The following is a 136,172-nucleotide window of genomic DNA, read 5'->3' as shown; positions in this document are numbered from 1 at the left end:
GGGTCTTCGCCGCGCCAACTGCCCGCGGCCCAGCGGCCGTGCGCGTGTCGCGAGCAGCGCGTGACGAGGAAGGTGCTGCAACGATTTTGCTTTCGACATATCGTCAAAAATAAAGTGACAAACATCTCCGAGAAGGGTTGATCACGGATTCGTAGGTGGCACAGGGTGGGGGCGGGGGGGGGGACATGTGGTTGTCTGTGTCTGCACGTCATCTCAAGTCTGTTAACGCACAACACCTGGGTCAGGCTGGTGACCTCGTGTTCTGCCAACGCGCCTTCGACACTTCAAAGTGCAGCTATCCTGGACACCCAAGTCTAGCCTTGGCACAAGCGTGGTAGTTGGTGGTGGTGATTGACGATTGGTGTTTGTTGTGTAAATGTTTATGCAACACCTGGGGTCTGTCTTTGTGACCAGCCCAACGCGCGTTCGACACTTCAAAGTACACCTAGCCTGGCACCAAGCCAAGCGTGGCACGAGCGAAGTCGTATAACGTCACCACATTTAGTTGGGGAACGGCTGTTATTGTTGGTGTTCTTGTTTTTGTCGTGTAAATGGACATTCGATCGTATACACCTTTGCGGTGCGAACATTCAAATGTTAGACACTGCAATAGCTGTGGCCCAAACCAGATCTGCTCAATGTAACTGTGGCAGTGTGTCTGTGCGTGTCTGTGCGTGTCTGTGTGGTGTGGTGAGGAAGAGTGTGGGTCTACTCCCTCTTCCTCCGACACATCTGTGGCCAGGCTGAATGAATAGCCCATTACCCCAGCGCGCACTGATGTTATGATGATAATACTCGTTTTAATTACAGAAAATAAAATCGTTACCATCTGTATTATTATTAGCGCTGCTCATACGTAAGAAGTAATACAACTCCATGTTTGCGGTGGCTATAATGGCCCAATTTGTAGCGCTGATTCGATTAGCGCTCCCTTCTCCAGGAAGTCATCTTGTGCGCTAAGCGAGGTCTGCCTGCACCTGAGCAGAGCTCTCTCTAGTGCAGGCTCCGTGCGCAAACAACGTCAGACTTTCATCTTCACTTGTGCCATCGTTAGAATGCGTCAGAATCAGAATGTTTACAAACACTGCATGAATCCGATGAGCTGTACAGCTCTTGCTCACAGATGGATAACACACGTTGTGTTTATACTTTGCAACGCGTGGACACGTTTATTGCATGCGTTACTTCACACGTGTCTGGCATGAAGACTCTGCATGTCATTCATTGCACGCACGTGTGCTCGTGAATGGGGGGGGGGTGTCTGTGTGGGCTTCATAGGTGCTAGTCGCTCACAGCACTTGCCCCAACAGTCTGTGAAGGCGGCACGGGCTAGCGGCAGTGCAGCGGTTTATCGCGCGGCGCCACCATGAACACGGCGACCCGCGTTCGATTCCCGCTCACAAGCAACAGTCGTGAATATCTGAACCACTCAAGATATTCATCTCGACTCAGCCTTGAATTAATCCCCGGTGCGGTGTGCATACATCAGCACTGGGGACACGAAGGTGATCGGGAGTGGTTGTTGGCCACACCCCCCCCCCCAGACAGCCTGTCAATGGCTTTAAGGGGGGATCTTGGTGCTTGTGTGCGAATATGAAATGGCCCCTTGTGGTTCTGACTCTTTGAGTGAAACTGAGGCCGACTGAACAGTGAGGGAGCGCCGTCTGGCGGTCGTATGAGAGCGTGATTGTTAGATCTATCATGGGGAAAACATTGTTGTGCAACTTTGCATGAATTATTGCGTCCAATTTCATGCTTACAATGCGTGGACACTTTGGACTCGGAGACGCACAGAGACCCACGGACACACTAAGATACCCACGGACACGCACAGAGTAAGACTGTAGGGGCAAGTGTTGTTAGCACTTATGAAGGCCGGCACGGCACACGAGGGGGATGGGTGGCCAGCTCCACGCCCGACCGCCTTTGTCTCCTTAGTGGCGATGTTTACGCACCGCACCAGGTACTCGTTTGAGGCTGAGTCGACAAATATTTGCCACGTGAGCGGGAATCGAACTCGCGCGTGACACATACCCAGACACCGCACTGTGTGCCTACTGGGTGTATATTGTGTGCGTACTATGTGTATACTGCGTGTGTGCGGTGTGTGTACTGTGTGTGATGTGTGTGCTGTGTGTGCGTGCTGTTTGTGTGCTGTGTGCTCTGTGTGTGCTGTGTGTGTACTGTGTGTGCTACTCGGCAGGCAGCATTGCGGGTTGGGTTTCTATGCGGTTCATGCTGAGCGGTTTCGATTTGCTACGCCCATTTTTTGAAACGCATCTACTACCCGTGCCTGGCTTTCATCTCGCCCGCGCTGTGTTCAACCACCCACGCTGCAGGGCAGACTGATTCTCTTCCTCTTGAGTTGGAATTCCCTCCCATCGTCTGCTTCCCCAATCCCTTTAGCCTTGCTCGAGTGTAAGAAGTGCTGCGTTCAAATTCTTGGTTATTTCGGTAAAGCCACGTAGAAGGGAAACAATTAAAGAATAAAAATATGAAACAATAAAATTCTCACGAGGTTTCGACTGCAACACAAGCAATCATCATCAGGTGTGTTTTCACAGCTAATGATGATTGCTTGCTGATAATTGTTTTGGTTTATATTTTTCTTATTTTATTGTTTCCCTTCTACGTGACTTTACCAAAAGAACCAAGAATATGAATTCCTGCAGTCACGAAAGCTTTAAATCAAAAGTGCTGCGTTGTTACTGTCCGTTAGACGCTGTTAGCCTGTGGCTCAGCAACTATGTAAGAAAATAAAAACTGGTTGATTGTGCCTCAGAAAAAAAACGTATTCTTGGACTTACTCCGATGTGCACCATGGATGAAGGTTTTTGGTCGTGGAGGTTGGCTCTTGCGAATGCCAGATGTTAAATGTTTCGAAGTGAAATTTGCCAGATGACATTACAGCAAGGAACGCCTGCATCTCTCAGTGCTGAGGTTGTGAATCCCCTTGTATGCGTGGATTATTTGTTTGCCAGCTCCTCCAGGTCACTTGCCGACATTCCAAACAGTCGTTTATAGACTTGGCCAAGCATCGTAGATGCTGCAGCACCGTCTAGCAAAAAAACAATCTCATTTCTGTATTGTGCAATGAATGCAAAAGTTGTGTTCTTTGGCACAATCCAACCGAGGAAATTAAACTAAGCACCAATTACACTAATGTATCGTGGCAGCTGCACACTTTTCAATTGTAACTCCTGCAGGTGGGGCACAATGCCCTAATTATCCGCGGCCAGGCTAACAAATGAAATGAATGTAACTTAGATTGGAAGAGTTGCCTGGCACGATCTCCGCTGACCATCACTGACCTGTGCCCCCCGGGGAACTTCAACATTCCTTACGCGTGTACTCGTTAATTAGGCAACTCAACACATCTGAACAATTGAATTCCCACGGTGTTATACACAGCAAGTGTGGAACTACATCATTGACAAACGCCCCTTTTTGTTTTCATGCTGCCCACGGCTGTACAATCAGCAGCGCATGCTCGACTTGCAATCCAGAGGTCATCGGCTCGATTTGATCTCCCGGTGCGGCAGTTTAAACGACGCGAGTTTCTTAACACAGCCCCTCCCCCTCCCCACACCGCGCCTGTCCACCCAGCAGAATAATTGGGGGCACCCCAGTCGAGTTGATCGGCAGGTGACGTGTGGTGGGTGGTGGTGGGGGAAGGCGTGGGTGATCACACTTCTTACAAGATATCTGTCCAGCGCAGAGGAGTGGTGCGGACGGTGAAATTGCAGGGCCGCGACTTTACCTTTAACCGAAGTTAATTTTAAGTAGCGAGCCACCGATTGAAGGAATTCAACTCAACCTCGTTAGACAATTATAATCCGCGGGTGTTTTCACAGCACCACCAAATCCCAGCCTCTAACAGAGACGGCTTGCTCCGCATCAGCTTAGACATCTCCAGCAAAGGACGTGAAGTCTTTTGTGGCCGTATAGCTCAGTGGGCCTTACCTGGTAAAGTAACACGTTTAGTTTAAAGGCCGTGATAATACCTTCTTCGTATTTCGTACGGCTGACGTAGATGCAGAGCAACCACTACAATTTGACATTCGGGTGGTCAGGCCCCAGATAACCACAGCGTCAGGAGCAGTAGCGGAGTGCATCATCATCGCTGTGATAAATTTTGATTTAAAGCTTTCGTGACTGCAGGGATTCATCTTCTTGGTTCTTTCGGTAAAGTCACGTAGAAGGGAAGTAATAGAATAATAAAAATAAAATATATCATATTATTATATTATTTTATTATGTTTTATTTTTATTAGTTTTATTACTTCCCTTCTACGTGACTTTACTGAAAGAACCAAGAAGACATCGCTGTGATGTTTCCTTCGTCTGTTGATCGGGGCATTGCGTCATTATAAGGTGCACGGTCTCGTCTGGATGATTACAGTCGCACACTGCTGCTGGAGAGTTTTTAATTTTACATTGGCGCATCTGTCACGGTTTGTGCAGTGGATGCGGTTCAGGGTGGACCATGAGCTTCGTGGAAGATCAAACCCAGAGGGATCTTCTGCGGTTGAATCTTTCACAAGGTGTTCTCTTGAACTCCATTCAGCTTTGCAAACTGCATGGGGGTCAACTCGCAATAGCTGGCTGATAACAGCAGAGGGCAGCCTCCCCTTGCAAGCTCCAGCCAGCAGCCTCTTCTGATTCATATTCTTAGGTTTTTTCGGTAAAGTCACGTAGGTAAAAACATTAAAAAGTAAAATAAAAATAAAAATCACGACGTTTCGGAGGCAACACAAGCTTCCGTCTTCAGGTGGTACCGTCACAGCCACGACAGCTGTATCAAGTAAATGAGAGATTGCAGGAGTTACCACTGCGTTTATATAATGGTTGGAGAAGGTGGTGGGGCAAGGGCCGCATACTTATTATTAATATGGTAAGGTGAGGTTTGAGACTAAGAATAGACTGCGTTGCCTCCGAAACGTCGTGATTTTTATTTTTATTTTATTTTACTTTTTAATGTTTTTACCTACGTGACTTTACCGAAAAAACCTAAGAATATGAATCAGTGCAGTCACGAAAGCTTCAAATCTAGAATTAATAGCCTCTTCTGAGCCTAGAGTCTCAGAGTGGAATGTTCAATGCGAGACCACCAGTCCAGAGTGGGCCCTCTGTACGCGTGTAACGTATGTTGAACTTTTTTCGCACCGTACGTAGCCAATCGTGCTAATCGGAGGTGCGGCCACGAGCAGCAGTGATGTGTGGATGCGTCGCGTGATTTCAAACATTATAATGTACAAGCTACTTAAGTATATTACAGTTGTGTGAGATAATTCAGTTCATAGACTAACAGTCGTTACAAATATGTTGTTACAATGCTCGTTAGGCAGGAGTCATTGTGTACCGTATATAATCCCTCTTGAATATTGAACACCAGCTTTTTTGCCCGTCCAAGGATGGGTGGAGATTGCAGTAAATCTGAAATATTCAACAGAAAAATTGTTCAGCTCATGATTATTAATGAGGGGGGGGGGGGGGGTTACCCCATGTGGAGTGACGTCACCCGCTAATGGTTATTGGGGAGGGGTGCGGCATGTGGAGTGACGTCACCCGCTCATGATTATTAATGAGCGGAGGGGTGCGGCATGTGGAGTGCGCGACCCTCTTGTGTGTTAGTGTAAATTTCCACGCGAACATGAATATTAATGAAGGGGGGGGGGGGGCTCTTTTGCAGTGACATCACGCACTAATGTAGCACTGTTGCGTAGATTTATTTTTTACCGTCACTTTCTGTAAAGAAACGTCACATTTGAAGCGACTTTGCTTATTAAATTATTCACTTCAGCTCGACAATACGTTCGTGTAAAAATCCACCCACTCATGAATATTAATTAGGGGGGTGGGCCTCACGTGGAGTGACGTCACGCGCGGGACGGACAGACATTTCTTGATGATTATAGTTAATAATGTGGAAGAATGACGCCGGCACACCATGGTGGCCAACTCTTGTGAGTGACGCCACTGGGCATAGAAGGTCGGCTGTGAAGCATACGGCACACTGTATATTGACGGATTTTTATGTTATTAGAATTACGAACTTTTTTTTTCATTTTCATACGGTTCTGACTTCGATTTTGTGTTCCCTTTATCCCTAGATCCATGAACCCAGAGTCCCTTGAATTGATTGGGGCCCCGCGGGCTTTGCTTGGCTTCCTGTAATACCGAGCGCCACCCTCTGAAAATCACCCTCGATGCCATCACGATTCACCTCCCTCCCCTCGCCTCTCGTCAGGATGCAGGACGAGGGAAGCAGACTGACATCACATCCATCGCTCTGGGCCTTCTGGCCATGCGTGTCAGCTTCAACGCGTGCTGCTACAACACCCAGCTGCGCACGCTGGCTCCGGTGCCATGAATAAATGATGGCAAATAAGACAAAGGAGAGAAACAAAGACGAAGTAGCGAAACAGACACGCAGATAAGGGCATTTATACAAGTACATTCCACTTAAAGTCGACTACAGCGCGCGCATTCAGATGGCCTTCTGCGGCCGTCTGGAACGCTCTTCCGATATTAGGAAGCCACTGGAGATATGCACTTTTAAATTCTCTAGATTGAAAACTCATTGTTAGAACTGCTTTTTTTGTCCTTCCCTCGCACCTTCGATTATCACGGTTGGCTACGTGCGGTGCGAAAGAAGTTGACATGACTTGAGCAGCCATATCGATATGTGAAGCAGTCCTGCCCACCTCCTTTGTTAATCCTCACTGACCATCGTGGTGAAGTACGGTCGAAATAACTAACGCAAACTGACGTTCAGGCCGCTATGAATTTGACAGCGGGCTGCAACTGACTTCTGTTCTATGTTAGCCTTAAGGATTGTGTGGGTGCCAACAGATAATGCAAGAACACATGATACCCTTTGGCAAAGTTACTCATAACCTCATTTTCTTTACTTCATCCTGAAGGAAATCCAAGAGGGAACACTCAAATCGTGATTCATTTACAGCTCGTGCCCTCAATCATCTGCTGGAGAAGGCTTCACAGTGTTACGTTGCTCACGGGGTGGGGGGTGGGAGGTTGTTTGACCATACTTCACCACGCTGGTCCGTGCAGATGGGTGAAGAGGGCTTCTCAGGATTCCACTATGAATGTTAGCCTGTGGTTGGGGGTACTCTAAGGTCCAAGGCTCAATTCCTGAGGTGGTCGCGCTTCTGCCAGTGCAGCTCTCGGACTATGGAGCAACGCTTTGTGCCTTTGCTAACAACACAATCGGGGTCGTGAGAGCCGTTTCAATCTGTCTTGTACGCTCGTTGTGACCGTTTACCCTGCAGGTTCTATTTAATGCCTGGCTTTCCTTACAAGGCGCATTTGTATCTGCGGATGAAATGCGCCTTACAAATGTGAATACATTTTATTGTTGCACTTCAAATTAAACCTTTGAAACTCGAACGCAGGCCGCTCTGTTGATTGTGTGGCGCGCAGACCACTGCGACAGCTCCCACCCGAGGTGCTCCAGTCGTCCCGCGTAAATTAAAATTACTCATTCCAGGAGGACACTAATTAAAATGTTTGGAGGTTTTGTCTTTTTTTAGAGGACGTCTTACCAAAGGCGAATTCTGCACCCTAATTGAAATACTCCACGACACTCCAGCAATGAATAATGAAACAGGAGCGTTCACATAATCGCAGTCACAGCCAGGGCGAATGAATGACACACACGGAGATAAATGGCCGCGATAATTAATAGCAGCGTAATTGATGGTCCTCTGCAGGACAAAGATCAATTGTCCAAAACATCGCCTCACCATTTGTCTTCCATCATCACCGTAACGCACACCCAGCTGAGTGCAGGACCTGCAATCACTGAAAGTGTCGAGGATGCATTTCTAAAAGATAATCAAGGCAACGTGCAGGCACCCACAATGGAAGTTTAACGATGATTTTTTTTATGTTAGCGGCCAATCTACATACATTGGCTACTTAGCACAAAATAAATGAATAATTTCCTAAAGCCTGTGATCCCTCGGCTCAGAGGCCAATACACTCAACCCGAGACACACATCCCAGGGGAACCTCCGTTGCCACGATCCAATTATAAGCTGTCAGGCCCCCAATCCTCAACCCTTGATAACGCAATCAATATCTTGATCAATATTGTAAAGTAACAAAAAAGGTTGCTTAAAATAGCAATTTTTTTTCTCTCCCGCCCCTGACTTGATTAAAGAGATTTATTATGGATTTGGGAATTGGTGGTTATGTGTGGAAATACTGGAGATGCGAGGTGCGGAGAAAATTGCTTAAGGAACGTTAAAATGGTTCTGGCCAGAGCCGCTTGCCTCTGCCAATATCATTCTCGTCATCGTCGTCACCGCCTTGACTATTATATTAATCATCACCATCATTACCACCGTCATTGCCCCCATCAGTCATGTGCACGCTCTAAAACTAAAGGTCAGCAAATTGACTCTCCTCCTTTTGCATTCTCTACATTAGCCTCGCGTACGGTAACGTGATACCCGTGTGAGTGTACGCTTGGCGTGACGCTCATACAGAACCGAAGCTCTCAAGCCATGCGTGTTGCCTCTTGGTCGCGGGCTTGCCCTCAATGGAAGCTGTCGATAATTCAGGACAATGGGGAGGAGGAGTGGTCAAGAGAAGCAACGCCACATGAGGGCCATATGGAGCTCGCGAACCTCTGCTGTTAAAAAATGTCACATCATCATAATCAGCCATGGTCAATCGACTGCTGGATGAAGGCTACCCTAATCTTCTGCAATCTGTCATCGTCCTGTGATTAGTGAACGTGCCCATAACCATATATTTTATTTGGGCGGCGTAACTTTAGCGGTTCCAATTTCTTCATGTGGTCAACAACAGTGATGTATGTGATACGAGTTTGAAATGAGTAGGGATTATCAAATAGCCATAGGAACGCATCGGTACTATGACAGATTTGCTCCAGTTGAACACGTGGGCTTTCGCGACCAATATTATTCATAATAGGTTTTTGGGTTAGATCGCGTAAACATAAATCTGTCGTTAAACCCGCCCGCCATCCGACACAGCCAATTAGTAAACTCTCCAACACACAAGCGGTGTGCTGGACTAGTAACGAGTTGGCACGTTGTGTGTGCGTGACAAACCTTACAATGTGGCTGTAGAGTGGTGGTGGCGGGTCGAACGACACATGCACGCGATCTCACCCACAAACACCTCGATTGTGGAGATGTTCTCCATTCGGCGGTGCCAATCTCTCATAGGCCCACGGGGCTGTATGTCGTGAATCCACGTGGCACCTGCACACAGATGAATTCATTTCATCGCTCCATCTCGTCGGCGAGATGTCTCTGGTGACGCGCGCTGCTGGCATTTTAATGCGTCAACAAAGGACACGAACGTGAAATGCGACTTGCCCAAACCCTTCACGTTGCCCAAGAAGAGAGTCATCAACGCACAAGACAATAATCATAGCGGCAGCAGCAAGCCGCAGCTGGCGAATTGAACTAAAGAGTTCATTCCACCTCCCCAACCAGTACAACTATTATTTGCGAACCTAATTAGAACGCGATTGTTTCAGTCGTTAAAACAACACGGCACACTGGTGCTGCGTCAATCATCGCGGCCCTCGGCTCAACAAATTCGAAGTTCTTTTAATTGGTGCTAAATTAATATGATTACATGCAGCGGAATACATTTTGCCACGGTTATTAATGGTTACATTTGTTGTTCCTATACAAGCATCTCTAGGTTTACAACGCCCTAGTTAAGGGTAAACATGCTCAATTAATGAGTGGTGCTGCTCCAATGAGCCGCTGTTACCACCCCGTCGCAATTGGAACTCTGCCGACCCGTGCGAAATGAATTGCCCCGTAATCATCGAGTCCGCGCGTCTGTCGAGAGCCACGGCAATCTTGAAGAGGGCGGCTATTATTGTTATTATTTATCGACTTCATTACCTGCGTGTGGGATACGTTCTGCGGTGCAGTAACAGCAGCAGAGCAAGGCGAATGTCAAGAGTGGAGCTTTTTAAAGGATCCTGTGGATTATTGTTTTTTTACCCCGGGCCAATTTTGCTAATGTCTAACGCTGCGCCAAAATAATTACTTCATTTGGCATTAGCACCATTCATTCGCACCTTTGTGATAGCCAGAATGGGGGGGGAGGAGCGATGTTGCTAAGGTGCTGACCAATTACTGCACGCAACTTAAATGTATACTAATTTGCGGTTAAATTTCGATTTAAAGCTTTCGTGACTGCCGGGATTCATGTTCTTGGTTCATTCGGTAAAGTCACGTAGAAGGGAAATAATAAAATAATAAAAATAAAACATAATAAAATAAAATTCTCACGACATTTCGGCCACAAGAGGACGGCTGCTTGCGTTGTGGCCGAAACGTCGTGAGAATTGTATTTTATGTAAAATTTTTATTATTTTATTATTTCCCTTCTACGTGACTTTACCGAAAGAACCAAGAAGAGTTTACGGTTACTATTTCAAAAATTGTATCGTGATGCCTGTCGCCCCACGAGGCTCAGCATTTTCGAGAATAACGTCGCATCTTTAATATCCGCTACGAAGCGGCGGTAGGCACGGATGTACGGCGAAGACGCCTGCCAGTCTTCACCCAGGGCCAAGCTAGAAACCGTTTGGTTCTCGAATCCCCGCGAACCTCAGCAAGCAAAGGGGGCGAACGCGGAGACCGCACGGACACCTCGACCCAAGGCCGTAATCATAATATATATTTGGGGGTGGGGGGGGGGACACACCCCCCCCCCATATTCAAATATGCTAAAAATGCCCCCCCCCCCCCAATATCGCTATAAAATAGATTTCTGTTGATATCATTGTGGTTATGGTTGTACTTTATTAATCCCTAATCTCTGCCATTACATACAACGAAACAAGAAAAGGTAAAAAAGAAAAAGAAAAAAACAGAGCAATGTAATACACTATTAGACATTATTGTAAAAATAAATAAAAAGTCCATCCCATGTGTTCGTGACATTTTAAATATTTGAGGCAGGAAATGAGTTTTCAAATTTAGATTTTTTTTTCTGGGGGGGGGGGGACCCCAGACCCCCTGGAACATTTGGTCCCCCCCAATGTTGACTCCATGGCTCCGGCCTTGCCTCAACCCAACAACAACCTCTGCTGCGACCTCAACCCGCGGCCTCACCGCAGCGAACCGGTGGGCGCGGTGGGAGCGCGTGGAAATCGGACGGCGAAGTTGTTGATGCTCAAAGGACGCAAAGAAGGTCCCCGCAGCCAATGAGCTGCCACGAAGGGCAGAGCAACCGGAGGTAGACGAGAGAAGTCCATCAATACTGCCGTGGGAGGCAGTCGCTGCCAATTGCAAAAAAAAACAATCCGTTTAACCCGGAGAAACCTCGCGGAGCCTTTAAGACCCCGTTTGGGAGAGTACGTCTCGTCGAAATTCTCTCACTGAATATGTTGAAAGGAAAATGTGTGGACAGACATCTCTGCAGATCCTTGAGGTCGAGGACTGACTTCGTGTACTGCGTCCGACAGACACCGCTCTCTCTCTCTCTCTCCGTCCTGTATATTGGCGTCTCTCATGCACACGATGGCTCCATCCGTGTGTGATCCACCAGCTCCACTGTGGACTGACGTATGCCGGATGCAAATTCACCCACACATCAGCAGCAGGGTGAGTGGCTAACCATATCCTAAAATGCCTCGTGTCACCCTAAATATCACAAGTGTAACGAAGCAACGTTTCCTCTACTAATATCGATGTCACGATACGCGCACTGAATCATGTAAGGATCGATGTTTTTTAGTAATTCATCAACACTGCAATGTGTTTATGTAAACCCTGCATCCACTAGAGGCGCAATCATCTATGCTTGAATCGCATATACATTTCATTGAATCGTGAAGGCAAATTGTTGCACCAATAATACGCCGAAATTTCATATACTCAGCATGACAATTCCCCAATATTAAAGTCCACAGTTATAAAAAAAATGGGTTCGAGTAGAGTGCTTACGAATCCAGAGACCCGAGTTCGATTCCTAGCCATGGTTAACATCAGTGGCGAGCGATCTCAGCCGGCTCTTTACCAACCCGCACGGTTCGGTGAAGTATGGTCAAACACCACCCATCACGGACGCAAGCGTGGGGGAGGTCTTCATCCAGCAGTGGGATTGACAATGGCTGTATATCCTGGGAAGTTTATTCAAGCAAAATAGAAAAAAGACAATAACACATTGGTATATTTCATTAATTCTTATCGTCATTTTTTTTTTATTATAATTCAACTCAAGCAACACTTCCAGAGCATTACAGGGTTCCAGAGGACAGACGCGAAGGATGATTGGGCCGATTCTACGCGTGCCCAGTCTATGACGTGACGACTACGATTGCACTGTCTGGAGCCAAAATGGTATAAGCGCAACCTGTCTACCCCGGGAGATATAGAATCAATAACCAACCCACAAGCCTGTGCAACATATACCCATCCCATGAACTGATCGCACAGCAAACACACACATATTGCCCCGAATCAACATACAACATACACAGTGCTGTCATTGATCAAGCTACACAGTGCATGTCAACACGACCCAATATGGTCGCTCGACTGTTATTATACCCCCCAACTGCAATCGATAAAGCTTAGAACGAATCTATGTACAGACGCCGGGCAATGACACAACTTTTTACCAAAGCAAAGCAGAGATCCACAACTCGCCAATGTTCACGAGAAATGGTGCAGGCAGCTGCTATGTGCTGCAGGGTTACGTAATTTACAAGGGCTACGTTGTTACGATAAGGCATCTGTGAAATTCCCCCTTGAGAGACCTACTCACAACCTGCACTGAACACAGTAGACCACGCAGCAACTTTGATACAATCTCTTTTCTGCTCTCCTTAGTTTTAATTCAAAATTCCCAGTCTTGCAAACTTTCCATAAAAAGATATATCTTAAACAGATTTGGCAATAATCCCATCTTGCGCAACACAGCTCTATATACACGGCCTTAAGCACACTACCCTATATATTATACGTTTATGCAAAACTGCAAGTATTTCCTTTTAATCCATACACAGTATAACTTAGCACTTGACTGGTGGCAACAATTGTACAATGCATGTCACGAGCACACTATACATAGGTTTGCACACAATGCAGTCTGGTACGTAAATATATTAGAGCCACGCCGACACTTTGCATGTCAATTATTGGTGGATGTTAAAAATAGACACTTCTACCATTATAACTTTGCCTTTGAGCCATGACATAAGCTCTCTTTCGGTTTTTTTTTTTAACCAGTGTTTCCAAAAGTCTAGAAATAAACGACAAAACAGATCGTGTGCAACAAACGCCGCATGGAAATGTGGCCACGGCACAATCCGAGCATGAACGATGCGGGCATCCCCCCCAAGCCCTGAACTTTTCAGCTGTAGGTTTAAGTAACGGGGTTAAACAGAAGGCACCCACTGCCAGCTCCTCGCGACCACCTTATTAAGAGCCACACACTCCTGTCGACAAGCCCGGAGCTCTCCAGGGGGAGCGGGTGAATAATGCAGTCTCGGATGTGACTGAAAGGCAAAGTTAAGAGTCTGATGTGCGCACATCTGCCAGCAAGATCCCAAGCCTTCACGAGCTTTGAAAACTCATGTTGAGACGTGGCTCTCCATGTGTGTCCACACGCGGTTGTTTCACCGCCACCTGCAAGCATGTTACAAGTGGAAATCCTCCACCACGATACAACGAATTTAACGTACATGTGCCGTTGTAACTGGATGGAGACAAAATGCCGCTTTGAGATTCTCTGCCCAACATTTGATTTGCGCGATGGGTGAATTTTACTGTTGGCAATATCACTGTTGGTAAAAACGTCCCAACTGCGAAATGCGCGTACTTCTTCGCACTTAATATACATTTGGTGGCAACTCACGGTTGCAACCAAGGATCCTGACGATGCCTCGTTTATAGTATCAGCAGCGAATGGGGCAGGGACAAGTAACCATCTTGGTATCTATATCGCAGAAGCCACATTGGCACCGCATCATGCACCATTACGATATGACCTCGAAACCATCCGCGGAAGAGTAACGGTCATCACGGTGGCCGATCTGCCCATCGCACTGCCGCATCGTCTCGTCTTATCCGGCTCCCGTTTCAAACGTCCTCATTAAGCATTCGCAAAAAAAACACGCAGGCATCCGTCGTCTGTAAATAAACGATGTTAGGACATGCAGAAATGCTGCGTCGCAAAGATGAGCGCGATGCAACTCTCTTCGCGTCAATCTCTCGGACACGTCGCGTTTTGTACAACCCGCCACTTATTTCTGAAGATCATTTTGGCAAATAAAAATTGAAGAGAGCGTCAGCAAAAGGCCAACGAAAATAAGAAACCGAAATAAAAATGGCACTGGCACTTTTTAGCAGCGTTCAGAGAATCTTTTTTTTTACGGCAAACCATGCAAGGGAGGTCCTCCCCCACCCCCGTCCTCGCACGAGAGCGGATTTGACGATCGTTCGTTTTCCTCCTGCGGAAGTCTTGTCGAACGCAGAAGACACGGCTTTGTACTTGCATCCCGCGAAGCTTTAAATGTACACCTATCCTTCGTCGAGCTTCCCGGGTCCTGTGATGTTTGTTACATGAGTTCTCACGAAAGAATGCGTTCCGTTTCTAGTTTTTCTTTTGCTCATCACCATTTCGGAGTGCACGCTTGTTCTTATTTTCAGACGAGGGAGGAGGAGGAAAAAGAGACTAAATTGATGGAGGGGTTGTGGGGAAGGGGGACGCTCTCATCCATGCCGCCCACAGTGTCTGACCTTCAAGTAAACCGCGAGGCGTTTAAAAATAACGCCCCGTGCTTTCGTACTTCACGCTGCCGTGCGCACACGCGGGTTTATCGCTTGGGGAAGGGGGAACGCAAAATCCACGATTCCCCTCCATCCGGCGGCAGTGAGCGCTTTAAAAAAAAAAACTAAGAATAAAGAGTTCTTGTGAAAGTCAAAGCAGTCCTTCAAACTCCGTACAGCTGCGGTCCTTTTTTTTTGCGGTGCCATGTGAACGCGCGTTCAAGTTAAACTACCGTATAGGGTTTTTGTTGTTGTACTATTATTAATTGTTTAGAAACTTTCAATAAATTGTTTCCACCTGCTCTTGTAACCGGTAAACGAATAACTTTTTTTTTTTCATATAAAAACATTTTTCCGGGCAAAAGCGGTTAAACTCTGCCAAGCGCAAAACAACAGCAGCAAAATAAAGCGATAACGTAGAAAGAAGGCATGTAAGGTCAAAGGAGAGTCACTTCTCTTTTTGCGTAACAATTACAGCATCTCTTTTACGACAAGGGGAACGGAATTGTACCGGGGTCTTTGTTCTCATCGCAGGCTAACATTGATTCTCCTTGAAAAATGCCAAAGTAAAGTTTACACCAACAAAGCGTGGACATCCCATTACACACACGCAGCCTGTACACTCTTCAAAGGGGACGTGGTAAAATAAGACATTACGAAACCATGAGGGACAACACTTAAAAATAAAAACGCGCGCTATTTTTAACACGTGACCACCGCCTTCAAACGTGTCAATGCTCTATTCCGAGACAAGTCCTTTTTAAGGGCCTGCGGTAAAGAAAGCAGAAAATTGAAATAACAAAAATGGGCATCCGCACACAAGTTGAGTTTGTGCACAATGTGGAACGAGGACAACTACCGACGTTGACGAGATAACACAAATACGCGCCCCGTCACAACAGAAAACCACGGCACCAATTCGTTACACACACGGTGCAGCACTGGAACAGTGTTGGGCTCTGCAGGCATCTTGGAGCATTTAGTTACGTACTTCAAACTTTGAAACAAATTAAATACGTGACAAAAGTTCAGCCACTGGGCACTTCTCACGTAAAAGGCGCAGCCATTTAATTTCTTGCTCCCACCACTGCAGGCAGAAGGGCCTCCAACAGAGGGGTGGCTCTGGAGGGCACTTGGGCCGGCCGACTCTTTGGCACTCACTCACCAGACATCCTGGGAGAGGTGCGAGTAGCCACGCTTGATCCCACCGCACTCGAGTTGCTCAGTGGGTGGTGGCCAAGGCCGTGTCCAAGGTTCCCCCTCGCGTAGCTTTATTTAACTCAATCACGCACTCTTGTTCGGCCAATCCTTTAATTAACACACCGAAGCAACCAAAAAGGAATATGCCTCAAGAGATAATGTTCTGTCTTTAAAATATGTTACATTTCCAATGGTTGCAGCCTGTCAATTGGCCAAAGAGCAATGCAGTGAGAAGTATGAATTGTATTTATCGTGATTACGTTATCAGAGAGTCTATTGAGATAATTTTTATCGCAAGGTAGACCAGGATAACAGCGACTATCATCATCATCACCAGCCACGATGGATGCCTGCCCAAGATGTTCCAATCTCTCTGCCCTGCGTCTGCCTGTCACAGTCCATCTATTACCTGCAAGGGAGCTGATATCAATTGGCTCCATCCTGTCCATGGAGGCCCTCTCGTGCACGTTCACCCCATTGGTCGCCATTCCACCATTGGTCTCAACCACCGGGACGTGGTCCCCTCCAGCGATCGCGTAAACCTGTTATGATTGTGACATTTCAGACGCAATCGACTCTCGCGTCCGCGCCTCGCTGCTGTAATAGACTCCTGAGAGGGCTGCCTCTATGGCAAGCGGTGTGGTAATCACGAAGCTAACCAATTCCATCTCGCCCGAGCGATGGACAATAGATGGACCACAACAACACTCCAACCGGCAAACAACCATCCCAGGGAAGAGGTGACACCTCTTGGCCCTGGGCTCCTCACACACGGAACAGGTGATAACAACATCGGCAAGATAACAACATTGAATTGCAACTCACATACTGTCCCCGCTGCTTTACGTGAAACGTGTACGTTGCTTTTAGACACCGTGAACAGAAACAATAGCCACGCGCTGCAACTCGGATGACTGTCTTTCACGCTTTTTGTGGCGGTAAGGGCTCGGAACTTGATGCATCGAGATTTCCTGGCGAATGGATGAGCCCAAGCACTTCTGCGATGATTTTACCCCCCAAATTGTGATTACCGTATTTTAAGAGTGGCCAGGAATTTAACTGCAATGCAACGGTCAGTGCAGCCTCGAGCACTCAATGCACACCACCCCCCCCACCCTCCTCCACCGTGCCCCCATACAATTATTTTGGAAATGCAGAATTTATCAGTCACTGGTAGTTGAACGCAAAGTTTTCTGCAGTGCAGCTGTTGGTGAAGGTCACCAATTCTACGAGCACCATGCGACTGCTGCAAATTAGCAGCTCATATCAAAATGAGCTGAAAAATATGAAGAAAAAAATTGTAAAAAAAAATACCAACAGCAAATCTGTACGTGAAAATCTTTAAGTCACATGGCTTTGACAGAGCTTTAAACATGAACCGAGATTTAAGTATTATTTTATTATCGATTTGTCCAAGTAAACCATCTTATGTACTAACCATCATAGCATTTTTAACATTGCAATTTGCTAACAATGAACCGATGAAGGCAGTGGTCTAGCAAAATTAAACTTTTCCAAAAGGGATAATAAAGGGTCCCCCCAACCCTAAGTGGAGAGTTGGATTTAGTTTTGCAATGAATTGTCGCATTCATTCTCGAAAGGCCAAAAGGCATTCCATGCGTGCACAGCTTCACTCGGGCTTCAGCCGTAGCAGTGACCCTACATGTCCAGCAGTGCTCACAAGGTGGAAGCCAACTGCTTCCTCAGAGACCACCACACTCATCTGGCGGCTTTCCATGTCCCTCCAGCAATGCGCCGAGGTATGCGTCTTGCACATGCAGGGGGACACTGATATTATGAATGAATGAAAGATAGGTGCCAGCATGGAAAGCTGAAATGTTAATGGTGGTGTCGCCCCCGCGGGATGGAAATCGAGAACAACCAAAGCATTTTACATGACCATTGGTTGGGGCTAAAATTGGACATTTTATTTTTATAGGGCACCAGCGCAGAACCAATTCCTCTCCGTAAGTGCGCGACGACCAAGTGCATCACACGCTCGGTGAAGCGTTCACGGGGCCATGGGATCAATTTCTCTTTGTCCTGCATTTGAAAAAAAAAAAATAACCTGGAATCTGAAATGCATTGGGGCGACCCACCCCATTGTCAGGTAATATAAAAGTAAGTGCAGTTTCACGCCGACAGCGAGAGGTGTGGTGTGAGAAGAGACGGGGGGAGGGGGGTGGGGGACGGCACCGCTTGCCAGTGTCCGCAAATTCAATCAGGACACTCGTCGCGCGAGACGGCGAGCACAGCGGGGGGGTTGGGGGGAGGCGTTTGCGTGACCCCCACGCGATTCAGCGCGCGCTAAAAGGGCGGCCGGCTTCCTCCGTAGCGTCGACGGCCGCTCGAGAGACGGGGTGTGGTCACTAAGGATGCTGCTTTGACTCGGGCGCAGTCATCGGACAGGGGGGGGGGGGGGCGGGAGGAGGGGGACACCCTCGCGGAGATGGCAGCGCAACGCCTCGGATGCCCAAAACCTCTCGGGGGAAGAGGCCCTGCCGGTGCCGAGCCGGCGCCGCGCTCAGCTTGCCGCATCGTCCCGTCGATGAGCGGGCGCCCCCCGCGTTAGGGCGTGTTGAGCGGGTCTCCCATCCCGGCGCCCGTTCCCCCAGCTCCCGCGCTGCCGTTACCGCCGCTGATGCTACCGCCGCCGATGCTACCGCCGCTGCCGCCACTGCCGCTGCCGCCACCACCACCGCCGCCACCGGCACCGCCACCACCGCCTCCGCCGCCACCGCCACCACCGCCTCCGCGGTCGTCGTCGTCCGGGTGCTGGGCGTCGTCGTCCGGAGGGGGGTGCACGGTGAGGGTGCACGCGCGGATGCCGCCCAGAGACTCGGGGAGGTCGAACACCTTCTGCCACTCGTCGCGCTCGGGGTCGTAGCGCTGCACCATCTCCACCATGCAGCGGCTGTTCCAAGAGTAGCCGCCCACCACGTAGATGCGGCCCTGGCGATGGCATCGGAGTAAACGAAACACCAAGATGTTACAAAAACGGCTCTCAAATAACACCAAACAGAAGGTGCTTTTACACGACTCGTTTTGTTTTTTTACAAGAACGTTTAAAATAAATTTACTGACCTCCTTGCAACGTTTGGCTAAATAATTTTTCCATATTCATTACCTATTCATGAATTTAATAGGTTCTTTCTCTCACGATACATACATCAAATTAACTGGCAATATTGCTTTAAAACATATGCTGGTCATATTACATTTGAATGTTACCTTCAGGGTAACAGGAATAATTTTTACGTCAAAAACAATTATAAACGAAACGGTACAAACGAAACCAATACGAATATATTCTTGGAATAAATCCTTTTTTGCCGAATCGTGACAATTTATCGAATCACGCGGTTAGGCAAATAATCATTATCGGCCTCATATTTACTTTGTCATTGCCGACTTCCGTGACACCTCTCGCTTCTTAGGGTGCAAAAATCAGGAAAACGGACGCGGTGCGGAGGGGGTCGCTCAACGTCCGTGCTGCCGCCAAGCACTGACGGCTCTGAGAAGAGCGGTGGCGGCTTGGGCCTCAGACCTGGCAGGTGGCCCCCTCAGACCTGGCAGGTGACCCCCTCAGACCTGGCAGGTGGCCCCCTCAAACCTGCCAGGTGACCCCCTCAGACCTGCCAGGTGGCCTCCTCAGGACCTGGCAGGTGGCCCCCTCAAGACCTGGCAGGTGACCCCCTCAGACCTGGCAGGTGACCCCCTCAGACCTGGCAGGTGACCCCCTCAGGCCTGCCAGGTGACCCCCTCAGACCTGCCAGGTGGCCCCCTCAGACCTGGCAGGTGACCCCCTCAGACCTGGCAGGTGACCCCCTCAGACCTGCCAGGTGGCCCCCTCAGACCTGGCAGGTGACCCCTTAGACCTGGCAGGTGGCCCCCTCAGACCTGGCAGGTGACCCCCTCAGGCCTGCCAGGTGGCCCCCTCAGGCCTGGCAGGTGACCCCCTCAGACCTGCCAGGTGGCCCCTCAAACCTGGCAGGTGGCCCCCCTCAAACCTGCCAGGTGACCCCCTCAAACCTGCCAGGTGGCCCCCTCAGACCTGGCAGGTGGCCCCCTCAAGACCTGGCAGGTGACCCCCTCAGACCTGGCAGGTGACCCCCTCAGACCTGGCAGGTGACCCCCCTCAGGCCTGCCAGGTGGCCCCCTCAGACCTACCAGGTGACCCCCTCAGACCTGGCAGGTGGCCCCCTCAAACCTGCCAGGTGGCCCCCTCAGACCTGCCAGGTGACCCCCTCAGGCCTGCCAGGTGGCCCCCTCAGGCCTGGAAGGTGACCCCCTCAGACCTGCCAGGTGGCCTCCTCAGGCCTGCCAGGTGGCCCCCTCAGGCCTGGAAGGTGACCCCCTCAGACCTGCCAGGTGGCCCCCTCAGGCCTGGCAGGTGACCCCCTCAGGACCTGCCAGGTGGCCCCCTCAGGCCTGGCAGGAGGCCCCTCAGACCTGGCAGGTAACCCCCTCAGGGCATCCATTTCTCTGGTTCCACTTTTGGCATGCGGGCCACGGAGTCAACTTTATGACTACGCAAGCATTGCCGACGGCCGCCAAAGGGTAAATCGCCTCGTGGCCCAGTATTTATAACCGACTCGGCTGCAACCGGCATTGAGGGTGCACAAATGTGAAAGTGGTTATTTGCGCCCAAGGTTATATAATATTATAATAGGGTTTTCACCCTTTTTTCTGCCAACAGAACAGGTGTTAAGATGTTAAAACACCAAACTGACACCTTTTACAAGGAATCATGTCTGCATTAACCACAATGCTTGTGGTCAGAATGCAAACAAAAAACACTCTGATAATTATATACTCTGTTACTGGAGCATAATTTGGCAACTGATGAACAGAAATCTGTAAATCAGGAGTAGAATTTACGACACGAACTTGTAAACAGACAGCAATGATATATGATCGGGCTGTTAAGTCAGCATAGCCTACAGCAAGCCTGATAGAAGATATAATGTATTGTCTTTTTTGTAAACAGAAACCCAGCAAAATATGCAGAAGATTAACTTCCTATTTATAGATGCGAAACCCTACACTTCAACTTGTTTTTGACAATTTTATTTAACAATTACTTGGCTTCCAGGCACCAATGGTGAAATTATTATCGCAAGAAATGTCTCCCCGGTCCCACGAAAGACAATTTCGTATTATTATTCATAATATTTCACCTTCTCAGCTTTAAAAAGCAAGTGATACTTAAATTTGATGGACGAAAATAAGCTGAATGCAAATGTAACTAATTAGAATGAAAATAAAATTCACCTCCTAGATCAAAATTATAACTTTTTATCTTGCACCACAAATATGCATAATTCATCACTTTATTTCAAGTGTGTGTTGTTCTCTGCGGCAACACATCATCCAATGTTTCTGGAGTCGCGATGTCAGCTAATTCAGTGCGACGAACGACGATTTTTAATGTTCAAATAAAAAAAATAATCTTCGTTGGGTGGGGAAAGCGGGATTTGAAAAACACACCGATGCAGTTAGAAGTCAACATTAAACCTCGGTGGTCGGACGGCCATCGCGAATGAGAGCCCCGCCAGAGCGCTGAACCAGCTCCGTTGAGTGTGTGGTCTCAAGGACAAGTGCGGGCTTTAATCTGTCCCCTCCGTGTGATTGTACTCGGCTCAGAAGGGGGCGGGTGGGCCGGCCGGCGGGAGGGGAGGGGGGAGATCAACAGACAGGACCAAATTGTGCACTGGAAATGGACGCAGTAGAGCAGGGAAGGGGGCAATCTCCCGACTGAGCAAATAGAGGTGCACTGGCAGGGCAATGGTGTTAGAAGTCAAGGTGCTGACGATGCTGTGGGCTGGACAAGCCTCGCCTGACGCGAAGATAATTGTCCTATCCAGAAAGATTGTATTACAAGGCAGCTGCCGGGGGAGTTTGGGATGTTGCTCCCGCTACTCTCGTAGGACCGTCGATAAGTCGCTATAAAGTTTCTTGCACGTGACATTCTTTTCAGGGAGCCAAATGGCAACGTCGAGGTTTGCTCGCAACGAGAGGATTTCTGTCGGGAGTTCGTGTAGCTTTGCTACTCCCTTGTTGAAGGAGCGCAGACTACAGTGGTTTACTTCCTATACGTTCCATAGTTTGGGTTGCATGGCCAAAGACGCACTGCGGCTTGCCTTTAATTTTCCATGAATCAATGACGGAGAGGTCCGCATCAGTCCGTTGATGTTCTTGTGCGGTTAATGGTCACACCTATAGTGTCTTCGAGGAATTTCAATGTTCGAGTCTTGTGCTACCTTAAACACAAGTAATATCGCCATCGAGGCTAAATCGACGTCGTTAATTCAAATCCCATACATGGTCAGTTTTATGAACCGAGCAAGTAAAACATGAAAGTTTTACGAACTGTGTAAGTAAAACATGGAAGTCATAACTTTAGATACAAGCACATTTTCACGTGCTAAAATGACTCCATGGCTAAGAGCGCTGGCTTGTAATTAACGTGACATGCATTTTAACAGAAAGATAAATTGTAATTTAAATGCAGGTAAAACGTAGCGTTCGTGACCTTGCGGGGCGATGCTAACGTAACAATAAGAGAGCTCCGTGGACGCTTGCAACGACAACCCAAAAAAAACCACGAAAGTTTTAGTCCACACGCGTGTGTGCGTATCAAGCGCGGACCATAATTCGAATGAGCTCACCGCTTTCACGTATTTACGCGAAATATACACAAAGTGCAAACAACAAACAAATAAGACCAATGCTATTCTCAGACTTGCATCTTTACAAACACTCCAAGTCACAGCTTGTCCCACAGCTCAAGCAAGCAATGGGGCTCACATTTGTCTGTTGTCGGTCCAGAGTGTTTGCAAGCATCCCCCCTTAACCAGAAATATTTTATTTAAGAGAAAAAACGCAAGTAGGGGAAGATAGAGCGTACGGGGGGACGCCATGTGGGGGAACGGTTGCACTTTTGATGAAAATAAAAAAGAACAGGCTTTAGCCTTTCTGGCAATATAACAGGAGTTGTGTTAAAGACGTTTAAACACCAAAGACTGAGCGCTATTGCAACGCGTCAAGTCTGCATTAAGCACACATACTTGTGGCAAAAACATACAAACATGCTCTGATGATATATGCATTGTCTTTTAAACCGATTGACCTACACCAGAGTCAAGAGCATGAAAAAGGCTGTCTCTGGTGTAAGCCAATCAGTTTTAAAGGTTGCGCGTTATTTTGCGCACGGTTGCAATTTGCTCTGCTCAGTTGGCGTTAGCCGCCGAGGTCGTGACGGGTTTTATTTTTCGTTCCCGTTGCTCCATGCTCCCTGTAACCGTTCCCGTTCCACTGTAATGTGCACTGATGCCTACTTTACTGAGGGCGATATTGGCATGTAAAGTAAAGATTGACTGATTGATTGAGTTCACGACAGGGTGAACCGATGAAAAAGCTAGCAACGGGTCAGCAATAGCAGAGCACACCCTTCCTAGACAGACCGTCAGCGAGCCGTGACAGAGACACACACACAATATGTCGGGGGCACGGACGACTCGTGCATCCGGTATTGGCACGTAAAAATAAACGATTGGTTCATCAAGCGCGAAGGATGTGCGTAAACGCGCACATGCGTTCGACTCGTTCTTCCGCACACCGTACGTAGCAAAACCGCGCCAATCGGGAGGCGCGAACGTCGCACCCCCACTACGGGTTTCCCCGCCCCCCGCCGAGTCACCTGGAAGACGGCCACTCCCACGTCGCTCTGTCCGCGCAGCATGGGGGCGGCCGACGTCCAGTTGTCGGCCGCCGGCGAGTAGAACTCGCAGGAGAGCACGTCGGCGTAGTCGCTGGCGCCGCGGAAGTGGTTGCCCCCGATGACGTAGAGGCGGTCGCGCACGGTGCACATGCAGTGCAGGCCACGCACCGTCGACATGGGAGCGCGCTGCGTCCAGCGGTCCGACTCCGGGTCGTAGCACAGCAGCTCCTTCTGGAAGGTGTCGTGCGTGATGCCGCCTGCGGGACACGGGGCGGCGCGTGCGGATGCGGGGGGGGGGGGAAGTTGAGTACGCGGGTGGTGGGCGCGTGAACAAAGGGAGGACGCAAACACACGGACGTCCGGTCCAGCCACACGGGACCCTATGGGCAACATAGCTATCCCCCCCCCATTGTTCCAATTTTATTTTAGGAATTTTTTTTTTTTTACACAACGATACAGCAAAACAAGGAACCGAGGTACACATCTTCCAAGTGACCAACGCAAATGCGCATAGTCGTAGAAATCCCCGGCTATGATCTCAGGAGTAGGCAAGAGTGAGAGCAAGAGGGAAAGAAATAGGACAAAAGCAGAAATAGGGGAAACTAAATAAATAAACAGAAACGGATGGAAGAGATTGCATTAGTGGGGGAGGGTCACATCAGGAACGAATCAAACGAAGGGTCCCACTGATGACCCTCTCATTTCCTTTTGCCTGGTGGGGATTTGACCGGCAGCATTTCTACACGTTCACGTCGAGGCTGGCGAGTGAGCCGGTGGGACGGCTGCAGACGTAGCCTCGTGAATGTCCCAAACACAGCTGCTGGCAAATGATCAAAGGGGGGCAGAGTGCGTACTCCATGGGCTACAGTTTAGTGATTGGTAACTGCACCTCGGCTAAGGCGTCATTAAATGTAGTGAGGATATCACAACGGCTCTGTTGGGCAAAGCACATCAGGAGAGTCTTAAAGTATTGAATGAGTTGCATTGATATTGGCGGGAGAGGTTTTAGGGAGCGCTATTCATTCTGGCGCGCGGAGAGATAGTGCAGTGTTCAAGGAGCTGCGTTACGAGCCCGGAGACCCCAGTTTGGGTCCCGGTCACGGCTAACATCGGTGGGGCGAGTGATGTCTCAACCAGTCCCTGGTCCCCCGCCGCTTTCAGAAACCCGCACCGACCAGAGTGGTGAAGCATGGTCAAGTAACTCCCACAACTCACAACGCACTGGCGCTCCTTCACCCACAGGTTATATTTATTGAGGCTAGTGTGGCATGCAAGGTGGAGGTGTGGCCAGTACCACACCAGGTCCACCTTCAATTGCCAGATTTAAGCCCCAAAAACCAAGTCCCCTTCCAAGGAGACCCCTCCCAGCCGCAAGTCCCCAAGTGAGCCCCCTTCCTAGGGGTCCCTTCTGCCCCTAAGCCCCCACAAGCGATTTCCCATTCTCGGGGTCCCCACCTGGTAAAGCCCCCAAAGTGAACTCCCTTCATAGGGATCTCTCCCTTGTGGCTGGTCCCTCGGCTTCCTCCACCCACAAGGTACTCCCCCCCCCCCCCCCCGAGCGTTGCCGGGGACGGTGCTGAGGATCCGCTCACTCGACAGGCCTGTGGTGTGTTCACGCTCTGGCTTTGGGCGATCGGCAGTGGGCAGCAGGAAATATCCTCTCTCTCCGTCTCCCATCTCTCCCAGTGCGAGCAGCGGTGGCTGGCCCCCGCACGCGTGGCGTCGCTTACCAGAGATGTACATGAGGTTGCCGTAGACGGTGCCGGCGTGGCCGTAGTGGGGCTCGGCCATGCGTGCCACGTACGTCCACTCGTTACTGCTCGGGTCGTAGCACTCCACCGTCGCTGCATGCCAAAACGCGCACGCGGACGAGCGTGATGTGCGTGCACACGGAAGGGGGGGGGGGGAAGCCGCAAACTCGGCGGCAGGTGCGTGCTCGGGATGCGCGTTGCAACGAGACGCTGCGCGAGTCTACGCTGCGTTCCATTGCAACGACGCGAGACGCGGTCGCAGTTAGGCGTCCCGTAAATGTATACTGCAATTTAAGACCGGGAGCAAGAGCAGAGCCTCACCATTCTGGCGAATTGCCCGATGATGCTGGATGCAATTACCAGTGAAACGTCGTACTCAAAAATTGTAAATGTTGTGGTTTCACGCTTCAACACACCAGTGGGCTAAAGTAGTGAACTATTTGTCTTTTGTCAACGTGACACTTTTTTGCTGATTATGTAAATTGTATGTTGCTGCTAAACAAACATTTCTGAACTCTCGCAAGTTCCTGACCATGTTTTGGAGCTCCACATTCATAAAGATCCTTTATGTAGTTGGGCTCTGTGCACCGTCGAGGTCAGTGCTGTTAGCGAGCACCGATGAAGGCCGGCACACGAGTGGTGGTGTGCTCAGAATCATGCGTGACCATGTTTGTTTCCCGAGTGCGGACGTTTGCATTCCGCACCAGAAACTCAAAATCAGATTATTCATTCATACTCGAGGAATCCGATGAGCTATAAAGCTCTTTTTCATCCAAGACAACACCACGGCCTCGTATGCAGTGTCGCCCTTTAAAGTACTCGCCTAGACCCCTTGCCCCAACAGTCTATCCAAGGGCTATACGGGTGAATCACTGTCTTTGTGTGCCAGCACGCGGCTCCGTACCCAGTTCACCGGCGGCGTTGCGGCCGCCCACGGCGTACAGGCGCCCGTTGAGCGCGCTCAGGTGGAAGAAGGTGCGCTTCTCGTTGAGCGGTGCCACCTGCGCCCAGCGGTTGTAGCGTGGGTCGTACCGGAAGACCGTGTCCACCGCCGTCTTGCCCTGGCCACCCAAGCGCGCAGCGGGCGAAACGTAAAGACATTCACGACAGCTGCTACCAATGACTGCAACCAGCAAAATATAATCACGGTGCATTATTGCTAGGTATGCGCAAGATTAATTACGGCTCCAATGAAGGCATCTAAAAACTGTGTTATCCACGGTGCTTTTGTCGATTGTTGCTAACAATCCCGACGTCCCATTCCGTAACAACGAAGCCATCAAGGTAAACTCGGAATATTTTGATGGCGTTACAGGCTCAAGAGCAGACCAACTCAACCGCTGTACAGATATTGGCACTGCTGATCAGCTTGAGTCAATGCCGTGGAAGAAAACAATTATCTTGGCATTCAGAGGAATCGCCAAAGGCTCGGAGATAATCAGAAGCCAAAACAAATCACTGTAATGAGACGCTAATGGACATGTTACACTGAACAAGATGCACGACACAACTTTGTAAGCACAAGCTGTTATTTTTTTTGCAACTGGGCAGACACCCGCATTGTAGGGGACAGCGCGAGTGAGCCTTCTCTTTGCCCACGGGGGAGGAGAGAACAACAAAAAGGTTAAAAAGTAGAAAATCAAAGACAAAATAGATTAAGGGAAAAGAGTAGAAAGTAGACGCGCAACAGCAAAGGAGCTTGTTGATAAAAGGCCCCCTTTGTCCTTTGCAGCCGTCACACTGCTAGCAGGCAGGCAAGGCACTCACCTTCGTGTCGTAGTTGCTCTGCCCACCGACGACAAAGAGGAAGTTGCCGACCACGGCGATGCCGTGCTGGTACCGCGGCGCCTCCATGGGCGCCAGGCAGCGCCAGAGCCGCGTGCGCTCGTCGTACAAGCGCAGCTCCTTGGACACGAGCAGCTGCTGGCGCAGCACGCCGCCCAACGCCAGCAGGTGCGTCGCGTCCGAGCGGATGCGCGTTCGCTCCGACTGCAGCACCGGCTGCATGGGCGGCAGCATCTGGTAGTTGCTGGCCTCCAGGAGCAAGTTGACGCAGGCGGCGTCTGAGCGCATGAACTCCACCTGCGCGTGGAGCAGTTGGGTTCGGGAAGGGGGGGGGGAGGTCGAAAGGTCAGCACGGCCAAAAATGTATTCCCGCCATGGCCACACCGTCGACTGTTGAAGAGTTGACACCCGTCCTCCCAAAGTCTGATCTTACAGAATCACATCATCTGGCTTCAGGGCTTCCCTTTGGCTGCAACTCCCAAGCCTGTCTTGGAAAGCTGCCCTCCTCCACCCTGCGCATGTAATCCACCATGGCAACAACCTCCTCTCTCAGGTTACACTGACAATATTTCCATTGCTTGTTTCTTACCCTACCCTGCAATAAAATCCCTACCATTCTCGGCGTGTACCAATATTGAAGACTCTGGTTCAGTGTCAAGATGTCCGAGCTGTCCACGAACAAAGACGACCGCGGCCGAGAATGTGTTAATGATGAGGATGAATGGGATTAGCCAAAGTTGTCAGTGTAAATTCACCAGTTGTCATCGGTGTGCTTTGTAATAGCTTTTACAGAAGCAGGTGCCTCAAGAGAGCTTTGCACAACGATCAAGCATACCCCCCCACAGGCTGTATAGCCACATTTTTGGTGATATGGAATAAAAATTAATGAAACACGTTCCACTTTCCAGTATAATTAAGCTTGGTGTATACATGTATTACAATATTCCAAGTTAGTTAATTACTCTCAACAGACATTGACACCCGGGGGAGAAACATGGAAGGTTTTCTCTTAAAAAAACCATCGCGGCCACTTTAGCAAAGACTGATCCGTCAAAACTTCAGTGCTGACTCTGCAACAAGAAAAATGCTGTGTGGCAAAAGAATAAAAAAATGACATTTCCTCAGCTCAGCATGTACTTTTTTAATCATTTCAAGGTGGCTTTTTTATTTTAATCTCTGCAATTTCACTGCAATAACCAGCACACGGGCACCGAGAAATGCATTAATTAACGAGGACGTGCCACTGATCGGGTGGCTCAGAGCCCCGCGCGTCAGCATCACTTACATCTGGCGGTTGCATCCGAGCCAGGCACCGCTGATCAAACCAAGTTGCCAAGTGGAGTGGGAGCCGATGGTCTCAGTTAAGTCAAAAATCACTTTACAAAAGCCATTCAATTACATTTTTTTCCTCTTCATCTTCACGGAATTAAGCTTATTCCAGTTCCAAGAAGGAAAAGTGTAGCGCCGATTGCTAGGCGGCACGTGCTCTTTGCAGGGCCTACGTAAAAGATGTCCCCTCGTGGGGAGTGAAGAAGCCGGTGTGTCTAGGGGCAAACTACGAAGTCACAATTCTGCGGCGTCTTCCAGGGACGGCCGCTTTCTGCTCAAACGTCGTGGCGATGGGCGTCGCGAGATTTTACCAAAAATTAACGTGTTCGTCTCGGCCACGACTTGGGACAGCGCGAGTGAGCATTTAAATACTGTACATCTGTGAAAAAGAGCTTCACAGCGTATCGGATTCCTCCAGTCTAAATAATACAGATTCTGATAAAAGATTATAAAAGGGATATGAAAAGAGGCAATAAAAGCAGACGGATACATAAACAGACAGGATATAGCGCGTACGTTACGCCTGACATTGCAAATGTGGTCAAGAGTCGGCTCTCCCCGCCAACAGATCTGTGACGGTAATAGGGGCACGGCAGGGGAGCGACGCGGCGTGGCACTGACCGTTTGGACTTCGTGCAGCAGCTCCTGCGGGGACATGAGCGGAAAGCGGATGCGGGACATGAGACGGGAGGCTTGTCGCATGCGGCTTCCGTGCGGCTCCCCGTCCCCCTTGCAGCGCGACATCGTCTGCACGAAACCAAACCAGACGAGCAGGGGCACGCGGATAGCCGCACGCGGACATACACACACAGACGCACGAACGGATTAGCGGCCTGCAAGGGGACGAACGAACAAAAGGGGAACACACGCCCATGGGGGGGTGGGGGGGGGCAAATGCACTCGTATGTATCAAGAATAATATATGTTGAACGTCAACCGTATTAAGCAGAGGTGCCGGGTGAAGGACAACAAATAAAACACAAAAAGCAGTTCTAAAGAAATTCGTTTTCAATCTAGATGATTGAAAAATGCGTAACTCCAGTGGCTTCCTGACATCGGAAGGAAGATCGCTCCAGACGGCCGCAGAAGCGCACCTGAAAGCGCGCGATAATTTTGCGGCATTACAAAATTGGCCCACTGTCATGTGCCTCCACTATCAGCATTCCGACAATTACAGGGAACATTGACCCACAAAGCTAACGAACCAAGTGTGACCGGTTTGGTGACACTATTGCACTCACTTCCGCTGATGGACAGTCAGCCGAGTGAGCTCTCAAGTTTATATGATTTATATGGCAATGTGTGGATATGTACACGCTCAAATGGTGCGTCATTCCTCACGTGCAAACGTGAGAAATTGAAAGTACCAACTTTATGCACTTCAAGAGTTAAAAAAAAAAATTACCAGCAAGCTCATATAAACTTGAATTGTGTTCATCCCCATTGCTGGGGATCAACACACATGAGTCTCTCTATAGGATGACAATTGATTTCCTACAAAGGTCCTGCAATGAATTCCTCATTTTATTGATCACAGATTTTACCGACCAATTTCTGTGCATGCAATACCCATAATAGGTGCCGTCCTGTTTTACAGTGGATATTAAAGATCCCCAGATGTCACTCGGAAAGAGCAGTTCAACTGTGTGCCGGTGCCAGGATGCAAATTCACCAAATTTGGAAATGACACCGCGAATAACTCTATTGGGATTAAGCACAGCAGCAATCATCTATCTATCTACCCCTAACTAGCGGACTAAATTCCCCGGGTAATTCCTGCAAATGAGACTCATCGTGGTCTCTTAAATTCTCACCCGGAGGAATGAAGAATTGAGCCCACCCCCCAACCAAGATTTGATTGAGTCAAGTGCTCTCACACAGGGGATGTGTGAGAGTCAAACAAAACCAACATTAGGCACGCGAGTAAATTTACACAGCGTTAACAAGAGCAACAAATTACCAATTCAAAACATAAATCAACGAAAAAGTAATACAAATAACCCACGGATGATGAGTCTACATCAGTCTTCTGCCTGGGTAGGGTGTCGCTGCTCGATGCCCTGTGCCGGGCCAGGCTGCCCGTGCCACTGCCCACCCCGAACGCGCCGCTGCCGCTGCTGCTGCCGCTGCTGCTGCTGCCGCCACTGCTACCGCCACTGCCACCTGCGCCACCTCCGGCACCGCCCGCAGCGCCGGCGCCGCTGCTTCCCGCTGGCACCACCGTCGCGTCGCCAGTGTCGGCCGCTTCGCTGTGCCGCAGCCAGCGGCAGGTGGCGCGGAAGAGCTGCAGCTCGGTGCAGCGCTTGAGCGAGTCGCTGGCGAGGGCGCGCTCCAGCCGCTCGGCCGGCAGCCGCAGGAAGCCGGCGGTCTGCGACAGCGCGCCGAAGTTGCGCAGGATGAAGCCGTCGACGAAGCGGTCGACGGCCGCCAGGTGGTACGTGTTGGCGATGCGGCCCACCTCCACGCAGTTCTCCAGCGTCGTCTGGGCGAGCGCCGCGTGGAACGTGGATAAAGGGGAAAAGGGTGGAACGTGGATAAAGGGGAAAAGGGGGGTGCGGGTAAAGGTGTGGGCCCTGCAATCGCTTGCGTTCATCTCTTGTTTTCCTACCGAGTCTTCATTGTTTTGATTATTTTGCTGCTATGTATTTCCAGGTGATAAGCCACTTCGTTGAGCTATCATTTGCGGCCAGGTTACTTAAATAAAAACCTAATAGCTCATTGGGCTTTACCTGGTAAGATAAACATAATTTAGTTTTATTTGTATCTTATTTTTTTACTTTCCTATAATTTGCACTCCTATTGTGCTTTTTGTATTGTTTGTTGTTGTAACGTTAGGACCCGTCCCTACTGGACATCTGTGAAGAAGAGCTTTATAGCTCATCAGATTCCTCCAGGGTAAATACATATTCTGATTCTGATTCATTACGGGACACTTTGACCACAACTCTTGCGCACTGGCTAGATGTCTAGGAAGAGGTGCAAGTATTCACCAAGCCACATGAACGGTCGTGTATCCTTAACCCACTGACCCCAGATAACAGAGGGTTGGTAACATGCAATATCTGGCTGCCGGTCAGCTAGCGTGCAATTGCATGTGTGTCCCCAAGGGGAGCTGTACTGTAGTAGTTAGTGCCCTGCACCACATTGCCGGCGATCCGAGTTCAATTCCAGCTCTCGAGCAATAACAGTGGCGAAAATATGAACCGGTCCTGGGCCTCCCCTAGATTGACTAAGCCTTAAATCAGTGCCTGGTACGGTGTGGTTCTACATCTACACCACCCTCTCATGAGAAGTGCCGGCCTTTCTAGGATTCTTTGTATTTGTGTCCGCTAGACAACTCGGTCAGTTAACCCATACCACCTGGGCCTGTTCCATGACCTCCTGGAAGCAAGCCATCTACACTTCACGCGGCCTCAAGGCACACTTTGCCCAGCACAAGCACCGTGGTGACGTCACCGCCACTTAGTAGCAAATGACCGGGTTCCCGTGATGGTGGTTCATGCCCCTTTGACGAGATCGGCGAGGTATTGAGAAGGTTGTTGTTGTTGTTGCTGTTGTCGTCGTGTGCGGCTTTGCTCACCTCCGAGATGAGGAACTCCGTGCAGAAGTCGAGCACGGGCAGCACCTGCAGGAAACTTGCTGCCTCGAGCGTCTCGTGCAGGCTTTCCATGCTCAGCGACAGCTTGGCCGTGTACACAAAGTCGATGATCTGACGAAGCCCCATGCCGCTCACCCCGTGCAGCTTAATCTGAGTCAGGTCCTGCTCTTTCATGCCGCCTGCGTGGGGGGGGGGGCGACGCGATGGCCGACGGAGGTTGTGTCAGAGGGGGGCGAAGGAACGTGACACGGTGGTGGTGGAGGGCAAAAGGGTGGGCAAGGCAATACGGTTTTACAGAGGTCAAAGATGAATGTGGGTAATTAAACAAGAAACGATGGCAAGGCGAGAGGTGTCACCATAGGGGTGACAGTTTTGACGGTGGTTCAAAGGCAGAGGAGAGGGGAAGTGCTTAATTAATGATTCGGGATGCATTGGGACAACGTTTCTTCTCCGGTATGAATGGAAACGGCCTTTCACTCAAGAGTGCATAATGCATGCGGAGGTCATTTCTATACTGCAAGCTGCTATTGCAGTTTCATACGAATTTATTTCAGTCATACGTTCTGATTAGTGGAAGGGTTGGTATGTTACTTAGAGGCTATTAAGTAACTATCCACATGCCAATTAAAAAACTGGCCATTGATCTTCTTTCATCAGGCCCCAGTGTTAAGTGCAGTCTCCAACCCTCATTAACCATCACTCTGGCCCCTCCTCTATGCATGTGCTCAGGGAAGCGGGGCCATTACCCAAAACTTGTTGTAAAAATGTGAATTTTTTAAGGCAGCGTTATTTTTGCTAATTCTGTCCTATGTTGTTGCAAGACCATTACATAAGAGTGTAACATGATATGAAACATTTGCACTCTATAACTTTTTCATAATCAAAACATTATTTTAGCATTAATTGATGAAGCAAACCAAGATCTTATTCGATGTCATTAGAATCGCAAACAACTTTCATTTTCAAAAGCGGACTGATAAGGCAATAGCTGTAACCTGCGAGACTCCGTTAATTTTTTTTTGAAAACAACACAGCACCCTCAGCTTTAATCCCACACACACTGGGTGGCCTTGATTCACTTACCGCAGTAAAAATTAATCACGCAAAAAAGAATGTCATGAGGATCCACGACTGTGTGTTTGCAATCTAGCGCTACGGCAGTCGGCTTCCGTGGACAACGATTGCAACGTATTGCATTTCGTGATCCTCAACCATACAAATAAACACTCCGCCACGGAATCAGCTAAATACAACTCCTTAAAAAAGAGTCTCCAAACGCGCAAATCATTTTTTTTACAAAACTTTTCGCCGTGGTTAGTTTCACACTTTACGCAACAACAAAAAACCACACCGTAAAAAAATCCAACGCAATCGTGTTTTTGCGTGTTTTGCTGCGCGGGTCAGAAGCTGAAAGGTTGCTTTACCGGTGAACATGGCTTTGAAGTAATCGCTGGACGAGGCCATCATGGCACGGTGCACGGGGAAACTTTCCTCCCCGTCGCCCGGCAGAAGGGACACGTCACACAGCAGACCGTCCTGCCTCAAACGCTCAAACCCCTATTGGAGAACAAAGGAGAGTAACAGTCGGTAAACATTAACAATTTATGCTCCGAAATGCACTTGACTGGCTGTGTGAAAGCACACACGCCTCAAACAAAACACAGACGTCAACACGGGACAAGTCACAATGCTCGAAGCTCAGGTTTGCCTTACTTTTATTTTTACACTTGGGGAGGGGCAACTATTCGCAAGCTATGCGTAAGGATTTGAACAAGTGTGCAGGTCGAATGTTAATTATTCTCACGGTGCCTCTGGGCCCCTTAATTAATGTTAAACATTAGCAAACGATAGGTCGGACAGAGAATTTACCCAAAGCACAAATAAACATCGTCAAATGGGAACACTTTGCCAGCTGTGATATTGTTGGACATTGTACCACCGATTAGCACTGTTGGCTATGTACGGCGAGAAAAAGTTCAACGTATGTACGTACGTACGTAGCGAGCAGTCACAAAGGCAGCTTCACAAATTGTAGAGCTGCATGAATAGCTGATTTATGCACAGAGGTCGTCTATGAATAGTCAAGTGCAAAGCCATTGCCAGAAATGTGCGCATCTGTATTGAGATCACTGAAACAATGCTGCTCGTGCCGTGAATTGCGCTGTTGGGTTTGCGGCACACTGCACGTAAATGCGCTGTGCGACATTGCTTTTCACTGCAATGCTTCGGGTTAAACACTGCCACTTTAAGTGCAATTTACATTGCGTTGAGGATAATTGCACCAATTAACATGTGTATTAACCTCCAGTTGCAACATTTAAGCAGAAAATGTGCCACTACTTCAGTTAAGCTGTATTTAAAAGTCGACTGCAGCCAACGACTCTTTTTCCAAGTGGCCAAAGCAACGTGGGAGCCAAGTGTTCTGCCCTCTATCACCAAGGTTCAGCAGCCCAACAAGCTATCTTGACATTGTGATAATGCAACACGAAGAATCTTGCTGACCCTGCCACAGATTGTCTTAGCTGTAACGCATGTCTCTATTAGCAATGCAGCAGCGTCGGACCGACGGCACAATTGCAGAGCGGGCAAATTTTCGGTGGTTGCACCGAAGCTATGGAATGGCCTCCTATCCAGTGTAACCAAAACAAGAAATGTTTCAAGGAAAATGTGCAACCTATCATTTTCAGCGAGTGTTGAGTTTCGTCTCTAGAAATGCTCGCCAAATAATATCACAGCTTTCGTGACTGCAGGGATTCATCTTCTTGGTTCTTTCGGTAAAGTCACGTAAAAGGGAAGTAATAAAATAATAAAAATAAAACATAATAAAATAATTCTCACGACGTTTCGGCCACAACGCAAGCAGCCGTCCTCAGGTGAAGACCAGGTCTGTCGGGGAGACAGCGTCTCGTGAGATTTATTTTATTATGTTTAATTTTTATTATTTTATTACTTCCCTTCTACGTGACTTTACCGAAAGAACCAAGAAGAGAAATATCACAGCTTTTGGAGTGCACGGTGTATTCCTCCTGGTCACGGACATTCAGTCACATCCGTCACCATAAGTAAAGAATCAACTTCAACTATGATGTCATTTAATGCATTCATCATGAAAAAGAACAGGCATATTCCAAATATACAGGCATCAGATTCAGGATCAAACCCACGACCTCCTGCATAGCCGGCGAGTGAGATAACGTCTCGCCAACATGCTTCCCATAAGCAACATTCAACCGTGTATTTGAAACTGCTACCTAATTACTACTCATCAATACTCGTCGATACCATTATGGATGCCCTGCAAAATAGAATGTGCAATGTGTAAATGGAAGTGTCAAGTCAAGTGTATTTTTTTTACAAGGCGAGACTTCTAAAGACCAGGATCATTACATTTGTCGTTGCAAATCGCTGGACTGGGGGACATCACGTGGACTTGCGATGAAGGGTCAAGTATCACCGACCTCTTCCTCCGCTGCACCCTAAGCCTAATTTTTCAAGCTGCACTGCGTATTTCGTGCCTTTTAAACAAAGTTAAAATCCGTTAAACCGGGAAGCCTGCAGGCTAACCTAACCCCCCCCCCCCGCCGTGTGATACCGTGTGACAAGCAGACTGAATGCAGGTTGCGACATGCAACATCCTCCAGTGCGTATGTACGCAGAGCAAACACTGATTAAGTGATATTACCGACTAACTTAGCTGCGTGCAGCGCCGCGTGGCAATCAGCCGGCCGAATGCACGTTGCGGCATGCACAAGCACAGCTGTGGCTACTCCAGTTAAACAGCGTTTCAACGATTCTTTAGTGCGCGTGTCCCCAAATTGACGTGGAATTGTCACAAGAGTTTACAGGATCCAAAGGGAGGTGGGGGGGTTTCTCCATTCCACAAAAAACATCTCTACAGCTCTAGCAGAACGATCACAAGGCAACATCTATGCTTAGGTTAACAATTCAAGGGTACTGTAATTGACAATTGTTGTATTTTGAACGCAATATCTATTTTTCTGATACACGCTTCATTTATCTATAGCCCCTTTTAATTAGATGCAATCCACAACAATATGGCATTGCATGGCAGGCTTTCTCCATTAATTTTTTGGATATTGTGTAATCTATGACAGTGATTATTCTGTGTTTCGGATATTGTTAATTACACGCCTGATAATCCGATGGGAAGGAGTAAGGCATGGATGTTGCATGTTTGGACACGGTTAAGGCACATTTTTTTTTTGTTGGCTGTACTGTATTACTGTGTTTTACTTTGTCAACCATGCTGACTCTGTTTAGTGTTGTTGCTGAAACACGCGAGAATAAAATGTAAATGTCACATTGCGGGGTGGGTTGTCAGTTAATTTAAGGTGTCAAGAGCAATCGGTAACACTGCAGAATTATTGGTTTAAATCTAGAATTCAACCCCCTGTGACTAAAGCAAATTTAAACCGAGTCACAAATGACTGGATACAAAACACCATCGAATTTAGTTTTTTTACGCAGCAAGGTTTTTTAAATTTTTATTTCGGGGTGGGGGGGCATTCATATTTTAGGGTGAGCGTAGTTTAATCAAGGTAATTTACTTAACTTCATTTAAAAATTAAATATCACGAGTAAAATATAAATTAACGGCCAAAGCAAAAGGTGTAAGCGTTGTCATTGTTGTCGGCATCAAGCTGCGTTTGCATCACAGCCCTGCGGACCACCTGAAGGAGCATCACAGACCCCGACGGTGGTCCGGGGACCGCACTTCGAGTACCACCACCGCTCTCCGGCTTTACCTCCAGCACGGCAGTGCAGTGGACGGTGCTGGTGAAGAGCTTGGTGCCGCTGGGAGGGCACGACGGTATGGGACCCCCGGGGGGCTTGCCGGCCTGGCCTCGGCTCACGACGCCAGGCTCGCTAGCCAGCGACATGGTGAGAAGTGACTCGCCCTCCCCAGAATCTATCAGTGACCTGAGACACACGGGGGCGGGAGGGGGGAAGACACGAGAGCGTCGCAGTTACGAAATCTGTTCGACAACACCGTGCGTTTAAAAACCATCATCATCAACGGTCGACATGATCTATCCACTTGCCTGATGGCTTCCTCCTCATGTCGTCAACATCACTAACCGCCCTGCAAATCCACAATCCATGTCGCCCCTGCACATGACCTGATCTCATCGCTCCATCTCCACGATGGTCATCATCTCTTCGAATAAAAGCGTCTTTCCCAAGACCACTAACGTTTCTTAAAAGTCAATGTGACGTTTCGATTTTCTGATCTGCGGTCATCTCTCTCCGTCTATTAAGAGTAATTGTGAGCATGCAAATCTATTTGCGTACTTTTCAGCTCTGTCCCATTACCTCTGTCAGCATCCTGTGTTTTCGATCCCTGCCATAGCAGTGTAACAGTCAACGATTTAAAACTTTCCTCTTCAGGCACATTGGCTTGTTGCTTTTCATGATCAAATTTAATTATTTAGTAGCAATCCAACCTCCATTGCCTCACCCCTTCATTTCATCATTTTGACCCCCATCCAGCCTTTAAAAAATAAATTGTGTTTTCCAACTGTGTCTGTCCAACAATTATTTTTTTAAATCGATGCTTTGAAAGCCACGAGGCAAAAAAAATTTCTGCCATTATCAAAGGAATGACAATGAGGGGGTAACGGTGCGACGGTAGTTTCTAACACGACACTGACTATTAAGCAACATTCACGAGTTGAAAAATTATCATCATCATCGTTCACAACCAGAAAATAATTCACAACTAAACAGCGCACCGCGTAGGGCTCAGTTCAATCGGAAACAACGGTGCAACGGGTCGAAAACAACGCACACAATTCAAAGAAACGATGTTAACCAATGCTCCTTGCAACCCCAAGCACAATCAACCGAATCACCAGCAAGACCAACGGAGAAAAACAGACCACCACCTTAACCGGTTCCTCCCCCCCATCCCACCAAAGTGGATAAAACCGATGGGATTTATCACATGGGGGGTGAGGTGAATGTTACGCAACGTGAATATTTTTTCTATTGTTATTTGCCAACTACAATTTACTTAACTAGAAAATGAAAAAACAAGGAACGAGTGCAAACTATAACTGTTGCCATGCCACAAAAAGAACCAGGATTAAAATAATTTCTAACAACTCTACAAAATAAGTAAGTATTTAACAACTTGTGTTTGCGTGTAAAGGCAAAGAAGTGTGAAATGACAAACACTGCTTAGTAACCGCAGGTTAAACGACATAAAATGCTTATTACATTAAAAAAATACATAGAAAAATGTTATGTCTGCTGATGCTTATTACAATAGCCTTGAACAATTAAATTAGAATGAACAAATCAATGTCGTACATGGAAAATCCCGAGCAGCCAGTTACCCCCAGCTAGTTTGCAAGGGAGATCCCGTGGTGCATGTGCACAGAACAAGATCATCATCATCATCAGCGATCTGCACGGAGGACCGGGTAACATCAGAACGCGTCGGAGGTACCGGAAAAAAATAACACGTAAATAACAACACAAATAACAATATCAACAATAATGCATTAAAACTATTAATTATTACATTATTAATACAAAGCGTTATTTGAATGCACCTTGCTGCATTGGTCATTATTATTTGCGTTGGCTGGCGATGCCTCTTTAAAATCGCTCCAATTGCACGCATATTTGTGGACGTATCATTTTGTTGCCTTGCGATTCGAATCGCCACGATGACGCATGCATCTGCAGTGGCGGCGGCGAGGGCAGCAGCAGCGACGACGACGGGATGTCCTTCACATCTCTCTGCTAAGCCAGCTCGCAATAACGAAGGAACAAGGAATAAATAAATAAAACCTGGCAAACAAAAAACGGTCTGACTCATAGCACGAGTGACTGCCTCACTGCCCACCACTCCACCTCCGGCCACCATATCATCTCTCCCAATGACCGACGTTACAAATTATTTAGATTACTTATAGTATTTGGCTGTGATAAATTTACACGTGATAAGCAATTTTGTTGAGCTATCATTTGTGGCCAGGTCGTTTCTGAAAAAGCTAATGGCTCAGTGGGCTTTATCTGGTAAGAAAACAAAAGTTTTGTGATATTTGTATATATTTTTGTTGTTGTTTACCTGTCCTATACTGTGCACCACAATCGTGTTTTTGGATTGTTGTTTTATCGTTCTGACCTGCAGCTCATGGGATTCCTCCAGTATAAATACATATTCTGATACTTTAAATAAGAAATAAAAAGACATGGCAGGGGTTCATGGAACAGCAGCACAATGGGGCGTGCGTTCGTGAGTGGGTGGGGGATCTTTGCGTACCGCCAGACATCCCATTCACACCATCTCATGCTGGCATGCAGCAGAGAGGACGCCGTGAAAGCTCAGAACATGACGGTACCGAGCTCACAGAGGGGCGTGGGACAAGAGAGAGGGCTCTGTGCGATCCTGGCGGAGACGGTGGCGGTAGCAGCGTCTGCAGGATCATGTAGTTCAAGGAACGGGTCGATGAGCACTGAGGTCCAGCCAAGCATCGGTCCCTGCAGGGACATGGGGGCCTTGCTAACAGGGGTGACGGTGCAGGCTTTGCTTCAATTATATCTTTGGAAATCATTGCTGTGTTGTCAATTGCCGAACCGTACGCGACGTGCAAGTCAATTTGCGTACTTGAACTGCGTGGTAATTTAATTAACAAAGTTGCCAATATGGAATCAGAAAATGTACGCATATCTTATAATTACATTCTGAATGCTTTCGTTTGATTGTAACTTTGTTTGTTTATCTCAAAATATTTAAGTCACAGCTCAAAGGGGTTTCATCCGCACCTTGAAAAAGTTTTGGACATTACCAGGTGGACGGCTACCAACAAAAAATTGTTAACCAAAGTATTGGATTCAAGTCAACGTTCAGTGTGCAGCCGCACACCCATGCATAGGGATTTTAGAATATAGTGTTTAATTAATAAATCAACTCCACCAACGCTTACAGATATTGAACACTTTTAAAGGCTGAATTTGACCGATTTTGTTACAAGGTTTGGAAATGTGCGGGCATGCCACCAACTAGCATTCTTATAAGGTACACTGTAATGAATATCCCTTGCAGTCTGCTGCTGTTCAATAACCTGCACAAACCCATCTCCTCCACAGTGGTCAGCTTAAAAGTGGTGATTTTTCCACGTGTTAAAGCAACTAAAACTCAACAACTTTTTTTTACTAGGTAAATCCCACTCAGCTTTCAACTTTTTTTCAAAGGTGACATTAGCCACACACGGCAGCTCATCGAGATGTGGGAATTGATAGTCGCGGCCAAATAATCTAAAAGCATGTTTGCAAATGTGGAGGGGACCAAAATCAGAGGGCCTGAAGAAAAATTCAAAGAGAGCGAGAACACGCGAACTACAAATATCCAACAGGCATCGTCAGGGTTCGGGATCGAACCCACGACCTCCTGCATCCCGGGTGAGGGAGATAGCATATCGCCACTGTGGCGCCCTACAAATACACACAAATTCAAATAGCGATGGTTACCCACCCTTGCAAAAACATGATATATGGCTGCTATTAATATTTGCGACTCATTTATATCAAACATATTCAACAACGCACACTCCAAAAATAATTTATGGATTTTTTTTTTTTACGCCCAGTATCATCACTCAGCAGTCTGACAAACTTGGGCGGAACCGTTTCGAGAATGGCTATTCACACTTTCATTCCTGAAAAAGAATGTAATTATGCCCCAATCTACAAGACACTGAATATGGAAGGTGCAGTGGAAAAGCCCGAGAGTAAACGCTTCAATTCATTCTAGATTTGAAGTTTTCGTGACTGCAAGGGTCCATACTCTTTAGTTTTTTCGGTAAAGTCACGTAGGTTATTTTTTTTTTAATCACGACGTTTCGGAGGCAACACAAGCTTCCGTCTTCAGGTAGCACCATCACAGCAAAATTACTGTATCAAGTGGGGCAGCTTAAATTCATACACAAATTAATGAATTTCGCTCCACAATCCCTACAAAAAATGCATGAATTTCCTTCTATCTATACTCTCTCTGCTAAAAAAAAATTCCTTGCCTGGGTCTCTCTGCGATTGGAAGTCACTCATTTTCCCCTGCTATTGTCAGCCACCAGAATGGAACCATTGTATGAATAAACCACCATTTTTGGTTTTCAGACGAGTCCACAAGTTATGGAAGTGAAGCCTCAGGACTTTCCATCGTGAGTCGTAAGTCTGGATCCAGCAGGGATTTCTTACTTGTGTAGCGTCTGTATAGCATGGTTACAAACAAATGCAGCATGTGTTTTCTTTGCTGCGTGCAGTGCATTACTTTTAACATTATTAAATTTAGCACCACATTTAGTATGTGTGTCATTCTCACAGCACGGAGGCGACCATGACGGTACTGTTACACTGACATGTACAGTCTAAACACGTAGGGGACCATGTGGTTTTACCCAATTGAGTAATTCGAGGGTAATTTGTCAAATTTGGACGGAGACAGACATTGGCCTATTCTTTTTTAGAATAACAGCACGAGCTTTTTAACGTCCATTTTGCCGCTGCCGCTCCAGCCACGTCACCGCTGAAAGCTCATTGTGCGTCACCCCTTGCCTTGCCATGACGGCTCACAGCCTTTGTTGCTCATCAAGGATTTTAACATCGTCCACTCTGATGTTTGTGTACCAATAAGAACATTATTCAAACACGTCACTCCTTAGCAAAAGGCAATTATACTCAACCTTTTTCTTTTGACACTTAATAAAGCATGATAAACAACATATATTTTTTGCAATATTACAAACAGGTAGCAAAAACAATTTACTTTGGAAGAAAATCCCATAGAATTTCAGGCGTAACTAAACGATAACATTACTGTAAGTCTGAAATGGGATTTTTACAGCTGCAAAGAAATAGGGGATTATGGAAATCGAATCTGCCTTGGATGCAATACGTTGGAAACAGACATCAATGCAGGCTTTGTGTTCAAATGCGGCAAAACTAAGTGGAAATACCACCCTTGGCTTATCTCCTTCCTGTAATATTCTACTTTTCACCACTGGAACCCGGGGAGACCCTATTTACTGGCCGTCAAGGCAATGCAAAATCAAACACCCACACTCTCACGCGAGCTCCAGCAATCTGAGTTAACCACTTCCTACGACACCCCTCTCAACCGCTTTTCCATACCCCAAGATGTGACTGCACCCCCCCCAACCCCCACAACACTAGCACTGTCAACAATGAATAACAAGATATACTTTATCGAGGGGCTCTCTAGAGCTCCCTCCGGTGGAAGGCCGTTCTGCAAGCAGTGGTGTGAGCAAGCAGTTGCAAGGCCCGCACCTTTATCTTAACCTCGACAGATAATCATACGACCCGCGTAATATTTCAGGCGAAGACATGTATATCGCGTGGCAAGAAAAAGGACCGTTGTCCGCTATATATGTGTTTTCTGTAACAAGGTGGCATTGATGGTGGCAGTCGGGGTTTTTCCAAAATCACATTTGCATGCTTGAATTCCATGCAATTTGCATATCAAAATTTCCTATATGGAGGCAGAAATTGATCATTATTTTTTTCCTATCATGAACCATTTATTTGTTTGCTTGTTTTGTGTTATCTTACAAATGTTACATTCATTGCTTGAGTCCAGAGGGTTAGAGTACAACGACAAAGGTTTTGATCATTACTGAGAAACCAATAACAAACGAAGCACTGTGTTTACAAATCAACCTCGAGTATGCAGGTGCTCAAATGCATACGAATAAAAACAACCAATTTCTTGTTTAATAAAGCAAAAATGCCAGACACATGGAAGAGAAATACACAGCCCAACCATGCCGAAACCAATGTCTGAAGAACCACAAGAAACACAGGAGTAAAACAACCCCAAAATTGCTTAATTGTGGTAATTAATTTGTACACCAGCGGTGCCGAGTGAGTTTTGAGTTATGGGGTAATGCTCCATTATCTTCTTAGGTTTTTTCGGTAAAGTCACGTAGGTAAAACATCAAAATGAATGAAAATAAAATAAAATAAAAAATCACGACGTTTCGGAGGCAACGTCGTGATTTTTTATTTTATTTTATTTTCATTCATTTTGATGTTTTACCTACGTGACTTTACCGAAAAAACCTAAGAAGATGATTCCTTGCAGTCACGAAAGCTTCAAATCTAGAATTAATGCTCCATTACTCTGTCGGGTGCCTGGATGGCTTTGCCATTTGCGAGTGTGGAATGGCTGAGGGCTAAGAACGATGGGCTGCTGGTTGTTTATTCCTTTGATCACCATTCAGCTCTTCTCATTTTAATCATCTTCGCAGCAGCAGCTTTTGGCTGACCATCGAACAAAGACGGTCCACTGCATCACGCGCTTTCAAATGCGCTTCTGCGGCCGTCTGGAATGCCCTTCCTTCCGATATTAGGACGTCACTAGAGCTAGTCACTTTAAAATAATCTAGATTGAAAACTCATTTCTTTAGAACTGCTTTTTGTGTTTAGTTTGTTGTCCTTCCCACACACCTCCGATAAGCACGCTTGGCTACGTACGGTGCGAAAGAAGTTCAACATACATACAATCGAGGCCTTAATTTTTTTGTGGTGGAAATCAGAGAAAGTGTGAATTTAACCGGCAAAGCCTGAGAAGCTGCATGCCATGCTTCCTATTCACACGGAACTGGTCTGGCTGCCCGATTCATATTTTGTTCAGGTCTTGAATGAACGTAATTAAATGCATATCTTTGCAACACAGACATGGGGAACACGAGGGAAACAAAGACCGCATGGAAAATGTGAGTTAAACATATAAATGGACAGCTGAAATTCATAAACCAACCATCCGTCAAATAAAATAACCAGTGAACACTCGTTTTAATGAATCCACCATTAGGCCAACGCTTTTAATACACATCTTCATTTAGAACTTTTACCCATTTTTGCAAATGCACGATTATCACTGGAATGCCACTTTGGATGAACGATGGGGTTTTTTTGAGTAAAGTGCCGTACTTCATTTGAGCCACAGATAAGACAGCGCAGCCACTCGGCACGGCACGGCTCCCGCTACTCTTCGGACCTTCAATCCGTTTGCGGCTCTTTGGCAGTCGGGGCCTTTTGGTTGGAGCCAAAGCATCCCAAGCGTGGTCCTGGTGTGCACCGTGGCAACTTACTCCGGTTGTGATGGTATTCCTCTTTCTTTGTAACCTGAAATTATCATTTGCTTTTGCTCTGCAGTCACCTGCGTAGTCACTTTGAGATGTTTCGTGTTCGTGTTTTTGTTTGTTGCGGTTGCACCCGATTCAAGAGGCGCATGGCTCACAGGGCTATACCTAATAAATGAACTGAAACTGAACTGAAACCTGCGAAAAACCTGGCGTGCATAGTTGTCGTCACCCGTCCAAGCACTATACAGGCTACAAAACCCTGCTTAGCTTCCGAGATCAAAAAGATTGCGAGAATTCTGGGCAATTTGGTCATCGGCCATCGGATGGTATTAAAATTAACCACTTGTGTTCCATGTATATTGCGAAAATCAAAGTTATTGATAATAAACAAAATAGTGAATATACGAACCGTAAACATTTACTGCAATGCTTACCATCGATTATTATCACGGTGGGTGCAATAGCCGTAACCATACAACGAGCCGTCTGCTTTAGAGTAGAAAATGCCCTGAGTGGCTCGTGACGTTGCCGGTGTCAGGGGGTTACCAATTTTCCAAATTCGAAAATTATACCACCATATTACTTACTCAGTTGGGATTGTACACACAGCAGCAAACCACCGCCCTCCTACTGGCAGACTAATGCACCAGGTTACTCTGGTAAAATCAACTTGAAAACTTGCATCAAGTATTTGCATAAGACAGCGACATAAACTGCGAATATTGCAGAGTATTATCCAACTATCAAAATAAATACTCTTTGGTTCTTTCGGGAAAGTCACGTAGGTGAACATAAAAAATAATAATAAAAGTTTAAAGAAAAATAACTAAATTAAATCACACCGTTTCGGGCGCAACACAAGTGTCCGTCAGCGAGAAAACAATCGCTGGAGTACGGCATACTGCTGCGCCCGAAACGTCGTGATTTAATTTAGTTATTTTAATTTTCAATTAAACTTTTATTATTTTCTTTTTTTCTTTTTCTTCACCTACGTGACTTTACCGAAAGAACCAAAGGGTATGATTCCTTGCAGTCATTAAAACTTCAAATCTAGTATTAAAATGAATCTGTAGAATATAATATATGGTCATTAAACAAACAACCATGCAATGTTAAATCATTAGCTCTCTGCTGATGGGAGAATTGGAAGGTGTAACAAAGTAGCCGGCATTGAAAAAAAAAACATTTAACAGAAGCATAAAACATTTTCCTCACATTTGTATTCAAGCAGATGTCCACATTTATCTGCTTAATTTTCACATACGGCAAGTTCCAGAGCTGGAGTCGCTTGAGGCAGACAGACGGTCAAGTCACGGCTGCTGATAGTGCCCACCATGCAGCATTCCGCGTCGTGAGACGCGAGTGTGAATCCAGGAAGTAACAACGTACTTCAAGTGTTGGCAAAGTGCCGCGTGCCTGCTTTCAATAAAGCCTTCTAAAGACACCCCCCCCCCGCCGGCGATGTCACACAATCCCTCTTGGCGAGTGAGCCTGAACCACTCAAAAAGCGTCATCTTGGCACACCAAGCTGGTAACAAACCAGTGCACTGCCCCTGCAGAAATTAGGCCAATTTCACCTTAGAGGCTCTTTCAGGACGCATCTTTTTGCTCGAGAGCAGTGGTTCTCAGCCACGTGTCTGCAAAATTGCTGTAAACACCGCGATTCTGAGCCGCTTGCGCGTTTGCGAGATTCAGAGGTGTACGGGACACCTGACCTGCAACTTACAGACATCTGGGATCGGCATAGGGTGAAGGAGATAGCGCTATCGTGCACACGCGGGAGGTTGAGGATCCACTTGGGTAGTCCCGCGCGGACTTTATAAAATGGAGGCAGCTCTGACGAGGAGCTCATCGAGGTATGTATGGGTAGACGTTGAATTATTTAAATCTCAAATATCCTACTTTGTACGATTAGAATTATCATGACTACCCTTGGGGGTTGAAGCCGGCCCCCCCAATAGGAAAGACCACAACCGTGATCAAATGTTTGCCCTGGGACTGTGCCTCGACAGACGGGCTTGCGAGTCACACGGCTGGTTGAAGTGTCTTTCTGATGGAGGGGATTCCATTTTAAACGTAAGAATCCCCCCAAACGTACAAATAAATGATGCAAAATAAATTAAGTGTCTCTCTCCAAGCCTCCCACTTTCTTTGCTGGCAGTCCGTGTTTTCTCGCTTCGTGGCATTTTTTTTGTTCCTCTTCCTTTATTTTTGTTTGTAAAAGATTGGTCTTGCTTTGCATTTTTTAACGGTTCCTTATTGCTGTAACAAGCAATGTGCATGCCAATACTAATAGCCATTTGTATCGCGAGATATGCAAGTCATGATTGCGTCACTAATATCTGTACCTTGCAACAACTGTACCCTTGCAGGATGACCGTGAAACAGGGACGATCAGTTCGTTGGGCCCTTCCTGCTCACATAAATAAAAGGCCACCCCCTATACCTAATGTTCATGCATATACAAAAATGCATTACCTGGGTTTTCCCCAAGTACTGGATACCAGAATGGTGTTCCGATGTCTACATTTGCAGTGTGTCGGCGGTTACCGTATGAATAATCTATATATCTAGAATATGTTTTCTCTTCATGTTGGAGGAATCCAATGTGCGATGAAGCTCTCATCTAGCGACAAGTAGAAGCCCTTCCCTGCACTGGTCTCTGGGACATCTCGAGTCTGTTAAGAGAACAGTGGAGGAACGGTGCAAAAGGAGTGCGGGAAATCCAGCGACGTCCAGATGCGCAGAAGCCAGGAGGTGAAAGCGATGGGGAGTCTCCCCACACAGTGCGGGTGGGGTGGGCTGCCCATTTAATCTGTGTGCGGACGACAGCACCTGTGGCGCCAGAGGATTTGCTATCGTTGAGGATGATGAAGATGGACACACGAGCGGCCACACTGTTGTGAAAAAATAAAATGTATCGAGTGTAATGTGATTTAATGATCAAGCCTTTGCTTTCTCTCTCCCCCCCCCTCTCTCTCTCTTACAACTTGCACTTAGCGCTCCGGCGATGAAAATGCATATGGACAGCTGCTACGCACGGCCAAAAGCATTCCGACAGAGCATCTTTGTAGTGCACATTTCAACGATTTCTATTCGTGTCAGATGACCGAAAATTTACACTAGCCCTTTCGATGGAGGCCTCGCTTCAACACGCAGAATAGAGATGAAGAAATTAGGTGGCTTTTTTTTTTGCGACGTGTATTCATTTTCGATCACTCCACCGGAGCGAAAACATTTACATCTTTGGCTTTTTTTTTATTCAATGTTCCTTGAAAACCTGCACCCGGCTCCTTCCGAATGTGCTCAAGTTGTTAATATTCAACTCTGAAGCGGATTCAGGCATGACGCTGTGTGTTTAGACTGAGATCCGGTGGTATAGGAGACTCGTACATCCTCCCAAATGCAACTTGCCTAAACTGGTTTAAATAACACTTCAGTTCATCACTCATAAATATTGATAACTCAAGACTCAAAATTAACTAGCATTGTTGTGTCACAACATATTAAGGCACGTAAATATTTGTACAACACAGAGTTACAGTAGCAGGTAGCAATCTTCTGTATGAGGAATTCATTGTTTGGGGGTCCCCTCTAAGCAGGAACTCTTAAATAGGTATACCTAATCACGTGACCACCTCAACAGGTTAATACAAAGATGCATACATATGCATGCAAAATATCATAATTCAACTTGCACATCAGCACGCTTACGCACCACAAAACACACACTATCCATCGGTTGTACAAAGCGTTGCTGCCTTAGGTTGGGTAAAAATAAAGCGTGCTCAAATCTGCCGTGGTCACGAAAGCACCCGTTGGATGAAAGCGTTCAATATTTACGAGCCAGAAGGGCCAGCCAGTGCTGAGAATGGGGCAAGCCCCTCCTTACAGAGATGGTCTTCTGCTGACCGGCAAAACACATTAGCAGGAGCTGGGGTAGGGGGAAGCTCACAGCAGCATTGCCTTTGTATAAAAAAAAATCCACAGCGTACTCAAAAGAAAAAACACAAAACAAAAGGGCACCTTGAAAAATTCTAATTTAAAGGAAAAAAACTACGGCACAAAAAAATCATTACAAACGTGGTAAACAACTTGGTTCATATTTATGAATAGCAATGATCTGCATGGAGGGCATTTTTTTTTCTAATACCAAGTCAGTTTACCCTTGTGCATATGTATGTATACAAAGACAAAGATCCCCTGTATAGCCTTACAAGACTATTGTGGCAAGTGCCATGAGCAAGCACCTATGAAAGCCCCACGCAAAACGAGGCGGTCGGTGGTAAGCACCCTCGTGGCGACGCTTACATATCGCACCAACTTCTCATTTGAGGCCGAGTCGACCTGTAGGAGGCTCATTATGACCACATGGATTGAATCAATTCATAGTTGAAAAACCGACTCTAATCATACATTGTGCCGGTCAGAAGACAACAATATTTCATACCTCCCCCACTGGGCCCCAAAACTGAAAAAGCAGAAACGACTGCAGGTAGACTTTTCTATTACAGAGGTTCAGCGGAAGTGATGGTCTACTTAAGAGACGAAAAATAACCGAGGTGGCTATAATGAAATATTATCTTATCATACACTTATATAGCGCCTTAACTAAGGCACTGTACAGTGAACTAACTACGGTACAAGACGGTTGGCGAGATGAAGTGAGACGAGTGGATGTGACATGCGTGTAAAGTGAGGCGGTGGTGACGATGCGTGGAGTAAACGAAGATGTAAATCACGTGGGTGGGTTGATGATGGGTGAGACCACGGGAAGTTGGGGACAGGGAAGGCGTTAGTACGAATGGGGAGGACAACGAGGGGCGAAGGAAGGGTGGGCAAGAAGAGAGCAAGGTAGTGAGAGGGGGGTGATTGTTTGACGTGCAAGGGCAGTTGATTCCAGTGAAGAGGGGCTAGAAGAGAGATTGAGCGAAACCGAGACTGTGCGCACGGAGGAGGAACAGCAAGAGACAGCAAAGATTTCGAACGCACAGTGGGCAGGAACATCAAATCAAGTGAGATGAGAGAAATGGGTTAATGTTTCAGTGTTGTTCAGCAGGCTTTATGTCGGAATCCAAGGGGTACCATCAATAGCCAGTCCGAGCTATTTGCAGTCACCCCTTTGACAAGTCCCAAAGGCGACCGACTAGAAAAGTTCGGCCACAGCATGGTATGCAAGTTAACCCTCACAGGGTAAGTACTGATCACAGAAAAAAGGATTTGAAAAGCCAGGGTCCAAGTGGATCTCGTTGGATATTTGGAGGGATCCGAAAATGTGAAGCTGACAATGGTTTAAAGGTCCCACAGGAACGGCTCTAGGTATTTATTAGAGCGAAAGGGATATCGCGTGTGCATTATAACCATAGTTACAGCCGTTCACATCCACTTCACTGCTTCTCAAAAGTGTCAGTAAATAATAACACCACCACCTCACCGCAATAATCTATTCGGTGGCAAAATATTATTTCCACACCGTCATTAATTTATGTTCGCTTTTCAATTACCGTACTCATTTTGCTGATTTAAATTTTTAGGAGTCGTGGTTGTAGGTGGGTGGAGAGGGGTGTGATTAGCACTGTTGGCTATGCACGATGCGAAAGAAGTTCAACATACATCCATGAAAAGAACTGCAAACACTGTGGTGGGCACGTCTGAGTCTTCGTCAACTTATCGGTGGAAGGAATGGGGATGTGATGCTGAATAACCAAATTCTGAAGACAATCACAATGGTGATGAGACACCTGCAAAATCCCCAAAGTTCCATTTGTGCGACGCATGGCATAAATGCCAAACGCATCGAAAATCCTGCCAGACCCCAACCTCATTCTGCACTGAGACAATGGCCTTAAAATTTGGCCACAGACGCTGTGCGTGCGATCATTTGCAATGCACCATCCGGCAAAATAAATATAATAATCAGCTCCTGTAAAAGGGACAGTTCCACTGAAAATATTGGAATACAATCCCACCACAGCCTTACCGTGGGGAGCATTTCCCATGCCACGCAAATAAATGCTCATCAAATATTTTACGCGCTGGCTTGTCAAGTGGAGGAGCACAACTCCATGCCAAAATGAGAAAATCCAGTTCAATTTCCCGTACCAACCAGCCACCCACATTTGTATGTAAATCAGATAACACAATTGTAATTAATTTATTTACAACTTGTTGCTGAAAGTGAGAATGTGTTGGCCCTGAGCACTAGAGATAGGAACTCTTGCTCCGTAGCTTCAGCTAAATATTGCATCGTTACCCCCCGGGTTAAACTGTCGCACCAACACATTCAGGTGCAATGAAATTAATTGACAATGCGCGAGATTTTAATTACTCTCTATATAAACACCGTTGACCAAAAGTGAACGTTCTTAAACATCACATTCAGTCTACATGATATTACCATCACAGTATCTTATTCTCGGCGGAAGGCATAATATGTCCACAATTAAAAGTCACATTATTGCCATTTCCAAAGACCCTCTGCAGCCCAAACTCAAACCCAAGCATGACAACAGCATAAGGCACATTTCTATGGTTTGTCTCATTAGAGCATGTGACCTGCGCTTTTACAACTCATTTTCCAAACTTCACGTGCAAAGTCTTAGCCCCCCCCCACTTCCCGCCTTGAGACCGAGGGGGTCAAGTCGTTGAGAAGCCTCAAAGCACAAAATTAAATTCATCCGAGCATCACATCAAGCAGTGCGTGCCGCAACTCGTCAGCAAAACTATTGGTGGCAAAACTTCTGTGTCATCACGTTTTAGTTTTAATGAGCTCGGTTTTTCGTGACACGTTCAGCCCTGACATTGCTGATGAATTCGTGATCGGCTACGACTTAAGAATGCGCAAAATTGGTCTTGCGTTCAAAGTTCAATTCAATATGGAGTTACAATTCACTACCCAATGTGACATTCTTGCACAGACAAAATGCTAAAATACAAATGGTGGAAAATACAATGAGTGTAATGTTTGAATGGAAACAAGGATGTTTTACAGCACATACAACAACAACTATTTCAACACTGAACTCTTCACAGCTGAGGTTATCCTTACCCCCTATTTGAAAATGTGTTCAACTTGCCCATTAGCCAAACAGGATGCAAGGAAACTTCAATACAGCGGCTGCATCCGGACTGATGTATAGAAATGTTTCATTATTTATTAATCTATAAACATCGCATATCCCAGACGTACACATGTGTGCGTGCGGGGCTTTCCATATTCTTTTTGGGAAACAACACTTACTCGGTTGAAAAGCAACTGCATTCAAGGTACGGCTCTGGGTTCAGAATCTAGAGAGCTCTAAATAAATATGTTTTATGCCTTGCTCAAGAAGACTGTTGGGAGAATGACTGAGCACAATGCCAATGTCATTGCGTGCAATGTTCAATGAAGTGAAGGGGGTCAAGATGGGGGGGGGGGCAGGGCAGTGAGAGGTGGAGACAAAGGAGAGCAATACTAATAGAAGAACTCCTTCACATTTGAGAGAGGCAGGGGCCACACTCAATCATGTACATAGTGGATGCATAATGAAATTACAAATTCAGGGTGGTATCAAAGCAACATTGCATTTTTATTACATCTCTTGCGCACCATGCACCTATAATCACCCACTACGCTACGAATCATGACACTGTGTCCCTGGAAATTAGGTAAAACGAGCCTGTGTTATATTTTCACGGCAACTGATTGATAGCAGAGAAGTATTTTTTCACGTTTTGTACCCAGTATGATTTTAATGTGCAATACAGAGCATTGGTCTTGAGCAGGTAAAATCTTCGCCTTCATAGAATCAAATTTATACGCATGAAACCGCCATGAGACACACTGGCCTCTGGCTTGATGCAATTACCTCCGAGACCTGCGGAGCCAAATGGTGAAAAAGAAGGCCCATTCACAGAGCGCTGCGACGACGCTGCAGGACAGCCACCCTAAAACATCACGGCAAACAATCCGCAAAGGCTATGTTTAATTTTAAATTGTAATCCCGCAAGCTTAAAATGTTCCTCAAATTTAATTAAGGTGTTTCAGACATGATGAATAGTGCCCAGTTGACTGCCTGGAAACATTTTGAGATGCAAAAGAACGTTGTTATTTTCCTCTCAATCACACCCCCCCCACCTGCTCCCCATCACATATCTCAGAATCTATGGAGCTTTGCACACATATAGGTTTATTAGGATATTATTATAACGACAGCCGGGACAACTTAACCCCCTGGCTAGGCGATCATGGAATTACATATTTTTGTTTCTAAGTGACAGTGAATTGCAGTGAACTGTTTTACGATATTATGTATTGTTGATAATACGAGTACGCAAGAACACAATAGGAAACTAAACGAATATCCCCCGAATTCCGTTGCAACCAGAAAAACACACTGAACACATTGGCCTCGGGCGTTTCCTACCATATACTTACAGCCGTCTTGTCCGGATTGATAGATCCCCGACAGCTGTGATGTGTGCCTACTGTTGCTGCGACGTCTCCTTCGTACCTTCTTGAATTATATATTTCGTCTAGTCCGTAATATTTTTCGACCGTCCGTGTTGTACCGTCCTGTCTTATCAAAACGTCTTTCGTGCACCGTCACGCCTTTTGTACCGTCTTTAATGTATCGTCTACTCTTGTCTTTTGTACTTGGTATTTTTTTGATTGCGTTCATCCCTGCAGGACTTTGTCCCATTTGATCTCTACCCCCCGTCACACGTCGCGAGGCTCCCAATGCCACGTTGGTGCGTACACTAAAATAGCATTAGCATATTTCCATATACATTATATTTGCAGAGATGGACAGGAGGGGGATGTTGGTAAAGGAATTTGATGGATGTATCATTTGGGTCAAGAATCGTTTTCCATTGATGCATTGTTCCAGCCCTAATTATATTATACATGTGTATTAGGAAATACATAGTCGAAAATGCTCCAAACTGCACACCGATATATCAATCGCTATATACTGTAATATTGAAACCCTGGAAAACAAAGTGGTTCCTGTTACATGGGAAGTAATAAAAAATGTTTGGGTTCGATATAGCTTCATATTTCGTTGACCATTTTTATTTCGAAACCTTGCTATATGGACAGCTTACATGCACGCTGCATGCACTGCATGTGAACACAGTGATACAGTGAAGTGTCAATGCATTCAAATGCAAACAATTACTAATGTGTAGGATATTAGCCACTGGGGTGGGATGTCAAGGGTATGGGTGGACACACATAGGATTAATAAATCCATTCATAAACCTGGTGACCTGGTGAGATGGGAAGACCCAGCTCATGTCTGTTTACGTTTGCATTGCTGCATCGGCCGTGCGTGTAATTTACACCTTCATTAACCTCTGCACCCTTGAGGTCCAACACTGCACGTCAAACTCGTGACCCCCATACTGCAGTGGTTCTTAAGCTGGGGTGCACACACGCTCTGGGGGTGCGAGATATGGCCAGATTCTTTGAGAAGGTAAATTAAGCACGGGCATGTAAGTACAACTACTTTGTTTCATCCAACTTCTGTATTTATTAACATTGTACTTTTATTAACGATTGAGAAAGCAAGGGGTGCAAGGCTGCAGTAAAGGTTAAGAACTGCTGCCAGAGTGGGAGGATCCTTCTTTCACTCAACGAGGCCGAATCCAAAAAATACTAAAGCCTGCCAATATTAGTTACATTGCTTAGCCGTGACCGGGATTTAAAAATACCGCACCATCGAAATTGATTTTAAGTAATGGCTTAAGAAGGCGTTAATGCTCGGCTCCAAAAATTAGCAGAATTGCCCGTGACTTGATAGCGCAGTTTAGCGAGCCAGAGTATGCATGCGATATGGTGGGACGAAGAAAAATACTTCCGTGACATTCAAATAAGTACCTTGGTTCAGCGCCGTTTAGTGACAACTCAATTTATCTTCGCACGTTCGTGAGATCCAGGTGGGATGGGATTAAGGTGGGCCAGCTGTGCGTTTCAAAAAATTATGAATTCAAATGCATTAATTTCTGGCTTGTAGTGTTAATGTTGAATGTCAAAAATGGTGAAAACTACACCCAATAATGCACTTGCAGGCCAATCATTGATGTTTGTTGCAAATATAGTTTAATTAAATACCTCAAGGCTCACATTTTGTATTGATGCGCTGATATCAAACAAAACTAAAATGTCGAAAATAGGATACGTGTATTGCAAAATAAATCTCAAAATGAACCGTTGACAATATATATTTGATCTACCCATATTGCAACCCACCCGCATAACTCGAAGAGCAATAGTAAAATGTAATAACTATATTTGGTCTTCAATGTCTTCAATTAACGGTTCTGCCAATGATGAGTAATTACAAAGTCTGTGAACCACACACACTGCTAGCCCGGACTTGCTTCGTTTTGCCAGCCAAATTAAGGGTGAGACCCAACAACGGCAAGCTTTTCTCTACGGATAATTACCTAAATTATGGAATTAGCTCAGTGGAGGAAACTCATAAATGAGCTTCAACAAGGCTACGAGACGACACACTTGCATAAATTATACGTGACAATAAAAACGATGACATCCGATTTAATCGACCTGCGGAAGGCCCTGCTCTACACGTTCAGGCGAAGAACATGAACTACCAAGTAATAGAAAATAACGTTAAAAAACTAGCCAGAAAGTGTCATGTTAAATAACCCCAATGCCATGCAAGCCCCTATCAGATCACATGCAGCTTGTTCAAGATACCTCCCATAAATAACCCTTAAACAAATGTGGCATTTTAATTTTAACAGCAGTAAATCGACACAGCACTAGTATAAAGTACCAGGTTCATCTTTCACTGGAGACCACCACTGCGGTATATCTTTGCCAACCCTTCCATCCAATGCTGTTGAGTAGAGTTGATAAGCAGAACCCACCCAGACCATAAATTGCCAGGGCTTCAAATAAAAAAAAGGAGTAGAGGAACAGCGCAGAGCTTGTCGAACAAGCCAACATTTTCTGAAGCCGATGAGAGAGCAACGATAAATAGAAACCCATGAAGATACGGTGAAGCAGGTTCTCGCTGGCAGCGAGGACATCCATTTGAAGGAAGTGAAAGCGGGCGAGAGGGGATGGGCGCTCGGTGCATTTGTCACCGCGCAGACACCGAGCGAGCGAGGCGGCAAGTCGTGAGCTCTTGAGATTTCATCGCCTCCTCACCCGAACCCGGCGGTCCTTCTCTGCACCCTACCCCACCGTAAACCACCCGGCCTCAACTCTCCTCTTGCTCAAACACCTCCCCCTCCATGCCCTGAAGGCAAAGCAGGAAGCACATCTCTCTCTCTCTCGCTCTCCTTGCCCTTGGCGTGAGTTACAGCACTGCTGCCGCCAAACATGAACATGAGCAATTTCATATCTTGGCAGCTGCAGTTGTACATTTGTGCGTTATCTTGAAAATCCACGGGATGTGTTATTAAAATTAAAATGCGTAGTTTGTTTTCGCTTAAAGGAGTTTAGCAATGGATAGACTGGTCTCCTTCAAGGGAATTAGGATTTTTTTTGCCACCTGCTCAGAACCATACATTCAAATGTGCACTGCCCCAAGAATGTTGTGAGTATAGGGCACACTTTGACTTAAGCATTGTGCAAACGTCAGAGTTCTATATTTTATCTTGATCGGTGACTTGACATAGCATGCAGGCCTGTTGTTGAAGCTATCCAGAGTGATGCCACGCTGGGCAGTAGAAATTTTCTAACTTTTCCTCCACAATAGACGATTTCGAGTGCACATGGGAAACAAGTGCAGCTCTTGGAGAAGACAAACGAAGGGTTCAGTCCCATCTCCAAGCTTCTTCAACGTCTACATCAACGATCTTCCAGTGACTGTCACGCAAATTCATCTATGCCGATGAATATTTGCCTTGGAACCCAAAGTCGCGCATTCACCGAGGTAGAGAGAGACGTGGAGATGATGGCGGAGGTACCTCAGTAGATGGCGATGACAACCAAGCGCAATCAAAACAGTCTCCAGTGTTTTTCATTTGCACAACGCGAAAGCAAAGCAGGAACTCAACATCTACCCTCAAAGGTCAGCGTATCAAGCGTGACCCGAATCCGGTTCACATAGGCGTGACCTTGGACACATCGCTGACGAACACCTGAAGAAAACAGCAGAAAAAGTCAGCACTCGGAACAATCTACTCCGGAAACTGGCTGGTACAAGTTGGGGCGCCCAGACAACAGCGCTGCCTCTGTGTTATTCAACAGCGGAGTACTGTGCTCCATAATAAATAACGCCATCTAACCCAAAAACCTTTATTATGAATAATACTGGTCACGAAAGCCTACGTGTTAAACTGCTGTGCTCCAGTCTGGCCCAGATCGTCCCACTCCAAGCTAGCTGACGTGCAACTCAATACATCTATGAGTACCATAACTGGGACGCTGTGCCCAACTCCACTACCATGGCTGCCAGTACTCGGCAACATCCTACCGCCACATCTCCGTCGACAGGAAGCAGTAGCCAAGCTGTTGGCAAAGGTTCATGCCAATGACAGGTTACCACTCCATGCAGATATCTTGTTACACCCAACATCATGCCATGTCTTCGAGACGTCCAGTCTGGTTGGATCCGCCGCCAGACGACATGAAATCTAATTCGGCATGGAGCATTAAATATTAACAAAATGTGTTTATTCCATTTATTTTACAGTTGAAATGTGTGGGTTTAACATGAGTGATAAACTGAACTCTTCAAATGCTGCTTGGACACATGGTACTGCTTGTCATGAGCACAAACATAAGTAAACTCGTGCAGACTAATTGGAAATTTGTGAAGCATCAAGATAATGTTGTACAAAAAACTGCATAGAAAATACTAAGATGCCAAATTATAAGAACAGTTACGAAAGAACAGAAGATGACATATGCTTCCATAACGACTTATTTTAAATGGTAATGCTAAATATTTCAGCCATGTGTGTCAAAAAAATAGTTATTTACATAACAGGTACAATCAGTGTCTCACAATAATTAACAGTTACAAATTTGTTCCATCCGTTTAATTCATTTCAATAAAGCGGTGACATGATTTTACTTAAATAAATATTTTCTAATGTGTTAAAATTAAACAATAGTAAGTTACTCTTGCATTTGTGAACTGTTAAGTCATGCACTGGGTCAATTCACAACTCCACGCAAAACTGAGATGAATACGTAATTAATGCCACCTTGAATAATATTCTTGGTTCTTTTGGTAAAATCCCATAGATAAAAATAATAAAATAAAAGTGAAAATATAAATAAATAGAAAATAATAAAAGCAAAAAACCCACAATAAAAATAAAAAATAATAAAATAAAATGAAAAATTAAAAGAAATTTAAAAATGTTTTGCTTTTATAATTTTGCATTATTTTTATTTAGAATTTTATTTTACTATTTTTATTGTGGGGTTTTTGCTTTGATTATTTTCCAAAAATGTTTAATTATATTTTTTTGGTACGTGACTTTACCAAAAGAACCAAAAAAATGAATTCCTGCAGTCACGAAAGTTTTAAGTCAAAATCCACCTTTTATAACTCATCGTTTCAGAGGGCACCGTCTCAATGCATTTTGTCCAATAACGCCGCACACGGCTTCTCTCGCTACTCGTTTATGGCTCATTTTCAAAATAAGAGACATTGGGCGCCAGCATTAAAAGTGGAGCCCATCAATGACGGACATGAGACCACAAAACTGCCATCACTCAATAACATTTTCAGCAGGGATGAAGGCAAATGGGAATGTTTTGCCCTTGCAACTTGCCATCACGAACAGGAATTCAGACCGACGATGAGACCTGCTGGCTTCGGTAACCCATCACGCGTTGCACAAGCAAGCGGCCACGCGACCGGCGAATGTTGTCATGTAAATAAAGATGCCCCCTCGCAAAAACAATCAATATTTGCGGTGGGGCCAACACGGTCGCATTACAGGCACGGCCGTCTGGAGGGACGACGAGACACCCGACTGGAAACCCACAAGGCGCTCCGCATAAATTATGCAAGCCGCTTTAGAATCCCAAATGAATAATTTACGGCACAAGCCGGGAACATGGTCAGAGGCACGCAAAACGATAACATTTAGCGCGTCGTTCCCTCCCGCCACACGCTCTACGAGAATGAAAGGCATTGAATAGGGGTAAAAATTAATATTTGTTTCCAAGTGGGGAGGGGAAGAGATGATGGCAGCACAGCAGCTTGGGCATTGGAAAGACAAAAGGAAATGCTGTCTGAGGTGGAATCAACACATCTCCCATATTCAAAGCCATGTCTTTAGTGTGGCATTCACTGATCAAAGGAACGTTATTTTTTTTACAGCCTTTATTACTATAATTTTGAAAAATTATTAGCTTTTTTTACATTTCATTTACCTTTTCAATCGCATGGAAAAACGCGCGTTTTAAATTTTGCTCCGCAATTTTCTTTCTCTAAATTAGTAAACAAGCGTGTACGCTCTCGCGCTTTTGCTTTGAAATATCGGGGGGGGGGGGGGGGAAAGCGAGGAGGGGCTTTTTGAATCTCTCCAACGTGACGGCTCACGCAGCCGACGCGTGCAACATTTGGCAACCAAGACAGTGGCGGGCTATTGGCAGACCCATGTGCGAAACCTCAAGGACTTGAAAACCATTTACCCGAAGAGGCCAGGATGAGGGTGGTATTGCGGTATATGGCATGGCGCGGTGCGGTGCGGTGTGGGGAAGTGGGGCCGGCAGCAAGCCTAAGCTGGCCATGATCACATTCGAAAGGAGCGTCAATCACTCGCCGGGCCAGGCTGTAGCCCGTCACACAAGCCCAGTCCATCCAGCATGCCAATGAGCCGGGCAATAGCCGGAACAAACAGCGGCGTTTGCAGTTTCACAATAAAACAAACGCCTTCTTGAATTGATCGCCGCTTAAACAATTAATGTAAGACAAGACAATGTCGACTGCTAAAATAAATCGGTCTTTTCACCCTTTGGTGCTTTCCGGTGTAAGAAAATTTTTTTTAATTTATTTGTACACTTTGGAGAATATTGATGCGAGGTTCTGCAGAATTCAGCTGATGAGGAAGTGTTCGTGCGAAATGTTTCCACACACCACCTTGTTGCGAGTTGGCACATATGCTGACCACTACGCACTTATGGAAAGATCTAGAAGCGAAGTCAGACGTCTGTAAACAAGCGATTGGTAAGACTATCCATTGGATTTGGAGCAGTGTCCATAAAAGTATCATACACCTAATAGCATGCTTTTTCTGACGCTCCATTATGTGATTATAACGTATTATCGGGAGCAATATCAGATGTGTACGCCAAAAAAAACCATCGTATGAAATATCCCATTGTCATAATATTAATCCCAGACCAGGCAATGAATATATAATTTAAAGTCTTTTGAAGAATATTCTTTTCATCCACAGTAAATATAAAAATACAGATACGATATGTAAGTCTTGAGCTTGAATCAATGATTCAGTGCAGACTTCTTGAGCATGCTGTAGAAAAAAAGTGAAATTACTTGAACACTCACTCCCTAATTTCTTCCAGAACAAGAACCATTAATACAGACTTGTCATGTCAACTGGAAGCTGGTCTTCATTTATAAAATTTGCAAGCTACGTACTGAAAGCGAAAAATGCTTGTGCGTATGCATAAAAAACGGGATCGACCTAACATATTATTAGCAAAGTCCTCACTATGTGCAAAAACATTCAAGAGATATAGCTCAGTGGGAATTTTTTTTATCATAGACTATAAGAATCGATTCAGACTAATCAATACGTGCGGTTATATTTAACAGTCACAACCTATTATGTGAATACAAAACAAGATGACGCAAGGATAATTTTTCAAATCAAATCCCATTGTGATTCACAGTCTGGATGCTAAATTACAGCCCAATTTGTCCACATCTATTTAACGGAAATTTTACCGTGCATACAGGGTGGACCAAAAGTCAGGACCCAGTTATTTCATTTATTTCACCACAGGTATTAAAACGTTTGAATTGATTATTATTCAGGTTAATATTTAATCTTTTATAATTTTCACATCTAATTTTTCTTCTACCTGTGGGGTTCACCTCAAATCTGTTGTTTACTAAACTTAACCAAGATCCCTGAATGGCTTGAGACAAAATATCATCTACGTTCAAATATTATACTTATCTTTAAAAAAAAAAGTCCTACATTTCTTTCCAAACAAAATTAACGCGTGCATTCATGTTAATGGAAGTCAGATTTAACATGTTCAAATAAATAGAAAATACCCCATTAAAATAAATAAAATAACCAAATGTACAGACGCACGCACAGTCCGGCACATTCTTATTTACAAGGTGTCCCCTCCAAAGCCCTTGAGGATATTGGCAAAAAAATGTATGTGCAGTTTAACTGAAGACATCACACATATGCGGTCTGCAGCTGCAGAAAAATAGCCTCAAACGTATTTCCTGCTCAAAGTGTCGGCCTGTCCTTGTCCACGCAGGGACAAAGCCACAGAGGACCTTTTTTAGTGAAGTACTTTACAATTCCCTGTGATTTCAGTCTCTCCTGGCAGCCCTAGGATAGTCTCTTCACACCGCAATCTAACAGCAGTTTACAACAGCCATTACATTTTGAGATGTATGGACAACAACATCATGCAATCTGACTTCACTGCAGCACCCGGTTCAGGGGGTCGTGAGTTCAACTCCCAGTCTGGGTTGAAGAGTACCACTTTGTGCTTGGCAACTCCCTCTCCTCCCCACCGCGGCCTTACCAAATCTCCCCATCGCCAAACTCCAGATCATCTCAAATGCTGTAAACGGGGCCATGTCAAGACGATGCTCAGATCCCTCCGCCGGCTCCCACTCCAATCCCGGATCAATTTTAAGGTTGTGCTCTCACCATCTTCAAAATCTTTACACAAACTCACCCCTGCCTACCTCTCACCTTACTCTGCTACCTTTCGTGGACTCTCAGCTCCAGTAACTTTCTGTTGAAGCCCCCATATAAGGTTCGATCTGTGGGAGGTTGCTCATGCTCTGCTCTGATGACCGCAGAGTCTGGAGCCCAATTTCCACAGCTATCAGAACTGTCAACCTCCTGTCCATTTTGAAGTCCGGCCTCATGACCTTAACTTGTTTTACTCTACCTCCGTATAAAATGATTAGACCCACTGTTTCTGTACAGAATCTTGAGTTGTGGTCCCACTAAATGCTTACACATTGTGTTGTACTGTAGAATTTATTCCACAATCTCAGGACTGCCAACAGCGGTGAGTGTAACACAATCCTCATTTAAGTAAGAGGTGAAGACTAACAACAGGGCAAGAAATGCGTTGCATTTTGAAGAATATTATTTCCCTAACCGTAACAATCGGAGCCAGCGTGTCTGTATTTAGCGGAACAGGCACATCAATTGATCTCAGAGAAAATGGGCACATGGGACACGGTGATATTTGTCTCCAATGTATTACTGTGCATGTGCATTCCCATTAGCTCATTTGGTCACACATGCCACCAGAAATAGCACGTACCCTCACATACCCTCCTTAGTAAAATATCAACCTATTGTTATGCTTCTGAGATAATAAACTAACGAGCTATTTTACAAACGCTGCGGATACGTGCTTTAAGAGATCTATCGAGGGGGGCTGTGCGTGTGTGTGTGCGCGTGCGTACGTATTTTTAAATTCGGCATCATAGCTGAATGGAATATTTATGTTTGGAGAGGCCAAAGCAACACTTGGACTGGGCACATGACCCGGGTCTAAAATGCTCCAAAGCACGCGCCATGCGTATCCGTTCGGACTCTGGAGCAGCTGCCAACGCAACACCGGGGAAAACAACGAACAGACGATGTTAACGAGGAGCGACGTCTTTCCAATCTGTCTGGGATAGCTCCATCACGGGAGAGCGACACAGGTCTTGAAAGGCGCACAAGACTTATAGTTTGCTTGCTCTGCTGCATAGCAATTGCACGATATATCACAGAAGCTCTCCGTGAAAGTTATAAATGTTCAAGGGGATAATAAATGGCATTTTATGACACAGCCATTCATGAATTGCGATCGGAAAGGCAGAAACAGGCCAACCCACAAACATCTCACCAATCTATTCGGCACACACGAGTGCCACAAAAAGCACGCGCAAAATGTAAATTTCTATGCAAAGCATCACCGATGTTTCGTGAAAGTATCATATAATAAAATATATTTCGTGAGCTATTTCATAAAAAAAGCAACCCAGAAAATTCATAGTGACGACAGCACACACAACCAGATGAAACGAGAAATGGATTAAACACAACAAAAATAAGAAACAGGATCGGCTGTACATTTTTTTTCTTCAGGTGGCGACACAACGGGAGTTGAAACCTAACAAGGGAGAGTTTTGGGCGGTGATGAGTGTGAGATTGCTGTTGGCAGCAGATGCGCCTCATCAGATGTGCTCAATGTTAAGGCATCGCAACATACAAAACAACAGATGCATGGGAGACTGGGAGTGTGGGGGCGATGAGGGGAGGGCCACACGATGGCAGCCAGCCACAAAAACCAATACCCTGACCGTAAGCAAGACGAATCCACGAGTAGTTAACCATTTTTATTTGATATCTTACCATCATCTTCATTATTTTTCTCGACTTATTATCCCCCCACCGTGCATGCAACTAAGCAAAGCAGGCGCTTCGTGTATGTTTTCAACCCCCCCCCCCCGTAATTTATTTCGCAGAGGCAAGCGCTCGCCTGCGTTTGACGAGGGAACAAAGCAAGGTGGCAATCATGTTGAGCGGACGCGAGTGGACGCAAGGGCACGTGTTCGCGCAATGGGAACTGCTACGCACGCACACGTACTGGAGAAACACGCGCACACCCAGGCAGTTGTGTATAAGCTGAACTCATTCAAAAGCCACACGCACGCGCGCACACACACACAGTCAAGTGCTACTTTATGCACACAGCTGTGTTACACAAACATCATTTACACAGGGATATAGACTGTTGGAGCAAGTGCTGTTAGCGAACGCCTATAAAGACGGGCATTGCATGCCAAGGGATGATGTTGCCAGCAGCAGACCCGGCCACCTTTGTCTCCCAAGTGGCGATGTTTAAGAACCACATCAGGTACTGCTCATTTAAGGTTGAGTCAAACGAAGAGGCCCCAGGACCGCTTCTCCAGACATTGATCCCCGATAGTGACCACGAACGGGAATCGAACGCAGGTCGCCCCGGTTCGTAGCGCAGCGCGCTCAGCGCTGCATTACCGCTTCCCACTATTTTACAGAGACAAAGGTCCCCCCCCCCTGTATAGCCAAACAGACTGTTGGGGACAAGTGCTGCGAGCGAGCACTCACCAACACACACACACAAGTTCTCGCGCAATCCCTCACTAGGAACACCGGCGCTGGTAGCGTGCCAGCAGTACCTGCTAGAGACGTACATGTAGTCTTGTGCGCCGAACTCGCGAGTGCCGCCGATACAGCAGGTCAGGCACGGTACGATTTTCTTCATATTTACCCGCCGACGGAACCGGACACCGCCACCCGGCAGCCCCCTCCCCGTGCCGGCCACATCAAGAGTTGCACCGTCTGCCCTTCGGAGGTGGGTGGGGGGGTGGCCCGATTTCGCGAGACGCTTCGCGACACGACGACCGCGCCGGGAACGTCGCTGCCGGCGCTGGCTAATCCCTCTCGGCACTCGGCGTGTCGGGAGTGAGCGAGCGAGCGAGAGCCCTCGGCGCAGCGAGCGGCTTTAACCGACCGTAGGTTTTTTCATTCTGTTGCCACCGAGACTGCCGCAACCGCTCTCTACCCCTTCCCTGGTTCCCCTCCCGTAGAACTAGCCCAACCCCCTTGTCTCTCTCCCCCCCACTCCACGAGACGCGGCCATGCCGCCTTCAACAGAACCCAACGACGCGGGTTTTTTTTTCAGGGAGGTTCTTTTTTTTTAAAGGCATTGCCGGCGTCTTGCTAATGAGATTCCGCCGCACGGTTGTACTGCTCCACCGCCAGGCCGTCGGCACGGAGGGGTAAGGCTTATCTCCTTGGTGTAATAGCCATCAATATTTCGTAATCTCTCACCGACACACAGGGGCGGAGACAACTGGAACAAGAGACGCGTTCCAGTCGACATCTTTCTCCAAAGCGTTAATAAATGCGCGCCGTAATAACGCGGTCGTACGTCTATAATTGCTTTACAACTGCGATAAGGCTATTGAAAAGATTAGAAAAATAGAAGTGGCGACGCTTTGGTGGGTAAAGAAAGTGGAGCGGGAGATGGGGCACATTTAAAGAAGTAGAAGAAATGGCTGATTATGGGTAAATAAGAAGTAAAAAAAACTATCTTCCAGACTAAAATAAAATCACAAATACCATCAAATAATCAAAAGCAACAGAAAAAATATAGAGGTGCTTTTAAGGGCAAATTATAACTGGCAGTTTTCATTGTGCCCAAACGTGGCTGATAAAAAATAATAAAACCAGGAAAAATGAATTCATTGCATTAATATTGCAAGTCACAGGGGCTGATGAAAAATATGACTACAGAGAATGTGGATTAGTTGTGCCGGTGCCCAGAAGCATGTCCTGTGGGAATTACACTTGCACTCTCTCAACACGATACATCATATTTTACGGCCTTGTGGTATGACCCGCTATAACTCACTCACGTACACAAATAGCATCAGCAGCACCCGCCGCGGCACGGGGCGGAGGCACATGCAGATGCAGCGAAAGCAGTCGGTCACAGAGGTGGACAAGAGCATCGGTGCGAACGCTGGGGGACACGGGCAAGGACAGTGGGGGAAAAAACGGAGCGTTGGGCGGGGGGGGGTTTGCAGAAGGAGAGGCTCAGGTGGCGCGGGCGGCAGCGAGCAATGAGACGAACGCGCCAACCCGGCCAATATCTAACAAGCGAGCTTGCCCGCAGGTTGCCTGTCTAGCACCTCATTACACCCGCACACACATCCGTCTCCCGCTTCCCCACCCTAGCAGCGCACGACGCGTGCGTGCGAACGAGCGAGCCGGTGACCCACTTGCGCGCTGGCTCGACGTCCAGAAACGTGACCGCTCGCGCGAGCGTCCGAGTCGCCAACAACCCCGCGCGCGGTCTGCCCGTCCGCGCAAGCGATGGCTCCTGCCACCTGGCCGCAAGTACCGGGCCTGGCCACCTGCCCCAGACCCAAGCACCCGCAAGCGCCGGCCCGGCCGCGCGCATGCACCGGAGTGATCTCCACTGCCATCGCTCCACAAGCGTGCGCGCCTGTATGCACGTCCACAGTTGTGACTTCCATTTAAAACATCCAAGATTCATATCGAACATGCATCACCACCACCATCGCCAGCCATAATCAATGCAGTGCTGTATGAAGGCCTCCCCAAGCCGACGCCACCTTTGACAGGGTCTTGCGATGTAACAATCCGCCTAAGCGCCTGCAAATGAGACAATTTCATCGTTTCATCTGTGCGGCGGACGCACCTCCGCACAAGTTCCCTCCTTCGGCTGCCACTCTGTCGCTATCATCCCCCGCCAGGCGTCATCCCTTCCAGCGACACGTCGTACACCGGCCCCGCTTTTAAAGATCAACATTACATCATGAATCGATCTATGTTCTCGAATCCACGTGTTGCTCTTTTTGCCCCTGCGTAATCCCAAACGTGCACCGATATGAATTGGAAAAACTCAAGATTGTGACGCAATTTTGAAGAAATATGAAACAATATATTGTAACACATGCTTAAATACGCCGTTATTTTTAACACTTGCCATCCTCCCAGTCACTCCATATCGCCGTCATGTGATGCATCGCTTACCCTGAAGCACAACTGAACTAAGCACACACACACTTGCCTCCCTCATAAGGCCCAGTGCTTTTGGTCTTCCAGCTCCATCTGTTATGTATTTATTTGATCGCCAATAGAAAAGTTATTCTCAATTAATGTGTCCTCAAAGAGCACAGACAGGCGGAAACACTCGTCCACGATTTATTGGCGCAGTTAGTTTCTTAATGGCACGAGCTTGTGTTTCTCATGCGGGGAAAATGAAAACAGGAAGCAACGGCACCGCAACCGACTACCGTTGCGCTGCTAAGAATTCGCTGGAAAATGCGTCAGGTGAAAAAAGCAGAAAATGTCAGGTGCACATCTGGAAAATGTGTGAACGGTCTGGCGATTTAAGAAATATATTTTATGTTAACATTAGTGTATTAATAATGTATCCGACTGATAAAAGTGCCCGAAGGAAATAAGGTTGTTTTCATGGTGACCCACTTATTAATTAGCTTGTAAACGCTGAAATAAAATATCGTGTACAGTTTCAAAGATGAATAACGCCCACAGTGCATGCCTAAGTAATTACTAAACAGGAAATATCGCTTTGTAGGGCACGCTGTTTTAATGAACCAATATTCCTTCATCTATAAGCAGTATAGGGCTAAATAATAGCGGTTTCTACAGCACTCACAAACACAAAATGTAATAAGTTTCGTGTGATAATGGGCTTGCTAAGAATATACCCATGTAACTGGGTATATAAAAAACACAGGTAAAGAGGATGCTCTGAAAAAACAGTAGTTACACTTAATCATACTGGTTTAAAGCAATCAATTTATATTTAGCACACAAAGGTTATTTTGTTTATTAGAACTCGCTGTAACACGCTACGGTTTAATGAACCAAACTAAGGCACCGTAATGGGACATATCGACAAGGTTATTGTGCAATGTTAAAGACGAGGTAGACCACATTAAAAACCATCAATACACCCTCGATTTGGGTTCGACTCTTTCAAAGGTGAACAAATGCAGCCGGCAAAGTGGACAAACCCGAAAACCAAATAACATGACGACACACCGCGCCGCTGAAGTAAAATAAACTTCATAAGCCCCATTCAACCAGCAGAGTTTGGTGTGGCACAACAAAAACAGTCGCATGTGCCATTACAAAGCGGCGGTCTCTCAGGGACAGGGCCCTCTGACAGGCAATTAGTCTTGACCGTATTGACCGCCATCGATCGGCCAAAAAAAAAAAAACCCCGGGACAAAACCCCGGCAGAGTGTTAAGCAGGGAAGCGGGTGCGCGTGGGGCAGCGGGGTTCTCGTTTGTTACTGCCTGAGGACATCATCACAGATGCCGTGCGGGAGGACGGGGCTAAAGAGGGAGGTCGCGCACCCCCCCCCCTTCACCGCCATGCCCCCCCCCTCGCCCATCACCTCCACCACCGCGGCCACCCAGGCTCCCATGCAGCGGATTGCGGAGGATGCGGGGGGTATGTAGCCAATAGCACGCAGGTGGCTGTCGTCTCTGAAGACAAGTCTAAAGTGCTGGGTTTGGAGTAAAATTTAAAGTGATTTACAGCTCAAATGAGCATTCTGATGGTGCTCATCTCCTTTTTACAGCCCTCGGGCATGAACGGACATTCCACAATCCTATGCCGGGGGTGAGTCTCTCCATAGGACGACCACTTCTGACTTACCCACAAAATGGCACCCATTTTATTGACCCGAGAGGGATGATGGGCCGAGTCATAATACCAATCAGGATTTGAGCCCGCAAACCTTCCGACTGCGACCCGCTTGCTCCACCGCCGAGCCATAGGGCCAGCTAAACAGTAAACAATTGCAGTGTTAAACAATGCCATATGAATGCACAAAACACACGTGGTTGACTGCGGCCACGCACTTGTAAGGCAAGTTCCTTATGTGGGCGCCCGATGTCCGCCGTCTGAATTGGCACGCGTGCGACCGGCTTGCTACTTGCGGCAGAATGAGCAATGCACATCCCCGGCTTCCAACTTGGGCGATGCCCCCCCTTGCGTAACCTTATACAGGGTGCAGCAGGGTGCAGCAGGGTGCAGCAGGGTGCAGCAGGGTGCAGCAGGATGCAGCAGGGTGCAGCAGGGTGCAGCAGGGTGCAGCAGGGTGCAGCAGGGTGCAGCAGGGTGCAGCAGGGTGCAGCAGGGTGCGTTGCCTTGGAAAATGTCACTCAGCCCTGGGAGGACGACTGCGAGTCTCACTTGTCTCTTTAACCCATCCGTAACGTGCGAAGATTGCACTAAATTATGAGCAAGGTCAGGATGACTGGCGTTCAAGGCAAAGAGAGACCTCGCAACCTCCAGCCAGGACTCTGCAGATTTACATTTACCCTTGACATTGAAGTGGTCGTTGACAAACGTCGGCGCGGTATCCCTTACACAAATTATCTACGTATCCGTTTGCATTAATCAGGCTTAAGTAAATGTTAAACTGAAAAGAACAAATAATGCGGATTGGAGGACAGGCCTTGCATATATATCATAATATATTACAAATTGTACATATTTGCATCATTTTCTAATTTTCCACTGAAATAATGTTATTACAATTTTAACTAGAACAGATACTTTAGAATTGATTAATATTAATCTGGGCACTTAGATATACATTAAGTACTTATAGATGCGATGTGTAATTGATTATACATCACATCGGCATTAGCATGAGCCCCACAGCTGCTGTGGATGATCAGTTTTAAGCCACCACAGCCTCTAATTGTTATTGGAGACATTTACAATGATGGACAAATATAGCTCACTCATCAGCATAATTTGTAATTAAAGCAGCCAATGTGCAATTATTATAATAAACAAATAGCCCTACGTTGTGCCGACACATACACCCAACAACATGGCTCACGTGAATCTGTACGTGTGTAATGTCCATGCACTATTTAAAATATAAATATATTGGCGGCGATTACAGCGAGAGTACAGTCTGCAATTTTCGCTCTGCGGTCTAATCACAACTCCCTAAGCAGCGTGATCACAGACGATTCTCCCCGACAATCGCAAACACGAACGCCGCCCCGATGGGCCACAACCCCTTTCAAAAGAGCAAAACAAAACAAGAAAGGCGCCTCACGGCGGAGGCGTTCGCAGTAGGGTTAACAAAACACTGGCGGCTAAAAGTGTCTTCGAGGTAAGGGGCATGCATCAACGGTTTTAAGGACGGAAACACATTGGGGGGGGGGGGGGGGGAGCAGTGGCGTAAAAAACACGTAAACTCAATTTCCCGGCTCCTGCTTCCCCGGTGTGGCAAGGAAACGCAGGGAATTCTTTTTAAGTCACTCCTCATAAATTTCAATCAAAATCATGAGAGAAACAGAGCGGCGCAGGAATGGCCAGACGCAATATTACGGGGGCCCGCTAACGCGTAGCAATTTCATGCATTTGCATTTAAATTATTCAGGAGCCCTCCCAAGATCGCACCTTTTTTAGCGATGAAACCGCGATACCAGAAGCCAGGGAAATGGATTAAAAAAATAAATCGGCAAGTGCTTGTTTCCAACGTTGAGCAACTACACTCGCACGCTTGTCTTATTTTCTTTGCTGTCCTCGTGAAAGATATGATAGCGAGACAGTAAAGCAAGCACGACCTTTAGAATTTATATTGCTGACATAGTGGCATGATTTTACCCCCAAGTAAATTACCAAGTAGCGATGTGGCACAGTGGCTCACGGCACTGAGAAAAGTTCAAGCCAGTTGCGCGGCTTCCATTCCGGTGTCCTGTTGTGGGCTTCCCTCCAGGTCTACTCAGCCAGAAATGAATAGACACCACTGCAAAAAAACACTGGTGGAAATGGAAACTAAAATAGCTGGAGGTGAGGCCACGCCAACAAACAAGTGTTCCCTGGCAGCGTGTGGCCCAAAGATACTGTGAACTGCACGGGCCACAATGTTAAAATCTTCAGGACAATTGACATTCATTTATCGTTTGTATTTGCAGAGGGCAGAAGGGCAATGCCAGTGCTTGTACATTGCCAACAGGAAGCATGGCATGCTGGGCACTTTCCTTTACGTGCTGCAGACAGCTTATTTATAAAGTGGAGCCACTAGGAAGCATGAACACTCCCTAAGGACTCAGCCTATTGGGTGGAGCCGAGTTCGTCTGGCAACAGCAAGGGTTTGGAATATTAGTGATGTCTTTATAATTTGGTTGGACACACAATTATTACTTCATTTTATACTATTAAAGTAGAAGAGCCTATCAACTAAATAACCCTCAATGTGCCTGATCTCATCGGACCTCAAAAGCCAAGCAGCAGGGTGGAGCTCGGAGAGTGTTTGGATAGGTGACCACCATGTACACCGGGTTGTTATAGGCTGCAGGGCCATGTTTGTGGACAACGTACGGCTGTGGTGCAAGATCTAATTCTGTGCAGTACTGTAAGTCCCTATGCTTCCCACGTCTATCCTCCACGCCCTCACCAAGACGCACAGACCAGCAAGGTGAATTATGGTCCAATAACCCCCATGATCCGCAGTGTGGGGAGGCCTTCATCCTGCAATAAATTGAGAAATGGCTGAACATGTACATATAAACTAACAGATAATCTCAAAATAGACACAATTTATACTTGGCTTGAAAGTGTGTTGATGTCAATCAATTGAGCTAAACCTCGTTGTAAATTGTGAAGAGAATAAAGGCAGTCAATTTCTGTGCAGCCCTTTATTAATCCACTGCTGGATGACAGCCTTAAAGACCGTGCAGTTTGTGGAGGTTATTTTCACCCATACTTCACCACCCTAGTCAATGCGGCTTGGTCAAGGCGGCAGGGAAACATTAAGTTTGTGGATTCAAAGTGCAGCACAACACTGAATATATTGCCGCACACAGTAGAGACATTACTGACTCAAGAGTGAAATCAATGGAATAGAAAATACAGCCATGCTTATTGCATGATTAGAAACCCTCGATTTGTAAAAACACCCTAAAGCAGTTGTGCGATCTTACGAAGGTTTCAGAACAATCGATCATTTATTACATTTATGCTATTCCAGTTTATATGGCACTGGATACGATGTGCTTTTGCCCACCTTCATTTCAAGGCGCCTACATATGAGCCATTATAAATAGGCGGTTACAAATTTAGCGGGAGAGCCTATCTGCTGGATACGTCAATGAGACGAACACTCTCTCAAAAGCTCCTCATCCCAAGGGCAGGCAAGCACGATGCCAACAGGCCCGAATGTACATAAAACAGACGAAAACCCATAAGTGCCGTAGATTTAAACAGCACATTTAGTGAGGGGGAAGCAGAACATAACCGCATGTCTTTAATCCCATTAATATGTGAACGCACTGTATTATTATTATATTTTTCACAAAGTTCTCAGTTTCCGTGCGAAGGGAGGGAAACAAAACGCAAGCATCCATTTTACGCCAATTCCTAGAATTCCTCGGCCGATTGAAACCACAGCATGTTAATACTCTGACAAGTATTAATGCTGTCAGCAAAGTACGGCCCACATTGTATCGTTTTACCTGAGCAGGTGGCCTCTACACCTGTGAGAGCCAGTAATTGTGTTTTAAATGTTGCTAAAAATATTTGTTTTTGTACCAACGGCGAATGCCACCTGGAACTAAACAATCAAAATAAAAAACACAACACTTGCACAATAGCCACGTAGCCATGTGCAACAAATTAAGGCGGAGAGCTACAACTGCTATGCTCTCTTGAACTCAAAAACCATAAAATACTCAAACGACTGTAATTTCATGCAGTACATTATCATTGTGCCAGGCTTAAGACGAAATTTTGTTTAACACTTGCGCTATGAACTTTCCCAGTCCCCCACTGCTCCTTCTCTCTTCCCTGCAACAATGCGTCATCGGTTATTTAATTTATACCTTTCCGATTAGCCCAAAAATGTAATCTTGTGGCGGGCTTGTAAAAGCCAGCACTGCACTCTCTCCCTCGAATATATATCAAGTCACAAACTACCGGAAAACACTTGAGGTTCCAGACAAATATAGTGCACTGGAATATAACACTTGTAAACATTGGGTTGACCAGACACTTTGTTAGCATGGACACTGGCCTCACCAAAGACAAAGATCTCCCGTATAGCCTTAACAGGCTGTCAGGGCAAGTGCTGTTAGCAAGTACCTATGAAGGCTAGCACAGCACACGAGGGGGTGGGTGGCCAGCACCACACACCTTTGTCTCCCAAGTGGCGATGTTTACACACCGCACCAGGTACTCATTTGAGGCAGAGTCGACCGATGGGGAAGCCCAGGACCGGTTCAGATAATCGTAACTGGTGTCGGCCATGAGCGGAAATCAAACTCGGGTCTCCAGGTTCATTGCGCAGCACGCTAATCCGCTACACTACCACTCCCCACACTGGCCTCACCACACACACGACGATGCCCAGGAAAGCGCCAGAACAAAGCCAGGCGTCAGCGAACGGCCACAGTTCTAATGACAACCTGTAAGTGCTAATGGGGCCCACTGTATCCATTTTTTTTCTTCCCCTTCCTCTTGATTATACAGGCGGCTTGGCGCACACGTTTGCCGGTGCCTGCGGACGAGCGCGTAAATCGCGAACGCCGCGGCACGGCCACGCAGGCTCCAGCCACGACGCTCGCTCTTATGCGACGGCAACAGCCTGCAGCGCTCGCATTGAGAAAGAAAGAAAAACCATTCAGTCTCCGAACACAGGTATAAAAGGGACCCTCGGATCTGAGTGGACAGGTGTGCTAAATCATGCGCGTGAAGTCACAAGGCAAAAACCTGACATTCAAAAGAGTTTTTTTTTTTAACACCAGGCAAGGCTGCGAGGGGCATTAGTCTCCTCTCTGCCAGACTTGGAAATAATTACTCACCGGACAATTCTTTGCCTCTGGGCACTCCCGTCTTCGACATCAAGCGAATCAACAAACGTGGCAAGCGCGAGGATTCATTCCGCCGCCACTACCATCACACTGCCTGCCACAACACCGCACAGCGAACCATTTGTAAACGTTACAGAGCCTGGAAAATCAGGCTCAAACGGCACTTTTTCAGGCACGTTTTGGCACAGTAATGCAATATTTAGCAAGACTAAAACACAGGATACACCTTTTAATCATTTGTTTAAATAAATAAAAATTGAGTTAGTTTGGACGTCTGGCCAGCATAGAAGTCGGACAAATACCCTCCACAACAGGGGCTGTTCCACCACGAGCAGTGGCATGGCAAAGCAATTGCAGGGCTGAACCTTTACCTTTTAACACAATGCATGCCCCATTTGCGTACAGATATAAGTTTGCATACGTTTTCTTTGATAAGTAACGTAGTTAAAAAAGATGTAGCCTATGGTGCCAACCAAGCATGGATCATATCACCATCGTAAAAGCACGATTATGAAATTGCAGCTTTACTTTTGCCGAAACTCTGCTCCTCAATTATTCACTTAATTTTTATATCTTCGATTTTTCGAGGAACTATGTAGCGACCGTTCAATAACCCAAATAAAACAATGATTACAATCTCCCTGGAGATCGCTGCATTTTAACTCGAGGCACCACCACCGTTTACGATTGCCCCATGTCATCGCCGCATTTGCATGGCTTAAACGGAGCTGCACGCCCAGGCTACCATTCATCATTAGAGTAAGAAAAAAATATATGGGGCGGGAAGAAGCCATTTAATTAGTCGCCCAGTTTCTTCAGGGCTAGTGGCCTTGGCAAAATTTATCGTGGAGCAGGAAATAGGAGCGGAGCCATTAAATTACCCACGTGGGTTTATCCAGCTTCGCTTCGTGTGTGCCGCCACCCTGGCTGCTGGCAAATGAGGCAGTAGAAATTATCTTTGCGTTCTTGTCCAGGCCACAAATATCACGCCCGCCCCGTAACTTATTTACATCGTGGCACAATGTGATTTACGAAATTGCTGGGCCGAAACACCAAGGTGCCTTGTGTCTAATGAACAAAAGAAGCCTTTTCGCGCTTCCGATGCAATTCTCAATTATACTCTAACGTGGGGACAAGATTGGTGGCCCGAACGTGCAGTGGTTGCAAGCTCTCTCCACTTATTCTGTGGTTAAGAGAATTTGTCTTGGTTTCACAAAGTTGTGCTACGACAAGAACACAAGTTCCATCAGCGATCCCGATGCTGAGACTGCTGCCAAATGTACTTCACTGTCAAAAGGAATAAAGATCGCACTACATCCTTCACAAGCATAGGCAATCGTGTGCCGGCAGTCAATTTTTTCTCGATTAAATGTTGCCTGCAGCGTCAAAGTTCTCCACTAGAGGGAGGAACGGGGCTTCCTTAATACTGGGCTGTTTGTCTTCATGTAGTGGTCTTAATTGCAAGGCCCGCGGGTCACTAGTGGCCCTGGTGACCTTTCGTGCGGCAATCGACAATACACACGTGAAAACACTCCCCCCCCATCATAGTGCTGTCAACCCCAACGGTTTCAAATGTCTTTGAAACCGTCGGTCATGTCTTATCAGTGAAAGTGGCCCCCCCTCTTAAAATGAGTGACGACCACTGCCTTAATGGGCCAAAAGGAACGTCAATAAACAAATGCAATAAAACAATGAAGCAAACCTCACTTTGTATTTCCTTCCAATGGTTTCAAACAGCGGGAGCCAACGGCGCGTCTTCTAACACCGCGTGCTAAACTGATGATAGGGCATGACACAGATTAAGGAACTTCCTTCAAGATGTAGCTCTCATTTAAGTGAGTCACAACCCAAGCGGTGATTACGTGGGTTCGTCTGTGGGCGGTTCAATGGTCTGTAACCCTAATCCAGAGATTGGCATTCAGAAAAAGAAGCTCTTCAGCAGCAAGGAATTGGCCAGCCCCCTGTTAATGTGTCTGCTTGCACTCCAGTCGACGCCAATTTGTATCCAGACAGAAAGTGCCGGAGCAATTTTCGCAATTTGTGTATTCGTTTAATATTTGTTTTATTTACCTTATCAAACAGCAATTTAAATAAGCCTATGTTATAACATCCTCTGTATTTTTTCCGCAGCTTAGACACAAAAGCAATTTGTTTTTGCTGCAGGCAGACAATAGAATATGTATGCTCCATTGATCTTAAGCCACCCAGTGCTCCACCGAGATAAACTACAATGAGATGGAACGCAGCCTCTGCCTCACCTGCTATTGCCTCTTTCACATGAATCACTTCGGTCTTTAGAAGACCATCTTAGGGCAGCACAGCTTATCTTTTAAAATGCGCTCTCATTGGTAGGAAAGCACAATGTCCCCATTAAGGCTAATATTCAAACAATAGCTCTCGAGTGTACAGATCAAGATCGTGGAATTCTCCTAAGCACTTTTTACGACCTCCGAGCGGCTATATTCGACAGATTTCATTATGCCACGCCACATCGGACACACAGCAATCTCGCGTGTGAATGACTTCCAAAAGCCACGGATCAAAATTGAGCGGTCTCAACGGGCCCCGGTGCAAGTGGCCCAACGTCAGGCAGCGTCTCGAGAGCGCAGACTCTCAAACGTGTACCACTCACTGCCTAACGCCAACGTATCGGCCACGGCTTGAAAAGGTACAATTGCCAATGAAATTTCAGTCAATCAAAATTTCTGATGTTAGCACGATTACGCCCAGGTCACAAATAGCCTCAACAGAACCTAGTTAATAATGGTGAATACACAAACATTTTAAGAGATCCCACCAACAGCCTCGTTACAAAAACGAACAGTATAATCACCGATTCAGCTTCATTAATTGAACAGAACCAACGGTTTTCCTTAAAACCCTCTGCTGCTAGACCACCCAGATTATATGGCTTACCAAAAATCCATAAAGAAGGTACGTACACCCCTTCGTCCCATCGTCTCCACCACTGACTCACCCACCTACAAACTGGTCCGATATCTGTCTGAGACCTTACAGCCATTCACTGGTAAGACCACCTCTTTTGCACTTAACTCACCTGGTATCGTCAATTAAGGACATCTCAATGTCCGCAGGTGATTTGCTCGTTAGTTTCGATGTAGTTTCTTTGTTCACCAAAATTCCTGTATCCGACACCATTGCAATCATTGAAGATTTGGTCCAACATGAATTGAATGTTGATGTACCGGCCCTGGTGAGACACTGCCTCACCAATACATACTTCACCTGGAAAGGAACAATCTACAAACTGAAGGCACCCCAATGGGTTCTCCCTTGTCTCCGGTTGTAGCCAATGTTTTCATGGAAAAATTTAAGACTGACGCCATCCAGGCATCCACTCTACACCCGTCGTTGTAGAAGGGGTACGTAGATGACACGTTCGTCATCTGGCCACATGGCCGACCGGCTCTGAACCAATTCCTCAACCACATCAATTCCATACACCCAGCCATCAAATTCACCATGGAGGTAGAAAAGGATGGCAAGCTACCTTTCTTGGATGTCCTAATCAAAAAGAGACCAGGTGACTCAATGAGCAATTCTGTCTACAGGAAAGCAACCCATACTGATGCCTACCTAAAACCTGACTCCCACCACCATCCATCCCAGAAGAATTCCCTCATCAAAAATCTACACCATAAAGCTCTATCCCATCTGTGAAGGATGTGATCCCTGACATGCAATACCCCGGCGTCTACAAACTAAGCTGTATCTGTGGCAGCAGTTACATTGGGGAAACTAAGCGACATGTCTCGGACCGTGTTCGTGAGCATAAGGCAGATTTGAAACACGGTACGACTAATACTTCTGCAATGGCCGATCATTAATTTAATGCGGCTGGATCATACGAAATTGATTTCTCCAAGACAAAGGTACTTTGCAAACCCACTGGCTATCAACAAATATTAATTCATGAAGCCATCCATACAGATGGACACAATTTCAACTGAGAAGATGGGTACAAACTAAGCAATCACTGGAAGGACGTTATTAACCAGTCTAAGTAATAACTGGCTGTTGTGTTTCCATTTTAGACCTGGAAGCCCTTTAATTGGTGGAAGCCCACCACCAGCACCATAATTACCCACTACTACCATCACCTCTAGCAGCAACCTCCACCGTCACCAGTGTGAGTGTGTAAAGCGAGGTGCAATGATTACCTGGCAGCCCTTTAATTGGTGGAAACCCACCACCGGCGCCGTCGCTGCCCCGCCCATGCTGCTGACACTTGGGCTACGCCCATCTTAAACCTTTATAAACAGTTTGCCTTTAGAGGCTAACCCCCTTTTCCTGATGACGACCGCTTGTGTTGCGATCGAAACGTCGTGGTTTGTTTTTATTCACTTTATTATTATTTGTCTATCAACGTGACTTTACCGAAAGAACCAAAGAATAGCGAGAACACGGTTAGGTATTTGCAAAGGCTTCCTTTCCATAAAATGGATAACATAAAATAAAAGCAATAAAAAATCAGCTGTCAATCCACTGCCGGCTGAAGGCTGTAAAGCTAGTGAGAGTGAAATCATATAACATGAAGTTACCAGCAGGTACTTCATATATTTAACTCTCCTTTTGCCCCATATGTGTGAACACTTTTAATGGATTGTTACACAAAGCATTATTATCAGACATGATCAATCCACTGCAGGATTTAGGCCTCCACAAGGTGTCACCATCTCTCACGGTTCTGCAATGCAACAATCCACTTAGCATTCTCACACGAGACCGATTACACCACTACATCTGTATGCATGCATGTTGAACTTCTTTCACACCGTACGTAGCCAAACACAACAAAGCAGAGGTGTTCCATTCCTTGGCTGCCACTCCTTAACAGTTGACCATAAAGTTCACCCAATTTACTCATGGGCAACAATGTAAAATAGTAGATGCAATCAATGTTCTGTGGTTAACCTGCGATCTTCCAGAGGTGGCTTGGCTAAAGCCGTGTTTGAGAATGTGCAATCGGCCTGGTAGGAGCCTAACATTCATAGGCTGTCAAGCGCCAAATGAGCACTTCCAGACCGAGCCCCTCTCCATTGCTGCATTGAGAAAATCCACTCAGAAGGAGGTTTTAGAATGAGGGCAAGGATCACTTACAGCAGCCACGCAGAAATGATTAATATTTCTCTGATATATATTCCAGTCGTCCCGCACATGCCGCTTGGCATCGTATTAAGTTTAGCTCCACTTACGAAAAAATAAGAACAGATTTGACCCTATCTGGCAATAAAAAAGGTGTTAAGATGTTCAAACACCAAACAGAAACCTCAAGTCTGCATTAACCGCACGTACACTTGTGGTGAACATGCAAACAAACATGCTCTGATAATACAGGTAAGTCCCCGAGTTACGATGGTCCGACTTACGATATTTCGATCTTACGATGGCGATAGCGATATGACAAAATTGTTAAATATTTTACATTTCGCGCGGCAGGCAAACGCAGCAGTGTACGAGGTACGATACTGTACTTTATCATTGCCATCCTCCTCTTCGGACAACTAAGTTAATGTAGCCATCAACAACCTCGCATCGTTCAAGTATGCAGACGACGGACAGAATCTTGGTGAGTACAATACAATATGATACGTTACGATACGTTCAATGCATGTGTGATACGTAGCTTTAGCGATTTTATTTTAGGGTTACCACGATACGATACATACGTTCAATGAATGTTAAAAGTTTTTATATCAGATAGGATTGTTTCCTGAAAAAACTTTCTATTAAATTGCAGTCCATATAGGTAGGCTAAGAATTTACCTTGTTTTTACTTTAAATTTTACTGTGCAATACAGTATTGTAATTAATAAATACATACAGTATATAGTTTATAAAGTACGGTACTGTAAATGGCTCTGTTTTGCTAAATTATCACCATTCTTTAAGACTCCTGGGCAGGCTAGGCCATCTTCTTGGTTCTTTCGGTAAAGTCACGTAGAAGGGAAGTAATAAAATAATAAAAATAAAACATAATAAAACAATTCTCACGACGTTTCGGCCACAACGCAAGCAGCCGTCCTCAGGTGAAAACCAGGTCTGTCGAGGCACCTGAGGTCTGTCGAGGCACCTGAGGACGGCTACTTGCGTTGTGGCCGAAACATGGTGAGAATTTTTTATTATGTTTTATTTTTCTTATTTTATTACTTCCCTTCTACGTGACTTTACCGAAAGAACCAAGAAGATGAATCCCTGCATTCACGAAAGCTTTAAATCGAGGCTAGGCCATCTTCGACTTATGATATTTTCGACTTACGATGGGGTCGTCGTAACGCATCTCAATCGTAAGTAGATGACTACCTGTATAAGCATTGTCTTTGAAACTGATTGGCCTACACCAGAGACAGCCTCACCAGTGTCAAGACCAGAGGACGCCAAAAGGCGAACAAGCACAAAGATAATGCCACTATCAGAGCATTTAGAGCTCGGGGTGAGCAGCTACAAAATGGGACCTTTTTTCCAGCATCAAAATTAGCTCCACTTGTTGGATGCTTCTTCAGTTAAAATCCTGAAGCGCCAAGCAGTTGGAGCAAAATGTCGGACATCGTGGAGAACAACACACGGCACAACATGAACACACAACAGAGAGCGGTACAGGGTACGGAACAATGGAGTAAACACATGCAATAATAAGTATGAATTTTAATATTCATGAACATGCCTTGGTCAAAAAAGTGCAGCACACGCATGTTCCCGGGAATCTTTTCTGACTTGTCTCTTGGGCATTTTCACTTAATTAAGGAATACTTAATTAGGCATGGGACACCCAATGTGCTTGGCAATCTGCAGTGATTGGAAGCACGGCTGATACACTGGTGAAATGTATTTATTTTAAAATAATGTCAAGCAAACGGCAAAAATTAAGAAACCAATTGCTGCTTGCCGACTTTGATAGGTAAAAATGGTTCAAAACATTTAAAAATTACAAGACTAAGGGCGTTTGCAGGAGGACATTACGAACAAATGTATAAGCAAATTGAGCAGATCAAACGGCAAAATAAAAATTCAGAATACGTACACACTGATGCAGATTCGTTATAATGTTAAAGTATCATCATAGATTACAACTGACTTTAAAGTGCAATGTATAGAGTGAATAAGCCAAATCAGAAATGCCAAAACACATGCAATTCACATTACGTGGTCGCAATGCAAATTGCAGATTTACACTGAATAAGATAACTGCGGTATTAAATATATAAGAATGCAAGCAACAGGCTGTCAAAAAACAGAGATGGATCAAGCGGAAAAAAGTGGACAAGACCAAAGGGGTCATCCATTTAACTTGATGTCCTTTCCCCCGCACCCCAGAATAGCAGGGCTGGCTATGTACGGTGCAAAAGAAGAGCAACGTACACACACACACACATCCAAGAAAGCGATGGGATTGAAATGTTGAGGTAGAAGATGGAAATTAAGACTGGGGAATGGTGGAAAGGGACGTGTGGGAAGATACATTGATCTGGAGAAGCTGTGTACGTCGACCAACCCGGCGAGAAGCTGGTGCGGAGGATGGATGATGACGATGACGAGTATGAATTGTAATTAAACAAGCGGACCATTCGCTGTACGATTTGCAATCCTGTGCTCTGCTGGCAGTTGCTGTGATGCCACGGCAGGGCCTCGAGACTTGTTTTACGAGCGGAAGGCACAATAAAAAATCATGGCAATGGTGATCTAGCCGCATGTCGGCTCAATGCGAAAGGCAAGCTGGGTTCAACACATCCAGCATGACGAACAATATTTCCTTACGCGCACACCTATGCACATTGGCACAAATGCTTTAAAGTTGGTGGGAATGTTGGCAGCATTGTAGTTTAAATTATTTAACATACAATGCTGGGTGCAGAGAGCTCTGAAGTTTCCCTGCAATGTTGTTCTCAGTGTAGTGCTAAGGAACACCATGAAAATCACATTAACCATTTCGTTTACAATTCTCTGGGCGCCCAAAACAAATGAAGTCGGGATATTGGTCACCATGCACGTGTGTTTTTTCATACACCAGATCTACAGCCGCTATACAAAGCACACTGCACCTAGGGGGGGAAATTATTTTTTTTAAACCACAACTACACAATTTTCTATTAATATGCAATTAAATGACAATTTGGATTTGCAGCCAAATCAATTAAAATAAATCGCACAGCTGCTGTAAAGGGTTAAGGTTAACACACCATGAGGAAACGTAAAAGTAGTAATGTGTATGGTGTTTAATATTTGTTTTCCTTCCTTGTTGAAATATAAAGCTATCCCCCCCCCCCCCGTCTTAATGGGACAAGAGTTGTTAGCAAGGTCAATGTGCGAGGCACATGCGCACACAACGGGACGGTGAGCGAGCAGCAGCCAGAGCAGCCCACGTTTTTATCCTCGGGCACTGCAGAACACTGCACCATCTGTTCTCTTTAGATAGGCCACGCAATGCTGGGCGCTGCTGCGCAAAAATACCTTGGCACAAGAGCAATGCATCTGGGCAGCTGGCTGGGTCGCGACACTCCGTACCAGCGCGGACAAGGTGAATTTGAAGGAACCAACCGAGTTGAGTCGTGCATTTTCTTCTTTTTGAAACCAGTGCTACAAACAGTGTGGAAACAGTTCTATCACACTGGGAACATTTACTCAGGGACAGCACACTAATTTAAACACGGGTGGAAAAGTGAAAGAAGTGCGGCCCACACGACACACCGCGTGACAAAGTAAAAAAAAATAGTAATTATACGGATGTGACAGCCCTCAAATGATTAATAATGAGAATTTAGTAAAGACATTATGAGTAGCCACAGGGAGTATATGTTCGGTATAATTCCATCGGCTAGGCACACACAAAGAAACCTCAATTAGTATTGCAGATTGTAGGCGCAAGTGCTCTTGTGGCGAGTTTCTGAGTCCAGCACACACGCACACGCGTACAGGCTGGTATATCATGGAACACAATGTGCCACAATGTTCAAAGCTCTATATAGGCAAGGCTTTCTGGACGGGGGAAGAGGAGAGGAAAGAAAAGGAGCCATCCACTGCACATAAAAGTGTGACAGGAGGCTCAAACAGAGTTATAAATGTGCCCAACTTATCCTTATGCTGACAGCAAACATTAATAAACAATGCTGTGCTGTAAAATGCATGTTAGTGAAATATCTTTGCTTAACAACTTTACACGAAGGTTTATTTTTGGGTTTGAGTTATAGGTTTGGTCTGTAACTCGTTAAGTTCACTTTACACCAGCCCCATTACACCCGTTTTGGCAATGAGCTTTCTTTTACACCAAAGACACACCTACAACAACAACAACTACCGTTCACAACTAAGTGGCGGTTACGTCACCACGGCGCGTCACACTAGGTGCACTTTGGGGCCACGTGAAGTGTGGAAGGCCCACTGGCAGGTCACGGAACAGTCCCAGGTGCCATGGGTTGACCGACTTGAGATGAATGGTAGATGCACCAACACACACAAAATAAAAGACAGATATCCCCCCGTATAGCCTTAGCAGACTTTTTGGACAAGTGCTGTGAGTGAGCGCGTCCAAAGGCCAGCACAGCACACGAGGGGGTGAGTGATCAGCACCACACACGGCCGCCTTTGTCTCCCGAGTGGCGATGTTTACACACCGCACGAGTTACTCATTTGTGGCAAGGGGAGGAACAGAAACAGTTCAGAAAATCGTCACTGGCGGTGTTGGCCGCGAGCGGGAATCGAACTCGGGTTGCCGGGTTTGTCACGCAGTGCGCAAACCGCTTCACGACCGCTCCCCTACACACAAAGACAAGTACACACACACACATTTATGGGTTATCCTTAAGCAAAAAAAAAAAGGAAACTGTTGTTAATATTTAGGGATTCATCAAAATCGGCGGTGTATGGCTAACGAGCCAAACATGTGATGGTGTTACAGTTTAATAGAGAGCGATGAAAAACATCACCAGTGCACTTAGTTGGAGAAACATTGGCCCAAGGGAAGTGTGCATCATTCGTTATTTAATTATACACAGAGTACCCATTCACCAAAGACCAAATGTGCCCTAATTATAACTTAGAAAAAATACACAGGGATAAGTTTTGGCCTAATTAAAAATTCCCTGCCACCACTCTGCTACGCTACCACTCTAAATGTCCCTCCCGCCCCCCCCCCCATAGCAGGGAAACGTCAACAATTCAAGTAACCTCTGGCTGAACAAAAGAAAGCCTTGACCAATGTCATTGCAATACGTGCTGCGTCATAAACTAACATTCATTGCAAGCTAATGATTCCAGAAATAATGATCGAGGTATCATCGGCATAATTCCATTCTTGAGGTATTTATTTCTCTGGATTCCGTGAAATCAGCCAACAGGCTCACTAACTTTGTTCCAAGAAGCGGTGGTGCATCTTTAACGATGTCCCGTTATACCATCTTATCCGGGAGCATTTCATGTTTTCATACGCTGAAGACCATTGGCTACACATTCAAGTGCGACATCTTGAACACACTCTTCTTCATCTGAAACGCAGATTATTATTGGTTCCTGGGAATTGCCAATCGTCATCCTCCTTTTTTTGCTGCTTTCACGCTTCCCCCATTTCTTGCAACGACATCTGCAAATTGTTTGTTGAGTTCGACTACTGTCCTCATTCTTTCCCGAGCAAATTTTTCTCCATCTCCAAGTTCCATATTTTGTAAGGCATCTCCATCTTTCCTCTTCCTCAACAAGTGTTTTGTGGTTTCAGAAAAAATGTCAGGTTTGTTCTTTTGAACTTTTTCCATCACTTGCGAGACACTGTAACTACAATAGTTATACAATCTGTTACGACGATAGTTATTGCATTGAAATAGTGACATTCCATTTAATGATTTTGCTTCGAGGCATTTGAATCTGTTGCTTGAGAGTTACAAAATTTCCAACGCCTAACCTCGATATTTGATATTCACGATTTTTTTTTGCCTGTAATTAGCATTGCTCTCCCTTTGGCTATGTCGTAATTCAACTTGCGACACAAAAGACCAAGATTCCCCAGATAGCCTGAACAGACTTTTGAGGCAAGTGCTGTTAGCGAGCACCTATGAAGGCCGGCACGGTGCACGAGGGGGTGGGTGGCCAACACCACGCCCAGCCGCCTTTGTCTCCCTAGTGGCGATGTTTACACACCGCACGAGGTACTCATTTGAGCCTAAGTCGACCTAGGGGAGGCCCAGGACCGTTTCAGATAAATGTCACTGGTGTTGGCCGTGAGCGGGGAATCAAACTTGGGTGACCGGGTTCGTAGCGCAGCGCGCTAACCGCTAACACTATCGCTCCCTAAACTTGCGACACACACAAGGTCATGGTCACTTGCTGCATCAAATTGTGTCGAGTAGAGAGACATCTCTTGACGATGTGGGGTTTGCCTGTTAGAATCACGTCAACCGTGTTTCTAATGTCCCCATTTGGACTACTCCACATTAATTTTCTCGTGCATATGTCTATGCAAAAAAAGGTAGATAAAAAATTACCTCAAGATTTAAGGACATATTAGCCTCTCATCGCAAGCACATAAATTGTTCACGAAGTTCATTGGAAACAGATAAATGTTAAATGTCAAGGCCAGAGAACCATATAAGCAGAGGCTGGACTTATGAAGGCTTCATCTACCATAAAATACATCCATAAGATGAGATTCAGGAAAAGGCAAATTAATTTAAGATACCATCATGCCCATCCTTTGTAGACCACGATAGAAATGTATGCAATTATCCACGCTCTCCAAAAATCCAAGGTCTAAATAAAACAATATATTTAAAATAACAACATTTTTTTAAAAATAGAACATATATACTGACATTGCACCAAATAGAAAATTAGCAGACACAATTTAAATGTGTTTTTCACAGCGCCATTCGAAGATGCTTTCCGAAAATTAGATTGGAGAAACAAAGGCGCAAAAAGAAATTGAGTTAACGTTAACTACCACAGATTCGCGAATGACATGTTCAAAAAAAGTCAAGAGACAAACACGGAGGAAATTGCAAGTAGAACTTGAGAAAAACAGCTGCCAAGTGGGGCTCAACAACAATACGACCAAAACCAAAGTAGCATCCGACAATTTGCCTCCACGACGGAAGAATATTCGTGCAATGACTCAAGTGGAAAATTCCGCAGGCGGTCACTGAAGGTGGAGTGGCACCAACGTGATGAAATAAAGAGAAAAACACGAGAATGAGTGCTTTTAGAAAACTGAAATTCGCAATGAAATGCAACATATCAGTATACCTGAATAAGAATGATTTAATCAGCACATACTATCGGCTGCGATATAAGGATCAGACACCTGGAAAAGTAAAACAGATACAAAAGTTGAAGAGTGCAAGGCGGAAAGAAGAGGTGCACGATCGAAATGAGACCGAGAAACAGAATGAGGAACAAATGAATTCGATGATATATGCAAGGTAAAGACATCATATTGACCGTTAAGAAAAGTAAGCAAAATATTTCCAAATTAACATATGCATTTGCTTCTCAACACGAGTTTGCTGAAAAAACTAATCAACTGGAATACTTGCCCACGTGACGACCTCGTTCAATTGGCTTTGTCGTGAGGTGGGGGGGGCTTACAGCAAAACAAAAAGACTACGATACCGACAAGATCGAACCCAAAACAAATATATTTTGAATAATATTGGTCGCGAAAGCCCACGGATAAAACGAAAAGTGGGCTTGTGCGGGGCACGTCGCAACAAGGGATAATGGCCGACTATTCAGACTGACGACCGAGTGGCAACCAAAGCAGAAAAAGTACCAGCGAGGGCGTCCACCGTGGAGGTGAAGCGATGGAATCAGCTTGAGTGCAGGTGGCGGACGGATGGATGGATGGTTGCGACGCAAGAAAGTATGAGGCATTCATCCAGCAGTGGATATATCGTGGCTGATTATGATGACAGTGATGAATGCTCCCAGCAGCAGCTCTGCTTCAGAACAGAAAATGTCTGAAGGCCCCCTGGACAAACAATGTTCTCACATATACAGGGTGGCCCAAACATCAGGACACAGAGGATTATTTCATGTATTTTAACACCGGCGCGATGTAGGTAATTATTTATTTAGTTTTCCCATTATCAATATCTCTATTTCTTCTTCTGCCTGTGAGGGTCACCTCAATTCCGTCGTTTACAAAACTCTACCCAAAATCCTGGAGACTAAACATAATAATTTGACAAACATCTAAATGGTACATCTGTAATCATAAAAAAAAGTCCTCATTTCATTTAAAAAGAAAATTAATGCCTGCATTATTATTCATGGAAGTCAATTTGAACAGTTAAATAACCCTGAAGGTAAAATGAAAGCACGAGTGAATATTATTCAGAAACTTGCAGGAACAACCTGGTGGAAGCGACGCCAGCAGGTTGAAGTCATCGACGCAGGCCCCTCTCACTACGGAGCGCCGTGCCCCGGTGTGGGGTGCGAGCCCTCGCACGAACCTCGTCGACGCCGAAATAAACAACGCGCTTCGTATCATCGGCGGTTCCCTAAAGCCTACTCCGCTCCCGTGGCTTCCTGTGCTGGCGAAGATCGCTCCGGCCAACGTGCGACGCGATGATGCGACGGACACGGGAGTACAACAACAAGATAATGAAGAACTTCACTCTGCCGCTCCGTCAACATCTAAAGGGACCCCCACGCTGCCCAAGGCTAAAATCCAGGAAACCGTTCTGGATAAGCGCCTCAGCTCTCGCAGCAGAACTTGAAGACACGGCCACTCGGTGCTCTGAATCGTGGGCGGCTATGGACGTGGCAAACAAAAACTAATTCACGATGCGACGGTGGAATTACCGGGATTCTCTTTTCCACGACGACTATGGACCACGCTGAACCGCGCTCGAACACGACACGGCAGATGCGCGTACACGTTCCATGAATGGAAGATCAAAGGATCGCCCGACTGCGACTGTGGAGAAGACCGAACCATCCAAGCACGTCGCCGATGCATGCTCCATCCATGCACATCCTGGCGGTATCGCCGAAATCCACAATGCGTCAACCACATCATTGGACTCGATGAGGAACCTTTGCATTCAATTAGAACGATCATTAAGAAAAAAAAACTGTTGCTTTTCACAATGCCATACGAAAGAAGAAGAATTTGATTTGTTGAAATTAATATAATAACCCTTTGTGTCCTGACTACTGGGTCACCCTGTCGATATCTTGCACACTTCAGAGCAGCAGAAGAGAAGAGAGTTAGCTAATGATGACAGTGGAAACGGTTTCTTTCTCAGCCAGTGCTGCTATACCACACTGCCAACATAGGTTTTTGAAGTTTGAGATGAAACACCTAAGCCTTTTTTTTCTTCCTTCGCTGCAAAAAACTCTCCCCGTTATTCCACGACCTGTCAAGGCTTTATCCATCTTCATTATTAAACTGGACTCTTCTCTGCATCTTTCAAATAAATAAGTGGATATTTTCAAGACAATAAACCAGGTATTAACCGTGTTAAGCATAGAGTAAACTGCAACAGCCTCATTGATCAATGCTAAATTGTGGGAAGACAAGATTGGTCGTCCTTTTCTAACACACATGGACAATTCCATTATTGATTGAAGGCCACTAATAGGGGTGAGACACAGTGACGCAAGTGTGCCTAGAGACACACGTGTGCCTAGTCTACACGACTTATGAGAATCATGTTGCCATGATTAGCCGCTGCTACATACACTGTATGCAGAAAGTTATTTACCGCACCACAAGAGGTTTACGACAGCACACCATCAGTGAGACCAGCGAGGCCGAGAGCGCTCATCCTCGACGCTGCCTGCACGCATTGCGAACAGGACGAGGCTACGGCGGGCGAGAGGGGAACACCAATTGAATGAAAAATCGGTGAGGATGGATGCCGAGGGCGGCTTGACACGTGGGGATTGACGGAGCAATGGGAACTCAAAACACAGATCTCTTCCAACTCGCACTCAATCACAGTCCTTTCTCAATAGTGTGCTCCTTACGGAACACCTACACCCCACCTCTCTTCTATGTCTCTCTTGCTATCGCCTCCTATCCTTTCCCCTCCTTTTGTATTGGCATGCCGCAAATTCTTGTTTCGAGAGAGACGGAGAGAGACATTTCTCTATTACTACCAACAGCAATGACAGTAATGATAACATAACGGTAACAATTCACGGCGGGCAAACGTGTTGTCAGTTAGCGCGGACTTGATGAATTGGGGATCAGCAGAGGTTTTTCAGTCTAGGCGCTACCTTTCGAAGTTCGTGCGAGCCGTTGATTAACGGTGCACGCCGATAATAGCCGGCAGTTCGTGCACAGCTAGCAGGCTGTCTTGAAAACACTCTCACTTGGTTTTCTGCCAGGTGTATTGGTCTGTTGCTCGGGACGTGGAACCAAATACACAAGCATCCGATGAGCAACTTAAAATTTCCAATTCACCTTTTAAATTAATTACCCAACACCACCAACCCCGACGAAAGCGCGCAGGACGACCGCTTATCGAATCGGAGGGACCGCCGCGGCCGCATGCTTTTTTACGTGCCCAGCCGATTCCACACGGGAGGCAAAATGTGTTAACAAGCACTCACTTAATAGCGTACAGACCGAGGGCTACATTTCCGCTATTTTTTAGCGAGGCACCAGGCGCGGGATTAACACGGTAATCTTTGCCCCCGCCCGCCCGCCCCCTGCGACTATAACGAGCGCGTATGGATACCTCTCATAATTTTCCTGCCATAAGCACGGCTTTAAGTGACGAGCAGGCGCACGGGGTGGCTACGCACGTCATAACCGAAACCCGATACGCGGCGAGAGACGCCTCGCCAACGTTGACATCCCCCCCCCCAGCCCTCCAGCGCCCGCCTGGCTGTAACCTTGCCGGGCAGCAAATACCGGCAGGGCCACCAACCATTGGAAAGTGCCCGGCAACTGCCGCTGCTCCACAACACCACCGGGGGAATGCAGTGCTCCCCTCGGCACCTGACGGAGTTGTTGTGGTTGTGTGTGTGTGCCTCCGACATTGCTCAGGATAACAATCATCGTCATCGTGATTGTGATCGTCTGCGACACAACACCGCGGCAGCGTCCTATTAATGTTTTGTGTAATTATTTTTGATTGCGCAGGTAATAACAGTGAAAGGGGAAAAAAATATTTAAGTAATGCTCGCCTATTCTTAGTCCTTAATAGTACTGCACAGCCCCCAATGTACAAATTACAACAACAACTTGCATTGTGCTCTTAACGTATAAACCGTCTCAGAGCTGCACCAATTTGTATTGTTCTATCCATCCCTCCACTGCCCTACTGTTTAAATCCAAGCACTGTAATATACATATTGACCTGATCTAAAATACACTGCATTTAATCTTGATTTGAAGCTTTCGTGACTGCAGGAATTCATACTCTTTGGCTCTTTCGGTAAAGTTACGTAGGTATGAAATAAAATAAATCACGACGTTTCGGGCGCAACACAAGCATCCATCATCAGATCATCAGATGATGATCATCAGATGATGATCATTAGATCATCAGATGATGATCATCAGATGATGATCATTAGATCATCAGATGATGATCAGATGATGATCATTAGATCATCAGATGATGATCAGATGATGATCATTAGATCATCAGATGATGATCAGATGATGATCATTAGATCATCAGATGATGATCAGATGATGATCATTAGATCATCAGATGATGATCAGATGATGATCATTATATGATGATCAGATGATGATCATTAGATCATCAGATGATGATCAAATGATGATCAGATGATGATCAGATGATGATCATTAGATCATCAGATGATGATGATCGTGTACCGAAAGAATCAAAGAGTATACACTGCATTTTCCAAAGATGAACCAAACTTCACACAGCTGTCGACTGTAATGCACAGGTTGGTTGAATCAATGCTGGCCTCGCTCAGTGGCGCATTGCCACATAAATTAATATTAATATATAGTCATTGACCAAAGGGTGCCTGTCAAGGCATTTGTTGGAATTTGCTTGGATACTACAGAGCGCCGAGCAATTTACTAATGTAGAAGGTCAGAAGCAGATTATTCTCAGAACATAATTACTGAACACATATGTCAAACGAATAAGCCCGATTCAGTTTGTTCAAAATGACAGTTTCGGATGTGGCCAATGTAGTGGCTGCCAGTTTCTATTTAAATTGGCAAAAACTGAACCAGTTGTACGGGACCACATTTGACCACGAGTGCTAAAACAACTTCGCTCTGGTCAGTCATTCCAGCAGCGAGGAGCAACTATGCCAAACCCACATGCATCATTATCATCATCATCTCATGTGCTCTGCTCCGCGTAAATTACTAACGGCATACAATACATCGGTCAATTATACAGCCGTTTAGTGCCCAAGGGGAGGACAATTCTGAGAAAGTTCGAAAGAAGATCAAGGTAATAACGTTATGTAAAACTGCATCTAAATAATGCACTTAACATCTAATTTTGGTAACTGTAAGAGTAAGCATCGTCTCACAGCAGGAAAGCTGCAAAATCCAATTTCACCTTTATCCATCATGTAAAAAAAAGTGTCGTTTTCAGCATATTTAGTCAGTGCTAGGTTTTAAAAGCCAACAAATCACATTGCATTCCCATAGCGACGCTCCTTTACATATTCTCAGCCTATCTGGAGATGAATATCACTATTGTTTCACTGGGAAATTGAAAAAGTGCGAAAGAGCGTTATCATGTGATAAATGCTCTGCGGTTTATTTCCCCACCAATCCCCCCCAATGTCATCTGCCAATGTCGCAAGCCACCCTTAGAAGCAGGGTGTACCTTGAGGGAGAATTATAAAACATATAAAAACACACACACAAGTGAGTTGCTGCCACAAAAGCGTAATGGTGAGCGCACCGGACTTACAATCCAGCGGTCGCCGGTTCAACCTCCCGGCATGGCAGCCGAAACAACGGCGCACGTTCCTTAAATCCCCCCCGACCTCTGTCCACCCGGCAGTATATAACTGGGTCAGTCAATCGGCAAGACCGCGTGTGGTGGGGTAAAGTGTAGGACACATCTGGCCAGCGTGGAATCGCAGGTCAAAATACCCTATCGTGAGGCTCTCCAGAGCTCCCACTAGCGGAGGCCCTTTTGGCAGCAGTGGCATGAGCAAGAAATTGCAGGTCCTGAGCCTTTTAAAATAACAACATACAGAAGCGTAATCCCTACACACAGAAGACCACACACTACACTTATGCCTACTGTGTGCACGAGGGAGTTAGGGTGACCACTATAAGGCTAGTCACCTGTTACAGATTATCTCCATTAGTCCTTTTATTTTTTGTACAGATTTGTTTTCATCTTTACTAACCCAAGCCCACCATCCCACTGTTGAAGGGTGTGCCAACCTCATGAAGGGCACAAATTTAAACCGCAACAGTGATAAGCCACTTCATTGGGCTATCATTTGTGGCTAGATCGCTTCTGAAAAAGAGCTGTACAGCTCAGTGAGCATTACCTGGTAAAATAAAAAAAATAGTTCAGTGAAATACAATTGTTTAGTTTATATGCCTGCCAACAATCCCAAGTTGGCAGGTATAATCTTAATTTTTATTGGGATTTTTTTTTACTAAATAAATGCATACAAAGTTAAAATGAAGAAAACGGTTTAATTTTTAAACGAGTGAAAATGCTGTGCATCAAAGCTTCCTAATTAGGCAGCTTGGTTCTAGTTTTCATGTATAACCCTTGAGAGATTTCTTTCTATGCAGTTTCTTTTCATAATCAGACTGAAGATGTCACATCTCATTTGCATCAGACGCAAGCTTGTTACGCATGAGGTAGACGGTACGTAAGCGGAATTCAGACGTGACCTGTTTTTCTATGTGCATTAAATACAAAGGAGATGTTTTGTTGTTCTTGTTGTTGTTGTTATCTTTCTGCCAGTGGTAATGCAGTGCTTGAGTTAATGTGCTTTTTGAGGCAATGCAGAAGAAATGTACAGCTGAAGAAAAATAAATACTTAATTGAAATGACCACCGTAAACAAAAGTTTCACAACGTAATTACATATTGAACCAAAGGAATACCAAATTGAGCTTACGGGACATATCAATCCGAATAAAATATTAGTTTTGGGGATTTTTTTGCCTTCAATGATGAATAGAAAAACATATCTTCTGATTTTGGCAAAAGATCACCGACATTGTGCAAGTGCGAGCAGGCAGCAGTGTGATCTCGAAAGCCTGCCGGAAGCATTCCACCTTGCCAGGGAGGCCAGCCACAAGCCCCAAACAGTGGCATTTGCCAGCCGCCAACATCTGATTTATCTCGCAAGTCGAATCATGGGCAAGTTGCAATGAGGCTTAAGAGAATTGAAGCTTATGGTGAGCACGGAGACGAAATATAAATTATTGCTTTTTATCATAGTCGAGATGGTTCAAAGCCATTTTGTCCCCTTTTATTTATAGCATTATGAATTTATTTGCTTACTTGTCGGTGGAGGTGGCGGGAGTGGAGGTTGCTGGGGGCGGGGGGTCTGTCCTTCTCCCCCATATCTGCCGCCTTTTACGAGCGGTTCCCGGAGTTGAATACGAATCGCCTTCAGTCCGCCGGGACCGCCGGGGAGGTCTCGCAATTGAGCCTTTTGCCGAAGGCATCGTCACGGAAAGGGCTTTCGAAGGCAGCCCTCCTCACTATTCTCTGCGTGAACGCGACTCATCCGTCGGAGCCGCGCCCCAATTTTTTTTCTTTCATGCTTCTGCACGCGCGAGCAAGCGTGCGACGGGGAAATGGGAATGAGCACCATCTGCGCATTTTTCCCCAATGAGGGAGAGAGCCTCCGAGTATGGCCCCAGCACCGCTAGCCGAGACGAAGACAACATCGTCCAATTTGCCCCCAATGAAACGGTGGCTCCGAGGCACGTTTAATTAACGTCGGACAGAACGCATGTGACACGGCTGCCCCAGGACTAACGCGGGTTTAACCGTTTCTCGTACGGCACCGTTTTTATTTCCTCTCCCGCCATCTGTGCTTACATTTTCCCGAGCAACAGAAGGGAAAATGAATACGATTGGACTTTAATGCCTGCTGCATGTGTCTATTATCAAGCGCTCGCAAGCGAATAAGCGTGTCTAATGATGGATGCAGGTTCAAGAACAGTTTGCTGTGGCATATAAAGAAATAAAAAATGAAAACCGGTTGCAGCTGCCAATGTAAGCCATTACAACTATATTTCCGCATGCATTCAGAGAAGGGGAGTCACCGAGGTTAACGAGCAAAACCACATCTCAGCGACGGCTCCATTTGATTTGTCTGACCATCTTTTTTTCCCATTCCCGCACACCCCACGTACCATGGGCTCTGAATCGTCAACCCGCGGCGTCCCTCCGTTCGGAGCACGCTTCCGAAACATTACCTCACAACCCCGCGGTTCAATCTACCGACCCGGCGCGGGGTAAAATCCACAGAGCTCGTCAATGCCGCGGCGAGGTGCAATGACGGCGGCGCCAGCTCACCCGAGTGGAAGAGACGTAGGCGCTGGCGCTCTTGATAGCTCGCCGCACGAGAGCCGGGGGGAAGCGATGGGGGCAGCGTGGCCCGTGGCGCTGCTTCAAGGTTGGAGGTTAAGCTTCATGGCGAGCGGCTGGCCCCCCAGCTGCAGATCGCGCTGCTGTGCATTGCCGTAATAAAGATGCCCGGGCGTAAGAGCGGGGAGCGGGTTACGCATCAAGTGATCCTGTGCAAAGGTAGATGGGGACAAAAAAACAACAGAAGGGAACAGAGGCTCCTGCATGGGTCTTGGAAATGTCATCCAAAACTTAAACAATACCGATATTAGTGTTTGCCTAGTAATGCACGTATATATTGTCTCTACCAATTTAATTCTTGATGAAAGTGCATGGTATGAAGGAGAAAAAAAAAACACTCTAAATACACACAAATGAGCATTATGTACATGTATACATGTTTAAACATAAAATGAGTGATTTTAAATACATTTAATGAGTATTTTATATTCCAATATGATGGGGTGGCAGTGGGGTAGTCGTACGTCCACTGCCCTATGAACCCGGTAGCCCGAGTTCAGTTTCTGGCTACATCTTGCATTACTGGCAATTGCTACTTTGATGAGCCAAGAATGTATGTTTGTGTGTAACGCGCGTGACGTCACTCCACATGCCGCACCCCCCCCCTCCCCCCGGTCATTAATATTCATGAGCGGGTGGATTTTTAAACTCACGTAGAAGGTCGAGCGGAAATATAAAAAAGTCGCAAATTCGCTTTAAGTTTTGACGTTTCTTTATTGAAAGTGAATCTAATAAACAATTCTATGCAGCAACAAAGTGGATTTAGTGTCTTTATTAATTTCTTCAGCACTTGAGCCAAAAGATAAGTCTAATTTATGCTTCTACGTTATGGTAAAATAGACATTTCTCGGTGATTTTCCAGATATTGTATCGAATTCCAAATTATTTCAACCCAGCGACCGAAAGCAGAAGAGAATAAAGTATCAGAGCAGTGAATTTGAACAAATTGAAGGTCAGTTATATACAGTGCTACAGTGAACTGCAGTGAAGTGTTTTAGTACTTCGTTTTATGCTGGATTCACTGCCATTAATACAGTGCTACAGTGAAATGCAGTGAAGTGTTTGATGACATACTTTCGTGCAAGATTCACTGCCATAAATTTTTTACACAAGATACAATTTTCTTTAATATTACAGCTTCCGTGCTAGGATGGGCAAAATGCTAGTTTACAATAGAACCCAGTATGGCCACAGCCAGGCCTTCACCAATCCCCACTGACCAGCGAGGTGAAGTATGGTCAAACAACCCACACGACCAACTTGGACAGAATTTTACCCGGCATTGATTTTACTATGGGCAGTAAATGTATCAGTCACGGCATGTGGATGAGGTTGTTTGACCATACTTCACCGTGCTGGTCAGGGCCGATTGGTATGTGTGTTGTTTGACCACAAGTTTAATTGTTGCTTCCCAATAAAAACCACATTCACCATCCCCCAATATACGTACTGAAAATGAACTTTCTGCGCGCTGTGTGATTTGTATTTATCAGCCCAAGTGTGAACTAATGGAATTTTAATTGCAACAACAACGCAACAATAAACGGAGAGCAACAGCAACGATACTCGCGTAAGACGCGCACTGCCAACGTCGGCGTGAATAAACGCTTAAACTGCGTGGAATCAAAACAAAAATCCTCCTTATGAATCACGGAATGCAAGAGACATTAACAGGGCAAATGAACACGTTTTGTCTAGACTCCCCAGGGGTGCGGCCCCGGAGGTGTGCAGCATGGGAACGCAAAATCAACAACAAAACAAAAGGTCAACAACAACACGTGCTTGGGCTACCCCTCGGTCATGCAAAACAGGCACCGAATCAAAGGCTGCTTCATCCTCTGAAGGGGGATGGGCTCAGCCGATTGTTGTGCTTGCTTGGAACAGCACAACCCCCCTCCGTCGCCACAGGAAGCATTCGGTGGTGTGCAAAGGTCAAGGACCAATTAGCCCCACGCAAAATTAAAAACATAGGATACAATATCGCGCCCGTGCAATCAATCTGTAACAATTTATAGCACGCATTACGTCCTATGGAGTATTTAATTCGGACTGACGACTGCGCAACGAGATGTCAAACAGCGCGCGCGAGCGTGTGAACATTGCACGTAACGACGTCGTCGGGAACGCGGGGAAGGGAGGACTGAAGTGTGACGTCACGAGACATCACACACGATGATGAGGCATGCACAGCGCAGTATTCCCTCGATATTCACGAACCTGCGAGCCGCAATTTTGGCTCCCCGCGAACCGCATGCGGAACTACATACCACTGCATGGGGAGCGTAAAGTGATGAGAGATAAAGTGATGCGAGACATTGATGAGATTAAGTGATATGTCATTTTCATGTATTCAATAAAACGTTTTCCTAGGCCAATATCATAATCTGCGAAATTTGCTATTCACAAGCATTCATAATATAGGTTTTTGGGCCAGATCGCGTTATTTATAAATGTGTCGTAACCCTCCACCACCCGACACGGCCAAACAGTAAAAAATGTGTCACGTTTTTCAAAGGACAAAATTATTCACTTCTTTAGCCCACCGGTGTGCTGAAGAGAGAATCAACAGCATTTTGAAATTTGAGTAGTACGACGTTTCGCTGATAATTACAATCAGCTTCATCGGGCAAGAATGGTGAAGCTCTCCTGTTGCTTCCGGTCTAAAATAGAGCAGCATCAGGGTGACTTCATTCTTGCCCGATGAAGCTGATTGTAATTATCAGCGAAACGTCGTGCTACTCAAATTTCAAAATGCTGTTGATTCTCTCTTCAGCACACCGGTGGGCTAAAGAAGTGAATTATTTTGTCCTTTGAAAAACGTGACACATTTTTTACTGTTTGGCCGTGTCGGGTGGTGGAGGGTTACGACACATTTATAAATAACGCGATCTGACCCAAAAACCTATATTATGAATAATATTGGTCGCGAAAGCCTCCGTGTTAAAATCACAAACATGTCCAAAACGTATTCCTCACCGCGAATAACGAGAGAATGCATCAACGGCAAGGCGGATCCTCGTGGTGCTGCTTTCCTCTTCATGTTTCTTGCAACCCTTTGATCAATGTGGCCGGATTTCTGCAGGGTAAGACCCTGATAGCAACTGAAGTTGTTGTTGCCTATTGGATCGTCTTCACAAGAGTAACCGTGTCTCCCGCCCCCCCCCCCCCAACGGTTTAGGCAGATGGACAGAGCTAATACCTCAACAGTTTCCATCTCCGTTGGAAACATTAAAAAAATGTATTCCACAGGGTACATTAAAGTAAAAACTGAGTTGGACAGCGAATGAATTGAACACAGCTTAGCTGTATTACACTATGATTACTTTAAATTGAATCGATGGTTGAAATTACTTATAGCAATTTGCAATCCGTCTGCGAAACTGCTGTGATAAATGATGTATTGATGACAAGAATCAGGATGATGATGATGACAGCAATGAAGTACTGTAACGGTGAAGTTTTAATCTTTGTACGAATCTCACTCTGCACAACTACTTGACCGTTCTGATCAATATCTCATCTGAAAAGCTCTCGGACGGATGTTTTGAGCAATATCCTAGCATGTTCTGACACTTCTGAATTGCTTTTGAAAAAAAAAACTAATTTGGAAAACATGTCAAAAATCAGCACGTCCCAAAGGTGTTATTCTTCATCTTAAAGTTAGTAAATAAAGGCACTCTTGAGCACTGAGAAAAGTAAACGGGCTTCGGCAGCACACTTGGTCGCTGGACGGGACGACGATTGGCGTTCGAGACCAAGGACGGTGGCAGCTAAGCGAGGACTTGTGCCCAAGAGGACGTCCGCTGCGGAGATGGAGCGATGAAATCAGCTCGAGCGCAGGTGCTAGGTCCATTGTTGCACCACAGGACCGTAATAAGAGATGCCGACAGTTTGAAGGGGCCTTCATCTAGCAGTGGATTGATCATTGCCGAGTATAGTGATGACGACGACGATGACATTGAATTCTCTGTCAGACAAACCTTCATCTTGCTGGACGGTGACGTTCGTGTTCACAAGCACCCTCAACTTGGCCACAGCTTGGCTTCACTCACTTATGCATTTGGAATACATTTATCAGATGTCTGTGAACCTTCACAGAATGAACGCATGAATTTAGCCCCACAAATGTATGTATGTGTGTATAACTTCTTTCGCACCGTACGTAGCCAACAGAGCGAATCGGAGGTGCGGTGGAAGCACAAACTAAACACAAAAAGCAGCTCTATAGAAATCCGTTTTCAATCTAAATTTAAAGGCGCACAGCTCCGGTGGTTTCACTTCGCAGTAGACCGCTGAAGGCTCAAGAATCAAAGAACAATAGTTATACACGAGACAACAAAAATACAGAAACAAAAAATACCACACGAGGTTGTAGGACGGTCAATGAACGACAGGCCAATTTGACCGAATCGATGCAATTCACGACGGGGTAAGTGATGCGGGGATTATAATTATTTATACACGAGATGCCGACACCGTGCACGCACAACAGGTTTCAACCTTCACGAGTCCACTTGCGGAGTTATAGACGAGCTTTGCCCATACTTTCAAGAGCACTGCGACCTCACATTTGTCAGCCAAAGCCGCGAGTGGATCGCGAGCAAACTACCGCACACCGCCCAATAATTTGCCGTCTCTGTCCGTTTCTCCTTCTCACGCTCAATCACGCTCTCTCTCTCTCTCTCTCTTAAAGTCACCTTCACTCACTAGTTTCCACCCCTCACTCAAAACTCACTTGTTCTCTAGCTCACCCCACGACCCCCCTTAATCTCCCCCTCAACCACCACCGTTATACTCTTCCCTCTTCATAGTCTCATTATATGGCTCTCGCTCACTCATTCGCCATTCATTCAATCCATTCATCATCATCATAATCTACCGTCATCAATTTCGCTTTCACCGAATTCACGCGCCACAGATTGCTTCCTCTCATCTATTTCATCCACCTCATCGCCGCCATTACATTCATATGTTGCAGCGTTGTTAATTCCTTTTGTAAAGCGCCTGATTAAGGCGCCATATACATTCCCTTAAGATAAGAAGATAAGATCACGTTAATTCGCTGGGCACCGGGCACCGCTGGTCACGTGTGCACCAGGATCCCAACGAGCCCTTTGTGCCACTGAAGCACTGACGAGAGACAGTTCGAGAAGAACAGCTCATCTCTGCGAATCAGAAATGCCGCCAACTAAAGATCGATGCAGCTGGGTGAGCTATGGCTGGGAGACTTGACCCCATGTGTAGGTCGCAAATACAAAATCCCAATCATCGGTTCGTCCCGCGGACCAACCCACTGACAGGAGTCGTCGTGCTCAGGATAACCTTGCCCCTGCCACACGGATGGTGACCTTTCGTGGGGGTACGAATGAGCACCATCCCACAATTGAAAGATATTGACCCTCACTTTGCTGTTGGTTTTAACCGAATGCAAACACTGTCATACAACAACATCAAGCTATTGGCATTAAAGGCTTTGGGTCAATGCATCAAGTTTTTTCCCCTAATTGGGAAATTTCTTTCACGAGGATCGACACAGTCCAAAACTCGCTCACTCATTGCGCTGCATCATAAAACGGTATCCATGCAATTACATTAAGACGGAATCCTTTTGTCTCCCGCCTTGCCAAAGTGCCGAGTGTCAGTTGTTGGCAACGCTTCCAGATGCGAAAAAATCCTAGGTGCATACCCCGCAAGACGTCGCTGAACGATGTACCAATGAGACCGACGGGAGGAAATGACGGCAATTATTTCACGTTACAACTCAATGTCGTTGACATTTTAGTGAAAAGGCCGCACACTTTGAAATCGGAGGCCAATTTATCGAATGCGCGAAAAAAACTTGCATTCAAACGAACACGCGCACCAAACGTCAAACTCCGGCAATATCAACAGTGTTCACTGGCCGGCAATGCGCGCGTTTAGTTTTTGTCGTTACAGCATGCATGTGCATGCAGAGCATGTGCGTGCGTGCGCACGAGTAGAGGAAGGAGGGCACGGATCGATAGGAGCGTACGTCAGCGGCCGTGCTCGCGTGCACGCCGGCTCCGCCGAGGACCGCGTGCTGTGCGTTTTTGCTCTAATTGCCTCGTACTCACGGCGCTCAGAGGAACTCCAGTGCGCCAGTATTTCCGCCGCGGGTTAAGAAGAAAATCCCGCTGAGCGTCCTGAGCAGCTGCGTTCATTCGTGGCGCTGAAAGAGAAAGGAAGAAAGGAGGGGGGGGGCGGTGAAGGTTCCACAGGCAGCGAGAGATAAGGAGATGGGTTTTCAAAGAGCCGTTCCTGCGCGAACGGAGCTGCTCGCTCACAAAACGGACTTCTGCGGTCGTCAAAAAAAAATACTCAACTCCCCCCCCCCCCCTTGTGTTGTTGCTGACCTCACTTCGACAAGGTTCGGAGTCTGCAAGTGCGGTCGATCTGTCCCACTGCTGGAGCCCTACGAACACAGCGCCCAACAACACGACGTGTGGCAAGAAATCACGGCGAAGTGCTTTTTCCCCGGGCTGAAAGGCTGCAGGGCAGAAAGAGTGGGTTTATATATATAAGCTCAGGTAGCCAGCATGTGCACTGGTGACTTCACACGGCTAAATATAAGAGGCGGTCGACGCGGGTGCCACTTCTCGCTGCCCCGGATTCCCACGGCACACGGATGGCGCTAAACGGTCTGTGCGCTCGCACGCAGCGCAGGCAACCTGACGATGCTGCTAAACGGCTCGAAACAAATCCCTTGCTCGGTGGACATGGCTGCAAATGCATTCCGGCGGGTTGGTGTGCATTCACGAACGGCCGTACTCACGCACGGGCACAAGTCAGTGGTAGATGTGCCACGGTGGCGAGATGTTAACGACCTCGCCTGGTATGCAGGAGGTCTGGAGTTCAAACTCGACCCTGACACCTAGTTTGCATGTTCTCCCAATGGTTACGTGGATTTTTTCTCCAGGTCCTTTGGTTTTTCCATCGACATTTAGAACCATGCGTTTAAGAGTATTTGGCTGCTATAAATTACAACATAAGCCACTTCGTTCAGCTATCATTTGTGGCCAAGTCGCTTCTGATAAAAAGCAAATAGCTCAGTGGGCTTTACCTGGTAAGATAAACAATTGTTAAGTTTTATTTGCATATTTTTAAGTGATTTGTTTACCTTTCCTGTACTTTGCACTCCTGTGATGTTCTGAATTGTTTGTTGTTGTAAGTTTCTGATCCCGTGACCCTATCAGACATCTGTGAAAGAGCTTTATAGCTCATCGGATTCCTCCAGTATAAATACATATTCAGATTCTGTGCAGGAAGATGCACACAAGACGTGCGAATCACTCAGAACATTGCCACCCATGTAAGTAAAGAAAATCCATAATTATGATGTCTAGCATCCCCCAAATCGGGGGGGGCGGAGTCTTATGCCTTTGCAAAATATAACTTGGAAAAAATTGTGGGTTCTAAACTTAGCACGCATACCTCTAGTTTTGTATATTTCCAAACAAAACCACATAATCTACGCCTTAATTTATGATTTCATTGTTTCCCAATTGATAACAATCAAGCAATCAGCGTCTGGTAACGAGATAAAGAATTCGATTCTAAATCTCGCACGGCAGCGCAAGCCGTGGTCAGAATGGGTCCCGCAAAAGTGAGGTTTCACGGCACTCTCCGTAAAAAAAACATAATTCAACTGGCCTCTTTCAACTCTCCGCAGCGCAACTCACACGCTCGTCTCTACACCCCAAAGCAGGGCCGTCATCACAGCCGGCCGTCGTTTCCCCGCGGCAGCCACCGCCATCTGGAACGTGGCCATCATCATCATCCTACTGGTGCTGCTGCACATTCATAGCTGCAATGGATTTCGGTCGCCGAACGAATACATTACGAGGTCGCAAGCATTACACACAAAGTGCATGCCACAAACGAACCACAATACCTTGCTGATATCGTCAAGGAGTATAAACCAGCAAGCGAATTCCGGTAATCCTCGCAGCAGCAGCAGCAGCGACTTTTGGCTAGCCATCGAACAAAGGTGGTCACCGCATTGCACGCTTTTAGATGCGCTTCTGCGGCCGTCTGGAACGCTCTTCCTTCCGATATTAGGAAGTCACTGGAGCTATGCACGTTTACATCTCGACTGAAAACTTGTTTATTTAGAACTGCTGTTTGTGTTTAGTTTGTTATCCTTCACCCGCACCTCAGATTAGCATGGTTGGCTAAGTTCAAAATATAGACATAAAAAGCAGCAGCATTCAATCCACTGTGACTTCTAAGAAACACTTAAAGGGCTCACCTCCTGCCTGAGCTTGGGTCCTCGCTTTAGAGGTACGGTCGATTATGTCCGTGAAACATCGTGCGTGCTACAAATTGCATTCTTCATGTTTTTTACCCTCTACATAGCAAGAGGGTGCACTATTCCAACCGGCTCCGCGAAGAGAATGTTAGTCACATGACAGTCACGTCGATATTTTGCTATTTTTGCTCAGAACTGGACTGTGGCCATATCAAATGCGAAACGAGATGTCACACAATGATTTCTGTACAGCCACTGGTCACCAGGTTGAGGACCATCAACTTGCTACACTTGAGAATATGGCTTTTAATCATGGGGCAGCTGGCCAGGCACAAATCTAAGGATGCCAATAAATTGACTTTATGTAAAAAAAAAATCAATTAACGTATACTGCATTATGAATGAGGCTGTAGTAATTTTTTTCATAAATTGGGAAGCATTAAAATTATAAAATCGTTCAAGTTGCTTGGTGCGGCGAAAAAGTTAATTAGTTGGTACGAGATGCATTGCTTATTATAAAAGTGAGGAATATGAATTACACAGATATATTTGAAATGAGCAAATACCTGCCATTTGCAAGGTCTCTCAGCCTTTAATTACATGTTATCGCATAAATAGCAATTAAAAACTCTGAGAAAAAGGTATTGACGCATAGTTGCAGTATATTCTCGAAAAAATTCCTCTAAATTAAATCATCTTACAACATTTCAAATTTACCTTAGTGAACACATTTAACGCTATATCATAATAATTGATCTGCGAAGGTGTTAAACATTAACATCTAAATTAAACATTTTGTTTTCGTTTTAATGCAAATCCTTGCCAACACATGCCATTACAATTGGATGATGTTGGGAAATGTCTTACCAACTAAAACATCGGTGCTTTTTTTATAAAAAAAATCTTCACGTTCGAAACAAAGTCGGAGATTGAATTCGAATGACTGCACTGGGAGGAGAGACCTTCGTGTTAAAATAGAGGTAGGAAATATTTCATCGTTATTCATTACAAGACACTTACAAATGTATTCAATATGAACATTCCAATTTATTAGCAAATGGATAGCAGCAAGTACACGGATATTATACACTGGTCTTCGCAGTAAATATACTTTTAATTGAGTGGAAAAGCAAGCGTTCGTTGCACAGATGACGCATTGGAATACAGTACCTCTATATGCCATACAATTAATTAATTATCCCCAGGAGTTTCAATTCTAAGCATTTATGTTAACCTTCACTTGCGCTTTTTAATAGCAGCGCCTTCCTAGTAAGATGATTACATCGTCCTCCTTCACAGGTAGCGTAGCGCCACGCATTTGCATAAAACCCATTACAGCCGACATCTGAATTTCAGCAGGGATCACTCCTAGATAAGAGGCAATAAACACAATGCGCGGGAGGCCAGATGGTGTGATTGCTGTGGACGCAATCTCCGCGTCTGTACACAGGCACAACATGAGTTGTGCACACTTGTGCACGATCAACAAAGCCGTGCAGAGACATCCATCAACATTACAGGGGAGAACGCCGGGGACGCACGAGTCATCACCATTAGCAAGGCCCATCTTTACGGTCGACGTGTACGACGCTGCCGCCGACGCTGCCGCCACCGCTGCTGCCACCGCTGCTGCCACCTCAAGGGCTCTCTCTCTCTCAGGGCCAGGCAGCATTGCTGGTGCAGCGCTCGGACTCGCCGGTTGTCGGTAAAAACGAGCATTACTTTGGACGGCACACGTTTAACCCTTCGCCATTCCGACGACGTACGTGTACGTACTCGTACGTCGTCGGTTTTTTTCTTCCGATTCCATTCAGATGACGTGTGACGACGCATGTCATCGGAAGAGAATCAGAAGAAAAAAAATTACTTTATGGGTACCGAGGCTCCCACAAGGCCATGCAGGAGGGCGCGTGGCACAGTTTGGCTCCAGATATCGAAGAGTGCGGTCGTTTCGCTACAGTTATCTGCGGGGCGGACAAGGTCTTTAACAATAACAGCGCTATGCCTCTAAATAAAATTTACGCCGAGCCGCTTGCTTGTTCCGAGATTCAGTGGTGAACGGGACACTTGCAGGCATCTCAGAACGGGAGAGGAGTTAACCTGTGGTCATCCTGTTGAAAGAATGCACCCCCCCCCGCCGCCGGCCATGGGAACGAGGAATTTCCACCGCGAGCTTGGTCGGGGGCCACCAATTGAGATAGGGTGCCACACTTGCGCGCATTTGAGCATGGGAGACCATTTGACCTTATGTATAAAAGTCTGCCTAAGAATGTTTCTGCAACGTAAATATTTCATAGCGAGAACCGAGGGTGACTTTGCGTGCAGGGAAAGCATGCCCGGTTCAGCGGGGTTTATTTGCGTTCAGTCCCAACTTCAATCAATTTGCCACTCACGCCCCGCCCCCTTTGGCAAAGGTCTATTTGTGAAAAGCAACTCGTAGAGGAGGATGCGAAGAGTCGCGTGACCATCAGACCCAGGCGGCTGGGATCTGACCCTGCTCATGAATAGGGATGACCCCCCCCCAACCCCGCCTGATTGGACTTGACCTATCCAATTCAGAAGCACAGCGCTGTGCCCGTCTGTAGCCCATGATGCATGGTGGTATTAAGGTGATTGATAACATGTCTCGCGTGTCATAAAAAATGCTGAATGTATTTACAAACGAAAAACCTGAATAATGGCCCGACTCAAGGCAACAAAGCAACATTGATCAGCACTGCCATCATGTTAGATTGCACAAATATTGTTGATTTTCTCGTGAAAAAAAACAAACTATGTTTTCAAAGTGGGAACATAGCAAGGTCACTTTCCTGTCATTTCGCTCTAACACTGATTAATACTGGGCAGGAAATGAAATGGAAAAAAAATGCTTCAAGAATGCAACAGCTTCCATGGAATAGGCAGACACGGTGCAGGGCTGGGAGCAGCACTTCTACAGACCAGGTGCATTCTGGTGACAAACCTCCAAAAGCTCCGTCACCGGCGACGCGTGACCATTGTTACCTTACGCCACTGATCTATCGAATGTAGGTTGTGGCGTCATTAAATTTGATAAGAATCAGGTATTAGACGACCAACAACAACACCACCACGCATATTCCGAGCGGTGGGCCCCTGAGACAGTAGGAGACATTACAGCAATGCGGCATCACGGAAATATGGCCTATTTTAAGCTCGACTTAAGCAGAGTCATAGCCCCCTAGCAAGCCAAATGCTTGCCTCACTGTATTCCCAATAGCCGAGGCACGGCAGGACCAAGCCGTTTTGCCGCGGACGGTACGCCAGGCACGCTCGCAAAACACAGGCAACGGACAAAACAATCGCGGCGCAGTGCATGGAGACGCGATGCCGTGAGCCCCAAGCCCAGGTGGAGCCCATCGAGCGGTAGGCGGGTGGGGGGCAAATATCGCACGCTTGTGCCCCCACCTCTTTCTGCGAGACGAGGAGCGCTGGAATAAAAAAAAAGACAAGCGGCCGGCGTTCGATAAGGCGGCGGAGGATGCATATCAAGGCACCAGCGGGTGCATATCAAGGCACCAGGGCAGCAGTGTGGCGGCACTATCCTGGCCAGCGCCGTGGCCGCTCAATTTCCACCCTCACCGGGACAATTCCACCGCGATCAGAAGACGTCTCTGGTCCAGCTCAGAGAGTGGGACTCACCAGTCCACGATATGTACCTGCTCCGATATAGATCATCTCTGGGCCTACAGGACTCAAGTGTCGTGTATTGTTGCCACTTCATGTTCAGGCATCTTTCAGAGAGCCCTTGTTTAATTTTTAGGAGCAATTCCAATGTTTTCATTAATGAAATAATCACCTTTCGAAACCCAATGGAATAATATTTCATGGCATTTACGAGAAATATATATACTGTTTCTTCTTGAGAATATTGTTAAATATCGACATCAGTTACAATGCCATCGTCATTTTATGGAGTGTGCCTTCAACACGCAATATCTCTAAAGAGCATTGTTACGTGACCCAAATCTGCCAAACAGGCTCCTGTCGCACGTCATGTGATAGCAGTGCTTAGCCGTTATCACTGCACATTTCGGAAGAATATCCCTTACATTGAATACCGAAATAAAGATGCAAGTGTACTCGTAAAAGCAGCAAAGATAATAAATAAGCCTTCAAAAGGAAACGTAAACACAACACACCCCATCCTCCCCCCCCCTAATAACCCCTATGATACAGAAAGCAATGTTATGGTTTATGACTGGTAAGCTGCTTTGGAGATTAAAGTTGGAAAATGTCAGACTGACACTTATGGACCGTGCACCAACATGCCCTGGCTGCCACTCCCCCTTGGTAACAACCACTGCTTCCACCAACACGAGCACCCCCCTCCCATGTTGCCTACGCACTTCACCAGCCTCCCCCCCCCACAGCGACTCGGCCAACCACTCCCTCCACTCCCCCCCCGTTATATTTAGCTTCTCATTATTGAACGGGCCACTTCAGGTGACAACCCACTGATACACAGCCGCTGAAGGATTCTGCAGAGGATATCTCCGCGCGCGCGTGAACTACCTAACGCGCCCCTCTGCATTTCCCCCTCCCCCAAACCACCACAACCGAGACGTGAGGATGACGCCAAAAATACCCAGCAAGTGCCGTAAGACGAGAAGTTGACATAATACGTGCCCTGCGATGGGGTCACCTGGAAATGAAGGGGTACAACACCAACACTGCGCTGGGAATGAATGCCATGCTCTCCCCGCAGTGGGCAATGCCAGAAAAGTCACTGGGGGGCCATGGCAGTGTGTCTTTATTCTCAATGGACAACCCTCACCACTGTTCAAAAAGCGCAGAGCAATTGGTCAATGACACCGTGTACTTGAGTGTGGTGCTGGCCGTACCACCCTCTTGCGTGCCGTGCCAGCCTTTATAGGTGCTCGCCAACACTACTTTCCAACAGTGTGTAATGGCTATACAGGGAAGCTGTCGTTGTGTGCGAGCGCGTATGTAGGGTGGTAGCGTAGTGGTTAACGTAGTGCACTACGAACCCAGAAACCTGGGTTCAATCCTCAGCCATCGCTAATATCAGTGGCAAATGCTATACGAAACGGTCCTGGAGCACCTCCAGGTCGACTCGACCTTCAAAACATACCTGGTGCAGTGTTTAACCAGGACTTGGGAGACAAAGGTGGTCAGGTGTGGTGCTGGCACACTACACACTAGCACCAGGCAAGCCTTAATATGTGCTCACTAACAGAATTTTCCCCAACAGCCTAGTAGAATACACGCAGGGAAGGGGGGGGGGTCTTTAACTTCTATAAGTATGTTATGGTTTTGGTTCTTGAAGCAAGTTTCGATTTTTGACACCTAAGGGTGATTTAACTTTTGACCAAGTAGATAAATTAAATTGATTAGCAGCGTTAAATATTAATGATCGTAATGTGAACTCGATAACTGAAATTGCCTTACCACAATGTTAATGGAATAACTAATCAGCTGAAAGACTTGCAGTCTATTATACGGCTTTACGCAAGGAAACTTCTTCACTGGGGGGGTTGGGAGATGGATGCTACCACGGTGGAATGGTTAGCACACCGAATTTGCAAACCAGAGGTCGTTGGGTCTATTCAATCTCGTGGCCCGACAGTTGAAGCAATAGCGCAAATTTCTTAAATACCTCACACCTCTGTACGTCCAGTATAAATTGGACTACACCACACTTAGTTGATAAGCAAGTCAAGGTGGCAAAGTGTTAACTGCCTTGCCTGGTATGCAGGTCGTGGATTCGAACCCAACCCTGAGGCCTGTATATTTGGAGTTTGCATGTTCTCCCCGTGGTGGCGTGGATTTTTCTATGGGTCCTCCAGTTTTTCCCTCCGTAATTATAATCAACACCAACACGCCTTTAGAGTATTTGGCTGCTATAAATGTGCACGTGATAAGCCACTTCGTTCAGCTATCGTTTGTGTCCAGGTCCCTTCTGAAAAAGGTCTCTATAGCTCAGTGGGCCTTACATGGTAAAATAAAATTGGTTTAGTTTTAGACGACTCTCACATCTTTCAAGACGTCTGGCCAGTGTGGAGAAGTAGGCCAAATACCCTTGAGAGGCTCTCTTGAACTCCCTCGACTGGAGGCCCCTTTTTCTAGCTGTGGCATGAGCACAAAATTTGGTCGTGCAAATGTTTTTTTCACAATGAAAACAATGGCTCTCCCAACTCACACAAAGGCAATGGGTTTTTAAAGTTCAGAAAAAGGACTGCTACGTGTGCTACATTTCTCAACAATCTTAGCACCTCCAGCATTGATCAAAATGAACTCATAAAATATAATCCTAAGCAATTTAGGCTTGAAATTCAATGTCGCTTAGCTATCAAAGGGAATTACGTTACGCGATTTATATGTTCAACACTATCCACCACCCAGGCCCATATCCACACGAGTCAAATTTCTACATTGGATGTGCAGATATGAGGCAGGGAATATGCAGATAACGACTATTAATAAAACTTTACTGCCTCGGTTATGACCTCATCACCAAGAAGGCGGATTCATAAAACTGTTGCCATAGCAGTGGTGCACGCATGAATCGCTTCTGTGATTGTGCCTCATGACTAAAAATTTCAAGCAGGTCACTTGCAACAGTGACTCTTATAGAGGCTCATTTTTTTTAAACATTAACATTTTAAATAATAATAATAATTATATCCCTCTTCACAATATTAATTCAGCCTTATTCATGTTTGAGGCAAGACTATGCAGGTATTCCATATCATTTTTTACGATAATAGTAAATTTCCAGCGTAAAAAATCTCAACCTCGTATAGCTGGGCTAATACAAGTTGTGATGTTAAATATCGAGCTTGTTCTCAGCCTAGACATTTAGAAATGTATTTCTGAAATGCAGAGTGCTGCCAGACCCGCTTGGATAGAACGTTAGAAATTCTAGCTTCATATGGCTTCACACGAGTCAGGACAGAGAGTTAGGTTGGCGCTTGCAAACATGAGCGCTCACGAGTTCAATTCATGGCCAGAGTCAAAGCGAACCATAATCCCCTTGGGGTCAATAACACGAGCACAAACAGCTGGGCACCACTTGGTGGGAACTGGTCGTGGTAATGAATGAAAGTGGTCATGATAAGGTGGCAGACTTATCCCACAAATATGGAATTTCAACCAATGGCTCCAGTAACCCCAACAGAGACCACCATTTTCGAACGATTCAGCATGGGACATGTTTTGTTTGAAGACTATAAAAAAATATATCAAACTGCACAGCGTTACAACAAAAAATGCAACTTGTGCAACATCTCAGAACTACATGCTCATGTCTGCAAACAAAAGGATTAGCAGCAAGCAAATGGATACCTTCAACTGGTATTAAATTGGCATACTATGGGGTGTCTGCACAAACAGGGTTCACAGAGGGGGTATTGGTATTCCTTCACGTAATCTCTCAATCTGTCTGAGACTGCTGCTGCTGCTGCTTCTGTGACCGAATCATCCCAGAGGCAAAAAAAAACATCTCAAAGCTTAAACTGTAGCTTATCGATTGGCAGGCATTGCCAACGGTGGGGAAAAACATGAACTCTCATTGTATGTGTGTTTTCACGCTCCGGTACATACATACTTACGTCTCCCAAAAGTCAATGTTATTCGTGTATTTGTTTTTAAAAGGGGAGCAGATCAGAAGGACTTGCATAATTTAAGCTAGGCTCCCCTGGATGAAATGACGATAATTTAAAATGTAGGATTACTCAACGGGGGCTTTGCTGCGGTAGTTCTACAACGTGCCGGTCTGACAGAACGATATGCGTATTGGGAATGGCGCTCACAAACTCGGAGCAATTTTAATTTAGAAGCCAATTATAAAACCTTACGATGAGGAGTGTGGACTTGGGCAGACGTCATTTCACTTGAGATTGCTTTCCAAAACATGGAGCACAGCATGGATTTGCATTCGGTGTAAGTAGCAAATAATTAAAATAAATAGAAAAGATCATTTCGATGGGATTTTTTAAAAATACATTCATTTGTATTTTTTTTTCTGGCTTGTACAAAGAGGGCATGTGTGATAATAATAATAAACCTATTTAAGTATGAATCATTGTAAAAAAAGTATTAAAGCCAGACACAAACACAGCTTTGCAGACCAAATGATTGACAAGCCAGACAGTGTTTAAACTAAATTTTATTTTTATTTTAATGATCACAAAAATACAAATCCTTGAAAACTGCTGAGCTGCTGCTGCCACATGACGTGCCATTATCGAGCTCCGTGGCGTTTTCTGGGAAGCTCAGAAACGTCTTTAAACTCAGCCAAGTCCCCAGGGGATTTCGACACAGGAACACAATGAAAGCCACACAGCCCCATCAGTGATTTCTCCATTCTCTCCACGGAACTTATTCTTCTCCCGTGCAGATAATAGAATGGATGTCAAAATCACCTCCGCTTTTTTGCACCTCATTTAATAGCTTGAATGAGAATAATTATGGGGGAGGGGAGGTGGGCTATCACACTGACATAATGATAGAAAGAAAATATTCATGTGCATAAAAAATTAGTCTAGAGAATGGGACTGATAGAATGGAAACTTCTTTTTTATGCAGATTACATTGTAACTTGCATCAATGCTGTACTTCACATACATATAGCAAGATCAAAGAGAACAGCGATGCATTGGTTATCACACTGTACTGTGCATCTCGCAAACAGAGGTTTGCTTAGCGGGTTTTAGCGAACACCGTTGATCAGTGATATCCGAATCGATCTTGACCTCACACGTTCCCCTTCACCAACCCACACCGATTTGTATGTTGAAGAATGGTCAAACAATCCCCCCCAAGGCTGTAAATGATTACGTAGGCATGTTGAACTTCGTTCACGCCGTCGAAGATGCGGGGGAATGACAACTGAACACAAAAATCAATTCTAAAGAAATCAGTTTTCAATATAGAAATACATTTTCACTCGTGAGCAAGTTTCCCAATTCTCTTTAACGCCTCTGCCCGCCCACCCATAGAGTACAAATGGGTACAGCATGCGTTCGTTTCGTTGGTTAATTTCACAAATTCACATTTACGGACACTACATTTGAGCTTGCAACGGGCTGTCTTCAAAGCCCCCTTCGATACCTTGTGACAGAAGCACACTCGAAAGAGAAATACACTATGCATAGCCGAGAGGGTAAAGACGCAGCGCCATGCTTACCTCCTTCTTTCTTGGTGACCTATTTAGACTTTACTCCTTGGCATATCAAAACTGCAAGCGGTGCAGTTCATTTGTCAGAGGGAGCAGCTCTCTTCATGCACACGTGTCCGAATGCAGAACCTTCAAATAAAACATGACAACAGTATTATTCAACATATGTATTATTAATCTAGCATGGGTGTTTTGTTTAGCTTACCATGTATGTACAAGAGGAAGAGGAAACTCGCATCAGCTTATATACACGAGACAGACTGGATATTATTGTTGCGCTCTGGTACTCCAAATGAGACTCGGATACATTAGTATTCTTCATATAGATTTTGACAATACACAAATATTGTATATTTTAACCACAAAAAGCACACACTATTACAAGTTAGTTGCCTAGTAAACAAAAAATAACAAGTGCAATGTTACATTGGTCAATGAATAAAGACATTCATTGCAATCAGACCCTAATTAAAATGTATGAGTACATACTAATGTTTGTTTTACATTTTTAAAATTCACATGGAAATCATGTCCGCACCACAAAAGTAATCAAACTTTTGTTAAAAGCCTAAAATCTTATACTTAAATCATCTGTGAGTGTGTTAATTTGCCAAAAAACAACAAATGCCTTTAACATACTGCATTAGCATACAGCAATTACTTTGCAGCTAACTTCATTGTGAAACTTACAGGTTAAAAATGTTGATCGTTTGCAGTAATTCTACTTTATTAATTCCGGTCTTGGATTGAAGAACAGAATCCATGAGGCCAAGTGACGATGAGGCTGAACATCACGTGGCCAAGGTGCAGGAGGCTAGTGTCAAAGTCAGTCAATTAACACCAGATTGGGGTGCCACGGAGGCGAGATGTTAACTACCTCGCCTGGTATACAGGAGGTCGTGGGTTTGATACCGACCCCTGACGCCTGTATATTTGGAGTTTGCATTTTCTCCACGTGGTCGAGTAGATTTTTTTCTCTGGGTCCTCCGGTTTTACCTTCCACATTTAGAATCAACAACAAGCGTTTAGAGTATTTGGCTCCTATAAAAGTCCACGTGATAAGCCACTTCGTTGAGCTATCAGCTGTGGCCAGGTCGCTTCTGAAAGAGAGCTGTGTATCGGTTTAGACGACTTCCACATCTTCCAAGACATCTGGCCAGTGTGGAGGAGTAGGCCAAATACCCTTGAGGGAGGCTCTCATGAACTCCCTCGACTGGAGGCCCTTCTGCTATAGCTGTGGCACGAACGGGCAATTGGTCATGCAAATTACTTTCTCACAATAGTTTAGTTCATAGATCATCTAGACTGAGGGACGGCATGAAGGCCAGTGCCTCGAAGCCAATCCCTGGGACCGAGGCCACATCCATGAGGCATTAAGACCAAGAGCTGTGAGATCATCCCAGCTCCGGGCTGCAGCCTGGTCGAGGACTCGAGACTGATTAGGACCATACGAGCATCGCGGACAAATCATCAACTATCACTTTTTTGGAAGTGCTCATTTCACAAACAATATATTTCTAAGCAAACACCCAATAGTATAATATTATATTCATTTAAGTTAAACACTGCAGAGTGAAAACTCAATACCTCTGTAATAGGACATATTTTGGACAATGGCTTATCTTCACACAAGAGAACGGCCATTCATGTTAAGGGCCATGGCCCAAAACTCAGCCTATTATCTATTTTTTTCCAATTTTAAGGGCAATTGTATTGAAAAACGTGACGAATTTTTAGTTATGTATGCTTGTACATCACTGGCAATGCAGTAACATGATTTTATGTTATTTAATAACTGTAGCGACAAAGCACTTTTCTTCATTTGTAACTTAATTATCATTGGTTTTCTACAGTGTACGGTAGTGGGCCGATAAACACAACGTACCAGCATGTGGTACATAATGTGTGAACATTATATACCGTAATATGGTAAAAAGGGTGTATATTACGCAAATTTTGTAAAACGCAGTTTTCCTTAGATACAGAGAAGCGAGACACCACATACAAGCAGGAAAGGGCAGCCAGAATTGGCACCAACAATGTCCCAAGCTCTGTGGCCCTCCATTAGGATGTTTGGCACATATGACAGTGGAAATATAGAATATATACATCTTACTTAACACCACTCAATATTTCAGTTATACTACCAGAAAAGTTTAGTTTTAATACATTTCAAACACTTAAAAAAAATAATTTTGACTCGGAAAACATCCAAGTTGCAACTTTTAAATCCTAAATCCGTCTGTGACCAAAATTATTTATTTGTTAAATGTAATTGGACATGGTTCAATTCTGAGACAAAATTTTACTTGGAAAATCACCACCTTTGTTTAAAATAGAAATAATCCTAAAATTCCATTTTAAACCGAGGTACAAATGCAACCAACTTTCATTCATGAACAATTTTTTAAGTTTGAATATCTGTCTGATACAACAGCCTAATGGGATAATCTTTGACGAAGGATCATTTCAAATGCCTCATTATAAATATTGTGGCATGTTCTAAGAAACACTCACTCAAAGCAACCAAAGAGAATAACATAGTGCAAATTAAAAACATTATTTTCCATGGATTGTAAAATAATTTCCAAGCTGTGTGTTGTTAACTGGTCCCTAGCCTCGAAGACTTACACATTTCCATGACAACCAGTTGAGATTTAGACTTAAAACTTCTGTGACTGTAGGAATTCATATTCTTGGTTCTTTTGGTAAAGTCACGTAGATAGAACACAAAAAATACAATAAAAATAATAAGATAAAATAAAAATATTAAAATTAAAAAATTGAAAATAATAAAAGCAAAAAACCCACGACGTTTCGATCGCAACACAAGCGGTCTTCATCTCGCCGCCGCCTGATGAAGACCACGTGTATTGCGATCGAAACGTCGTGGGTTTTTTCTTTTATTATTTTAAATTTATTATTTTTATTTAATTTTATTTTAAATTTCGTCTTATTATTTTGTATTTGTTTTCTATTTACATGACTTTACCGAAAGAAACAAGAATATGAACCAGTTTAGATTTTAATTCTAAATTCATTTGTTCTCGGCAAGGAGCCCAGGAATAAAACCCACCATCAGTCTTTCTTGTTTACATTTAAAACTGGGCCAAACATTATTGAACTAGATTTCATCGTCCAGCTGCTAATGTGATCAGTCACACAAGCATATGGGCCCTCATAAGTATTGTACAACGCTGCTATCACTATACATAAAAAGGTAAGAGTGACAAAGTTGCAGCCCTGAAATGTCTCACTCACACCACTGCTGAATCAAAGGCGTACACTAAAGGGAGCTCTAGAGAGCCCATGTAGAGGGCATTTGGCCTACGCTACCATGCCGGCTAAACACGTCTTCGATGATGCGCAAGTACCCCCACATTTTACTCCACCGCACGCGACTTGCCAATCGACTAACTGCGGTGTCAGTAGACAGAGACGGGGAGGGGGGGGGTGATAGAAGAAACTTGCACCGTTGTTTTAACTGCGGTGCCACGGAAAGTTGGATCAAACCGATGACCCCTGGATTGCAAGTCCACTGTGCGAAGCAATACACCGTGGCATAATAAGTCCACGTAACAAAACGAATCAATGGGCTAAATATGTACCCTAATATTCTTCTCCGTCTGGCAGGACTGCTACAGATGCCGCCCCTGCACCGCCCCCCCCACATCCTGTGCGTGTGGGTCCGTGGCCTCTACGTGCGGAGCGATATCAGTCACTTGGCGGCCCATCGAGTGCAGCTGTCACGAGGCCTCATCGCCACGGAAGCCTCAGCCCCCAAGGGCTTATCGGGGCAGCCTCGCGTGAAGGCACACTTCCTCTTAAGTCTTAAATACTGCACATACACTCTCGTCACTCGGCCACACGGCACTCTGCAAGTCTTAGTTTGAACCGTGTTCAGTTTACAAAAATAAAAACAACCTTGTTACAACTGAGCTATACTTGGTCAGAAGACCTCAACATTCACGTCACAAAATATTAAGAAAATAGGAAGCAGGATGGGTCGTTCCTACCAACTGTGACCGTTTAGATTCTTGGGTTTTTTCGGTAAAGTCACGTAGGTAAAAAATTAAAATTAATAAAAGTTAAATAAAAATAAATTATATTTTAAATTAAACTTTATAAAAGTAAAATAAAAATTAATTTTCTTTTATTTAATTTTATTAATTTTAATTTTTTACCTACGTGACTTTACCGAAAAAACCCAAGAATACGAATCCTTGCAGTCACGAAAGCTTCAAATCTAGAATTAGATTCTTGTACCCTGGGTGATGTGTTTTATTTGTTTTTGTGTGGCCACTGCTTGTTGCATGGAACGCACTGTGGCAAGAGAAGTTGTGCAAACATTTGTGCCAACGCGTATGGTGTGTGTACGTCTATAAATGTAGGCAAACCTGACGCTCCAGTGTCACACAACCATCCCTTTACTTCCCTCTTTGGAGAAACAATGGTTGACTTGACCTGATGATCTTTTACTTTTAACGATTCACTAAATAATTAACACGGCATTTGATTTCTGAGAATGCAATAACCTCGGTTGTTGTTGTGGTACAATAAGACGCCATAACACAAAACACACATGGTTTTCATTTATTAATGTAAAACCCGAATCCGACAACAGCCTGTATGTAAACCATGTTCTCCAAAAGTATCGGTGCAAACGGCACACACACCGCACTTCCAATGGTTTACCGTCACCGGCCGTCTAACGCAAACAGCTGCGTGCAGCACAAGCTCCTTGGCCAGGTTTAAAATTATGGAGGCAGGCTCCAAGCCCACGGACCAGGCTTTTAATAAAACCCCCGATATATGCCCCCATTAATCATGCTGCATCACAACCCCCCCCCCCCCGCTTAGTTGCACGATGCACTATATTTACATGCACGTGGCCATGAGGTGAACCCTGTTAGAAACGTGCAGGGCGCCAGAGACTGTGTGAACTTCCCGCAATTGCTTCATCGGCATTCCGCGATCAATGAGGGTTCCTCGTTTGGTTATTTTAAACAGCCAGAATAAATTAATGGGGCACCCTCTCGTCAAGCTTTTCTAAATTTAGTTGATATACAATACTGGCATAATGACCTTAAATAATAATAATACAAATACAACCTTCCCAAATAAACGACATTTGTTGAGCTATATACAAGATACAGTTACACGAGCGTAGATTAAATGGACTCCAAAGTTAATGGACCTTCACCAATCACCAAGGTCAATATCATTACAAGCAACAGAGGCTTGTTTTTATAATTATACAAACCACGTTTGGCTTCATCATCAGCAGAGTACATTTAGCCAACATCTCGTCCAGTTTGCCTTTGTCTCTCCAGCATCAGTGTTTGTCACACAGCACAGGTAACTTATTTTAAGCGGGAGTTAACCTAATCGTTGCCCAGGTCAGATTTAGATTCCGAATCCAACTTGTGTGTGGATGACCAAGTCTCAAACCTGTGCCACTGGCATCCCAGTCTGGCTCGCACTCCCCATTGTGTGCGTATACTGTCCTACACGTACAACACACATTGCTCAAATTGGTGGGCAGTTTGAACAGCTTTTGTTTTGTCCACACCAACAGTACAGTACATACACATCGGTCAAAGACACCAAGACAAAGATGCCCTGTATAGCCATAGAGGGCAAGTGCTGTTTACGAGCACCTCCGAATTGCACAGCGAAAGAAGTTCAACATACATACACGAGGGCCATCGTGGCACACAGGGTGGTGTGACCAGCACTTCGCCCGGCTGCCTTTGTCATTCCCGGCGAGGACACACACACGCAAGCATAATTCAATTTCACTGGCATTTAAGAGTAATTACTGTGGTTATTGCTGTTATTATATGTGTAGAGGCATAAAGACTTGTGGGCGACTCCGTGGCAGAAGCTGAGAGGCTACCATCACAGCGGGCTGCTGACCCATCATAAAATCCACATAGCAAGGCCCTCCTCCTCCTCCTCGTGTCCTCAACTGCTAAGACTCCAGGGACTGAAACGTGGCCCAATTCTCAATGGTGCGCATCCACTATTGTAATAATGAACGGACACGCAGAGTTCTATCGGAACATTTTAATAGTCATGGAGCATGCCACTTGGATACGGTTTTTTAAACAGCAATCAGCCATGACCATTTTGGTGCTTAAATGAGAAATGTTAAATAAACGCGTATTATTCAAGTAAACCTAAACACAATTTCAGGAAAGTAAACGCTGTGGTGGCGAAGCAAGTTTCTGAAAAAAAAACAATGTGAGGTTATGAGGATCGTTGGGGTGTGTTTATGTAGCGCTATCTTTCAGGGTTACAGGAGAGAAAGTAGAAGAGACAGAATATATATTGCCCATACATAAATTGAAGAGATGGTGTCAGGGTTCCCTTATCCAGAAGGACAAAATTTAAAATGGCACGACCACATTTCTAAAAAGCAGTAGAGTCTTCAATGGCATTCAACAAAAAAAGTAGATACTTTAACTACACTAAAATGTGCATTTTTTTAAAACGCAAGTTTTTTTATGCAGTTCTTTAAATAGTATTAGTTACCGGCTTTTATTTTTATGTTCGCCAAAAAAACACAATCTGCCATTAAATTTTTGCTGTTTTCCAACTAAAACGAAAATGCCTTGGTGGCACTTTTCTCATACAGGTCACAAAGCAAGCAAAGGTTGTGCCGAGCCCACATTCTGTTAAATTTAGCACTCAGATCAAATTATAGCGGGGCCTATCCGTTCATACAAGCAAGCAATTACCCTACCAATTATCCGACTGGTAGGATAACGTGAAAATGGTTGGGGAAAAAAAAGGCACATCTCTGTTCTCCCACGTGGCGCTGGACGGGAGGTGACATGAACAACATCACAAGCCGTGTCATGCTGGGCGTGGCTTGTCAGGGGTTTCCCACCTCCAGGAGACAGCATGTCAGGGTGGCCACCATTTTTAAAAACGTTCGAATAACTGACCACAAAGGGTCGTCAATTAAAATGATCAGTCGATCAATACATTTAATTGACAAGTTGTCCAAAGACCAAACACGCGCACGCCTCTACATCCCTTGTGGTTGCAATCACCATGCATAGTAACCAACGGTTTTGTGAATTGACACTTGGCATCAATTATTAACAGTGCTATCCAATCAGTCAACACCAGCCAACCAAGTGAGCTTGATCACTTATAGCCTGACAGTTTCCAACTGAAGACATTTGTTTCTGCCACCACTTGGTCGGGGCGAGCCAGCATTGCCGCTCATGATAAACAGATGCGAGCGCACAGGCATCTGTGGCTCTTGCCACATACACCAAAATAATACAGAAATAGCTCAAAGCACGCTGGCAGTTTTTGTGTGCGTGTGTGCCTTCAAGCCACTCCATCTGGCTAGTATTAATGTGTGTTGTTATTGTTGGCCGCGATTCAAAATTCTGTTCGGCCAAGATGCCAACCAATCTGTTGCATCGCTCCCAAAGTGGTGAGAGAGATGACCACAAAGATAAAATAACAGGACTAGCTAACTCGGTATACACACACACCCACGTATACATCACAGCTGGTAAAATAGGTTTGCAATTCTTTTAAAAAGCCAATTTTAACATGTTTTTGTTATAAGTCACGATTCTTGGATTCAAGTGAGCAATCGTTCATATATTACATATCTTCTAATTTAATAACGGCCACTTGGCAGCCACTGGGAACCTGGCCACCAAAACGCAGCAAAGTCACCACGATGCACGCCCAGAGTGACACAGTGACGACGAGGACATCTATTCGCATCCACTTGGATTACAACAATAATCTCCACCCACTGAAATAACATCAACTATGTCCACCTATCACAATGACATCACCAATCTCCAATCACCTCAATCACATAATCAAACCGCACACACAACAACTCCTCAGCACATCTGAGTACGGAGCCATTTAAACTAATTTTGAACTATATGAAAGTTGTTTATTCTGGTCCATTACTGACAGAAACAAGCCTATGACCAAATCACTCAGAATGCTATTAATATTTTACCAGGTAAGGCCCACAGAGCTATATAGCGCTTTTTCTAAAGTGACCTGGCCAAAAATTATTGCTGAAGTGGCTTCTCTTGTGGAAATGTATAGCAGCCAAATACTCTGAAGGCGTGTTTCTAAATGTGGAGGGAAAAACCGGAGGACCCGGAGAAAAATCCACACGACCACGGGTAGAACATGCAAACTCCAAGTATGCAGGCGTCAGTCGGGATCGAACCCACAGCCTCCTGTATATCAGGTGAGGTAGTTAACATCGCCACCACAGCACTCAAAGTAATCACATTTCAGATGTGTGTGTTGTAGGCTGGGTCATGTCGTTCACATGCCCAGCCACCGCATGCCTAAACAGATTTTGTTTGGCCGGATAGAGGTGGCTAAACAGGTACGGCATGGGCTAGAGAAGAGATGGATTGACGTGGTACAGGAGGATGTGGAGCTGAGTGGACTTGCCGATGACTGGTACAAGCGGTGTCAAGATCAACCTCTGTGGAAGGCTCGTGAAGGACGCTGCTACTGGGCAGTTGGAGGCGGTCGCCCTCCAACAACAACGGAGGGCAGAGGAGCGACTCTCACAACAAAGAGCGGAGTGCCGGGTGGTTAAAGCACAGCAAGTTGGGACACAATAGGGGGAACAGGTGGTGCATCAGCCAGTCATCTCAGTCAGGCAACTCATGGCACCTGGGTCTGTCCATGACCTCCTGCCAGCGGGCGTTCGACACTTCACGCGGCCTTAACGTGACCATAGCCTGGCACAAGCGCAGTTGTGACGTCTCCGCCACTTAGTGGCGAATGGCGGTTGTTGTTGTTGTTGTTGTTTGGCCTGCATTGTCGGCAACCGAGGGCATAAGAAGCAACATTGTTTGTTGTACTGTACTATGCTCCAATGTGTATTCTACTCGCCTTCACCATCCCACACCGACCAGGCTGAGCAAGTACAGTAAAATAACCCGGATGACATGAACGGCATGGAGAGACTCTCATCCAGCAGCGGATTTACAAAAGCGCTGCAGATATACATGTACTCAGAGAAAAGTGACATCTTCATCAGAAATAATCTTAAGGGATAACAGCACAAAAATAACATCTGGTGTCTCTCCAACAGATCTGCTTAATGTCAAGGCTAATCTTAAATACAAATCATGCATTGATGTGCGCTTTCGTGGTTACAATTAAGAATATACAATTTCGAATAAGTACTCGAACTGATTATATTCTAACACTTGGCGTACATTATCAAAAGCTCAGAAAGAAAAGTGTGTGCAGGTTGGAAACAAATCAACAGTTTGTAAAAAAACACCATTTGACCACATTCTGATAAACGTATATAAAAAATAAAACAAATTATTGGCTTTAAATAAGAAGGCCTCTGCGCCAATACTGGGAAAACCATCTTTTCCAGATGTCGGCTGGGCTCGCAGCTACAAACTCATTTCGCCATCGTTCGTCAAATTCTACCAACCGTGCCCACCCTCACCGACTCAGAGCCCTGCGCTTACTCGAGCCAGCACTGTGGGTGCCGTTCACAATTCTTGCAAGACATTTTTACCTTTTTGTACAAAGGGTGACGAACACTCCTGGGCACTTATAACATCTCAAGTTGTGCAACCGGCCCCCGTTGGCAACGCCATGTCCATGCGCTGTACAACACGTGGGTGTGGTTAGAGTCACAGGCGGCAATCACCCACAGAATGTTGACTTACGTCGTTTGTTTTCGTTCCATTTGTGACCCGATTTTGAAACGAAGCGGCGCCGAAAAAAATGTATGGGGGTGGGAAGCGTCACGTTAATAAGTCGCCAACCTTAATTAAGGAGGAACTATTTTCTTTACAGATCATCCAACCGTTAAAAGGCAAGCGGCATCCTGATATATAATCAGTGTCCTACAACTACGAACATTCCAATAACAGAACATCTCGATGAAGCGGACTTAAGTGTGCGCGTTTCAGCAAAGCGCTGTCCCTAACACGTCCACCACTCGGGCTGCTGCGCTATCATTTGACACAATACGATACGACACCGCATTTAAAAGTCACGATCATCAAGATATACATTTCCAATAACTTTTTTTTAAACATGTACATACATGGTTTGTACTGTTATGTACATCTAGTATGCATAAGATCACTTAAAATGTCTTCAAATATAGTTATATTTAGATAAGCCTGCCATAACGTATCTAATTATAATTCCTCAACTAAAATCAATTCGAGCACTCATAACACATACTAACACTGAATAGTGCGTGCAAGAATCAATTATTTTGTATTCTTATATATATTTCATGCCATCGGTTCATATAAACCCTGCAGCCTCTACATCTTACATGCACCCCACTCGCCCAACACTAAAACACACCTTTTCGCTTTGTGACTCAAGCAACGAACCCAAATCATGAACATTCAATGACTCATGGGAGGGGTTGAAATGTTACATTCTTAGCGAAAATCAATACTCATGCATCTGCTTCATTAATCCTTAACTCGGCATTGTCTCGGTCAAGTTATCAGCCGACAATACGTACACAAAAAGACCCCCCCCGAATTGCCTTTAACAAGCTTTTCTGGGTTAGATCACGGACCATATATAATAGTGTCATTACACAAATATATAAATGTGTCGTTACACATTTAGATATTTACGCGATCTACCCCCCCCCCCCCCCAAAAAAAAAACCCTGTATTATGGATGATATTGATCGCGTAATCCTACGTGTTAAACTTTAACAAGCTGTCGGAGCAAGTGTTGTTAGTGAGCAGCTATTAAGGCTGTGTGATCAGCATCACACCCCCGGCATTTCCCCAGGACTTTACCGATGTTTACACACCGCTCCAGTCACACCCATACGAGGCCAAGTCGACCAGAGAACAGGTTCAAGAGCAGTTCACACAATCTCGCAGCTGATGCTGGCCATGTGCTCAAACCGAACTCGTGGCTTGCCCGGTTCGGAGCGCTAATCGCTTCAACAGAAAGACAAAGATCCCCCGTATAGCCCTGGCAGACTGTTGGGCAAGTGCTGTTCGTAGCGAGCACCTTTAAAGGCCGGCACGGCACACGAGAGGGCTTGGGTGGCCAAAACCACGCCCGGCCGCCTTTGTCTCTCCAGTGGCGATGTTTTACACACCGCACTAGGTACTCATTTGAGGCCGAGTTGATATAGGGGAGGCCCAGGACCGGTTCAGATAATCGTGACCAGTGATGGCCGTGAGCGGGAATCGAACTCGGGTCGCCCGGTTCGTAGCGCAGCGCGAACGGCTCCACGACTCCCCACTCACTACAACACACACCACCAACACATGCTCACACCGTATGAAGGAGGGTAACAAATAATAAAGTGTGACGCTTGGCAAGAGGTTACTAGCTCAGCCTCTCATGGTCACAGGACATTTTGTTCAGAGGGTAGCGTGTGAATACTATAACCAGTCCGAACCAAGTCAAGCACGTGAGTGATGGTGATTCATCGGTATGTCGCAACCTCGGATTTAATATTAGTGACACACCCTGCCCACACAAATAACCTGTTATTGTATTAAATAACGTATCACTTTGAAGTTGTTCTATAAAGAGTCTGGCCCCAGCATAGGAGTGTGGAATATCCTCCACTGCCTTGGGACTGCCAATGGAGATGCGCTCTGATCCACACTCACTTTAACATGAGAGGTGGGGAGGTATAACCCCGTTGACACTTAATTTATGAGTGCGTGCTAAGCTAATATTAGAAATGGTTTGGAGTACGTGACGTATAGCACTTCCGCAACCAAACAACTTTAAAAATAAACCAGATAAAAATGTATGCTGCCTTTCTTATGTAAAAGTGTGAGAATTAAATGCTTCGCTTGAACAACACCGATGGCAAAAGGAAGCTAAGCTGTGAATAGAGTCTTCAAAACATAAGTAAACTTGTATTTATTTCCCCTATAAAGGTTCAGTAAATTTAAAACAAGCAGACAACAGCAAACTTAAAGCTATGATCCGAAGGTGGCTGTGTACAAGTCGGCTGTTGGTACCAAAAGCTGCAAGTCTCCAAACACTGCCCTTAGAAAGTTGATTTTAATATACTCTATACGGGAGTGGGGTGGGGAAAACTAAAGCCAACTAGTGCAAGTTAAATTGCTCTTCGATAAAGATCATGAAGGTTCAAGTGGACTAGTTTCAGAAAGCCAATGAAGCGAATTGGAAAGACGCGAGAGAAAACATATGCTGTGCAAGTAAATTTTCTCAAAGCATCAGCAACATATATGACCCTTTAAACATACTGCCGCACTTGAATCCATAATGGAAAGCCCTAAGTGAATCAATTGAGAGAACTGTAACAATGATAGACCTAAGTAGTCACCGCATATCTACCTTTCTATAAACAAACCAAATTTGTAACGGAAGTTAATGTACGTGGTGAAAATTGCATTGCTGATGTGAAAAGTTGAATTAACAATGTCGACTTAATGGCGGTGATGATGAATATATGAAAAAAAATATTTAGAGGGCAACTACTGAAGATGAACTGGGATCGGAGTTATTAAATAGAGGCAAACAAGAGCAAGATTGAGAGATTTTGGAAAGCCGACTCTTCGTGTACTATCTTGAGATACAGTACTGTACGTTATGCCCTGCACAGTATACATTCCTATGTTATTTAAAATGTATTGTAAACGTTAGCTTCATGAACAGAGCACACTGATGTGTCTTGACAAGAAAATCGTCTATCATTGCATTCTGACTTATGGCCCTGAAACATGGCCATTGACAAAGAAAAGGGAACAAAAGCTGAAAAAGGGCACAAAGAATTGTGCAGCAGATGCGTGGAGTTTGAGAAGCACGGAATTAATGAAAACGCAAATCAGACACCACGACTGCTAACAATGTGGGCTTGAGCACGATACATCGCAAAAAGAGACGATGGCTGATTGATGAACAAGACTAGAGACAGAAAGGCAAAGGTAAGGTGAAAACGTGCTCAAGACGATAACTAAAGTAGAAATGGGAGCGATAAGATCAGTTCATGTGCAGGAGAGTGAGATGGATTGTGGAAGATCGGTGCAGTGAGACATGGCAATGCCATAGGGAGGAAGCCTTCGTCCAGCAGGGAAATACGATGGTTGATGAAGATTACAATTGATAAATAGTGATACTCACTATTCGCATGTATATTCATGTGTCTAATCCCTGGCTGCCGTTGTAAAGTATTACCAAGTACTGGCCGGATACCAGCAACTGAGCTAAGCGGTGTTGGTCATGTCCAGGCCAAGCAATTGAGCTAAAGTAATTGATGATAGAAAATTGTCAGCCTGTCTTCCCCATGAAGATGAATCGGACATCACTGAAAAAATAACGTACCTCTTAATTTCAAATTGTTAGTACTTAATTTCTCGATGAAGGCAATACATTTGGTGAATCACAAGGGCTAGATATAAATAAACTATAGTATATAACCCATGAAACCTCAGTGGCCAAGTAGCGTTCGCTTTGTTAAAATCCGTACCATTTTTCGTCAAAAGGGTATGGAGTTGATTCTCATGTCTTATGCAACATTCTAAAGGGAAGCAGACTAATCCATTGCACACGAATAAAGAAACGTTTCTACACATGCAAATGTACAACTCAATTCCACAAATGAGCAACGAATCTTACAAGTTTCTGAACATGAAATTCCCTATGAGAGCATCATTCGCTTTTCTATTGGGTGCAATGTTCTATTTTGATATAGCCCTTTTGTGTAGCGGTAGTCTGGCTGTGAAGGTGATTCAGTGACTTACCCCAGGACATGGACTAATGGGAGTCAAGAGCTTACAGAATCCGTTCATAGACAGACTACGTACTTCACTTATCATGCACGACTCGACAAATTGGTCTCAAAGTAATGTTTTCCACTGCAATCCTTGAAAGTACCGTGATGATACAATCCATCTTACTCCTGCACATTTACTGATCTCATTGCTCCATCTCTGCGACAGCCTCCTTCTGAGGTGCATCCTCTTCTTTAGTTGCCATCCCATCATTACTCTTATCTGTCAGCCACCACCATTTATAATGATGTGTCCTGCCATACCCACTTTACTTAAAGATGTCTGATTTGTGTGTGTTCACTGAAGTAAGTGTTCATTATCTTAGGACGATTCCAAGTATGCATCTCTACATGCTTCAAACTAACATGACTTTTCATTTTATCAAAGTAAAATATAAAATGCAAAATAACGTTTGCGATTATTGGGGCGTGGTGATACTGCATAGCCACATTTCTTCCAAAATTACATAAAAGTTTAAAATGAAAAGTAAATTTGGGTGCTATTCTTCAGCCATGTTTCTACCAATCCACTGCTCCATGCCTGCCAACACTGGCGTGGTTGGTTGGTGTTGTTCGATCGACTAAAGTACTTCACGCCGGTCAGTGGACTGGATCATATGTCGTCACTCGCCATTGACGGCGTTGTCCTCGTGGTTCAGAGCGCAATGCGCAACCCACTGCGCCACCGCTCCAATGTGGCTAAGACGACCACATTGTTTGCCCTATTGATAGACTGATTAATGCCGTGTGAATGTGTAATTTCCACCATGACGCTTTGGGTATCCAACAGAGTTGAGGACTGCTCATTTGAGCAGTAAAACATTCCGAATGACTTAACTTTGAGTCCTTAATTTGACTGAATAACTCCTAATGAAAGCATATACAGTATTGAAATAGAAGTGACATTACTATTAAGAAAAACCAATCTAACTGTACACAAGTCGCACAAACATATATAACCCTTACTCTGGAGCCAATCACAACCAACAGGACTCAAGAGGGCGTTAAACCGGTGGACCCGTGGTTCAGCTCGCCTGTCACTGCATACAGCATCGAAAAAAAAAGTAACAAGGGCTCTTAAACGGCACCAGTTTTCAGTGAAACCCGCAATTAACCGTACCCGATACGAGCTTAATTCGCTCGTATTAATTACTTCGCATAGCAGCCGACAGAACACAAAGATTATCACAAAGGCGCGACCACCAGGGCGATTGGCAACACCACCCCTTGTAGGGGGTGCTCGGCGGCCGGACCAGGACGCACATTGCCCGGCGGGGGAATTTATCCGAGGCCCGTCACAACCTGCGCCCCGTGCAAGGCCGCACGCCACAAAAGTTCCGCTTTACCTCGCAGCGAGTTGCACTCAACGTGGCGCGATGGCGCATACGTTCCACCAACGTCCCGAGGCTTACGCGGGGTGGAAAGGAGACGGGAGGGGAGGACGGTAATGACGAGGCGGGGGGGGGGATACGCGGGAGAGCGTCGCTGTTGTAGCCGGCGAAGACGGCTTTAGGGGCTTCCTCTACCTCCTCCCTCTCCCCCCTCGTGGTGTACAAGGGGGGGGGGGGGGCACGTGACCGACACGGGCCCTCCCCATTGGCGCACGCGGTTTGTCACTGACGACTTCTTTATTCATCAGCTTAGGGTGTTAATTGGTGGGTTAATTGGTTCGGGTTTTTTGTTTTTCCAGTCCTTCATTCGGTCATTCATTAATCTGTTCAGCCCTTCTGTCGTTCAGTTATTCCGTCAATTGGTATCTCGTTTATTCACCTCAAGGCATTTCAACATTCGTGGAACGTTCATGTGATGATTGAAAGTTGTTTGAATTGTGTTCCATTAATGTATGTATTAATTAAAAGTTATTGATATGTGCAATCAATTTGTCAAGGCATTAATAAATACCGGTTTTTGGGTTAGATTGCGTAAATATAAATGTGTCATTAATACTCTTGGGTTTTTTCGGTAAAGTCACTTAGGTAAAAAAATAATCGAAATAAAATAATAATAATAAATGAAAATAAATCAATTAAATGTATTGATTCATTTTCATTTTATATTATTTTATTTCTATTATTTTGTACCTACGTGACTTTACCGAAAAAACCTAAGCGTATGAATCCTTGCAGTCACGAACGCTTCAAATCTATAAAATAAAATGTGTCATTAAACCCACCACCACCCGACACAGCCAATTAGCAAGGTTTGTTACATAAACAAAACGTGACAATTCGTTACTAGTTCAGCACACCGCTGTGTTGAAGAGTAAACCCTCAACATTTACAACTCAATCTTGATTTGAAGCTTTCGTGACTACAGGAATCCATACTCTTTGGTTCTTTCGGTACAGTTACGTAGGTAGAAAATAATAGATCACGACGTTTCGATCGCAACACAAGCGACCATCATCAGGTGGGACAATCACAGCAGGGAAACTGCTGACGGTTGCTTGTGTTGCGATGGAAACGTCGTGATCTATTATTTTCTACCTACGTGACTTTACCGAAAGAACCATAGAGTATTTACAATTAAATTACGGCGTCTCGCCAGTAATTACAACCAGCATCATCAGGCGGCAGCCATATTTGGTCACGAAAGCCAACGTGTTAATCAAGTAATTATTTGGTATTTTGATAATTTATTGATTTTTTTGTTCACGTTTAAGATTTGCAATTCATTCAATGGTTCTTTCACTGGTATCATGCATTTCGTGGCAGTTATAAAGGAGTGTTTAATTGATGCAATCAGTCGCTGATGGATTTAGTCAGTAAATTATTTATTCACGTAATTAGTAACATTTGTTATATATTGTGTGGCGTTTTTCGTTGTTCAGCCTTTTTCAGTCGTTACTTAAGTTATTTAATAATAACATGCATTTAGTCACAGATTAATTCATGAATGTACATGCTGTCGGTTTTAACACCGTAACTATTTAAGTCGTTCAGTCATTAATTAACCCAGTAGTTCAAATGTTCCACCATTCATAAGAATCATGCACTTTGTGATAATTACGAGGAACGTTTAATTCATTCCCGTATTAAGTATCATAATTGTGGACGTTTATTAAAGGATGTTACATCATGCTTGCATTGATTCTATCTTTTCTTAATCCAGCCATTCATTATTTGGCAGTGTGCAATCAATTATACTTCTTGTAAAAACTAAAATCCGTGAGAAGGATATTTAATTTAATCATCCAAATAATTTCTAATGTAAAATTATTTAAATGCGTTCATTCGTAATTGTGAATATTTTTTTTGTAAGTACAGGATTCCATAACAATTAACATCGCCGTTATTATCTTTTCTACGATCAAATGCCCATAGAATGAATCATCGTTAGGACATCATTCATTTTGTAGCAACTGAAAAGGTGACCAAATGCCGTAATCAGCACCGTCATGTTCACACTTTTACACAGCCAATCAGTCATGATTATCATTGCACACTGCCACATACCTACACCATTAACCATTCAGTGACATTTACTTATAAGGCACTCATTCAGCAATCGCAGTCATCGTCTCCCTCATCGTCGCCAAGCCATGCATGCAAAGTTTGCTCGAGCGCCTGCCGCTGCATACTCTTTGAAAGAGGACATTCGTCTAAATGACATCGTGGACACTCGCAAAATAACTCCTGGGAGGAAATGATGTGGAGCCTTTAACATTTTGCAACCAAGGTTGAAATCGTTTTTGCATCACCTTGCTCCATCCATCTGTAACGGAGGACACAATAACTCTCTTCATGATGGTCCAATATGCACCCAACTATCGTATGAAGTTGTGTCGCTATTAAGGACTTACCCCATTGACAACCGGCCATATTGATCAAACGGTTGCACCAAATTTGTGGACATAAACCAGAGCAAAGAGGGCTGTGTTCAAATATCATAATCTTCATTTAGACTGCATGAATCCGATGAGCTGTGCAGCTTTTTTCCACAGACGTCAGTATGGGCCGTCAACAGCTAATATTTGCAAACGGTTTTGCCCCTGACTGCCTTCGTAATGGGAATGAAATGCTTCCAATGACAAATGCGTTTGGAACGCATTACCCAATCGTTGCACATGTAAGATTTGTTTCAGAAGTTGTTACCTCCGTTTGTTTGTGTGTAAAATTGCAGTGTCATTTCTGAATGGTTCAAGTGGCTTGAACAAAATACATTCGTGAAAGATTAAGCAACATTTATAAGACATCGTTAATTGCGCGAATGACAAGTAAATAATAGAATTACCCAAAAACTGGATGAATGAAAAAATAATGAAACGATCTATTATGTGTTTCTAATTGTATGTATACATAAATGAATGAAAAAAATGCATTGATTAAACACCGTTTCATTAGCTGCCACTACAGTAACTGCACAGTGCTAATCAATTGAACTATCCAATGTATTGCTTAATGTTAGAAAGTATAACGGAATTAATAGACGGATTTTCAATTTGCCCAACTCTCAAACACAGATCCATGGTTGAAATTGAGAGCTAATTGCATTTAAGACGTAGTTATCCGTTCTTGCTACAATGTGTGCATACTTTTGAATGTGTGTGTACATGTGTGGGTCTTACTGCATGTCATGAATAATTAAAGTGCCATCCTTCAAAGACTTGTCTCTAACCTTTCATTACGCTCACAGAATGTACTCACAGAATTGTTTTTCAACCACTCGTCACGTACTGTACAGCATTGGTCTGGTAGCGTAATGGATAGTGCTATGCCCGCTATAAACTCAGCTACCTCAGTTCAATTCCTTCACCAATCCACTCTGGCCAGCATTGTGAAGTATAGACTAACAGTTTAACACGTAGGCTTAGATCGCGTTATTTATAAATGTGTCGTAACCCTTCACCACCCGACACGGCCAATCAGCAAAAAGTGTCACGTTGACAAAAGACAAATAGTTCACTGCTTTAGCCCACTGGTGTGTTGAAAAGTGGATCCACAACATTTACAGGTTTTTTTTGTACGACGTTTCGCTGGTAATTATATCCAGCATCATCGGGCATCGGAATTGTAAATGTTGTGGATTCACTCTTCAACGCACCGGTGGGGTAAAGTAGTGAACTATTTGTCTTTTGTCAATGTGACACTTTTTTGCTGATTGGCCGTGTCGGGTGGTGGAGGGTTACGACACATTTATAAATAACGCGATCTTACCCAAAAACGTTCTTATGACCAACAGTTAGTCGATCGGCAGGCCGCGTGTGGTGGGGTAAAGCGTGGGTAATCCTCACCTTTCTAATGATGGGCGCCGCAGTGGCGAGATGTTATTTACCTCACCTGGTATACAGGAGGTCGTGGGTTCAATCCTAACCCTGACCCTGATGCCTGTATATTTGGAGTTTGCATGTTCGCCCCATGGTCGCGTGGATATTTCTCTGGGTTCTCCGGTTTTTCCCTCCACATTTTGAAACATGTTTTTATAGTATTGGGCTGCTATACATTTCTACATGATAAGCCACTTCGTTCAGCTATCATCTGTGGCCAGGTCACTTCTGAAAAAGAGCGATATAGCTCAGTAGGCCTTATCTGATCAAGTCACGTAGGTAAAACATCAAAATTAATAAAAAATAAAATAAAGATCACGACGTTTCGGAGGCAACACAAGTCTCCGTCATCAGGTGGGACCGTCACAGCAAGATTAGCTGCATCAAGTGAGGCAATGATTCAAGATGTAATCCCTTAAAAGCGAGTTGAGGGGGGAGGAGAGGGAGGGGGGAGCTCATCAGAATGTGGTAGCCAATGAATGGAACGTATCGGGAGGGAGGGGGGGCGGGGCCAAAAGGGTGGGCGACGGCGTGGAAGCGATTGTGCGCAAGCGACAAACTGCTGCATTGTCCAATGCGTTGGCGTGTGCAGCAGTTTGTCGCTTGCGCACAATCGCTTCCACGCCGTCGCCCACCCTTTTGGCCCCGCCCCCCCCCCTCCCTCCCGATACGTTCCATTCATTGGCTACCACATTCTGATGAGCTCCCCCCTCCCTCTCCTCCCCCCTCAACTCGCTTTTAAGGGATTACATCTTGAATCATTGCCTCACTTGATGCAGCTAATCTGGCTGTGACGGTCCCACCTGATGGCGGAGACTTGTGTTGCCTCCGAAACGTTGTGATCTTTATTTTATTTTTATTAATTTTGATGTTTTACCTACGTGACTTTACCGAAAAAACCTAAGAATATGAATCCTTGCAGTCACGAAAGCTTCAAATCTAGAATTATCTGATCAAATAAACAATAATTTAATTTAATATATCCAGCCTGCGTGAAACAGTAAGAGAAATGCTCTCTAGATGGGCTCAATAGATCTCGCTCAAGGCAAGGCCCTTCTACCAAAAGTGGTGGCATAAGCAAGCAATTGTAAAGCTGCACATTTACTTTAAACTAAAAAAAACTTCAAAGACTACAAAACAACCTAGCACGCGTCATCATTGGCCACACTCATCCCCGTCTCGACTCACTTGCCTGTCTCCGTGCCCTCAACTGGCTACCCATCGCCAGTAGGGTCATATACAAGATCGCCTGCCTCTGCCACAATGCCTTCACATCTGCCTGCCCGCCGTACCTCTCTTCATTATTGACAACTTGCAGCTCGGCACACGGCAGATGCCTGCGCAGCGCGACTAACGACCTGCTCTTGATACCAAGATCCAGGATGGTCACGTCTATGCGCCGCTTCTCGGTGGCAGCCCCAACAGTCTGGAACGCCATCCCTCTGCACATTCGCAGCATCACCTCAATCGCCTCCTTCAAGAGACACTTAAAGACTCACCTCTTTAATCATGCTTTCGAGCGACTCTGAGCTTGGCTCCGCGCCTCTGAGTTGCGGCCGTTACATCCGCAAATTTGCGCGAGTTATAAATTGCATTATTATTAGAAATATATTTAGCATTCATTCACATGCCGAAGTATTAATTAATATTAATTATTTTACTTAGCTACACAATGCATGCCTTCATTGGTGTGTTAAACCGTTGTATTGTAATTCTAAATGTGGTCAAGTTCATTGCTGTAATTTATTCACAGAATTGCAGTTGCTTAAGGTTAAAGTCCCCAAACTCTATTGACAAGACCCGATAACCATCTTGACAGGATTGCCATAACGGTGCGAAAGAAGTTCAACATGCATACATCACAAAGGGTGCCCCATCATGTATGCAAGTCAGTTATCGTATATTTTCTGCTAATCCAGTTTATGGGAGGTGCGCGCACACAAATCATCATTTGCTCCACCTACTACTGTACGGGGAAAATCAATATTTGATGGGGGGGGGGGGGGGTGAGTTGCAAAAAAAAAGAATCTAATAGCCTCTTTCTCTTTATGGTGAATATCTCTTAAAACAAGAGCAATGACCAATATCTCTGGATCCGTGGTGTACTCCAGCTGATAGTGTTTAAGGTTATTGCCTTGCGCCTTCCACACACGCACCCAAACAGAGAATTACGGGACAGCTTCGGCCTTAAAATTCAACAACAGAGCGGTCCAGTTTCGGGAGAAGAATGTTGAAGGGGCCGTCCATAAATGACGTCACGCACCTAGGGGGGGGGTCAGACATTTGTGACAATGTGTGACGAGGGGGGGTAAACATCAGAGGGCAGCGCCACATTAAATACGCACTACAATGACAATAGTTTAAAGCGATTTGAAGCATATTTTATTTGGAGGGGGGGGGGGGCAGAGCTTTGTGACGTCATATTTTAGGGGGGGTCTGACTTTTTGTGACGCCGTGTGACGAGGGGGGGGGGGTCAAAAATCGTCCAAAATCGCGTGACGTCATTTATGGACGGCCCCGAAGGGGCAAGCAAACTTGAACGCACGAAGCTTAAAGCCAACACGTAAACATATGGTGTGGTGCACTTATTTTTCTTGCTGTGGGTCAGGATTAAATTAAATCCTCATGTGCATTTGTAAACTTGCCAAAAGTTACACGCGTCCGGGGGTAACATTCGGCACGAACCACCGCATTCACAGCACGCACGCACACCCCCTAGATGTAATGTCACAGGCCTGCTTGTGCAAACCAGTCACATTACACACTGATAAAGGTAATTCAGAAACGACCAGGGCTGTCCACAGGTTAGTGGATGCACAGGGAAGAGAACCACGCCCCTCGCCCTTATTCATTAAAGGCAAAAAACACCAGGCTCATTGTGACGTCCTCTTTTGTACGAGGTAAAAATGTCGCACTTTGCCCATCCTATCTTTTGGCAGGCATGTAAAATACCGTTGTTGCTAGCAGGCAAATGACCTGCCAATCAACAGTGTGTAATGCCCTATTTAATTAGTAGATTGGTGTATATGCTAAGGGGCCGTCCATAAATGACCTCACGAACCTAGGGGGGCGGGGGGGTCAGACATTTGTGACGATGTGTGACGAGGGGGGGTTGAGAAACGTGACGTCACATGAAAATGCGCAACTTTTAATAAATATAGACAACACGTTCTACTTAATTAAATAGACTTTTTAATACATGTTTTCTCCTACAACATCAGAGTGCAGCGCCACATTAAATACGCACTACAATGACAATAGTTTAAAGCGATTTGAAGCATGTTTTTTTGGGGGGGGGGGGAGGGGGGCAGAGCTTTGTGACGTCATATTTGAGGGGGGTCTGACTTTTTGTGACGCCGTGTGACGAGGGGGGGGGGGTCAAAAATCGTCCAAAATCGCGTGACATCATTTATGGACGGCCCCTAACACGGAAAACCGGGGAGATAGAATTGAGGTATTTGCAAATTGTGCCATTTCAAGACAATACCGTTAACTACCTCGATTCAAAAACACGTTTGCACGGCCAATCAGTTTTACATACACACACATAATTTTAGATATGTATGTAATAAAGGACTCTCTCTCAGATGTCGATCTCCGTTGTCCTTTATTGGGTTCGTAGAATCTCGTTACCACGGCGTCCTCGCTCAGGCCCGCGTCCCTCCCGACGATCTCTCCACAGCCACTCGGCTGCTCCGATATGCAGTCTCCCTGCTGCTCCGTTAGGCAGTCTCCCTGCTGCTCCGATATGCAGTCTCCCTGCTGCTCCGATATGCAGTCTCCCTGCTGCTCCGCCTTGCAGCCACACCGCTGCTCCGCTCTCTAGCTTCACTGCTGCCCCGTATACAGCTAGCCTCCCACAGCCGCTAGCTCTCTGCGTCTGACACCGATGGCTGACGGTGTCGACGTCTCCCACCGCGTGGCGACCGCGCCACTCTCTCCGTCCTGCCCAGCGTGGCCTCCTCCTGTTTCACTCCGTCTCAACTCCCCTTTCCCCTTCCGGTTCTCCCCCTAAATCCTCTCTCCCACGTGACCCTAACTCCGCCCACTCCCCACGTGACCCAGACTCCGCCCCCCCTCAATCCTTGCTCGCATTACATATAGACACATGTCTGCTCCGAGGTCGCTGCACTCGACAAGACGACTCAAATACCTGTCTTAATAACAATGGTCAAAAAAAAAAATTCTGGCCTGGACTTTTGCAGCTGTTTTAGACTAATTTCAGGGTGTTGATTCCAAATCTCATCTCAGATTTGCTCTATCACATCATTTTTATGCTATCGGCATACCCCATTTTCATTGATTTTACCCGAAATTAACTCTGTCACTTATGATTGCAAGTTGTTGCGAGTCAGTGACTGCTTTAGTGTTAAAATATGGTGCTGTATTTTTAGGATAGTGTGTTTATAATATCATTTTATGTAGATATCCACATTTATTTAATATTTTTCTTCTGCAGTTTTTATTGAAAATGCAATATTTGATATCTCAAAAACCTGATATGATAGACAAAAACTGATGCCAGATTTTGAATCAGCACACCGTTGGAATACCTTATGCCAGAAAAAGTGTGTTGACCAGTGTAATCAGCCCTGCTCGAGCCTGCACGTATTTGCTACACAGTGTATTACTTCTCACCTAATCACATCTACAAACGCATACCTCCTGCAACGTTCTCTTCCAGAGGTCTGCATTGTGTTTGTAGCCCGTCTGGCCGCGAAATCACAGCAGTAGCAAAATAACAAACTCCCTCTCTTTGCAACGACAAAGCATTAGTGCCACTCGTAATTATATGCATGCCAAGCCATCATTTATTGATGAAATACGACGGTACATGTCATAGACGATTGAATGCACGTAAAAAGTAGTAAAAACCAAATCAAAGCATTAAACATTTACACTGTTTTTGGCAGCCTTTTGACAAGGTTGGGGAATAAATGATACATGCGCTGTTTGGCATTGGTCAATAGGATGTGCTGATCACATTACACTTGCTAGGGGTAAGAATGTAACACTGCTATCTCTTAAGGAGACACGGCGATACTACAATCACCCCCGTGTGCAAGTAGGCACGTCATCATTGTAACATTCTTGTAGTTGACAGTCATGAAATATGGATTGTGCCTGTCAGACTCGTAGAGGGGTGCTAAGACCGTTGGGACCTCGGATGATCTCATGTTATGATATTGTTCAATTCATTGCCAACATCATCATCATCATCAATGTTACTTTAACAGTATCATATATTTGCATAAAAACCATCGTATAGTTAAAATAAAATGTTCTTAATCATCAAGTTATTTGTAAAATATTTAACTTTACAATAAAAAACAGAAATATATCGTTGATTAAACCCATTAGCTCCCACAAATGTTAGCAAATATTTAAAATATTTTTAATGTGTTTTTTAAAGTAATTAATCAAATATTAGAAGCAGATCATCTGGGCAATAGCACACAAAGGATATGTTGGTGGAGTGATGGCTCAGTGGTTAGCGCACCACTGCACTATGAACCCAGCGACCCGAGTTCGATTCCTGGCCACAACTAATACGTGGTGAATGATACCTGAATAGGTTTTGGGTTGCCCCAATCTGCGCTGTCCAGGATGGTGAAGTATGGTAAAACAACTGCCTTATCCGACATGGCCTGAGAAGCCCTTTATTATTACAGTATTGGAGTTAGGGTACATAAATGTGTGTGTAAACACGAGAAAGTCAAAAAATATTCACTTAAGTTATACCATAACATACAAACGTGAGTATTAACATAAGCTTATCATTAGGTAATTGCAACTTTATTTTAGGGGTTTGATTTTAAACATCTTTTTGACTGCTCCTCACATATATAGGCAAGCATAGACACAGTTTTAATGTACATGCATGCTGTGTATGTACACATTTACCCAATGCTATATATTGTACTGAGTCTGGATATAATAATTATCTTACGTTTAGTGGAGGATTTATATTAATGGCTAGACCCGAATAGGAAATGAAACCATTTGAAAGCCCTTAATTCTACTAAACCAACAGAAACATATATAAAAGCTATATTTAAAAAAACCACATTTCTTAATGTGAACTATTATACACCGTAAAACCCAAACGAACATATAAATATTATAACCAAATAGGACAAATTGCATACAATGTTCATAATTTTTGGTTACTTGAAAGGCCATTGGTGGTGTGTGTATGCAGGCACAACGATATCGCATGCATGCA

The 136,172-nt window shown here is 45.4% G+C and overlaps 1 protein-coding gene across 5 annotated transcripts; it reads right to left on the bottom strand.

The window, feature by feature from the left end:
• Nucleotides 1-17,380: 17,380 nt before the first annotated feature.
• Nucleotides 17,381-133,690, bottom strand: LOC144948607 (kelch-like protein 9). 5 transcript variants are annotated; one of them, XM_078878199.1, is made up of 14 exons: nt 133,580-133,690; nt 110,901-111,020; nt 99,558-99,652; nt 93,391-93,611; nt 36,954-37,128; nt 33,612-33,744; nt 32,170-32,366; nt 30,595-31,071; nt 29,211-29,336; nt 27,243-27,557; nt 26,380-26,536; nt 25,455-25,568; nt 23,704-23,981; nt 17,381-18,953 (listed from the first exon to the last, which is right to left on the bottom strand). In XM_078878199.1, the coding sequence occupies exons 5-14, from the start codon at nt 37,086-37,088 to the stop codon at nt 18,570-18,572; spliced, it is 2,316 nt and encodes a 771-aa protein (XP_078734325.1). In that variant the 5' UTR covers nt 37,089-37,128; nt 93,391-93,611; nt 99,558-99,652; nt 110,901-111,020; nt 133,580-133,690; the 3' UTR covers nt 17,381-18,569. The 5 variants fall into 5 exon arrangements, with proteins under 5 accessions (XP_078734325.1, XP_078734324.1, XP_078734326.1 ...); XM_078878198.1 differs by lacking the exon at nt 133,580-133,690 and adding an exon at nt 126,027-126,239; XM_078878200.1 differs by lacking the exons at nt 110,901-111,020; nt 133,580-133,690 and adding an exon at nt 126,027-126,239.
• Between the last annotated feature and the right edge of the window lie 2,482 nt (nt 133,691-136,172).

The sequence above is a fragment of the Lampetra fluviatilis genome, chromosome 50 (assembly GCF_964198595.1).
Source record: "Lampetra fluviatilis chromosome 50, kcLamFluv1.1, whole genome shotgun sequence".
NCBI classification, from domain to species: domain Eukaryota; kingdom Metazoa; phylum Chordata; class Hyperoartia; order Petromyzontiformes; family Petromyzontidae; genus Lampetra; species Lampetra fluviatilis.
Note: the sequence above shows the minus strand (reverse complement) of the source record. Positions and strands in the feature narration are given on the sequence as shown.

Excerpts from the sequence above, each read along its gene's own strand:
- LOC144948607 (XM_078878197.1), bottom strand. The coding sequence starts at position 63,777 with ATGAAGAAAATCGTACCGTGCCTGACCTGCTGTATCGGCGGCACTCGC. Across the intron at positions 33,745-36,953 it reads ACTGCACTGCCGTGCTGGAG|GGGTTTGAGCGTTTGAGGCA; the intron begins GTAAAGCCGGAG and ends GTTCTCCAATAG. Across the intron at positions 23,982-25,454 it reads CAACCTCATGTACATCTCTG|GCGGCATCACGCACGACACC; the intron begins GTAAGCGACGCC and ends CGTGTCCCGCAG.